Source organism: Elaeis guineensis, chromosome 3 (genome assembly GCF_000442705.2).
Source record: "Elaeis guineensis isolate ETL-2024a chromosome 3, EG11, whole genome shotgun sequence".
In the NCBI taxonomy this organism is placed as follows: domain Eukaryota; kingdom Viridiplantae; phylum Streptophyta; class Magnoliopsida; order Arecales; family Arecaceae; genus Elaeis; species Elaeis guineensis.
The window spans coordinates 108,423,339-108,533,384 of record NC_025995.2 but is presented as its reverse complement, the minus strand read 5'-3'; the positions used below and the strand labels follow the sequence as shown (position 1 = coordinate 108,533,384).

Sequence of the window (110,046 nt, the reverse complement as noted above, 5' to 3'; positions counted from 1 at the left end):
TCCCGGACCCCTGACCCACACTTGCCATTCTACTGGGGAAACTCTGTCCGGGCGATTTCTCAGTCGTCGCGGGCAAAGCTCTTCTTCGCTTCCGGAGGGTCCATTTGGTTCGTGGCCCCTTCTTCTCCTTCTTCTTCCTTCTCTTCTCTTTCTTCTTTTTCTTTCGGTTCCGGCATAATGACCAGGAATCCGACCCAGGGAGCTCGGTCGGGGAACCCGACCGACGACTCCCGATCGGCTCCGAAAGATGAGGCCTCCTCGCTTTCGGGGCCGAACGTCGATCGGCTTCGGGAGCACTATCGCATCCCGGAGCAGTTTCGGCTCTCCGCTCCAGGGGCCGGCGGTCGGGTCAACAACCCTCCGCCTGGCGATCTGGCGCTGTACGTTGAAGACCTTCGCGCGGGTCTTCGACTTCCGATTCCAGAGTTCGTCCGGAATCTACTTGATTATTACGGACTCTGTCCGGCGCAACTGGCGCCAAACTCTGTTCGTTTAATCATTTTCTTTGCGCTGTTGTGTCAGCTCTTGCCGACCAACCCCGCGTTTCACTCTTTCGGGCATTTTTTGTGCTCCGACCCCACCCTAAAGCCCGAGGGTGGTGGCTCTTCAACCCCCGAAAGGGTCTTGCTTTCATCACCGGTCTTCCATCGTCCATTCATGGGTGGAAGAACCAATTTTTCTTTGTTTCCTCCTCTTCTCCTTGGGGCTTTCCTTCTCGTTGGGGTGCACCCCGAACCGAGGCCAACGACAACAGTCGGGTGGATGCGGACGACCGGGAGGACTTCCACCGACTGAAAGATATGTCGGTCCCGAAGCAGAGGGAGCTTGTTACCGAACAAGCTCTCTATGATGCCGGCCTGAGTCTGGTCCCCCGAATAGGTATCGCCCGATCCCCCGGCTTTTCTTTTTGTTTGGCTTTCGGCCAGCTTTTGGTCCGGCCTTTAACGCTCTTGTCGGTATTGCAGGGACACCACCAAGGATGAGGCTGACGGATGCTGAGATTCGGCAGTTTGCCACGAAGAAGAGGCCAGCGTCGGGGGCCGGCCCTTCGCGCCCTTCAAAGAAACCAACTCCAGCTCCGTCGACCGTCGAGGCATCGGCGACCGACCAGTCGGAGCCGGTGATAGCCCTCGTGGCTCCGATGGTCCAAATGGAAGAGAGGCCGACTGAGGAAGCGGTCGAGGGGACATCGATGGCTTCGTCGGTGCGGGTGGAGCCGGATGATGTTCGGGAAATCGGACATCATCCGACGACGTCCGTTGGAGCAATGGGGGGCGCCGGGTCGAACTCCAGCGTCCCATCGCTGCCAGTCCCGTCGGTCGGGGCAGCTGATCGGGGGAAAGCTTCGATGGAGCCCGCGGAGGAGGATATGTCGGGGGGCCGCTCAATGCCTCCCAGCGCATACTACCCCGAGGGTGCGTCGGCGTTGGCCGACCACAACCTTGCGAGGAGGTTGTGCCAAGGGATCCTCCTCCCAGCCGACGTAGAGTCGCTACGGTCTCGGCAGGTGACCGAGATGCTGTCGCGGTTCTACCCGACGATGGTTGAGGTAAGCTTCGCATCACTTTTTCCTTTAACTTAGAAATTTTTCGTGTTATGCGATTCTGACGAAGTTTTTTCCATCGGCAGCTGATCTTCACAATGTCCGAACTTGAGGCCGGGTACCAAAGGTTCGGCAATGTTCGGGCAGCCTTCAAGGAGAAGTCGGCGGTGGCCGAGGCTGAGAGGGCAATGTTGGCCGACCAACTTCAGCAATCGGCCGACCGGGAGGCCAAGTTAGTCGACGAGGTCTCCCGGCTCGGGTCCGAACTCCGGTCGGCCAAGAAGGAGGCCAAGCACAAAGGTCGGGCCGTGCGTCGCCTTCGACGCGAACGGGACGGTGCCACCGCTGAACTCCAAGGGGAATGCGAGCAACTTCGGGTCAGCCTGGAGAAGCTCGCCGAAGCCGAAGAGGAGTGTCCATCGCCCAGATCGACGTCGAAATGGCGAGGGTCGAGGCGGAGTCGGTGAGGCAGGAGCTCGCTCGTGCTGAGGACGAGGCAAGGTCGGCGAGGGAGTCGGCCGATCGGGCGGTGGAGGACTTCCGGTCCTCCGACCAATATCGGGAGGAGATGCTCGAATCGGGCTTCGCCTCATACCGGGTCGGGTTCGAGGACGGTCGGGATGCCGTCCATGCCTTGTACCCGGAGTTGGACGTCAGCCGCATCGTCCCGCCGCTAGCCGAGGAGGAAGGGGCCGAAGGAGAAGGGACCGAGGAGATGGCCGACCAGCCGTCGGGAGGCGTCGTCGTGGCGGAGGAAGCCATCCCGGAGCAGGTGCCGATCGAAGTTCCCTTGCCGACTGAAGCCCATCCTCCGGCCGCCGACCCAGCGCCGCTCATGGCCGAGACGCCGATCATTCCCGATCCCCGTCGGTCGAAGAGATCGACTAGGATGGATGATCGGCCCTGCCGACTATCTTTGCCTTTTTTTTTGTTTTCAGAAAATACATGTAATCGGGCTTCGACCCGACTTTGTAATTTCTTTTCATCAATGAATGGAACTTTTTCTTTTTCTTCTTGTTTGTAATGCCGATTATTGCTGTGATGTCGAACTTTAGTCCTAACTTAAGTAAGTTGCCAACTCACGTAAGTCGGTAGGACTTCGATAACTCGTGCAGCCCTGAAAGTAGAATGTGTCCCGACTTAGGTCGGCTTCCAATAGTCGAAGTCGTCAGTCGGGTGCATCTGTCGAGCGGGGCCGACCGAACCTGGTAAAGGCTCGGTAGTCGGGCTTCCGTAGATGCGTTTAGTCGGTCGTCGTCCGGGCAGTGTCGGAGGAACGATAGTAAGTCGGGTCCTCATACTCTTGCGTCGGGTTCTGTGTCTTCCGACAGACGGTAGCAAGCCGAATGTCGTTCAGCCGGTCGTAGGTCGGTCGGCAAGTCGTGGATGCGACTAAGGTCGCGTCGTGTGATAGACGGTGGTAAGCCGAATATCCCTCGACCGGCCGTAGCCTGATCGGAAGTCGCGACGACAGTCGCGTGGGCTTTTAGCCTTTCTTTGGTCGGGGCCCGATCGGCCTGTCGGCCGATGGATCTGCCCGAAAATTCGATCGTAGAAGGAGTATGAACTCCCGTCGCAACAGATGCATCGGCCTTTGTCAGGGGCGGATGTGTTGCCGAAAGTCCAAGGAGTGTGACTCCTGTTTACAAGAGTCCGTCGTTCTTTGTGAGGGTCCGACGCATGTCGAAGGAGTGTTAACTCCCGTCATTGTAGATGCATCGGTCCTCGTAAGGGTCCGATGTGTCGTCGGTGCTCGGTCCACGTCGATACGTTGGGCTGAGCGCCGATCACTAGTCGAAGATTTTAAGACTCCGAGATTTCAAACTGAACTTATATTCCGACCATTGAATTACAAAATTCACTGGTAATACAGCTTCAAGTTGTCGCGTTCCAAGTCCGGGGAATGGGCTTCCCCTCAAGGGTCTCCAGTCGATAGGCTCTCGCCCGAAGGTGTCCGCAACCTTGTAGGGTCCTTCCCAGTTGGGAGCCAGCTTCCCTTGGTCCAAGGGCTTCGACACTTCTGCCTTCCTCAAGACTAGGTCGCCAGGCCTGAAAAGCTTCGGTCGGACCTTGGCATTGTAGTACCGGGCGACCCTCTGTCGGTATGAAGCCATTCGGATTTGAGCCTCATCTCGTAGTTCGGGGAGGAGGTCCAGGTCGGCCCTCCGACTCTCAGAGTTGTCTGGCTCTTGGTACTGCTCGACCCTTGAAGATGGCAGGCCAATCTCGAGCGGGATCATAGCTTCTGTCCCGTAGGCCAACTGAACGGCGACTCCCCGGTCGGGATGCGGGGGGTCGTTCGGTAAGCCCACAGAACGGAGCCCAGCTCGTCGACCCAGAGACCTTTGGCTTCATTGAGTCGGGTCTTGAGTCCATGGAGCAAGGTCGGTTGGTCACCTCAACCTCACCGTTGGACTGTGGGTGCCCGACTGAAGTCAATCGATGCCGGATGTGGAACTTGGCGCAGAAGTCTTTGAAGTCTTGGTTGTCGAATTGCCGTCCGTTGTCGGTGATGATGGTGTGCGGCAATCCGAACCTGAAGATGATGGACTTTTGGATGAAGTCCTCCATCTTCCGCTCAGTGATCTGCGCCAAGGGTCGGCCTCGACCCACTTCGTGAAGTAGTCGATGGCGACAACGATGAACTTCCTTTGGCCCGACACTGGTGGGAATGGACCGAGAATGTCGACTCCCCACTGGCGAAGGGCCACGGAGCGACCATGGGAGGATTTGGCTGGCCGTTGGTGCTGAATATTGGCATACTTTTGGCATGGCTCGCACCTCCGGACCAACTCGGCCGCATCCTTCTTCATGGTCGGCCAGTAGTAGCCTTGTCGCAGGACCTTGAAGGCTAGGGACTTGCCCCCCAAGTGGTTCCCGCAAATTCCTTCGTGAACCTCCCGGAGAGCGTAGTCGGCGTCGGTCGGCCCCAAGCACCTGAGCAAAGGGAGGGAAAACGACCTTTTGTAGAGTCGGCCGTCCATGATCACATATTGCAAAGCCGACCAACGGAGTCGTTTGGCCTCCGCGGGATCTTCGGGACTGATCCCGTCGGCCAGGTACCGGACGATCGGGTCCATCCAACTTGGTTCGGACGTTAGCTGCTGCACTTCTTCGACCCGATCGATGCTCGGCTGCTGGAGGTTTTCGACGAACGTCCGACCCAAAGAGTCGTAGGCCGACGTTGCCAATCTGGAGAGAGCATCGGCACGGGCGTTCTCCGACCTGGGAATGTGGGAGATCTCAAAATACTCGAGGCGGGCCATGAGGTCCTTCACTTTCTGGAGGTACTTGATCATGGTCGAATCTCGCGCCTCGAAGTCGCCCTTGACCTGCCCCACGATCAGCTGAGAGTCGGAGAATGCCCGGAGGCTGTCGATGCCCAGCTCCCTCGCCATCCTCAAACCAGCGAGGAGTGCCTCGTATTCGGCTTGATTGTTGGAGGCCTTGAAGTCGAACCGGAGGGCATATTCGGTGACCACCCCATCCGAGTTCGTGAGCAGGAGCCCGGCCCCGCTTCCCTGAGCGTTGGAGGCTCCGTCGATGTGGAGTACCCAGGTGGAGATCGGGTCTGGCTCACAGACCGCATCTCGTCCCGGGTCTTCAGCTCCCGACCTTTGGTCGGTCGTCGGGCATTCGACGATGAAGTCGGCCAAGACCTGGGCCTTCAGGGCAGGCCTTGGTCGGTACTGAATGTCGAACTCGCTAAGCTTCATCGTCCACTTAGCGAGTCGTCCGGATGTATCGGGTCGGCGCAGTATGGCCCTCAGGGGCTGGTTGGTGAGTACCACGATGGAGTGGGCCTGGAAGTATGGTTGAAGCCGTTGCGCGGAGACGGTCAGGGCGAAAATCATCTTTTCCGTCTCCGAATATCTGGCTTCGGCGCCGTGGAGCACTTTGCTGGCGTAGTAGATGGGCTGATGAGTTTGGCACTCGTTTTCCCGAACAAGCACCGAACTGACCGCCTCGGAAGATGTGGCCAAGTAGAGATACAAGGTCTCCCCGACCTGTGGCTTTACGAGCAGTGGTGGGGAAGCCAAGTACCTTTTCAGGTCTTCGAAGGCCTGTTCGCACTCGTCCGACCAAGAGAAACCGTTCGCTTGACGCAAGATCTTGAAGAACGGGAGGCACCTTTCAGCCGACCGGGAAATGAATCGGCTAAGAGCGACGATTCTTCCGTTCCGCTGTTGGACCTCCTTCTTGGTGTTCGGATGACGCATGTCGAGGATTGCCTTTATTTTCTCAGGGTTGGCTTCGATCCCTCTCTGAGAAACGAGGAATCCGAGGAACTTTCCTGAGGTCACCCCGAAAGCACACTTGGTCGGGTTGAGCTTCATTCGGTGTCGTCGAAGGGTGCAGAAGGTCTCCTCGAGATCCTGAACATGGTCCGGGATCTGCGTGCTCTTTACCAGCATGTCGTCCACGTACACCTCCATGTTACGCCCGATCTGGTCTTTGAAGACCTTATTGACGAGTCGCTGGTAGGTGGCGCCGGCGTTCTTCAGTCCGAAGGGCATCACCCGATAACAGTAGAGACCCTTGGGAGTCACGAACGCGGTGTGCTCCTCGTCCTCAGGCGCCATCCGGATCTGGTTGTACCCGACGAAGGCGTCCATGAAGCTGAGCAGTCGAAATCCGGACGTCGCATCCACCAGCTGGTCGATCTTCGGAAGTGGGAAGCTGTCCTTCGGGCAGGCTCTGTTGAGGTCGGTATAGTCGATGCAGATCCTCCACTTCCCGTTGGCTTTTTTGACCATGACAACATTGGCGAGCCAATCGGGATACGTGGATTCCCGAATGAAGCCTGCTTCGAGCAGCTTGTCCACTTCTTCGTCGATGGCCCTCTGCCTCTCTGGGGCGAAGGACCTTTTCTTCTGTCTCACCGGCTTCATCGTTGGGTCGAGGTTGAGTCGGTGAGTTATTGTTTCTGGAGGGATGTCCGACATATCTGCTGCCGACCAAGCAAATATGTCGGCATTGGCCGTCAGCAGCTCCGCCAGTCGGCGTCGTTCGGCGTCGGGCAATTGAGACCCGACCCAAACTTTTCTGTCGGGATTTTCTCCTATCGGGATCGCCTCGAGCTGCTCCGCGGGCGAACCTCGTTCCTCCTCCTCCCTTTGGTCCAGCTTGTCGATTGTCAGAGGATCCTTCGTCTCGTTGCTTTGAGCGGAGATTTGGAAGCATCGTCGGGCGAGCTGTTGGTCTCCGCGCATCTCTCCGACTCCATTTTTGGTCGGAAACCGAACAAGGAGATGGTACGTCGAGACGATCGCCTTGAGGGCGTTTAGTCCGGGTCGTCCGAGTATGGCGTTGTAGGCCGAAGGAACTTGGACGACCGCGAAAGTGAGGGAGACCGTGCTTTGCCGTGGTTCGGTGCCGACCGTCACGGGCAGGGTAATTTCTCCCTCTGTCGTGACGGTGTCTCCGGCAAAGCCGATCAGGGGCGCAGGGACCCTCCTGAGTCGGTCAGTTGACAGTCGCATTCGGGAGAAGGTCGAGTAAAACAAAACATTTGTCGAACTTCCATTATCAACAAAAATTCGTTTTACATCATAATTGGCTATTGTCGCCGACACAACAACAGCGTCGTCGTGGGGAGTCTGGATGCCCCGAACGTCGTCTTCTGTGAAGGTGATTACATCGTCCGGGCGTGGCCTTTTCGTCGGCTCCCCTCCTGCAGACGTCCCCGGTCCCAGCCGCTTGGAGATCATGTTGATGACTCCGACCGTCGGCTGGTTGGTCGGCGCCTCTTCAGTCGGCTGTGGGCGTCGATCGGCAACCGGTTGAGTCGGCGGACCCTTCCGAAATTTGCCGAGGTACCCCCGGCGGATGAGATTTTCAATCTCATCCTTCAACTGGACACACCGCTCGGTGTCGTGGCCGTGGCTCCGATGGAACCGGCAGTACTTCCAACGGTCGAGGCCTTTTGCCTTCAGAGGCGAAGGCCGTCGTAGGTATTCCTCTCCCTCGATCTCCATCAGAATCTGCGCACGGGGAGCGGAGAGAGGAGTGTAAGAGTCATACCTGGGACGCACCGGCCTCGGAGTCTGTCGTCGGGGCGATTTTTGGATCTGTCGGGGTGGAGAAAGCCGACTATCGATCGGGGGCCTGCTTGGTTTGGCGGGCTCCCGACCTATTCTCCGCTTCTCCTTCGGGCCTCTGGGCTCGGCCAAGCGTCGGTCGGACGCTCCTTCGTCCGCGCGCATATACTTGTATGCGCGCTCCAGTAGCTCGGCATATGTTCAGGGGAGGGTCTTGTCCAGAGAATAAGTGAATCGGGATGCCCTCAAGCCTCGCTTCATGGCTGAGACAGCCATGTCTTCGTTGAGGTCCCGGACCTCGAGCGTGGCCGCGTTGAATCACGCCACGAAGTGTCGGAGCGTCTCGTTTTCCCCCTGCTTGAGGGAGAAAAGGCTGTCCGACGTTCGCGGCGGCTTTCGGCTGGTGCTGAAATGGGCCACGAACGAGTGCTCGAGCTGCCCGAAGGAATGGATACTTCCCGATCGGAGACCGAAGCACCAGGCCCTGGCAGCCTTGCGGAGCGTGGCAGGGAAGCCGATGCAGAAAAGAGCATCGGTTGCCCCCTGAATCGTCATGAGAGCTTTATAGCTCTCGAGGTGGTCGACTGGGTCCGTGGAGCCGTCGTATGGCTCCACGTGCGGCATCTTGAACCGACTGAAAATCGGTTCGTCGAGGACCAGTCGGGAGAGAGGTTGGGCGGTCTGGAAGTCGACGTCGTTCGAAGACTTCTGGCCGTCCGTCTGCAGTTGGGCGAGTCGACGGTCGATTTTCTCGAACCGTCGCTCGTAGTCGTCCGCTCGTCGATGCTGGGAGACCCCAGGGGTGGAGCCTCCGGAAGATTCTGAAAGGGAGGCCGACGGTGTGCGCGGCCGCTTCTCCTTCCTTGCCCATTCCAACGGGGAGGGAGAGGGCCGCTGGGACCGTTGGTCGTCGCGCCGTAGTCGTCCCTCCTCCTCTCCGTGGGAGCGCTGTTGGGAGCGCTCACATGGAGGCGACAGGGATCGGCGCGACCGTCGGCGGCTGCTCCTGGAAGGCATAGGTCGGGCCGCCGGTTGCTGCTGGAGGCTTTTGACTGCATCGGTCAGTACGGTCATCTGCCGTACGATGGCCGCAATCTGGGCCTCCATGGTCACTGCAGGGCGCGGAGAGCTAGGCTCCGCCGCCGGTGGGGGCGGGGAGGCCTCTTCCCGACGGGAAGAGCGCCTGGCCAACCCAGTGACTCTCGATCGTTGAGCTCTTGTCTTAGTCATGCTGTCCCCTACCTGGCGCGCCAATCTGTTGCGGCCAATCGCCTCGTCGTCCGATCGCCGGGAAGCGTGCACCTGCAAAATTAAGTCCGCACTGACCGGAGGCAGCTCCGGTCGGGGACCCTCCGACGGTCAAGTCAGAGAGGTGACTGGGCAACAGTGAAATGTAGACAGAGAGCTCTGAGAGAGAGAGAGAGAGAGAGAGGAGCGAGCCTGCGTTTTTGGGAGAGACGGAGCGGATCGATCCTTTGCACTGTTGCCTTCCCCGATTTATATAGTGGAGCACAGTATGGCGCCGTCATTAATGGCGCGGACAAGTGAGGACCTGTCAACTCACTGTGGACTGTCAGAGTCGTCGTGAAAACGTCATGTCGCCGTGTGGCCGTCCAATCACCAGGGTTGACCCCGCTCTCGGCGGGACAATGCCCCTAGGTAACTGCGCCGCATGTCCGTGTCAGAGTTGACAACGTCTGGCGGCTGTACGGTAGTTGGAGGAGCCGACCGACCCAGAGTCGGTAGCCAGCTGAATGGTGTCGGGCCCCTCCATTGGTCGGCGAGCTTCATATGAGTCGGCCATCAGACCTCTGGGTTCAGTCGGTCAGGACAGATACGCCCGACATACCCCCAGTCGGCGATAGGCCGTTGAACGGCCGGCAGTTAGCCGCTGAAGGCATCCGTCAATCGGTCGCCCCGACCGACGATCGGTCGGTCGGACCGCTAGCCGGTTGGGCCCTCCGACAGTCGGTCGGTCGGTGGGTATCCCCCAACAAGCACCAAAATAGAAAGTTAATAATAAAAAAATAGATAGATAATTAATGGATAAAACCCCATCCAAGCCATTGGCTGGATCCTCCCTCGCTGTCTCTTTCCGAAGATTTTTCTACTACCACATATCCTGGTGCGAACTTGGGATGAGCACGATCCTGGTTTAGTATCCTCGTACACGATGGATAGGTACCCTAATATCCATTTTATCTAAAGTAATTATTGAGTAGTATTGCTGTTTATTTTTGCTGAGATCGAAAGATGGACGATTGAATTTTGCACAGTGATATTGGAGTGATCTGTAAAATAAATTCGAACAAAAAATTTTTGCTCTGACAAAAATCCTCCGTTATTCAAATCAAAAATCAAAAAATAATGAAAACAGCGATTGATTCTCTGAAAGAGATCACTTAAATCCTCGAAGCTTTAGTTATTTATAGAAAATGATTAAGAAAACGGATAACTCCGAAGATCTCGAGCCATTAATCGTGCCATTATAATATTACAGCCCCCATTTGCTCCCGTAGAGTGAGAAGGTCATTACATACTGAATGAGAGATTTGAATATTCATTTTGTCCTCATTGAATATTTTCAAAGATCATATTTAATTTTTTAACCTTCTTAAATTGAATGAGTAATATCACCTCATGGTACATGAGGATCTCACTTATTAATTACATAGCTCGTCCGAGTATTAAAGAATTTTAGCCTTCATATGTTTCCCACGTGAAGGTATTTATTATTTTTATCTTTTTCTACATGATGCGGATGATTGATATGCAGTTAGAAAGCCATTGAAGTCTCAGAAGATCACGTAATGAGTGAATACCTCGTATCAGCATGAGTATAGTGCAAAACACCTCATAGCAACATGAGTATAGCTTGAAATATTTCATATCAGCCTCATATCTACATCCTAAATACAAATCCGAGGTACCAAAAGTACCTCCGTAGAAAGTAGGGAAAAAAAAATGGAAAGAACAAAGAGAAGTGGGGTGGCAGCACTACAGCGACTCCGAGGTTGCCTCATATTAACATCTAACTATTAGATAGACCAGATCCAGCGACTAGTCCAATAGCAACTCGCCATATTACTCTCTTGTATTTAAACAATTCAAGATCAATAAAGGGTGTCTGCTATCCACCATACATATGCTCCAGGATTTGGTTGGTCCATCAGACCTAATCTATCTAATTGTTTTTCCCAATGAACCTGGATCGTGGCAACTGTTTTTCCCAATTAACCTGGATCGTGGCAACTTCATGACAACCGCAGGCCCGAGAATCAGGAGTGGCGGCCTTGCCTTTTTCATGGGCTCAGATCTAGCATGATGCATGATATGTATCTTCAGCTAGCTATCTTTTGATTCCATTCATCAGCTTATGGGCGAACGCGCTGGAAGCACTGATAAAGCTTTCAGAGAAGCATCTTTGAAACGAAGAATTGGTTTGTGAGAGACCACATGCATACGCGCTTTTTGCCGACTCACAACCATCATTCATATTAGCATGGCTTTCTAAGCCCATCCTCGTTCAAGGAACGGAAACACCTGCAGCTTCTAAATTCCCAACAAGTAGGGCCTGGTCACCAGACATATGTTTACCACGTGACATCATAATTTTTTTATCAAGCTGGAAAGTTTAAAGAAACGCTCATTCAACAGTGATGGGTTAGCTAAAGTTTATTTTACTTATCAAACCATTACTGACAGATACATAGCAATAATTAAAGACCCAAGCAGGGGAAACACACGAGAGAGCGACTCCGAATATCAAACACCCCTACCAAGTAAGTACCAACCGTCGGAGGAAAAAAGATAAAAAGAACCTTACTTAATGGTAGTCACCACACGATCCATGATCACAGCGACGACCTCCTTGGATTCCTTGAGCAGCTCAATACTCTTCCGGAGTCGTTCACGCTTCGCTGCAGTTGCTGGAGATTCATCAAGCATCCTCTCCAAGCCGGCCATTCGCGGCCCTACCAGATCACCTACAAGTTCCTTTTCCATTTCCCTCTCCACCAAGCGATTTACGCTGCATATGATGTGCAGCCCCACGGTTTCCACAAGCCGAAGCACCACGATCTTCCAATACGCCATGATCCTCATTCTCATGTCGAACGCCTGCTCTGCCATGGCCGCGTACTGTCTCAGATGCCCAACATCTACTTCCCCAAAACCTGGCAATACAAGGCTGCTTTGCCCAAAGTAATTTTTTGTAAAGGCATCGTGACCGCCCATCAGCTCACCCCATTTTTTCAGGTAGTCTGGATTAGTAGTGTAGTCAGCTGCCATTTCCATCTCGATGGTCTCTCTTATAAAATTGAGAGAGTGGTTTCTCATATTCCCTATCAGATTCTGTGATGCCCTTCGAATCAAAGGTTGGATCTGGGGATAATTCTCGGAGTGGTGAAGCAGCACCCTGATCACAACTTCCTCAACGTAGGCCCAAACCTTCTGAACAAACTCACCGGGACCGTGAGACATATCCTTCACCTTCCTCCTGAGGAGGATGAGGAAAGCGTTTCGAGGTAGGAAATTGGGGAGTCCATTGATCCCCTTAGCCTCCTCCAGAACAACAATCTCTTCCATCAGGAACCTTTCATCAGCGCTCGGGCAATCGGAGGGCAGCCCGCCGGAGAATTGGTCGAGCATGTCAGCCATCCGAGCAGTGGCATGCATGCTGGCATCATCAGGGAACTCATCAAACTCCCCTCTGATGAGCAATCTCCTCAGGGACTCCTTCGACATGCTTAGCATGTGGAGGAAAACCCTCACGGCATCCCCCATGCTGCCGAGATTCTCGGGCATTTCATCGAGCTCCGAGATGTTCTGGCTGAGCTTCTCGTTGATCTTCTTCACTATGTCGGGCAGGCTCTTTGCAATGCTGGCTGCCTGGATCTGCATCAGCCTCTGAGCAAGAACAGGGATCCCCACGATGGACTTGTCGATCCTCGAAAGAAGAGGGTGCGTCTCGAACAGCTTCCTCTCCTCGGCGCGGGCCTGCTCGTAGGACTCGTCACCGATGCGGTTGCGGACGCACACGTACCCGAGGCCTATGTTGACATCGTCGGCGGTCACCTTCTCCAGCAACCCCTCGGGGGCCTTGTCGGCTTTGGTGACGACGGCCAGGGTCCGCTCGCCGGTCCGGTCGACTTGCTGCGACATCCGGATCGACTCGCAGGTCGGGAAGTCGACGGTGGCCGACAAAACGTTGAGGATGATGCTCTCTTTCGGAGTGATGTACTCCATGATTATGTTCGATATCTGCTCGTAGATGTTCTCGGGCTGCCCATGGACAGGGACACGGGTGATTCCGGGCAAGTCCACCATGGTGAGGTCGGGCACGCCACTCTTCCTGACGACAAGAGTGAGCGGCGTGTTGGAGATGCCTTTGCCACTGCCGGCAATATCGTCGGTGGCAGAAGCGATGGCATCGGCGATGCCGTCCTCCGACGTGGGGATGGTCTTGTCTTTGTATTCGAGCTGCAGTTGAGGCTGGGAAAGGTAAGGATCGTCTTGGAGGCGCATGATGAGAGGGACGCGGGTGCAGATGCCCTGGCCACGGGGAAGGCTGATGCCGGCGAGGGACTCGAGGACGCTGGATTTTCCGCTGGATTGGTCGCCGACGACGACGATGGTAGGGAGCTCGATGCCCTCCTGCATCACCTTGAGCTGGCGAAGGCGGTCGACGGCGTCGAGGATGGGGCGGATGTGGTCATTGAAGGAAGAGGAGAGGGCAGTCACGTTCTTGGCTTCAGCTTTGGCCATATCTCTTGTTATTTTGGTGCGATTGGCCCTCTTTTGTTACAGAGTGAACACAGGACGAGAGGGAGAGTAGCAAGGCCGTGAGTGAAGGGAGTAGAGTAGTCAAGACTCCGCCCTCTGTGTTGCTGCCAGTTGGAGGGGAGATGGTCGGACATACATATACATTGGCGACTAGAATTTTGCATTAGCGTTGCATATGCCCTGGTTTCAGTGAAAGAGTGACGAAAAGAGCGGACTACCGGTGCCATCGGAAAGGTACTAAAAAAAGGAGAAAGGAAGAATAAAAAAAAAAAAGAAAAGGAAAGGTTAAATAGGGTTGCTTTCCGAAGGAAATTTGCAAAATGAAAGGATGCCCTCGTACACGAGAAAATATATAAAGGAAGACCGCTGACTCAGGTCTCCTCAAAAAGAAGACGGCCGATCGACTTGAGAGGCAAGGAAGACACTGCTGAAGGTGTCCGGGAGGTGAAGGTCTGACGTGGAGACATCTCCACTTCCAATGATGTAGGGGAACGTCGCGTGTCTTAGCTTAAGGAATATGCGAGGAAACCCACCACCCTGCAAACTTTTGACATAACTTAATTCGTAGGTTCCTGCTAACTTGCGGACGAAGCATTAAATGGCAGGCCAACCTGCAAGCTGACATCAAATCCTGGGAAGGTACCGGGGAGCAGAACTACTACTACAACCACTCAAGATCACATCATGTTCTTGTGATAACCATTGTCAATGGACTAGCCCAGCTCAAGCGGTTCGGGCAACCCAACTAAAAAAAATTTGCATTCTACCTAAAGTTCAAGGCCTTTAAGCCCAAAATAGTCAAACCCGAGATGACTGAATCCTCTCAGTCAGGCCTGGGTTTGATCTTTGTTTTCTAGGAAAACAATTTAACCTGATCCGAGCCCCACCCAGAAACTAACTGCAATCAGGTCAGACTTGGGCCTAGTGCTCATGGGCCAGTTTTAGGCAGAGTGGCCTAGGGTTAAATTTTAAAAGCAAGGAATATTCAGATTCGGACCTGTTCGGGCCAGAGCCAACTAATTAATACGGATTGAGGCAGATGCAACTCATATTTGTTTTTTCTTTTATTTTTTTAGTAATTGTTGCGAAAATCTGTTGCGGCCAATCCTCTCGTTGTCTGATCGTCGGGAACGAGCGCCTGCAAAAAAGAAAGTCCACACTGACCGGAGGCGGCTCCGACGGGGACCCTCCGACGGTCAAGTCAGAGAGGTGACTGGGCAACAGTGAAATGAAGACAGAGAGCTCAAACGAGAGAGAGAAAGAGAGAGAGGGAGCAAGCCTGTGGTTTTTCCCTCCCCCTGCACTGTTGCCTTCCCCGATATTTATAGTAAGGCGCGGCATGGCGCCGTCATTAATGGCGCGGACAATTGAGGAATTGTCAACTCACTGTAGACTGTCAGAGTCGCCGTGAAAGCGTCATATCGCCGCGGGGCTGTCAAATCACTAGGGTTGACAATGCCCTAGGCGGGATAATGCCCTTGGGTGGCAGTGCCGCATATTGCTGTCAGGACTGACAGGCTCCGGCGGCTACACGACGATCGGAGGAGTCGACCGACCCTAGGTCGGTGGCTATCTGTGTGGCGTCGGATGGAGATTCGGGCCCCATTGACGGTCAGTCGGGCATGTTGCGAGAGTCGGCCCGGAGAGTGGAAACCCGACCGATATACCCACGAACGGAAGAGGGCCGTTAATCGATCGGTCGGTCGGTCGGTTCCTCCGGCAGTCGGTCGGTCGGCCGGTCCCTCCGCCAGTCGTCAGTCGGACGGTCCGTTAGTTGGTCGGTCGGTCATAAGTTGGCCCGAGGGTGGGTCGGTCGGTATTCCCCAACAGTTGCCCCCCTCCACTCCTGAGTCGGACGGTGAGCTGGTCGATGCCATTGCTTGGACAGCGACGCTGGACGATAAGGAGTGGAATCACCGTGTGCCCAATTCCGACCGTACCGCGGGTTGATGCAATGTCAGGCGCCCTATGAATGCCCTGCGATCCGCTGGCATCAGGCGTCCAGTCGGTGTCAGACGTCCAGTCGGTGTCAGGCGTCCAGTCGGTGTCAGGCGTCACGTCAGCGTCAGGAGGTCGGGTGCCGGACGATTTGGTGTCAGACGATCGGATGTCCGGCGCTTTCTGGAGAACGCAAACCGTCGTCCAGCGCCGATTCTGGGAGTGCGGGGCGCTGTCAGGCGTCCCATCAGGAACGCAAATCATCGCGGACGCTTTAATTCGGAACCGTGGCCCCTTTCGCCACGTGTCGGAGGTGGTTGGGCCGGCGCTCCTCGCATTAAATGAAGGCGGTGCGGCCATCTCGGGATGGGCGCGCCGAATCATCGGGCCAAAGGGAGGGCCCGGAGGCCGCCACGTGTCGCACATCCGTGAGACCTTGGTCGGCGCGGGGGGCATCTCGGTCGTCGGACGGCCCTATATATATAGGACCATCCGCACTCAAAGCCCCATTCTTGACGTTTTTGCTGCAGAGACTCTGTCCGGGCGATTTCTCCGTCGTCGCCGGCAGTCGTCTCCCCTCCCGCTCCCCAAAGGGTCCATTTTCGGTTCGTAATCTTCTCTTCTTCCTTCTTCTTCCTCTTCTTCTTCTTCTTCCTCTTCTTCTTTGCTTTCCCTTCGGTTCTGGTGCGATGGCCGAAAATCCGTCTCGGGGGGCTCGGTCGGGAAATCCGACCGATGACCCTCGATCGGCTCCGGTAGTTGAGGTTTCCTCGCTTTCGGGGCCGAATGTTGATCGGCTTCGGGATCAATATTGCATCCCGGAGCAGTTTCAATTTTCCGCCCCAGGGGCCGGCGGTCGGGTTAACAACCCTCCGTCGGGCCAACTGGCGCTGTACGTCGAAGATCTCCGCGCGGGTCTTCGGCTTCCGATTCCGGAGTTCGTCCGGAATCTGCTAGATTATTACGGACTCTGTCCGGCGCAACTGGCGCCGAACTCCGTCCGACTGATAATCAGCTTCGCGCTGTTGTGTCAGCTTCTGCCGACCAACCCTCGCATCTCGCTCTTCCGGACATTTTTTGTGCTCCGACCCCACCCTAAGGCCCGAGGGTGGTGGCTCTTCAACCCCCGGAAGGGTCTTTCCTTCATCACTGGTCTTCCATCATCCATCCACGGGTGGAAGAACCAATTTTTTTTCGTCTCATCTTCTTCTCCCTGGGGCTTCCCTTCCCACTGGGGCGTGCCCCGAACCGAAGCAAACGACAACAGTCGGGTGGAGGCGGACGACCGGGAGGACTTCCACCGGCTCAAAGACATGTCGGTTCCGAAGCAGAGGGAGCTTGTCACCGAACAAGCTCTCTATGACGCCGGCCTGAGCTTGGTCCCCCGACTAGGTATCGCCCGATCCCCCGGTCCTCTTTTTATTCGGTCCTTATTCCTGTTCTCAGATTAATATTTCTGTCGGTACCGCAGGGACACCTCCGAGGATGCGGCCGACCGACGTCGAGATTCGGCAGTACGCAGTGAGGAAGAGGCCGGCGTCGGGGGCAGGACCTTCGCGTCCAACGAAGAAGCCCACTCCAGCGGCGCCGACCGTCGAAGCGTCGACGACCGACCAATCGGAGCCAGTGATAGCGCTCGCGGCTCCGGCAGCGCATCCAGAGGAGAGGCCGGTAGAAGAAGCGGCCGAAGGGACATCGGCGGCCTCGCCGGCGGGGGTGGCGTCGGATGACGCTCGGGAAACCGAACACCCTCCGATGGCGTCTGCGGCCGCAACGGGGGGTGCCGGTTCAAACTCGAGCATCTCCTCCCTGCCGGTTCCGTCGGTCGGGGCGGCCGATCGGGGGAAGGTCTCGATGGACCCCGCAGACGACGCGAGGTCGGAGAGTCGCACCGTGCCGTTCTTGGCTTTAATTTTGGAACCGTCCACGGTAATGAGTAGCTTTCTGGTGAATCTCACCTCATTCCACCACGGGTCCCCGGTGATGCCACCTTTTAACCGCCCCCCCTTCCCCCCAGCTACGCCACCTCGGCGATCCAGAACGATGCCTCCATGGGTAAAATCAAAGTGGCCCAATCCATTTACCCAAGTACCCATTGGTAAAACTCTGACCTATACATTCCCTTGTAGCCAATTCGTGGTTGCCACGTCAGTTTGGGTATCGGATTGGTAACTTGTTTCAGCTCCTCACCAATATTCTACCAGCAAGAAGTCCTTCCCCCGCCATTGTGGGAAAGCAAATTAATGTTGGAGTCACGGCCGTATGCTGCCCACCTCTCAACCTCCACCGGCAAAAGAAAGGGGGTGAACGATTATTAATCCAATGCTCTGCTCCACCCACGCTTCCCTGCTACTAATTCTTTAAAATTTCTTTCAAATTCTCTCACGGGATCCTAGATTCTTTGACATAAAACCTATCCTCTTAAGTCCAAGTCTTCCTCTCCCCATGGTGGTAAACGGCCCTAACATGGATGGAATTCCCTCGTTAGCGCCCGCACAGATCTCGAAGCGGGCGCCAGCCAACGGTGGAAGATACAGCCGGTATCCCCCAGCTCCCCAACTTCCCCCACTGATTTCTCTTCCTTATAGACAAAAATAAATAAATAAATAAATAAGTAAATAAGCGTGCTCGCTTCCCTGCCATATCTCTTGTTATTTTGGTGTAGTTGGCCATCTCTTCTTACAGAGTGAACACAGGACAAGAGGGAGAGTAGCAAGACGGTGAGCGAGGGAGTTGTCAAGAGTGTGTTGCAGCCAGTTGGAGAGGAGATGGTTGGATTGGATATATATATATATATATATATATATATATATATATATATATATATATATTTATTTATTTATTTATTTATTTATTGGCGACTAGTATTTTGCACGAGCGTTGCACGTGCCCTGGTTACAGGGCAAGAGTGACGAAAAAAGCGGACTAGCGATTCCATGAGAAAGGTACCAAAAAATAGAGAGAGAAAAGAAGAATAAAAAAAAGTGAAAGGTTGGAATCCTAAGTAGGGTTGCTTTCCGAAAGAAATTTGCAAAACGAAAGGAAATGATGCCCTCGTACACGAGAAAACATACAAAGGAAGACCGCTGACTCAGGTCTCCTCAAAAAGAAGACAGGCGATCGACTTGAGAGGCAAGGAATAAACAGCTGAAGCTGTGGGGGAGCTGAAGGTCTGACGTGGAGACATCTCCACTTCCAATGACGTAGGGGAACGGCGTGCGTCTTCGCCCAGGGAATATGCGAGGAAACCCACTACCCTGCATGCATTTTAGACGTTACTTAATTCGCAGGTTCCCGCTAACTTGCGGACGAAGCATCATATGGCGGGCCATCCTGCAAGCGGACATCAAATCCTGGGAAAGTAGCGGGGAGCAGAACAACTGCAACCACTCCGAGTCCCATCAATTTATTAGGACACGATTGCCAATGAATTAGTCCAGCTCAAGCGGTTCCAGCAACCCAGCTAGAAAAAACATGCATTCTACCCCAGGATCCGTTTGAGTGAAATATATCGAATTACAGAATAATCTGATAATTTTTAAAAATTATTAATTTAAAAAAATAATTATAAAAAAATATTTTTTTATTTTATTGATAAAAAATTTAATTTTAAAAATAATATTAAAAAATATTATATTTGATTGAAAATAAATCTATATAAAAAATTATTTAGATGAGGTATATTGGATTACAAAATCATCTGATGATAAAAAAGAAAGATGATTTTTATTAGATGATTTTGTAAACATATCATCGTTTGATTTTGTAAACATATCATATAATCTGGTATATAAACATATCATCGTTTGATTGAGGTATATTGGATTACAAAATCATCTGATAATTCCTCAAAATTATTTATATAAAAAAATAATTATAAAAAAAATAATTTTTACTATATTTGATCGATGAAAAAATTACTCCAACAAATAATACTGAAAAAAAAATATTACAATTGATTGATAGTAAACCTACATAAAAATATAATCAAATTTACAAATCTAAAATAATTTTTTAATATTAAGATAACAATATCAATTTTAATTAATTTTTATATAATGACTATAATCATATGACCTTTTATATAATACCATCTTCATCTTTATTTTTTTATAAAATTTTTTTATTGAATAAATTTGAAAAAACATTAGAACAAATTTAATAATTACACATACAGCTTTATTAAAAATATTTTTATCAAATATGAATTACCGTCACTCCGAAATGTATTAAATACTAATCCTCTCATAATATTTATTTTATCTTCTCTTTTTAAATAATAAGTATGAAGCCTACTAACTTTTTCATCATTTTTTTTTTTTTTTCTATACCAGATTACTCCCAACTAAATCGTTCTTAAAAATAATTCTTCGTGCACGACATGCAGCAAAAATGACATAGAGCACACCGCGACTGCTGATTGATCCACGTAGCATAAAAAAAAATACCCCTCCTAGCCATCACCTGACACCATAATTAATAACGAAAGCTGCACTATTTACCAATGCTGTAGAAATTTAATACAATGGGACTCAATTTTAAAAATATTTTTTTCTTTCAAAACACCTTCAGATGCTCTATTTTCCTTATGTATGATCATTTTAAACATTATTTTCTTTTTCTTCTTTCTTATTTTATTCTATTTTTATCTCAAAATTTTTCTGTAACGAACCAGTACGTTTGAGATTATACTAACATTTTATATGTTCCACTGCTTCAAGACAATGTCATACCCATTAAATTTATTTTTCCTCTATAGATCTTTTTTTTGTAAATCCTTTATTACAACAATTTTTTTAACAGTTAAATAGAATTAATACGTTGGTAGATTGAAATAAATTTTTTTTATTAATATAATAAAAAATAATAATACTATCGTAAAAAATCATAAAAAATAAATAGAATATCATAATAACTATCAAAAAGTCATATAAGACATTAAGAAGTAATTTATAAGTCTTCTTCTTGCATCCTACGACATTCAAATTAAAAAATATAACCTCCTATCATTTGATACATCATATAGTTTGTATGACTTTCTATTTTATCAAATAAATATTTTATAATTTATATTAATATAAATGACTCTTCATTATTTAATAAAATTGTATGAGTAATAAATATGACTTCTTCTTAATAATTTATTAAAATGAAGCTTTTTTTTCTGTTAATGCAAAAGAAAGTAATAATACTGCCACAAAAAATCATAAAAAAGACAGAATATCATAAAAATTATCAAAAAATCATATAAATCATCAAAAAATAATATAATTTTTTTTTCTTCATATGACATTTGGATCAAAAAATATGACCTTTTATCTCTTCGATGATGTCATATAGTTTTGTATAACTACTTATTTTATCAAATAAATATTTTAGAGGCATAAATCACTTCATATAAACTTGTATGAATATAAATGACTCTCCATTACTTAATAAAACTACATAAATAATAAATATATTTTTTTTCTTAACAATATTACTAAAATAAATTTTTTTTCTATTAGTGCAACACGAAGTAATAATATGATCACAAAAAATCATAAAAAATAAATAAGATATCATAAGAACTATGAAGAAATCATATAAATCATCAAAAAATAATATAAAAATTTTCTTTTTACATCTTATGACATTTGGATCAAGAAATATGACCTTCTATCTCTTGATATAATATCATATAGCCTCGTATAACTTTCTATTTTGTCGAATAAATATTTTAAAAGCATAAATTATTTTATATTAATTTATATTAATATAAATTAATATAAATGACTCTTCATTACTTAATAAAACTATATGAATAATAAATATGGCTTCTTCTTAACGGTATTGCTGAAATGAAGCTTTTTTCTGTTAGTGCAATAGAAAGTAATAATCTATTATAAAAAATCATAAAAAATAAACAAAATATTATAAGAACTAAGGTAAAAAGTAAATAACCCCTACATTTTATAATTAATTGCAGATCCCTTTTATATTTCTAATTTCAGCAATGTCAATCCTGCATTTTACAAAATTTTGCAATGTCATCTTTCGATGAGAGAAATTGAATTTCTGTTCGCCGACGATCCTGTGGCAAAGAATTATCCAATAAAAGCTTATGTAGACAACTTAAAAAGGGATAATGTGGACTTGACACCATTTTGGCACCATTTTTCCTGCCAAAACCAATGAAAGATATTTTATATGACAGTCGAGCACTATCTCTCCCTCTATACCACGCTCTATCTTCTTCGGATGCTCCCAACTGTGCGCTATCTCTCTCTCTTTATCCCACGCTCTGTCTACCTCTCTAAAAATCAAAAATGAGTTCTTAGGAAGTAACTGACGGTAGTGTGACCCCGAAAAGATGCCATTGCCAACTTGGGGCCATAGTGAAGACTTCTTGAACGTCCACAGATCTGAAAGTTTTTAAACCTCCATATCACTCAAAATCTCATCTTTTTTCCCCAATCTTCCTTTTCATCAACACTATCTTCTTGTTCATCCCCACTTGAATCTTATTCATTGTCAGCATCATCATCACTTGAACATTCAATCCCTTTTACATTTGAATCTGACATTTCTACACTACAAACAAAAAAAAAATTATTTATAAAGAATAATTTGTACAAACCAATTATCATAGTGTCATTCATACATTCAAACAACCTATTGTTTAATAACCTATCCATTTTATATATGAGGATTTTATTATTCTTTAGTGCTTCCCATGGCAAAAGAAAATTCCTAGAATCACTGCAGATTAATTGCAATCACGCCTAACCACAGCAATAAAAAATGGGATAAACAATAGATAATGCACTATCTCTTTGGTGCTTTCTGAGGTGAACAAAGATTCCTTGAGTCCACAATGAGTATGTCCCCCACTAACATGGGCATGTACAATATTCATGTTAAAAAACTAGGTTAAATCTCATTTAAAAACATGCAAAAGAGACACAATATGCATGAAAAATAAAAACACACATAGAAAACTATAAAACTAAAATTACAAAACCTAATTATAAACTCTAACTTTGAGAAAAATAATAAAACAAACGAAAACAACTCACTAATGAAGGAGTCTCTCTTGTCGATCGTCCAAAATAACTCACGATGAAAATCTCAAGAAAAAACATCGACTATTTCCAAAAGAATAAGAGAGAAAGCGACCCTTGAAAGTGACGGAGCAATGTTCGAAGAAAAAATGAGGGATGGTTCGACCAAAGGGGCAGAGAAAGATATACATCACATGCAGAGAGGTCTGTCTAATTAAATGATCCATGTCAGCATACAACTGGCCATCAAATTGACAAATAGGATCCAAATGGCTAATTCCTTGCCACGCAAGACCGACGAGCAAAAACCCAATTTCTCTCGTCAGAAGATCAAATTGTAAAATTCTGTAAAATACAGGATTGACATTATTGAAATTGAAAATATAGAAAGATATCTGTAAGTCATTATAAAATACAAGGGATTATTTATTTTTTATCCTAAGAATTATAATAAAATCAAATAAGCCATCAAGAAGTAATATAGAAACTTTTGTTTTGTATCTTATGACATTTAGATCAAGAAATATGACTTTTTATCTTTTGATATGATATCATATAGTCTTGCATGACTTTCTATTTTGTCTTTAAAGACACAAATCACTTTATATGAACTTGTATTAATATAAATGACTCCCTATTATCTAATAAAACTGCATGAATAATAGATATCGCTTTTTCTTAACAGTATTGCTGAAATGAAACTTTTTTTTTTCTGTTATTGCAATAGAAAATAATAATACTATCATGAAAAATCATAAAAAACAAACATGATATCATAAAAACTATCGAAAAACCATATAAGCTATTAAGAAGTTATATAAAAACCTTCTTTTTTTATCCTACGACATCTAGATTAAAAAATATGACTACCTATCTCTTGATATGACATCATATAGTCTTGTATGACTTACTATTTTATCAAATGAGTGTTTTAAAAATATAACTCACTTCATATAAATCTATATGAATATAAATGACCTCCTATTACTTAATAAAACTATATGAATAATAGCTATGGCTTCTTCTTCTTAACGTAGTACTGAAATGAAGCTTTTTTTCTGTTAATACAATAGAAAATAATAATATTATCATAAAAAATTATAAAAAACAAACAGAATGTCATAAAAACTATCGAGATGTTATATAAGCCATCAAGAAATAATATAGAAGACATTTTTTTGCATCCTATGACATACAGATTAAGAAATATAACTTTCTATCTCTTGATATGTTATTCTATAATCTTGTATGACTTTTTATTTGGTCACATTAGTATCACATATCACTTCATATGAACTTATATGAACATCAATGACTATGTTACTTAATAAAATTATATGAATAATAATTATTTCTTCTTAATAATAAGAATACTGCTAGATGATATGCTGAAAAAGAGCTTTATTCTATTAATGCAACATTAAGTAATGTTGGAGCGAGAATTTTAAAGAAAGAGCTCGCATAAAAAATAAATATTGCTCTTGAAAATATTAAAAGTATTTGAGGAAAACAAAATCTTTATAATTGATAAAATATTTTTTTGATTTTTATTTGATTGTTATGTTGTAACAAACAATTTTTCATGACATATAATTATTCTTTTGGATATAATTGATCTAGCTTAATATATTGCTGTGGAATGTGATAATTTAATATTTTTTTCTTGCACAATATGTGAGAGTGAATACAGAATATCAATATATATATATATATATAATATTTTAATTATATGAGATTATTAATTTTTGTAAGATGCCATAATAATTTAATAGATTTATTTCAAAAAATATTTATTTTAATACTATATTTTTTTTATATTTTTTGACTTTTCAGATGTAATACAGCATATAAAGAATATCATAATTTTCTCTAGAAGTCCTATATTACTACAAGATATCATACATTTTTTTCTTATAGATTTATAATATGAAACAAGATATTATAATATATAACAGGATGTTATAATAATTTAATAAATTAATTTCAACAAAGACTTATTTTGATAACATATGTTTTCTGTATTGCTTGACTTTTCGAATGTAATACGGTCAATATAAGATGTTATATTTTTTTCTAGAAGTCATAGTCATTTTTTTTTCATATAGATTTATTTCATTTTAACATTATATTGAAATAGATATTTATAATATTAAATTACTTTTATTAATGTGCTATATAAATAACTCATAAAACAAATACAAAATACTATCACAAAAATTGATAGCAAATTAAACACAAAACATCATATTGTATCACAGGCTGTGATAAAATCACAATTGGACATCATGAAATATTGCTCAAAATGATAAAATTATGATAAAAATTGATAAAAATTTATCATATACATATTAATTATTTGCTCTCTCAAGTATTAATTGACTGTACATGTAAGCATCAAACTCATCCAACAATCAAAAGAGGATTGAGCAGTTTCATTTATTTATTCTACTACACTTTATTGAGAGTTATCCCATATCTTTTAGCTGATCTTTTACTATTTTCTTCAACAGATGGATCATAATATTCTATGATAGCAATATTAATTCATATTGCACTAATAAATAAAAACTTCAGTTCAGTGATACCATCTAATAATATATCCTATCATTCAAAGATGGAGAGTCTTTTATATTCATATAAGTTCATATGAAATGATTTATACCTCTAAAATATTTATTTGACAAAATAAAAAGCCACACAACACTATATAATGTCATATCAAGAGATAGAATATCCTATTTCTTGATCCGAATGTTATAGGATGTAAAAAAAAAAGACTTCTATATTATTTCTGATGACTTATGTGACTTTTCAATAATTATTATAACATCTTATTTTTTTTTTATAATTTTCTGTGACAATATTATTGCTTTCTGTTACATTAAAAGAAAAAACTCCAATTCAGCAATACCGTTAAAAAATCATGTCTATTAGTCATGTGGTTTTATAAAATAATAATAAAAAGTCATTTATTTCCATACAAGCTCATATGAAGTGATTTATGTCTTTAAAATATTTATTTAAAAAAAATAAAAAATCATACAAGACTATATGATGTCATACCAAAAGATAGGAAATCATATTTCTTGATTCAAATGTCATAAGATGCAAAAAAAAATTTCTATATTACTTCTTAATAACTTATATGACTTTTCAATAATTATTATAACATCTTGTTTACTTTTTATGACTTTCCATGATAATATTATTGCTTCCTGTTATATTAAAAAAAAAACTCCATTACAACATACCATTGAAAAAAAAAAAACCATAACTATCATTTATATAATTTTATTAAATAATGAGAAGTCATTTATATTCATACAAATTCATATAAAGTGATATATACCTCTAAAATACTCATTGATAAAACAAGAAGTTATACATGATTATATAATATCATACCAAGATATAAGAGGTCATTTCTTGATCTAGATATCATAAAATATAAAAAGACTTCTATATTACTTCTTGATAACTTGTATGACTTCTCGATAGTTATTATGACATCCTATTTATTTTTTATGACTTTCTGTGACAATATTATTGCTTTCTGTTACACTAAAAAAAAAACTCAATTTCAATAAAACCATTAAGAAAAAATCATATCTATTATTCATTCAATTTTATTTAATAATGAAAAATCATTTAAATCCATACAAGTTCATATGAAATAATTTATATTTCTAAAACACCAATTTGACAAAATAAAAATTCATACAAAGCTATATGATGCCGTACCAAGAGATAAAAAGTTATATTTCTTTATTCGAATATCATAGGATGTAAAAAGAAGACTTCTATATTACTTCTTGATGGTTTATATGACTTCTCCATAATTATTATGACATTTTATTTACTTTTTATGACTTTCTGTGATAATATTATTACTTCCTGTTGCATTAATAAAAAAATAAAAATATCGTTAAAAAAAAGACACAATAACTATTATTCATGCAATTTTATTAAGTAATGAAAAATCATTTATATTCATACAAATTCGAATAAAATAATTTATGCCTTTAAAAAACTTATTTGACAACATAGAAAGCTATATAAGGCTATATGATATCATACTAAGAGATAGAAGATCATATTTCTTAATCCGAATATCATAGGATATAAAAAAAATGACTACTAAATTATTTTTTGATAGCTTATATAACTTTCCAATTGTTCTTATGATATTCTATTTGCTTTTTATGGCTTCCCATGATAGTATCATTACTTCCTATTACACTAACAAAAAAAAAACTCCATTTCAGCAATACCATTAAAAAAAAATCATATCTATTTTTCATACAATTTTATTAAATAATAAAAAATTATTTATTTTTATTCAAATTCGTATGAAGTGTTTTATGCCTCTAAAACACTCATTTGACAGAATAGAAAATTATACAAGACTATATAATGTCATATCAAGAGATACGAGCTCATATTTCTTGATCCAAATGTCATATTATGCAAAACGAAGGCTTTTAAATTATTTTTTGATGACTTATATGACTTTTCGATAATTATTATAACATCCTATTTATTTTTTATGACTTCTCATAATAATATTATTATTTTCTGTTGCACTAACAAAAAAAAAAACTCAATTTCAACCTGCTAACGCATTAACTCTATTTAACTATCAAAAAAATTGCTATAATAAAAAATTTACAAAAAAAATTATAAAAAAAAAACTTACACATACGATATATTGCCTTAAAACAGTTGGAACAAGTAAAATATTAGTATAACCTCGAATGCACGACTCCTTGCAAAAAAATTATAGATGCTAGATGCTCAAATAGAAATAAAATAAAATAAGAAAGACAAAAGAAAAAACATCATTTAAAATGATCAAGTATGAGCAAAATAAAGCACCTGATAATGTTTTAGAAAGAAAAAATATTTTAATCAATTTTAAATTTTCAAAATTAAACTCAAATGTGTTAAATTTCTGCAGCATTGAAAAATGGTACAACTCTCATTATTAATTACAACGTCAGACGCTGAATCGATGGCTAAAAGAGACATTTTCTCTATACTATGTGGACTTTGTGACCGCAATGCGCTCCATGCTATTTTTGCTGCCGCACAAAGAATTGCTCTTCTATCTAAAGTTCAAGGCCTTTAAGCCCAAAAAAGTCCAAACCCGAGATGACAGAATCTTCTCGATCAGGCCTGGGTTTGATCTTTCTTTTCTTGGAACACAATTTAACCTCATCAGAGCCCCGCCCAGAAACTAACTGCAATCAGGTCAGACTTGGACCTAGTGCTCATGGCCAGCTTTAGACAGAGTGGCCTAGGATTCAATTTTAAAAGCAAGCAATACTCAGATTGGGACCTGTTCGTGCCCGGCCCAACTAATTAATACTGATCGAGGCAGATGCAACTCATATGAGTTGATGAACGCATCGAATCACCAGTGATTAATATTTTCTCAAGCATCGATGAGCGTCAGGAAATACACTATACACTTTCTTATTCGTAAAAGCTCCATGTCAGGTCTTGACTACAGCTGATGGGGCACTCATATTTGCAGAGCAGCGCTTCTGTTATCAGGAAATAATTCAGGCATGCGAGATAGGAAACTAACATTAGACTATACACTCCAATTTTATGAAAAAGATCCAATAATTCAACAACTTAAGAGTGTACCTTCTCACAATTAGATGACATATAATAATCATCTTGTCAAATAAATTATGCCACGCTATAATTTATCCTAAATTTTTGTTAAGCATGCACAATAAGAACTCATCCTTTAGGAAGAAACCAAGAACACTAAGGAAAAAAAAAAAAAAGAATGAATAACATACCATATAGCTTGATAATAAAAATTTTCCATATAGTTGCCTGTCACACTTCAACAACAGCGTACCGAAATGTTACAAGATGCAAGACCTTTATCCAAGTGCTGAAATCCAATCATCAATTCAAACAAGCGTGGTAACAAGCACAGAAAGTAAAACTTCTCCAAGAGATAATGATATAAATTCAACAAAAATGCAAGACGGTCATTGGTAAATTTTCATGATTGATTTATCACATCCCTCGACGTTTGCTTGCTTTCCCCGCTTTTCTAAAATAGATAGTCACAGAATTGATCTCCTAAACTAGGTTCTAAAAAGGAAAAAAAAAAGGTGGAGATCAATTTTTCATAAAATTTATTTTTCAGGTTCTATAATTGCCGGTTTTGACAAAACAGATTTCGTGGAAAGTAACCGAACATACGTTTTTGTAAAACTAACTCATTTTGGTAAAACATGGAAGACATGAAAAGATTATAGCAAAAGGATTTAGATGACCAAAAGAATACCAGCAATACGATACCGTAGGGAAATAAATCAAAGCCATCAGAGCAAGTTGTCATGGAAGGTAGCTCATAGCTTCAATTCCCTCTGTCCATTCTAAAAATTCCTGCAAGAAAATTCAGATGCCCTGTAGGATGAAACCAAGTTAATAAATAAAGCTTGGTGCTTCAACAAGTCCAAGTTAAGATGCCATGTGATCACAAGTGGGGCAAAAAAAAAACCTCTTATAGGAAAAGAAAAATCAAATGTCTGTTAATCTCAAATACATCACACAAAACCCAATAGGAAATGATCAAAACAAGTTCCGCATGTAATTGCATCAATGAACAAACCATATAGATTCTCATAAGGTCATTGCTTTCTAGCCATCTTGGAGTTTCCTACAAGAAAACTACATGGACTCATTTACCAAGGATACATCTTTCCCAACCAAAGAGCTCCAAGAACCACAAACTTCAAAGACTGAACCATCAAGAATTATAATAAATTAAAAAACAAACCTTGGTAAGCTCCCACCTGCAGTTAACTCAGAAAAAGGGGGAAAAATGCTGTTACACAAGTTGTTGTCAAATTAACTTGCTAGACCATGATGATAGATGAATAACAGTGGAGAAAGGCCATTAGCACTACTTGAAAAATTGGAAATAGCAACACAAATGAACAAGTATACTAGAAGTTACTGTAGTAAAATGAGCAGATTAAAAGGAGCCAAAAAGAAAAAGATTGGCTCAGCTAGGGAAGACCCATGAAAGCACATAGTCAACAACAATAACTAGATTAGAATTCTGTATATATAACAATAGTAAAAGCTCTCTGCAAGAACTTACACATTGCAAAACTTCGTTTTCATCAACAACCAAATATGCCCCAAGAAATAGAAAATGGAAAGTAACTCTCGCAAGTTGAGAGGAATTCTGCCAAAACAGTTCAATCATATCTCAAGAGCTTAACTTTTTAAATCATAAAAAAGGAAACTTCTCCACAACTTCAACCATATCTCATCACACGGACTGAAGATAGATATCCAAACCTAGCTATAAAAATAAAATTACAAGAGAATGGTTATGCAAGGCATGCGAAAGAGATACCATCATACTCCATAATCTCTGCTTGGAGACAAATTTGATCACGAGATCATGAAAACTGCCATTAATCATGCCTCCAAAAAGAATATCATTAATGAAAATAAAAACTGCCCACAAAGAAAAAGACAGACCATCCTCCTCAATCTCTAAAGACTGCAAAATACACATACAAACCCCACATCCATGTTGACTGGGCAAAAGCAGCACAGCCAAGAAATTGCTCCAATAGCTCAGCTACCATAAAAGAGAAGATCAAAATTCAAGTGTGAAAACAACAAATAGGAAATCTCCTCTCAACAATGTCTGCTGCGACTTTGCAGAGTTGGAAAAAATAAAGTATTGAATGAAAAGTCTTCCTTTTTCTGATGTGAAGTATTGAATGAAAGTTGGATCAAGATGATAGTAAAAATGACTATGATACTGAAAAGAATATCTACAACAGACCATAGAATAAAATCTTGGAGAACTCTCCTAGGACGATGAAATCCCTGCAATTAGGTTTCAATAGCACATGGCAAAATAAAGTGCAGACGCCAACTAAAATGTCAGATCTTTAAAATTGCCATTTGTCGGGTTGTTTATATATATATATATATATATATATATATATATATATAGCATAGTACAGATGATACCATGTGATAATAGGCCTGCTACGAGGAAAAACAGGGCTCAACACCCTCACTGGACCATCTGATGTTCTGATGCAGCATGGACCCTTGGACCATATGTTGAGATGCGTGAAAGTGAAATCTGTGACTCGGCTCTCATGCTTATGCATATCAAACACAACCACACATCACATTGCGTCAAACTATTAGATGATGAGCATTGAATTTGAACCACTCCCCCCCTAAGAAAGCAAGATAACACCTCTCTAACACAATATCTATAGATTCCACCTGAACTTGAACCAGAATAATCAAAAGAAGCTCTGCCAAATTTTGCTCCAATAGATCAGCCATTACATGGCAAAAAAGATGACCAAAAATTAATAAGTGTGAACACATCAATAAGGAAACAGCCTGCTAAAAGAGACCCGCAGACCCTGCAAAAAGATTGCTCTACCAGATCAGTTACTAACAAGGACAATAAAAATTCAGCATCTGAAGATCTGAAATAAGAAACTCCCTTTTAATAACAGTTAGTTGCAACTCTACAGAGAAGAACAAAGGCATTTCTATGATGATGAAAACAAGAAAGACAGATCAAGATGATCATGAAAAGGACTCAGATAATCAAAAGAATATCTGCACAAGGATATCCTAGAAGGAAAGATCAAAAAACATGGGAGCCAGTTGTACTGCGAATTAGCTCATGGCTTAAATAACCTCTATCCATTGTAGAAATCCCTGCAAAAAAATTCAAATGCCATGTGACTACAAGTGAAAACCAAAGAAAAGAAAGGTTAATTCTCACAGGACAAGAAAATCAATTTGTGTGTGTTCATCCCAGAAAACCCAATAGGAAATGACCAAACAAGTTTCGCATGTAATTGCTTCAACAGAATTAAGCATATAAATACTTTCAAAGGTTGTACCTTTAGTTCTCTTTAGTCATCTTACAGCCTCTTATAAGACAAAAATTAATGTCGTTTACATTTCAATGAAATCAATTAGATGATTCTTACAAGATTTAATAATTTCAATTACCTCTATCCTGTAGCAAGATGTTAACTGCTTCAACCTATCAGAATTTATATGAATCACAATTATAAGAAAGTAACCAGCTGCAAGTAAATAGAGTCCAAAATGGTAAGACTCCGATCACCAACTAACATTATAAAGAAGGAACCCTACTTCAAGGTTGAACTTTACAGCAACCTGCAAGCAAACATACTAATATTTGGGAGAATATGAAAGGCAACGCAACGAAGTCATCAGTAACCTAAAATTCAGAAACAGTCGTGTTCTAGAAACAAATTTGATTAACATCATCAGACTTGCATCATAAAAGCTAGACATACTACAAAATTACATGGACTAGTTCACCAAATTAGGTCTTTGGTGACGAAAAAGTTTCTAGAACCACAACTTTAAGGGTAACATGAAATAGAGATTCAAGTCCAACAAAATGAACTATTTACCGAAGACAAAGCTGTAAATTGAAACCTTCTTACTGGCAGAGGTTCAGAGGGAGCAACTAGATATAGTACTAAAAGTTTACTTCAATACAATTTGGTTCATTTGTATAGGCATAATAACCTCTCGAAGAGAAGTAACATTTGCATGTGAAAGCACACATTGTGACCAAGAATAATCAGATGTCAGAAACCAGCCAAAAAAACCTCCCAGGTCATTACTTCAAATAGACCTTTGCACCTGCTATAAATGTGATTGTGAAGATGGAGAGTAATGGTAAAGATGAAATCCAGGATCTGTAGCAAATAATGCAAGAATTTTTCTTTTTCTCTCTTTTGAAAGAGAGAGCCTCTCAGGAAAAGGTAAACTACAAATGACATCAGCCAATCAAAAGTGTTTTTCCTTTTAACAAGAGTAAGAGAGTGCCCCTTGGAAAATAAAACCATATTTACCTAGAATAAGATATTAGTTCAATGATATCAAGAAAAAGGATGTACACTGGCCCCAGTATAAAGAAAATAATGAAATAAGTGGAGCCGAAACAGAAGAGTTTCCATTATAATTAAGATATCTTCGTCAGACCAGAAAAGACTATAAATTCCTTTCTGGATACAGATAATGCCACTAAACTATTAAAAATCGGATCTGCAATACAAGACGGTGTAGTTGGCTGGTGCTTTTTTTCAGAAATTGCTTAGCTGTGAAGCAAGTACAGCATAGATGATTGGGCTTCCCATAATTTAAAAATAGGTTCTGCCAAGTTGTTAAGAAAAGAAAAAAGAGAAACAAATGCAACCATAAGACTTTGAAATACATTAATTCATTTAATCTTACATAGTAACTGATAATCCCAAATTTTAGGAGGCAAAGAGTGAGCGCTTACAGACTAACATGTTAAGTATAACAAGATTCCTACAGATTTTTAAGGGGACAAAAACAGATCATGGCAAAATTTTAAAGATGCAAAGGGTGGGGAGATCAAATATCACCACAATGCAAATGGGACCTGGACAGTTCAAAAACTTTAACAACAACATCCACCAACATCAACTGCAAAAAAAATCATCTAAAAGAATAAGGACAGCATCAACAGCTGACCAACAATATCATGGCATCATCTAAATCACCATCAGCCAGGTTGTTTGAAAATGTATAATATCTATCTTGAATCAGATATAATGCAACTTTCCTGACTGCCAATAAAGCAAAAGATCAATACCATCATAATCTATAATACCTGAAGACCATAAACATATTCACAAAAACTCCATGCCAAATTTCTTATTTAAAGGTTAACATAAATGGTGAACCATTATATTAGGGGCGAATTAAAACCCAAGATACACGAACAAATCAAGGAAACACAAGCTCAAAGCATCAGTAACTGCTCAACAGAGAAAACAAACATAAAAAGCAGGATACATAAAACTAGATTACAAAATAGCTATCAGAAACAGAAGAAAAAATGATATGAAAAGTTGTTTAATGTACAAATTTAGAAAAAGAATAAGAAATCATAATAAAATTAAAATTAAACGCATAACAAATTTAATTTGTGAAAGTGAACATCCCAAGGAGCATTGAAACCTAGCAATATAATAATAAGAAGAAATTACAAAACAGGATGTTTGGGGTGGGGAACGAAAGTAGAAGCACAGAGGAAGGCTAAACAAAACACAAATAGAAGTCGGTGACACAAAAGCATAAGCCAAAATAGACAAATAATTATAGAAAGGAAATAGAAATTGACAATAAATGCGTTGTGTGTGTGTCTGTGCACGTGCGTGCGTGTGTCTGTGCACGTGTGAGAGAGATAGAGAGAGAGAGGGATAAGATTTAGTAACACAATGGGAGTGGGGAGGAGAGAGATCTTGCTTCTGACTGATCAGGGAGGTGGTCGATAGATTATGAAACTGTTCTCGAAGTGAAAAGAGAGAAGAAAACAGAGTCATAAAAGCAAACTTAGATCAACAACCATAAAAAGCACTATATAAAATTTTGTGCACTGCACAAGCTTGATTATGAGACCACAAATCATTTCCAAAATAGTTTCTCTGGTCTCCCTACAATTAGAAATAAAAAGATTCATGGCATAAGCCTGTAAAATATTTGACAGGTGAAAGCTTCCTCTTCATAAAAACAGAGAATTCCTATAAAAGATAATCTACCAACACGCACATGCAATTTATATATTAAAGAAACTTGTACAATGAGAAAATCCAAATGATGTTTACAAGGTTTCAGCTCTGTACCCTCTCTCCATCTTATAAGTCCATATGGGAAGAGATCACACACCAAGTGACATACAGATTGATTTTGTAAAGCACCAAGCAACTTCCAATTGTGGACCTCAGTTCTATCTATCATCTCAGAAGATACAATCCAGCACCATAGAGCAAGTGATGAATCAAAATCAAATATATATAAATTTAAAAGCTTAATAAGCAGCAAATTAGTACAACAATGGCTGAATACTACCACCATCCGCAATTTATTGGTTATTTTTCATTTTTAGTAGTAAACGAGCACATAAAAGCCGCATCACAAGAAAAGAGACAATAGTTGGTATAACATATCATTTATCCTGTTATATTTCACTATTAACAAATAAGATATTTTATCAAAAATTTGAAGCTAAATTCGTTTTAGAAATATATGTACAAATCTCCTAATGCAAAAATATAATTCAAGTATGCAATATTCAACTTGCAAGTTAAAACATACAAAACTCCTCAGGGAAATATATGCTGCCTAAAATACTATATGTTCTTAAATATAAAGAAAATAGTACAAAATAGTACAAATTGAAATACAGAACAAGGTTACAATCAAATACATACAAGATGTACAAACATGGAAATAGAAAAAGAACACAAAACAGAACATAAGTAAGCTAAAACTCAAAATAAATAAAGAACAAGGTCTACAATCAAATACATACAAGATGTACAAAAATGGAAATAGAAAAAGAACACAAAACAGAACATAAGGTAAGCTAAAACTCAAAATAAATAAAGAACAAGGTATACAAATCAAATACATACAAGATGTAAGAAAAAGGGAAATAGAAAATAGAAGACAAAACATAAGGTGAGCTAAAACTCAAAAAAATAAAAAATAAAAAACTGAATATGTAAAGACAATAACATAAAGTGGAATTAATCAAAATTTAATAAACTATAAAAAGAAAATAAAAAAGTAAATTTGCAATGAAAAAACAAACAAGTTTTAGAAGATTACATAAAACCAAGAATTAGCAATCCAAAGATAAAAGAAAAAAAAAACAAAGTTGAAATAGTGAATTTGCAGATGACTTGATAACTAAAAATAATAAACAAACTAAAAGAGCATGAAATATAAAACAGAACATATGAAAACCGTACAAGATTAGAAATGGAAAATTGAATATAAAGATGGAAATAAATGGAAAATAAGGAGGCACAAGAATAGAAAAATTATAAATTGAATCTTCAAACAGAAACAGGAAACAGAATAAATAAAAAATAAAAATAGATGACGAGATAAATTATATAAAGAAAATAAATTAAAAATAATATGAAGCCGAATTTAGAAGTGTATTGAAGTGGAAAATGAATGAATAACAAAAACAAATAGAATTATCAAAGAAAATACAAAAAAAATCTACAAAAATTAAATAAGCTGGAATTCCAAACGGATATGCAAAACTAAATATATAAAAAGAGGACGTAAAGCAGACAACCAAAAAAAAAAAAAATCAAATACTGCATCATAAATAAATGGATGAATAAACAAATGGATAAATGAAGGTTGAGATAATAAGGAGAGAGGTAAAATTTTAGTAGAACAACAAAGAAAATATAAAACTGAATTTGGAAAAGATTCAAAAACAAGTATTGCAAATATATATACAAAATGGATATTTAAAGAATAGTTAGAAAATGGATGTAATTAACAGTAAAAAAAATTAAAATAAATGATAGAAGAGTATAATTTTTTTTTGATAAGAGACGAGTATAAACTTTCAAGAAACACGACTGAGCTTGCACAAATTTATATATATATATATATATATATATATATATATATATATATATATATGGAAAATAAACAAAAAAATTATGGAATACAAAGGAAAATGAATTAAATTTAAAACAAATAGAAAAATTCCAAACAAATATAAAAAGCTGGATATGTAAAACTAGATTATAAAATAGCTATCAAAACAGAACAAAATAAACTGAAATGGTTTAATATACAAATTTACAAGCAGATAAAGAAATTGTAAAATAATAAATAAATTTAAATGTAGAAAAGGAAATCAAATTTGAGAAAATGAATATACAAATTAGCATCGAAACCTAGAAACATAAGAAGAAGAAGAAATTACAAAACAGGATGCTCAAAAAAAAAAACAGCAAAACAAAAAAAACAAAACTAGAAGCACAAAGGAAGGCTCAACCAAATACAAATCAGCAACACGAAAGGCATAAAAAAATAGACAAATAAAACAAACAATTATTGAAAGAAAACAAAAACCGATAATAAATGGAGAAGAGAGAGAGAAATGACATCTAGAAAACATAGTGTAAGATGATAGAAGTTGGGGACAGAGATCTTGATTCTGATAGGTCCAGGAGATGGTAGATAGATTATCCCATCTCAGCTAACTTAACCTGCAAATCCTAATCCCCCTTCTCTTCTAAAAAGTGTCTTAGTTGCAATCCCTTTAATCTTCTCGCTATATGACTTTCCCCATCCCCTTTGATTTATATATTCAAGATTGGATTCTCATTCTTGCAAATAACATTGAATTAGGTTCATAAAACATTATTTTTATTCAAAACCAACATACAGACCCAATGCAAGACTACCCAATCTAAGGTTCGCAGAGAACCAGCTCAGATGGTGTTGTTAATTTCACAAGAATATACCTGCAATATTGAGCACAGAGAAGCCTTAATGATTTTGAAATGGATACAAGGCTAGGATGCAAAGAGAGAAGGATTCAAGAGAGAGGATAACAGGTCAAAAATGGATGCTGTGGTGGGATCTAAGTACAGAGGGAAGTTCTGGAAAGAAAAATAAAGAACAGGAGGAGACTAAACTATATGCAGTTGACAGAAAGGAATGAGAGAACATTACTGATAAGGGAGTTTGGCTTTGATCCCAAAAGGAAAGAAAAAGAGAAACACAAAGACGTAGTATAGTAATTTTAAATTTCTCTTTTAGGCATTTGTTTTTGTCAGTTGTTCTCTCCAATTACTATAAATTTCTCTTTTAGGCATTTGTTTTGTCAGTCGTTCTCTCCAATCACCAAGCATAGCAAATGGGCGGGGGAAGCAATGCATGTCTGCATGGCATCTTTCATATTACGGCTTATAATTTACATTTTTAAATAATATATATTATGCTTTTCTTTTTTAAAAACATTTCTATTATATCTAATTTTCTGTATTTAAAAGCAGCTTGTATAAAACATGCCTATTAAGTAGTACATAGAATTTCAACATAAGATGAAGCAGATAGACACATAATAGGTTATGAGAATGCAACAATAAAACCTTATCACCAACCAATATATTAATATTGATATTTCAATCAAATAAATCGGTTGCATAGTCTAAATTACTAAGCAACATTAATATTGGAAGACAGCTTACCACATTTCCTACAAAAAAAAAGAAAAAAAAAAGATTCTGCAAGATCAAGAACTGATGGAGGAAATAAACAGCAGTGCCACATTCTTCAGTTTCATCAAAATTAATATGTAACCATTCAAGGTCAAGGTGGCAAGAGATTCTCATAGCAACAAAGCATCAAAATTCTCAGATAGTTTTTTAAATCTGATCGTATTTATTTAAGCACAGATCATATGGGCTTCCAGGAGAAAAATAAGCAGGATATAATGAAGCAAAGATCCCAATAAGATACCATCACTCATCTAGAAGGGCAATTAAACAAAGTTTTTTTTTTTTTTTTTCTGTGAGGAAAAAGTAAACAAAGTTAAACAGCGAGGGCTACAAATGCTAGATTTTGCCTTAGAAAAAGTTTTTTAAAATAAGTTAAACCACAAGGGCTAGAAAACAAAGTTTTTTTTTTTTTAAGGAAAAAGAAAACCAAGTTAGATCTTTGCCTTAGACACCAATTAGAAATGCCAAATAATTCTTTTTTAAAATAATGCACATGTATATCAACCAAAAACAGCGGGCAATAGAAATTGAAATGAACAGTTGCATTCACATGCAAACTGGTGAGGCCTGTGGAGGAATCATTATGCAGCATACGAGACGATAATGATCACAAGAAGTAATTTTTATGTGAATCACAAATCTTTACTTCAATCACTATTATCAACCAGAAATAACAAATCAAACTCCAACATTTCAAAGAAGTATCAGAAAATAAAGCGAAGTAGACAATGAAATATTAAGTGCTTACAAACACTATCAAATAAAAACTCACCAGTGTGCAAAATTGCTGAGAACTCTGGCATGAACCGAATAATGAAGATAAAAATTAAAAAACCATCACAATCATCAATCAATAGGAAAGAAAAGATGATCACAACCTAAACGTCTCACAAGATCAAAAAAAGCAACCTTTCAAGACCATCAATTGCAACTCGAGGGAAAACCAGCATTCCTATGTTAATGAATAATGAGAAAGAGAGATCAACAAGAAAATAAAAGTAGATGGATCAAGAAAGTAAAACCAGCACAATCACCAAAATAAGATCTCAAAGAGACTACATACTTTTCCAATTTAAACTCCCGCAGAACAGTTTATTTCCAGTAAGACAGCTTTAGAAGGGTTCGATCTCTGCAAGAATTCAAACACCATTCTACATGGAAGTAATTCAAACAAAACAAACCCAACAAGCTGAGTTACAAAATCATACCAAGGGTTATCCATATCAATCTATAGCCTGTAAAGAAACAATTCGGAGGCCATCTTAGCTGAATCTACTGAAATTAGTACGAAACCAATTCTAAAACGAAAATAGATGATCAAAACGCCCAAGTTTTAATTAATCAGATAGGATGAGATTCACATCTAAATGATCACAAAACTAGACACCAAGATCACTGCTAGGACACAAATTTATTAAAGAAAAAAAAAACACCAGAAAAGAAATCAAGAAGCGAGCAAACACTAACAAGAAAACCTTCTCCGGAAACTACAGATGAAAAAAAGAATCAGAGAAATCACCGTAAAGCACCGGAATCAAGCCATCAACCTAGAAATCAAGAACCATAAGAATGGGGAAGTTACCCTAAAGAAACGCCAAAACCCGGCAAGAAATAAAGAATTATATATCAAGAATTCAAAGAAGAAACAAGAGGAAAGGAACGGGGCGGTTCTCTTGCCTTGTAGTCGCCGGCGAGCGGCGCCACCGTGCCCCCTGGTCGTCATTCTCGTCCTCGTGCGGTTCCGAGGTTGACGACCACGGGGCCCCAGACACGCGAAGAAGAACGGCACCAGCTCGTCCCCGCCTGGCTTGCCATCACGTACGAAAGAAAGGCTTGGCTATGGTAAGGGTTTATTTACAGGCAACCGCGCCCTCAGTCCGCTTTGCCTCCACGCGATGCAAATAATGGAGGCCCCCGATTAAATAACGGAGAGAATTTTTGAGTTGAGCAACGTTTTAAAATTAAAAAAGGCCGTTACGGTGGGCTTGGATGTTTCCCGTGATTTCCTGTGTATGATATTAATAACTAATGGCAAAAATTTAAACAAAGAATGCTATTATTTATGTATAATTAATTATCAATTAATGTTAGAAGTCGTACCGGATTCTCGTTTAAGCTTTGCAAAGAATCGAATTGGCAGGTAATGATTTTGGGTATTACCTCACTCAATACGTAGTCTCAGCCTTTAAATTTCACAATTTCATTTCACCTATGTAAAATAAAATAATATTTTACTGTACCAAAAAATAAAATAATATTTATAATGATATTTTGGTAGTTAAAGAAATTTAATAAAAATATTTTAAAGTGGCTATCTAAAGAAAATTTTCATCGTGGAAGAAATATAAGAAGAGTTATGCTCATCATGCCCTCTTCCTCCTCCGCGCGTCTTTCTTCATTTCACTTCCGTCTGGGCCACCATCTCCGTTACACTTTCGCTAACAAAAAAAAAAAAACTTTGTCTCTCTTTAATTTTATGCTAACATGAGCCTTTAGCTAGCTGATCCAACATGATATTCAAAATTTTAACATAATCTCTATTAACCAATCAAAATAACCAAAAGATGTAAATAAATAGTAATGAGCCCTATTTTATGAGCAAATAATTTACATTAGATGTGAAGTAACTCAAAAAAGAATACTTTAGCCTAATCACAACCCGAGCTAATTGCATGCTAGGTTCCATTGGATTTTGTTTTCTTCATTAAATTGCCTTAAGCAACAATTCAGTAAGGACCTCTTTATACCTTTCCATCAAAACTAGTCTGTAATAAATATAATATTTCAATGGAACAACGTGTTATATACCAATACTTCTTAAAATTAAATATTAAATCAATATTATGAAAAAAATGATGACACATTATACAATCATGTACTTATATATGCACAGAAATATAGGACAATTCTACACATATATAAGTAGTCGACACATGCATCATGCATGGTACGAAATCATATACATAGATATGTACCAATGCACTTTGCAACTATATATAGGTATACATAGTCATGCATCGAGAATACTATGCACATTATGTGCGAATATGCATAGGTATACTACCACACATAGATTGCACGGTCATACAATGACACAATATAATGACATACAAGTTTGCAAAGAAAAAAAGTGATCCCTACATGCACTACACTCAGTTGTACACAAATGCACATGTACACATGGTTATACTAGACAACCAGGCAACACTAAATCAAAATGTTTTCATTCATTAATCACTATGATGGTGGTAATTAAACTGTTTCGAACTAAACTAGTAGACGGTTCAATTTCATTTGCTATCCAATTTCAAATTACTATAGAACAAAGAATATTAAATTATATTTTCAGCCTCAAGGAAGAAATTTGTAAAATCTTTATTTCAATTTTTTCCTTACTTTTTTTTTTTTTTGATGATGAAATTTAACTATTTCTGATGATGTAATTTACAGTTAATCTAAGTCAAGAGAAATAGGTCACTTCCTCAGTCAAGTAGACCAACATAGCAGAGGATTAACACTTTATGTACTGAAAAACAGACCATGACTATTATTTTGTTTAGAATAACGAAAGTACAGAGGGCATCTATTATATGGTGATATCGTAATATTGTAACCTTAGAGACAGAGTCCATCATCATCTCTCCTCGCATTTTTGCCGATGATGAAATTCAAATGTTATGTTGACATGTGTTTGTAGCATAATGTGCAATTAATTTAAGTCAAAAAGAATAGTTTGCTTCCTTAATTAAGTACCACCTGGGCATTAAACTGTGTTTATAGCTCGACAAAAAAAAAAAAAAAAAAAAAAAAAGCGGCTCAAGAGACTTGTATGATAGTAACGGGACTCGCGCGACATGAGTGACGTGCATGGACTGCTTCATGCACATTTATTTGGTGCCCATCAGGCCAGCGCTAGACTTCTAAACCCAAACAATTTTAGTCCACACTCGAACTCATCAAAACTACTTTATCAGGCCAGACACACGATAAGAAGAAAAATAAACAATAAAGTAATTAATAAACTAAAAATGTATTTAGAAAAAAAATGTCTTAATTAAATCCTAGCTGCTGTCATTCTCTCCCTCTTCCTCCAGCAAGTTCCATTAATTTATTTTTTTTTTCAAAAGAAAAAACAGGACAAACAAACTGTTGGCAGGACGCCACTCGATCCTAGTTAGGTTGGATTCCATCCTGATCAATCGGGTCAGCTTTCCTTCTCATGCAGAGTGCAATAGACAGTAGATTGTGATTTCTGCTCGGCCATAATGTCACTTGGAAAGCAATCACTGGGAGATTAGGTTACATGATAAAATTAATGGAAACATAACCTTTCCGAACTTCGACGGGCAGACCAGGCATGTCGTCTGCTGTTTACTGCATGATGTTATAATGTCATCAGGTTCAAATTAATAATAGAGTTAACCAGCATTAATCATCAAACAAGATCGTTACCAACAGCAAGATCAAGCTTTTTCTTACTATTAGATGACTGACCACAGGCGCAAAAAGAAAGACCGAGGCAACAGAAAGACATCAAGCAGTGACTCCGAACAAAACAACCTGTAACAGCCATAGGTCAAAACAAAACAAGATCAAAAACCTTAATCACCATGAGCCTCTATGCGATCCATGATCTTGGCAACAACCTGCTTTGATTCCTTCAGCAGCGCGATACTTTTCCGGAGTCGTTCGCGCTTCCCTGCAGTCGACGGAGATTCCTCCAGCATCCTTTCCAAGCCGGACATCCGCGGCCCCACCAGTTCATCGACAAGTTCCATTTCGATCTCCTTCTCCACCAAGCAATTCACGCTGTACAAGATATGTAGGGCCAAGTTATCTACCAGTCGAAGCACCACACTCCTCCAATATGCGGTGATCCTCATCCTCATGTCAAACGCCTGCTCTGCCATGGCCGCGTACTGCCTGAGATGGTGGATTTCCACCTCGCCGAAACCTTTCAGCAGCAACTTTGTTGGCTTTGCATGATTCTCGATGGCATTCATAAAATCATCACGGTTATTCATCAGCTCGGTCCATGTCTTCATGTAATCTGGATTCGAGGTATAGTCGGCTACCATCTCCATCTCAATGCTCACTTTCATCACGTCGTAAGATCTGTTCCTCATCTTCTCAATCAGATTCTCTGCTGCCCTTCTAGTCAAGGACTGAAGCTGGGGATAGTCCTCAGAGTGGTGCAGCAGCACCCTAAGCACAACATCTTCAATGTAAGCCCACATCTTCCGAACAAACTCACTTGGAGTGTGAGAAATCTCCTTCACCTTCCTCCTGAGGAGAATGAGGAAAGCAGTGCGAGGCAGGAAATTTGGAAGTCCGTTGATTCCCTTAGCCTCTCCAAGAACGGCAATCTCCTCCATCAGAAACCTTTCATCAGAACTCGGGCACTTGGAGGGAAGCTCTTTGGAGTACTTGGCCAGCATTTCCGACATCCTAGCGGTCCCATGCATGCCCATGTCATCAGGGAACTCATCAAACTCCCCTCCAATGAGTATTTTCCTCAGAGACTCCTTTGCCATGCTTATCATGTGCATGAAAGCCCTCATGGCATCAGTCATGCTCGAGAGATTCTGTGGCATCTGCTGGAGCTCCGAGGCATTCCGGCTAAGCTTCTCGTTGATCTTTTTCACTATATCAGGCAGACACTTTGAAATGATAGCTGCCTGGATCTGCATTAGCCTCTGGGCCAGAACAGGGATTCCCACAATGGACTTGTCGATCCTCGAAAGAAGAGGATGCGTTTCAAAGAGCCTCTTCTCCGCATCTCGGGCTTGCTCATAGGACTCATCACCGACGCGGTTGCGGACGCAGACGTATCCGAGCCCTATGTTTACATCATCGGTGGTCACCTTCTCAAGCAACCCCTCGGGGGCCTTGTCAGCCTTCGTGACGACGGCCAGGGTCCTCTCTCCGGTCCGGTCCACTTGCTGCGACATCCGGATCGATTCGCAGGTTGGGAAGTCAACAGTAGCGGACAAAACGTTGAGGATGATGCTTTCCTTCGGAGTGATGTACTCCATGATGATGTCCGATATCTTCTCGTAGATGTTCTCCGGCTGCCCGTGGACAGGAACACGGGTGATTCCGGGCAAGTCCACCATAGTGAGGTCGGGCACGCCACTCTTCTTGACGACAAGAGTGAGGGGTGTGTTAGAGATCCCCTTGCCATTGCCGGCAATCTCGTCAGTGGCTGCTCTGATGGCGTTAGTGATGCCGGTTTCAGATGTGGTGATGGTCTTATCTTTGTACTCGAGCTGCAGTTGAGGCTGGGAAAGGGAAGGGTGGTCTTGGAGGCGCATGATGAGGGGGACGCGGGTGCAGATGCCCTGGCCGCGGGGGAGATTGATGCCGGCGAGCGACTCCAGGACGCTAGATTTGCCGCTGGACTGGTCACCGACGACGACGATGGTGGGCAGCTCGATGCCTTCCTGCATCACCTTGAGGTGGCGCAGGCGGTCGATGGCGTCGAGGATGGGACGGATGCGGTCGTCGTAGGAGGCGGCCAGGGCGGTCATGTTCGTGGCCTCTGCTTTCGCCATCTCTTTCTTTCTGTGGCCTCTGTTTTTCTTGATGAGTTTGTCGGTCATTTAGGTCAGAGAAAAAGGCCAGTGAGGATGAAGCGTGAAGATTACTCTATGTTGGTTATGGTGTTACTTCTGTTGCTGAGAATGTTGGAGCGATACGACTGCATTTATAGGATGATGGGATGAGTGGGGGTTAGAGGTGGGAGGGCGGCGGGGGGTGTTGGAAACCGAGGGGTCTGGAATCGGGTCTGGCCTCTCACCTTGCCCTCATTAATTAATCTTCGGGATGGTTCACGTTATCCGCATGGCCTCTCACTTTGCCCTCATGAATTTAGATTATTGGCAGAATCTCCTTTTGCCACGTCAATAATTTTTTCAAATATTAATACGATGAGGAATGTTTCGAAGCATCTCCCCCTGCTTTGCTCCCATAGAGTTTCTTCCTATACCACACATCAATGGGCCAAGGAGGCTCATCTTCTTCGAACGAGGAGTATTAAATGACCAGCTAGCATTAATCCTGTTCGCTTTGTATCCAGTCCAGAAACGATCTCTCTCCCCGTCATTAAACAAATGGAGACAACGTCGCATCATGTAATACAGTGAGAAAGGAGAAGATTTTATGCAACCGCGCGAGCGCACGATACAGTGCACTTACCTATTTCTTTTTACATTAAAGAAAATATTCTAAAACAAGAGCTACGAGTGGAAATCTGAGAAATCGGCTACCCGGGTTTTTGTTAAAACATGACGTTTTTCATCTTCCCATATAATAAAATATTTTAAACTTCTTTTCACATAATAAAGACGGATGTCTTTCTTTTTTTTCTTATGGGAATAGAGTTTAGATAGATTTTGATCCAAATAGCCGCTAACTTTCTACTCTTTTTCCTTCATCCAATCGATTCATGGCGTTAGGTTGGGGTAGTGGAGCGAATTATACGCTGGTATACGCGAACTTCCAATGGGCGTCAAAGGTCGCACAGTCAGCGAAGATGCGGCAAAACCTGTCAGTCCGTTTTCATCGGGAAGAAGGACCGGTGGCTGCAGGGGACCGCTACCATCTTTTACGATAGCCGTGCAGGAAAGCCTCAAAAGAAGAACCCACTTGACATTGGAGTTCTTTTTTAGAATAATATAAAAAAAATTAATTATTAAAATAATTTAAAATTTAATTTTTTTATCAAACTAATGCAAAAGAGAAAAACGTCATTTTGAATGACGTTTTTTCCCCTTCCACATGATAACATACTCTCAAAAAAAAAAAAAAAAAACTTTAAAAACGCCATTCGTCCATTCAACATGGCGTTTTCAATTTTTCCCACCAAAAAAGAAAGAAAAAAATCAAAAAAGAATGAAATTTTTTTTTAATTTTAAACTAATAAATAAATTAAAATTTTAATTTTGATTGAAATTTAAAATATAAAGATTTGAATTTGTAATTCAAATAAAAAAAATAATTTTAGATTTTTTTTCAAATTTTTTTTAAAAAATGTCTAAAAAAATCTTAAGAAATTTAAAAATAAAAAATATCATAGAAAATGAAAAAAAGAGAAAGAAATATGAAAGAAATAAAAATTTTAAATTTAATTGAAAAACATCATTTCAAATGCTTGTCAAAAAATTTAAAAAATAAATTTAAAAAATAAAATGTACCATTAAAAAATAAAAATTTTTAAAAAATCAAAAAAATAAGAATTATAATTTAAATTTTTAAAAAAAAATAAATTTTAAAGATTAATTGAAATAAAAAAATTTGTAAATTGAACTTTAAAAAAAATATTTTTTAAAATTATTGTAAAAAAATTATCTCAAAAAAAATATTATAAAAAAATAAAAAATACCCTAAAAAAGAGAGAAAGGAAAAAAATAGAATTGAAAAAAAATTTTAAAATTTTACAATATTTTAAATTTTAAATTTTAAATTAAAAAAAAATTCCATTCTTTCCCGATTTTTTTCTTTCTTTTTTGGTGGGAAAAATTGAAAAGCCATTCAAAATGGCGTTTTCAATTTTTCCCACCAAAAAAGAAAGAAAAAAATCGGGAAAGAATGAATTTTTTTTTTAAATTTTAAATTAATAAATAAATTAAAATTTTAATTTTGATTGAAATTTAAAATATAAAGATTTGAATTTATAATTCAAATAAAAAAAAATAATTTTAGATTTTTTTTTCAAATTTTTTTAAAAAATGTCTAAAAAAATCTTAAGAAATTTAAAAATAAAAAATATCATAGAAAATGAAAAAAAAGAGAAAGAAATATGAAAGAAATAAAAATTTTAAATTTAATTGAAAAACATCATTTCAAATGCTTGTCAAAAAATATAAAAAATAAATTAAAAAAATAAAATGTACCATTAAAAAATAAAAATTTTTAAAAAATCAAAAAAATAAGAATTATAATTTAAATTTTTTTAAAAAATAAAATTTTAAAGATTAATTGAAATAAAAAAATTTGTAAATTGAACTTTAAAAAATATAATTTTTTTTTAAATTATTGTAAAAAAATTATCTCAAGAAAAGAAAAAAATATTGTAAAAAAATAAAAAATACCCTAAAAAAGAAAGAAAAGAAAAAAAATTTAAAATTTAAAATTTAAAATATTGTAAAAATTTAAAATTTTATTTTTTTTCAATTCTATTTTTTTCCTTTCTTTCTTTTTTAGGGTATTTTTTATTTTTTTATAATATTTTTTTCTTTTCTTGAGATAATTTTTTTACAATAATTTAAAAAAAATTATTTTTTTAAAGTTCAATTTACAAATTTTTTTATTTCAATTAATCTTTAAAATTTAATTTTTTTAAAAAATTTAAATTATAATTCTTATTTTTTTAATTTTTGAAAAATTTTTATTTTTTAATGGTACATTTTATTTTTTAAATTTATTTTTTAAATTTTTTGACAAGCATTTGAAATGATGTTTTTCAATTAAATTTAAAATTTTTATTTCTTTCATATTTCTTTCTCTTTTTTTCATTTTCTATGATATTTTTTATTTTTAAATTTCTTAAGATTTTTTAGACATTTTTTTAAAAAAAATTGAAAAAAAAATCTAAAATTATTTTTTTTATTTGAATTACAAATTCAAATCTTTATATTTTAAATTTCAATCAAAATTAAAATTTTAATTTATTTATTAGTTTAAAATTAAAAAAAAATTTCATTCTTTCTCAATTTTTTTCTTTCTTTTTTGGTGGAAAAAATTGAAAACGTCATTTTGAATAGCGTTTTTAAAAGACGATGCCATCGTGAAAAAAAAGGTGACGTGGAAGGGAAAAAAAACGTCATTCAAAATGGTGTTTTTCCTTTTTGCATTAGTTTGATAAAAAAAATTAGGTTTTGAATTATTTTGATAATTAAATTTTTTTTTATATTATTCTGAAAAAGAGCTCCTTGACATTGCGACGGAAGCCCAGGGACACTTCGCCTGAGATCGGACGCCTTTTATCATCACGATAAAACCCGCGAAACAACACTCGGACGACGGCGGCGGCGATGTCGAAGCGCGAGGAGAATCAAAGTATGGGAACGAGAATGACGGTAGTGATGGCGACGCGATCGATTCAGTCCCGAACATCCAATTTTCTGGCGGGGCCGATCAACCCGTAGCCATCGTAGCAGGGGCATAGGAGAAGAAGATCGCAGTGATGGTCTCACCATGAGAGTCGCCGGCGGTGAAGCCGAAGGCCACATAGAGAGAAGCTATTTTATTATATGAAAAGTAATGAGAGCCAAAAAAGTTACTTTATTACTTTATTGTATCAAAAGCTATGAAGAAGAAGGAAAGTCCAATAATCACCAGCCTCTCCCGGCTTTTTTTTTTTTTTTTTAATAGGAAGTTTTTAAATAATGAAACCCGTCGCCTTCCATGCTCTCGCTGTGGTTGCATCAAGCGGTGCACCCGCATAAATTGCATGCAAAGTTTAGAACCCTAGTCATCATATGGACCTTCTTTGAAAACTGTGTAGAAGCTTTTCTTTCGAAACTGAACAGAAAGTTATATTTAAAATGGCTCATTCAAATTTTTTGAAAATTTATTTGTTGATTATAGCAAAAATGAGGGAAAACAAGATACAAAACACACATTATTCGCGACTTCCTCGTGGTGGGAGCAGTTACGGATGAGGGACATTTCGATTCATTCGTGAAGATACTTTGAGTAGGTTTGTTCGGTCTTACGTGACTTGTGACAGTTTTTAATAGGTGTTCTGCACTTGAGTTGGCACAATCTGTAATAGATGCGGTTGCACTTAGACAAAGATCTTTTTGACACAAAGCAGTTGTCTGACATTGTGTAGCTGGTCACAACCAAAATTTCGTAGCTTAGCTTTACCTTTTGTCGCACGGCCCTTAATGCCTCGTCTATCGCATTCAAGTATATATGATATCAATACGGAAATGAGCTACAATTACAATTGGTTTCACTAGTGCATCTCCATTCTCTACAAATGTGTGTGTGCTGAGAGAGAGAGAAGGGGAGGGTGTGCGGAGGTCCGGGAATTGAGCTGTGATTCCGATATTTGGAAGCTAAATCTGCCCATAGTCTAAGAGTGGAGACAGGACTAGTTAACAGGGCCCCAATCGAAAGCCCGAACTGGGTCGAGCCAGGATATGGCCTAGCCGGGCCAAGAGTGAGCCCAGGTTTGCTTAGCTCAGATTGAGTTTGGGCCAAGCACACACGAAGTACCTGCTTGGAAGATAGACGGAGATTCTGTTCTCCTTGGAGGCTGTGAGGGGTGGCGTGGATGTAGGTGTAGTATAAAAGGTGTGAATTACAAGCTACAGTTTACCCAAGCGCACGCCTAGCCTTTTTTCAATACCAAGGCCAAATTCAAGCTATAGTTCGGCTAGGTACAAGCCAGGCTTTTCTTCAATACCAAGGTCTATCGCAACTTATAACATAATTCTACATTGTCATGTAGCTAGAAGCCTAGAACACTAGGTGCCTCTACCTTTGTCACTTCAATGGTTGATTCTCCACAATTTTTTTTAAAAAAAATGAAAATTTGAAACATTCACAAGTTGTTTAACTTAATTGGAATATGATGCAACAATCTTTTTCTCCAAAATGAAACAATGCCTGTCCTCCCATTTTTTTTCCTCTAAATTTTCATTTTTAGATTGTATCACCATCAAATACTCCTTTCTTCCAATGTGCATGGGCTTGCTTAATTGAAAGATGGACCATCACATGGCTTCAACACAAAATTTTAGAATTTATACTTTAGGACAAAAAGTCCTGATTAAATTTCCTAAGAAATAACCAGAATGTAAGTTTCAACCAGATTTTCTTCAATGGATTACTGTTCTTTTCAAGTGCAAAAAAAGCTGTTTATTCTATGTGTTAGTGTTGACAATCAAAATTAACAATTAATCACTTCCTTCGACATACTTGCATTGTTCCTAGCTACATATTAGATCAATCCTCTTTCACATTGAATCGCAAATACCATAATCTTGTTCCTATAGAATCATTTTATGAGGACCCTTGCAAGCACGTCCTATATTATTTATGCACTAGAATCTAAACAATACCTTCTAAATAGCCATTTTTCATGAGGTTCTAGATTGTTACAGTACTTATTATTTCATATGTTAGTATAGAAAATAAATCATTCTTAAATCATATAACATATCATCTTAGCAGGCTTTTTAACCTCACAACTTTATAGCCTATTATATCGCTTTGCAACGCTCTTATCAGAGAGATTTATATATCGTAGTAGCTGTAGAAGGAGTCTAGATAGGATTCCTTGAGTCAAATTAGTTGAAAAGGTCAAGTCTCCATTTTTGAAAATGTTTGGACCCGCCCACGGTTGCATCCCATGCATTTGTTTGTCATTTCTAATTATACAATCTCGAATCCAAGATGAATGAGACATGTTCCATTTTAACAATCCAATGACAAGTAAAAGATATTGAAAAAATATTTTATCACTCCAACAATCCCCGCGGCAATTCCAACAATATCTTTGTCTCAAGCCCAATTTTCCCAACCTTCCAAGCTTACCAATTCGTCCCTCATTTTAATGACTCGCATTTTTCCAGTTCTACCATCTTCATGCTAATTCTATCCTAATAGACGTCATCAAATAAATGTTAACAGCTTTTCCTCGTTTCATATGATCCTCCATTTCTTCGCACCTTTTCTGGTGGGTCCCCGCATCTACTTTCGGCTGCCGTCGGTTCATTGGATGCCTCCTTGATCTTCTCCTTCTTCTTCCTTTAAAAAAAAAAAAAAACTATTGGCTCCCTGAATTCGCCAGGAAAACCTCAGCCATGCCCAAGTCGGTGCGCCCCAAGCTTAACAAACCTCGTTGCATACATAAAAAATATATCAAATCATACGGCCTTTAGCAAAAATGTTTTGATTTGAATCATTTATCATATTTCTTAGACATAAAATAGAACACATGGCCATTTAGATGGTGGAGTACTTAGCAAAGTTTTATGCGAGCATGCTCCTTTCTTTTGGGTGGGTCACCTTTGGGCTATGATTCAAGGGACATACAGTAAGACTTCGGCATTGATGGCCGCTGTGTAATTTAGGGTTCGTGTGGCCAAAGTAAAGAGCTTTCCAGAGCTATGGGACGGTCCGAAAGCAAAAGGTGGATGAGAGGGACATGTGGGGCATCCCACTGCACCCGGACTTTTTGCAGTCCGACTGCTTCCATTCATAGCGAGTTCCCGTTAACCCCCTCCTTGTTGATAAGCTCCAGTTCAATTCATCGCAATTTTATATATTGCAAGCTAAATTGTCCTTCAATCTCCATGACGAACACAGCTTTGAAGGGAGAATGTAGAGATGCAACCATGCTGTTTGATTCCATCCAGAGCACCGTCCAAAAGCTGGTACACCAACTTGGTGATATGGATCCTATCAATCAGTCGGTGAAGCACTGGTAGTTAATTATCTGATTATTTTATTAGAAAATCAAACAAGACATTGGATGAATCGTTGATTCCACTCTGCCTTGTCTTCGATGTATTCATAATTTTTTTTTTTTTTTTTTTGAGTTCAGTAGCTATATGTCCTTTCAGTTTGTTGTCTTTATTTTTTACTGTCACGTTCCAAACCCAACAACTGAATCGGATACATAATGGCCACATATTTCTTAGAGCAAATTCTAAAGAATATGGAAGGTCTAAAATAATTCATTGTAATTTCAACATCTATAATATCTAATTTTAATAATAATTAATAAAATTTATATAATTACAAATTAAATTTCTTCAATCATTTGATTAAGTATCAATGACACTCTATTTATGCATCTGCTCACTCGCAAATTCATACCATAGCAAATTATGAACATCCTGTAGCTCTGAAAAAAAAAAAAGAGAAATGGAAGGGTATGAACTTTATAGTCCAGTAAGAATCCCACATATTATACCATTCTAATAATATAATCTAAAAATAGTAATAAACATAAAATCTCATATCAAATATCTAGAATAATGCAAACATCCGTATAAACATATGTCAATTATCTATCTTATCAAAAGAGAAGTGTTATCATATATCACCAATGGAAGCCTTTTATTCAGCATGAATTTTATGTCTTGTCATCTCTTTCTCTTATCACATATCCAGTTTTCTTAATCTTTTCTTTCTGACTTTGGACTAATCAAGATCATGCCTCAATTCTTGGTCTAACCCAAAATCCCGACTTTGGATTAATCAAGATTATGCCTCAATTCTTAGTCTGACCCAAAATCCCATGCGTAAGTCGATGGGGACTGTCCCAGATATAAGCTCCTGACGGACTGTCCCAGACATAAGCTCCTAACAGGCTATCCTAGGTATAAGTTTCTAGAGGCTGTCTCAGACATAAGCTCCTAACAGGCTATCCTAGGCATAAGCTCCTAGAGACTGTCCTAGGCATAAGCTCCTGACCGGCTATCTACACGACGAGGCTAGTTCAAACCATATCTTTTTTATAAAATTATAATATGTCGACTTCATTAATCAATTTCAATTTACAGTGTGATCAAGATAAATATATCATACCCATATAATCATGCCATCAATCACTGATATATATATATATATAGATATAACATACTCGTGCTTAAAAATTATATAAGCAAATAATAGTGTCTCAAACATAATAAATTTATCAATCATAAATTCAACGATGCAAAATCAATAATACAAGACCAACAGTAATAGCATATATATTGGTGATCATGTACAGAAATTCTTATCTCTACCAATGATCGATCTAAATACAGAAATCAATGAGCTCCTCAATCTACAAATCCAAAATCAAGATATTTTGCTCGATACCTTCTTGTACAATAATTGCATCTTTATATGATTGGGCTTAAACATAAAAATCATATATGATTAAGGACAGAAAAATTACAAAAAAACTCCTAAACATTATAAATCCAGAACTCTCCTAGGATCAATCAAGATCATGATTACTTAAATACCTGGACTCTCCACTGGTCCATAAGACTCCTAGAGAGAGAAATCTATGAAAAAAGAGAAAATTTTAGAGAAAAAAATAGAGAGAGAAAATTCAATATTTTAGAGAGAAAGTAAAGATTCAAACTGAAGGGAGAGAGAGAAGAGAGAGAAACTCTCTCATTTTTTTCTTTCCTTTTCCTTTCCCTTTTTCTTTTCTTTTTCATTTTTCTTTTTTTTTGTCACAAGAAAACAGAGGACCGCACGTCCTCTTCCTTTCCTCTTCTTTCTTCACAGAACAGGAGACTCTTTGTCCCCTCCTCCCTATCGACGATGCTTGTGACTAGAGGAGAATGTCAAAGCCATGACTGGCGACATAGATCCGACAATTGGCGGTGGCAAAAGCACGTCGGAAAAAATTAAGAATAAGATGTGGAAAAACAGGAGAATTCGATAGCTTTGATTTTTGAGAAGAAATCTGACAAGAGATTAGGTGAAATCCAAGATTTAGGGAATCCAGAAGAAGGGGAAGAGAGCAAGTCAAAGATTGATGGGTTCTTACATGATTTTGAAGAGCATTGGTCTGATTTTCGATGGCCAAATTAACTTCAAACTGAAGGTACTTCAAGAAAAAATCAGGGAGAAAGAACAACGATCTTTGGTGATTTTCCGATGATGATGAATCAAGAGGTTGAGGTCCTTAAATAGATTTCTAAATGAAGAGTTTTAATTCGATTTCAATTAGATTTTTAAATGATTTTTAGACTCTCAATCAGTGAAGGAGTTCTTCCACATATTCCTTAGTTTCCACTAAATTTTAGCTTCCCATGTATGTCCAGCACATGCTGGTGATTTCCCTCTTTTTTTATATTATTGATGTTTAAAAAAAATCATGTAATTTCTTCTCTCTCTTTTTTTTCACTAGTTTATGCTTTAAGATTCGTGTAGGAGAAAAAAAAATTTGGGTTCTTACATTCTTTCCTCCTTAAAATAATTTTATTCTCGAAATTAAGTTGTGTTGTTTGAGATACATACTTCAAAGTATACATTCTTTATGTCATTCTTAAGCTTCCAATAATATCTTACATATTATTTATTTCTCATGATCTTGATATAATAAAATTATTTAAAATCTCAAATCTATTCTTTTTTTATTGATTTTTCAATTTTTTCAAAAAATAATAACATTTGGACCTTGTATTAAAATATCACAGTTATTTATCTAATATATTTCACTCAAAATTTATAATTGTCTGAGACTACCTGTGATAGAAAATAAAGAAAGGCCGAACATCAGGCACTCTTCGTAATCATCAATTTCTTTCTTCTTTTGATCTTCCAATAAATTTAATAGGTGGACTTTCATCTTAAGAAAAACCTTAATTTTTTATGTCAGTTTGAGTAACAATGTTAAATTTTAAAAATATAAGATCTATATCAAGACATTCTAGATTTGAACTAATAAAAAAATTATCAAGCTATTAACAATAACTTGAGATATCTAGGATTTTTTGATATTATTTATAATGAAATAATCTATTGGTAAAAATTATACATCTATGATCAGATTAGGTCAAAAATATCAGTAGCATCCCTTCATTATCAATGAAATCTTTCCTTATTTGCAACTAATATATTTCATCATAATATATTTTGATCTAAAGGATTAATATTTTTAATCAATTTAAAGAATAAAATTTTTTCTTTTTCTTTCCAGTCCTGATATCATTCTGTCACGCCTCGAATCCAATATCCAAATTGGATACGTGATGGCTGCACACTCCTTAAAGCAAATCCTAAAGAATATGCAAGGTCTAAAATAATTCATTACAACCTTAGGATCCATAATGTCTAATTTCAGTAATAATTAATAAAATTTACATAATTATAAATTAAATTCTTTCAATTCTCTGATCGGGTATCAATGACACTCTATCTATATATGCATCCGCTTACTCGCAAATTCATACCATAATAAATTATGAGCATCCTGTAACTTTAAGAAGAAAAAAAAAATGGAGGGATGTAAGCTTTACAGTCCAGTAAAAATCTCACATATCACGCTATTGTAATAATATAATCTAAAAATAGCAATAAGCATAAAATCTCATATCAAATATCCAAAATAATACAAACATCCGTATAAACATATGTCAATTATCTATCTTGTCAAAAGAGAAGTGTTATCATATATCACCGGTGAAAGCCTTTTATTTAGTATGAATTTCATGTCTTGTCATCTATTTCTTTTATCACATATCCAGTTTTTTTAATCTTTGCTTTTCGACTTTAAATTAATCAAGATCATGTCTCAATTCTTAGTCTGATCCAAAATCCTATGCGTAAGCCCGTGGGGGCTGTCCCAGGCATAAGCTCCTAGTGGGCTGTCTCAGGCATAAGCTCTTGATGGGCTATCCTAGGCATAAGCTCCTAGAAGCTGTCTCAAACATAAGCTCCTAGCAGGCTATCCCAGACATAAGCTCCTAGAGGCTGTCCCAGGCATAAGCTCTTGACTGGCTATCTATATGACGAGGCTAGTCCAAACTATATTTTTTTCATAAGATTATAATATGTTGACTTCATTAATCAATTTCAATTTACAATATGATCCAGATAAATATATCATACTTATATAATCATATCATCAATCACTGATATATATATATATATTGGCATAGCATACTTGTGCCTAAAAATTATATAAGCAAATAATAGTGTCTCAAACATAGCAAATTCATCAATTATAAATTCAATAATGCAAAATCAACGATACAAGATCAGCAGTAAAATAGCATATATATTAGTAATCATGTACAGGGATTCTTACCTCTACCGATGATCGATCTAAATATAAAAATCGATGAGCTCCTCAATCTATGAATCCGAAATCAAAATATTTTGCTCGATACCTTCTTGTACAACAATTGCATCTCTACATGATCAAGATTAAACATAAAAATCATGTATGATTAAGGACAGAAAAATTATGAAAAAAATCCTAAACATTATAAGTCTAGGACTCTCCTAGGGTCAAGCAAGATTTAGATTTGTTTAAACACCTGGACTCTCCACTAATCATAAAATATCTAGAGAGAGAAATCCATGAAGAAAGAGAAGAAGTCTAGAGAGAGAAACTCTCTCTCTTCTTTTTTTTTTTCCTTTGGTTCCACTAACGTCTTCTTTCTTCTTCTTCTTGTTCTTTGAAACAAGAGAAAGGAAAGAAAGAATATATCTATATATATATATATATATATATATATATATATATATATATATATATATATATATATATATGAGGCCAGCTACCGTCCTAGAAGTGGCCCCAATGAGTGGCAACCTCTCATGATGGCGGACCCTCTGAAAGTCTCGGATCTTCAGCGACCAAGGCCATCCAGCGACGGCAGTCGGTCCGGTAGAGAGGAAAGAAAGAAATAAAAATAGGAGATGTTCTGTCCCCTATGAAATCTGACAGCCGGCGATCAAATCCGGCCATCCAAAACTTCCTACAGTTTGGGAAGGAGAGGAGGATGGAAAAGGAGAGTTCTTACCTCAACTTCGGTGATGAATCGACAATCAATTAATGGTAGTTTGCCAAGGAACAGTTGATAGAAATCAAGAGGAATTTCATGAGTTTTTGCTGGTATTTAATCGAGGGTTTTGGGGTGAGATGATTAGAGGGAGGAGTGGGTTTTATAGACTCCTGTCAGAGTTTGATCATGCTTCGGAATCTTTCTTTTGATGAGATCGGAGAAGAAGAAGTGGACTCCCATCAGGAGATAAGGAAGGTCACTTCTACATTTCTCTCTCTCTCTCTCTCTATTTTTTAAAATTTTTTTCTCATACTTTAAAATTTGTGTTGAAGGGTTTAAAGATATGAGATCTTATGCCTACCTTTCTTCTTCAGTATTTCTTGTACTCAGTTATGAGTCAAAATTGTTCCGTTGGTTCATGCACATGGATTGATGGAAGTGAGCCAAGTTTTGAAGATGCAAGCTTTAGATCACAATCACAAGCATGAACAGTATCCATGAAATCATAGTTGTGATGTACTAAGAGAGATGATGAAGCAAGTCCCAATTGCCGCAGAATGTGAATAGTTATGCATAAATTACATTTCTGACTGCACTTTAACAGGCAGAACATCATCTGAGACACTAACATAGTAGGAGATTAGTTACACATCAGTTATGCAAGTTTTATGCGGAAGGTTTCTATTCCTTGAAGCATTTGACTTTGAATGAGAAGCAAGCATTGTACTTTCTTGCGCCAAACACTTGTCACTATAAATGCCAGTCTTCCACTCAAAGGTTTTACTTTATAAAGATAGAGATTGAAAAAGATGATAGGTATTTTGGATAATGTTCTAAAAAGTACTAAGATAACTAAGTAACTAACAATTTTAATAAATCTTCAGAAGAGGTATAAGGTTGAGAAGCTTGATGATTGTGGTTGGGGTTGAAAAAATAATTGATTGGACGACAAGAAATATCATGAACAGATATTTGAAGAAAAACAAATTTACACTTAACATATTTGTAAGATTTTTTTTTTTTATATATATATATAATTTAGGATCTATTTAAATTTTTCTGCAGGATTGGATCACCCCAATCAATAAGACTCCATGTTACATGCTGGGTTAGATTTGTAATCATAAAATATCCGGAAACAACTTTAGGATGGATCAGCCCAAATCTTTTAGGAGAAAAAAATTCTCACTATTTTAGCAGGTCCGTTTCAGGATATTTCTGGATATTTTACTTTGCTCCGTATATATCTTATGATCCACTTATTGTGTTGGCTCAATCTATAGAAAATTTTATAGTAAAATTCAAACAGACCTTTAGTATTGCTTCATTTCGAAAAAGAACGATTCTCATATCTTGATAGCTGCACCATCATCTTCTTTTTTATTCTCTTCCTTGTTCTTGGTTTTATTAGAGGATGGTCCGTTTCTTTTCGACGGAAATGGCCGGTGGTCTGTTGGTACGACACGCCCATGGAGGCGGTTTCCAATTGCATGCTGGGTTTTTACCCAAAAAAAAAAAAAAAAAATTGCACCGCAGGCCATCGCCCATCGCTTTGGGGACCACCATGTATCAGTCTGTGGGCCCAAGTTACTTATAAAGTAATTCAAAACTTTTTATTTATTTTCATGGTACAAATCATTGAAAACTTATAACACTTTTAAATGTGCCACAAACCATCTTACCAAAATAAAAATATAATTAAACAAAATAAAACCTTTCCACAGTGGTGAGCAATCCATTCTTATTCCTCTCTTTCTTGACCCCACTCCTTTATTTACCCCATGAGTCCTCATGCCCACCTCCTCTTCTTTCTCCTCTCTTGACTGGAGAAAACTTTCCTCTTGCCCCCCACCACCTCAACCTCCCCACCTTCCAGACTCCCCCATTCCCTCACTAAAGTTGAATATCTCCTGGTCTTCTTTGGCATACTCCTCCCCTTTTCCTCTTCCTCTATTTCCATCTCCAGTTCTCCATTAAAAACGCTCCCTTCCCCTCTATCCTCTATATCCATTTCTCTGTAGATAATACCAAAAAAACCCATCCCTTCTTTATTCCAATTCGTTTTTATTAATTCCTGTCCAATCTGATCAAACCCAAGATCAAAGAAAGAAAAAGAAAAGGGATCAATGGCTGCTAACAAGTTTGCAACCATGCTTCATAGGAACACCCACAGGATGGCGGTGATTCTGGTGTACACCCTCCTGGAGTGGATCTTGATCGCCCTCCTCCTCCTCAACGGTTTGTTCTCTTATCTGATCGCCAAGTTTGCCGACTTGTTCGGCCTGAAGCCCCCCTGCCTGTTTTGCTCGCGGGTCGACCACCTTTTCGAGCCCGGCCGCGGTCGGAGCGCCTACCGCGACCTCCTCTGCGACGCCCACGCCGCCGAGGTCTCCCGGCTGGGCTACTGCTCCAAGCACCGGCGGCTCGCAGAGGTCAGCGACATGTGCGAGGACTGCTCCTCGTCGCGGCCGGCGGAGGCGGACCGGACGGTGGCGCTGCTGTCGTGGATGAAGAGGAGCGAGGAGGGGGAGAAGGATCTGAGGTGCTCTTGCTGCGATGTCATTCTGGAGAGCGGCTTCTACTCGCCGTATTTGCTCCTGAAGCCTTCTTCTTGGGGGGTGCTGGAGTATGCCCAGAAGGAGAATTTGGTGGCGGAGATAGCAGAGGATTGTGAAAGGACCGATAAAGGTGCGGACTTTGATCAAGAAAGGGACAAAGTTGCGATCTTTGATCAAGAAAGGGTGGAAGAGGAGAAGATGGCGTTGCAGGATGATGGCGGTACGGCCGAGGAGAGGGAGCAGAAGAAGGATGATTTGGGTGCTCTCGTTTCAGAGCTAGAGGTGGAGCTGGAGCTAGAAGGTGAGGCTCTAATTCAGTTCTCTGAGACATGCCCCTTGGTGGAAGATGCTTCTTTGCAGATCCTGACTCAGCATGTGGAGAACATTTCGGGTGAGGAGCGGCTGCTTCCAGTGGAATTGATCGATTCCATAACCATGACCAAGAGCTCTGTTTTGTCTAAGATCGGTGAAGAAGATAAAAGGGAGGATGGAAATGATCAAGTAGAGACAAATGACGGGGCTCTTGAAAGCACAAGCACTCCAGATGAGAAATTGGCAATGGCTTCAATTATGGAAAAGGCTGATGTTGTTGAAATGTTTTCTTCTGTGCCACCTGCTGTGGAGCCTGAAGGGGATTGCTCGTCTGATCATCAACAATGTGCCGTTTCTCAAGAAATTCCGACTCCAGTGAGCCTGCGAGACAATGTTGATGTTCAAGTGGAAGAACCTGTAGCTGTTGAAGATATTGCTGGACCACGAGGTAATTTGTTCATTCTTCTCAATTTAGCATAGATTTTTAAGTTTGTTCTCGTGAGATGATATACCTGGTCTTGTTAATTTGGTTATCATAATGTTCTGAAACATGCATTTTATTTAATAATACAGCTTCTGAAGAAGATGCTAAGGTGGCTGACACAGAGACTAATTGTGAGATATCTATAGGAAGTGAGATATGTGACGAAGAGCATATTGATCAGGCCCATTTTCATGAACCAATTCCTCTGTCTGTGGATGTACAAGGTCAATGCTCGGAAAGCTGCAATGAAGCCATTGATAAAGACCAAGGTAACTGAAAGCTTCATCTTTCTAGATCTTTATAATCTTTTGGTCCTGATTACATTTTCTTGTTTGAAACCGCAGCACCTGAAACTGAACCAGTGGTTACCATTGCGCAAAGTGCAGACCGCCTGTCTGTATCTGGGGAGTTCAATGAGGCTGAAGAGGAGAGAGCACCGGAGACACCAACTTATATTGAAGGGATTCATGGTTTACATAAGAGGTTCATGTTTGAAAGGAGAGAAGCTGGGACTGAGTCTGTAGATGGAAGTGTCGCCAGTGAAATTGAAGGAAGTGAACCATTGACTATGGATCGCCTTAAATCTGCTCTGAAAGCAGAACGCAAGGCCCTGAGTGCATTATATGCTGAATTAGAGGAAGAGAGGAGTGCTTCTGCCATAGCTGCTAACCAAACCATGGCGATGATAACTAGGCTTCAAGAAGAGAAAGCTGCAATGCAGATGGAAGCATTGCAGTATCAAAGGATGATGGAAGAACAATCAGAGTATGATCAGGAAGCTTTGCAACTTCTGAATGAATTGATGATGAAGAGGGAGAAGGAGAAACAGGATTTAGAGAAGGAGCTGGAGGTGTATCGGAAGAAGATTCTTCTTTATGAAGCCAAGGAGAGGAGAAGGCTGGCAAGGAATAACAAAGCCAGTGGTAGGAGTGGAACATCTTCTGCTTCTTCAAGTGCCGAAGACAGTGATGACCTCTCATTTGATTTCCATGAAGGGGATGAGTGCTCCTACAGCCTTAACGAAAGCAATCAAAACACTCCAACTGATGCTGTTTTGAATTCAGGGACAGATGATGACACTGCAAAGCATCTAATTACGCTTGACGAATCCTTGGCTGATTTTGAAGAAGAGAGGCTCTCCATACTAGAGCAGCTCAAGGCATTGGAGGAGAAACTTTTTACATTGGATGATGAAGACTCTGATAATGTGAAAGTCATGGGACATTTCTCAGAAGAAAATGGGCATGCGCCAAATGGGAAATATGAATCTCTAGGCGATGATGTTGACGATGTTATGAATGGTTTCTCGGATGATTTGGATACAAAGGAAGAGCATCAGTATGAACAGAGGAGCACTGGTTGTAGAGGAAAGAGACTTCTTCCTCTCTTCGATGCGATTAGTATGGAAAATGAAGATGGACAATGCACCAAGCATGCCTCAGCTGATAATGCCCCCAATCTTGCAAAAGAGCAGATGAAGCTTGCAATTGCAGAAGAGGTTGACAATGTCTATGAGAGGTTACAAGCTCTCGAGGCAGATAGAGAATTTCTCAAGCATTGTGTTAGCTCCTTGAAGAAAGGAGATAAGGGAATGGATCTTCTTCAAGAGATTTTACAACATCTTCGAGACCTGAGGAGTGTGGAACTTCGAGTCAGGAATGCTGGTGATGCTCTTGTTTCACTATGACCAAGTTAGCACAAAATCGAAGGTAACTTGCTCTCTCTAATCTTTTTCACCTGCTGTTCATATGTGCAACTCTCTAATATTTTTCACCTGTTGTGCACATAGTATGCGCGAGTGGCGGGCACTTTGCTTCCTATTTTAATCTACTATTTGTTGGTTGTAACAGGATGAAACCTTGATGTGTTCTTATTATCTACTGTAACCTATCCATTCTCCATCAGTATGTGACATATGTTCCAATCTTTAATGCTATAAAGAAAGGGTAAAAAGAAATCCTTATATTCATATAGTGTCTAGATTCTAGCACCAGTAACTCATCACCTTATTCTGAGGCTAGAAACTAGAAAGGAACATAATAATCTGGAGTCATATAGTTATTTGAATTGAATCACTGGTTTTCAAATCTTTTGCTCAATAATGTTCTGACGCTGAATGATTTGCTTGGTAGATGGATGCTGCTCGAATGAAGTTGACTGGTGGTGTCAAGTCGGCCGTGATAAGCCGCAGTGATGAAGCCAAAGCTAAGGTCACATAGAAGATGACCAGTGGCTCAAGAGAAAGGCTGGGAGTATGGTGTCATGTGAATGTTTGGTCATGCCAGGGGAGGGATTCCCTGGTTCTCAATGTTTTGTTGGTTGCTTTAGCATGTCTTGTGGAAGCAGGCCAGGGATGCAGTCTGCCTTCCAAAGCCCTGGGTTTTTGTGGGCTTTTCCTTTCTTTCTTTTCCTTTCCTTTCTTTTTTCCCCTGTGGGAACTCATCCCCTTCCCTGTAGGGCAAGGTGGATGAGGCAGGGAAGGGTGGTAGGTCAGCCACTCAATGATGTGAGTGTGGTAGAAATCATGGCTTGCAAAGCTGGACAAAGTCACATATTCCACTGCCAGCTCCATGGCCAGGTATACAGCAGTTTAAAAGAAAAAGTAGGGTGAGTGGAGTTCCTTTTGTTCTTTTATTTTTTTATTTCTTTTTCTGAGAGAGGGAAATGTAATGTAGTTGTATGATGCTCTTGGAACATGGGTTTTGCGTATATGTCTGATATACTTTGTAATGTTTGCTATCCTTTGATGCCAAGCTTCATGAAAAAGAATATATGCATACTTGCTAGGGTCCATTGTTGTATCCGTTAGCATGATTAGTTGGTAGTATGGATGTTCCTGAAACTCTACATGGTTTCATGAGCTTTGCTGGTTGTGTCCTATGAGGACAGCACCAGCTGGCCATCTATCACCTATCTCCCCTATCTCATGGTGGGACCGCCAATTTATAGGCTAAATATGGTTAGATATGGCTTCATCCTCATTGCTTTCAAGGATCACGAGGAACTCGCTTTCAGGTTGGTTGAAAGGGAGAAGGAGCAATTTGAATTGCATCTAGAGCTATTGGATAATGGTAATTGCTTTGGCTTTAAGTATGAGCAAACTAAGCCTCTTCTTTGCAGAATTCAATAAAATTTCCGCAGGCTAATTGGACCCAAAGGCCTACTTGTGTTTCACGCTACAAGCGCTTGTAAGGGGATCCCGAGCTGAAGTAGAATGTGGGACTGCGGTCATAGATCTTTTGTGGTTGGTGAAGTTTGTAGGCTCTCTAGCCAGAGCAAGCGGTGATGGGCAGCTGAACCAACCTGCAACGGACATGAGGACTCCTAGCTGTCCATGGTCCTAATCCAAGGTTAAGGGTTCTTGCAAGAGATACGGGGATTTCCAACCAAGAATTGCCATAATCATTGTCTTATTGGTACTGAATAGATATGTAGTATAGAAGGCGTATTAACACTCGGTATATCAAATCGATTTCATATTGGATATATTGATATTGTAATAGAATGATATCAGTGTAGGATCCGATATCGAAGAACGAGTTGCTCCTAACTGTCCTTGGTCCTCATCTAAGGGTAAAGGGTTGCTTAGGTGGGGGAGTTTCTCCATCATATTCAACCCTCAAAACACGGAACCAGGTGGTATCCACGTTCCCTTTCTCTAGGGCTGCTTTAGCTCTACCAAAATGCATATTCTTAGGCCTGCAGCCCCACCAAAAGTGGATGCTTGGCGAGGGTAATTATTACGTAAAGAAACGAATCATCTTACTGGAAACTTTTTGGCGTACCAGATTGGACGAAGTTACGGGCTATCAATTGGGGGCTTAATGATTTGCACCACTGTTGTATGCTTGCAAGTTCTTTAAAGAACTTGGTATTATAGTCATCATAGCTTTCACAAAGATATCTCATGCCTTAAAAGGAATGCATGCCATTTCTATCCAAAGTCAGCCAACTGATTCCCTTGCAGCAAGAATGTCCCTTTAATTTATACTAGTAGTAGTGTAGTGATATTCTTCTCATGTGCGCGAAGAAAGCATACTTGTTTTTGACTACTTCTACTCAATGAAAGAATACTTTATCATTTATAATGTCAGTTACATATTCTTTTATGTAACTGTGATTAACACGAGGAAAAATGGACAATAAATCACTTTGCCTCCATAATTGAGCATTTTTGGAGTGATAAGCTCCAACAAAGACTAAGCTAATTGAAAAGGTAAAAGTTTATGTTGTTCAAAATGGTCATTTGCCGGATGAATTGATTTTTTTTTTTTTTTTTGAAAAAAAAAATCTCATCTCTTATCAAAAAGAAAAAAAGAAAAAAAAAATCTCATCTCTTATCAAAAAAAAAAAAAAAAAATCTCATCAACTTGGTGTGATTGGGACCTTCAAGGTCCTAATAAGCAAAGCAGCATCACGTTTAACCCATGTGCTAGAGAGCCCCACGTCCGCAGCCATATCAAGGCGTAAATGAAATTGTACGTACCTTGGTTATAGCTTGTAACTTCATCGTAAGTTCTCAAAAAATTTCTTCTGAAAACTCCTGAACCTGCGCTGATTGTCTCAACTCGCACATGAACCTTCGATGCAGCCACCTTTACCCACTCCCCCTGGACCCACCAGTTCGTAACTTTATTAGAGTAGTGCAAGAAGATCCCAGAAAAAAAAAATTATATATATACATACATACATACATACAAACATTCATGCATGGCCCAAAAGAATGGAGTTCGTGTTTACTTGGAATCCTAAGTGAGGATCCTTCATGTCAAATGCGACACCAATTAATGCTTCCTTATGTCTTACTCAGTGTGATGTCAGCATGAACCAAAATCCGACAGCAAGGTTATCAACACACCGGTCTGTTGTTGATGTCCTTGGCTGATTCAAGAATAGTGCTGCGCCATCCCACTCATATACCTGTTTCAATTTTACCCTCAAAAAAAATAAAAATAAAAAAATTCCTTTTTTTTTCTTTTAATGTGGACATGTCACAATTAATCAGGAAAAATCAAATGAAAATGTGCCAAATATAACATTATGATGGCATAGGGACTTTGCAAAGGAAATTGCACCATCATGGCATTTTGGTGGAGTCCAAGCGGAAGGAGGTTTTAAGGTTCCGATATTGAGAAGCCGAGATTTTGGGCCGGAGAACCTACCATTGTTCAATATTCCAAAAAAAGGTGATTCACTTTGATGCTACATTGGAATGCATCAAATCTCATAACTTGTTAAGTAATAGAAATTTCATTGAATTTTTTCCAAATAATTTGTCACATCTAGTAGTCGGATAATTAATTAAAGAAAAATGCTACAATGCTTCTTGTCAACAATGCATGTAAGCTCCGCTTCTTTTCAAATGAAAGATTACAAAGTATATGATCTCCACCGTTTGTTGTAATTAAATCAGAATCTTTTTCTTATTTTTTTCTTCTTTCTCTTTTCCTCCACCGCCATAATACTCCGCCTAGTGCAACCATATTAACAGAAAGAAATCCTCACTTAAGATGAGTACTAATGGATTTTAATATTGCTGAAGCTTCCATTTGATTAACCCTTCAATAGCTGTTTACCTCTTCCAAAATTGTTTAAAATCAGATTGTTTTTCTAAGAAGAATATTATAATTTATTAATCAAGGTAACATAGAGGTTCTTCGAACCAGATTTGAAGTCTTTGATATGATTGACATGCTTCGAAGCATCCCATGCCTGGAGCAACTCAAAAGTTCCTCCTGATGATTAGAGAGTATTGAGCATCTCTCCAAATAGCCAGGCATCCTAGTTGGCAAAAAACATGTTTGAAAACGATCAATTATTTTACAAAAGAATGATGAAGTTGTTAGAGCAACAGGCTTATCTCATCAGAGATCTATAAAAAAAATGCCAATGACAGTACTCAAGAAAAAAGAAAAAGGTGCCAATGGGGCATCTTATTACAAGGACTGTTAGGTTAGGATCATTGGAGTAGTTACTTCCAGCTAAGAGTTAATGTCGAATATTGCAATCCTCAAGTTATGGGTAGATCGGATGCCAATGAAGCATCTTATTATCGTCTAGTATATTGTTGTCCCTTCTAACCCAATGTCAATGAAGCATCTTATTATAGACCAGCGGGAGGGGTATTGATAAACTTGGAAGGCTTATGAAATTGCTACAAATCATGTTGTAGCGGGGTCAGTTGTTTTTTCCAAATAGCTTTATCATGTCAGTGATTAACTTGAATGGGCGCCAAATAAAATGACAAAAACACTGCAAAAGAGCATAACAAAGTTGATAGGTTATCGACACTTTTGCAAGGCTGGAAATGCGCCTAGTTGAAGAGAAGGGCTATACTACTTGACCCCTCCATGATCCCGGTTGTTGTAGACGGAAGCTGGGATCCCCACAATGAAATGATGACAATTCCCTTAACAATTTTTTTGAATCTATATTCTTATCAATATCAAAAATTATGTGTATATCCTCGCAAATATCCTATTTACATGTATATTTTTATAAACATCTAAAATTATTGGAACATCTTGACAAATTTTCTATATATATATATATATATATATATATATATATATATATCCTTATAATTAATTATTCCTTTTTACATATATGTCCTTGACGAATTTGTTCTTTACATATATAGCTTTATAATTTTTTTTTTTTTGCACATATATCCTCAATAAGCCTAGCAAATTTATTTACATTGGATATGTATGTATGTATGTATGTATGTATGTAATCCAAAAAAGTTTAACTGCTTCGGAGTTTATTGTGAACTCCTTTGGCATCAAGCAACCACTGAAATATATTCAATTTGAACCTTTTCTTACAAAAAGAAAGGTAAAACTAGCAGGACAAGTTCCAGTTTATAAAAATATGTCGGAATCTTGGGAAGGAGAATACGGAACTTGTGTTCGCAAGGAGCCACTCTGGTGGCCTTGGGATGGATTGAAGTTCGTTGCGCCAATTAAATTTTGCCTCTTTGATGGACCTGTTACTTGATGAAAATAAATTAATCATTTTCATCCAAAAAAAAACATGGGAGCCACTTCTGAAGCAGGTGTATTAAATGATGCGACAAAATGGACAAAATAGTCCAGATTGCATGGAAACTACCCAGTTATTTATATTTATTTTTTTATTTTTATTTTTTTTATATGCGCGCGCGGGGGGCGCGCTTTCCTTGGTTTTCGACAAAAGGGTGACCTCATCTCTGAGACACGCGTCTCAAAAAAAGGGAACCAAGCTTCACACGTTTTCAGCAACCTATCACAAACATATTCTTGCACCAAATTAAAACACAAGCATATTATACTTAACAAATAACAGTATATTGTGTTTACCAAAAAAATAATAATAATAATAACAATCTATTGTGAATGGTTAGCTCATAAAGTTGGACAACTAACGATTATTACTAGAAACGGGTTATAGAAAGCCAGTAAAATGATGTCTTGATCTAATAAAGGGGCACTGAGAAGAGAAGCTTAACGCAATGTGATATCAAGAACAGGCTCTTAGTCAGGCAAGGAGCCAAAAAAAACCAACTTTCTTTCAAGGAAGAAGAATCTCCTGAATCACATTATATGAACAAAAAGATGCATCGCAGCAAGGCAGGCTGTTGTGATACCAAAGCTAGATGAGTGTCATACAAGTCATACCAAAGAAGAGGTGCACTCCAGCATTATGAAACATGATGATGGAAAAAACCCTCAACAAGGTAGGGACTGTTTAAACCCATCTTGTTTTCTATAAGCTGCTGTAACTTTCCGATCTTTTTACCAATGCTGATCGTGCAACCACCGACTGTAATGAGTTTAAAAAAAAAAGAGCTATTAATTCTTATTCCTGGAGATCCATAACGCAACTCCGTTGCCACCTACTGATAATCCATCAATCTGCTGCTTCCAATTACAATTTCCATGGCTACAGTTGGTTGATATCACTTGTTGCAGGGTCTTGATTGGTACAAATTTCCTAGTATGGATGTGAGAAAAACGTTCAAAAGAAAGTTTCTTTCAAATTTTTTGCAATTCAACATCTATATGATTTAAAACAATGAAATATTCTTAGGACTTGGAAGCTTTGAGCTTAATATGGCAAAAGTGCTTCACAAAGGCCCGATAAATTCGGCATGAGCAAGCTCAAATCAAAAAGTCCAATAAAAACTTGACAACAAGGATTTAGGCTTACATTTGTCATTTTAGCTAAAGCTGACCAAAACTATTGAAACTGCATAATAAAAGCATTTCATATAAGTTTTAGGCTTAACCAACCTATTTGATCCAGCTAAATGTTTCATTTTCAGCTAAACAAACCCAACAACTGTTCAATCTTAGTTGTTCCAAATTCTTGTCGAGCCAGTCTCTTCCCAGAATGTTAATGATTGGGTATTTGGATTCCCCCCAAGTAAGAAGCATTGCAATTTTTTGCTATATTTGGGCACCACAAGGCCAAAAGTACAAGTCAGGACTAGTGGCAGAATATAGAACAAAAATTATGACAAAAATGTATGCACAGCAGAGTAGGGCAATCCTCTAGATTGGAACAAAGATGAGTCCAAAAGTGAAAGAAGTCCTATTTGCACAATTAGAATTGGCAAAGTTTGATCAAGGAAACGACTCTGTTCTTGCACCATATACTAAAAGAAATTGTTCATTCTTGTTTGCTTTATATGCTAAGTGGCATCAGACAACAAAAATCACCCAAAAAAGAAGGAATTTCATGTTATTATAAGCAATCATTAGCGTCCATATGCCAAAGAAGTGCATAAAACAACTCTCAAGCATGCATCAGGTGAAGCCTCTGACCTCATTGAATACAATTATTAAGATTAGCTACTAAGATTAAAAAATGAGAAAAAAAGACAATAATAAAGACCAGCAAACAGTAACGAAGACCTCAGTATATTCGGTCATAAAAATAAGCGACGGTATCATGTATTACATTTTTAAGAATTTAACTCCAAGTCAATGTTGATCATGACCCCAACATGTATCATGAAAGAAGATGCCTTTCACTGAATCATATAATATCCGTAATTGCAAAGATAATTGTTGACATTAAGGCCAGCTATACATCTCATCTTATGTTATCAAAGTTGTAATCCAGAAATCCTTTCAATCATCAGTGTGTGTGTGTGTGCGCGCGCGTGCGTGCGTGTCTCTGTGTTGCAAATAAGATATCATTAGGCTCCTACAGATTGAAGAGATAAGTATCATATGCAACTTTGAAGATCTGATGCCCATTGCAGGCAACCAAGTTGCTCAATCTACAGCAAAACCACATCCAATGCCAGTACCTTCAAAATAGTTTTATACAGCCCACCTAGATGATTAATTAAGCATGAATCTTATATATTTCTAGTGTTCCAGGATTTAGAGTTTAGTAGCAACAAAAGATTTCTAAAGAAGTTTGCAGGCTGCGCAAGGCTAAATTTACTAAGAAAAATGATTCATATCTAAGGTTCAGTGATACTTCCCTATGTTCAATGCTAGGGAACCATCAAATAAACCAGAATACTTCCCTTATGTAAGTAATTTCATACTACCAACACCATATCCGGTAGGATAATACTTCCCTCCAGGTTTCAAAATCAGCTGGCAAATGTAAAATCACATAAAGTAATGAGAACCTACTGCAACACATAATACTTAGAACAGTTATCCAAGATCGGTCTCCGAGCATTACAAGCCACGTGTGAACCCATTCTCAGAACAGTTAACCAAGGTTGCTCTCCTAGCATTACAAGCCACATGTGAACCCATTCTTTGTTCTCACAAAAGGAACTTAACAGCTTCAAGGGGCTATATGATTTATAGTTGATCTTTCTGGGAAAAAAAAAATCTAAGGTAATTTAAACAAACAGCAACTACCAAATTGAGATGAGATAAATGACTCATTTTTCCAGGCATTAGCTAGAAATGCACCTGTTACAGAACATGAAGCAAGAAATAAGGCAAGCTTTTCATGCGCATACAATTTGAGACTCTGTTAAAATACAACAGATATGATAGCTTTTTTACCCTTGTGAAACAATATTATATTTTGTCATAAAATCAAAACCATAGCCATAACTATATTAAGGAGCGCCACTATTTGTTTACATTTGCTTTGTGATCATTCTTCAGTAGAAATATTAAATTTGCAAAAAAAGAAGGATTTCAGATTCACAAAACCTGTATACAATTTTAAGACCCCTTCTCCCCCATAATAAAGTTTTCTCATGTAGAGTAGAACTACTCTTTGTTAGCATCCCTGGTCACACATTTCCCTTATGTAGCCAAAGATGTTGGCCATTCGACTGAATTTATCAAGATCACGATTTTTTAAAAAAAAGGGTTTTCCGAATCTTTCATACACTTTATAGCAAATCTTTGTATTCTTGTGCATAAGTCAATGTCCCTCTCATGTTGAACTTTAAACCTGGTCTGTTATAAAAATTCTGTCAACGTGTAATTATATTTAAGCATTCCTTTTATCAATTTGACTATCTTCAATCATTCAATATCGAACAAATAAATTTATTGATAATATCCCTTTAACCAGTTTTTCCATTCCTTTATTCTAGATTTATGAATTTTCTCTAGCTTTGATTTGGAATCAAATATTCGTTGTGTCATACGATAAGCCTTGATTTTGTCCTTGACCACGATCGGTCCTAGGATACTACAGTGCAGATCTCAAGTGATCCTTGTTAAGTAATTGGTTTTGCGATAATTTGTAAACTACATATGCTTGGCACAAGGGGAATAAATCATAAAAATAATAATAATAGATATTTGAATAATAATAATTATAAATTTGAATTATTATTTCAGATATTATTATTAGAAAATGATAGTTTGAGCTGCTAGAACATGGCACCCTTGCAGCAATCTATTTGATTGTATCGAAAGGCCCATTGGATTGGGATTCACTATGGACCGGTCGTTATGGGGCAAGTAGGTCATTTATCATTTCAAGATAAAAGGATGAGCTTCAAGAGAATAGTTCGGAGTTCTTGCAATGTGGAACCACGTAGTACCAAACATGAGATAGATCTTCCAAAAAGAACAAGGATTTTTTTGAATAAACCAATTCATTTGGGACCCTACAGATTTTTCCATGTTTTCAACAATTTTTTTTTCAAATTACAAAATTTTCCTCTTTGTAAATTGATATTTAATTTTGAATGTGTGATTGTATCTGTGTTGGTCCTCTTAGCTTCATTATGTACAATGAGGCTACCTTAATCTGTTTTGCAATAGTCAAACATGCATCTCTCTTGTGTTTCCAGAAGACAGTTGTCCATGAAATGAATATGGTCTCGGTCTTTTGGCCCAACAAGTGATCAATGGGGTAGGACACGTTGATCAAGCAGAAAATAAATTTACAAATATGTATAAGACCAGATAAACAAGGAAATGATATTGGATCTTGAATGTGATGGTTGCTACACAACAATAGGCCAACCATCCAACGGGACAACATTATTCACTTTGACCAATTTTAACTATTTACCAATAGGTAGAAAGTTTTGATTTAAGAAGAACTGTTCGATCTTAGATTTTACTTATTACTTCAACTAAATCTTTTCTCACTCTGATTATTTTTATCATAAGTTGACTTAATCAAGACATAAATCCTATGACCCCTAGGTGCTTTGTATATTTGTCACCAGTCTAGGTAATATTCTCCAAGCATAATATCATCACCTTTGCTAATGTCACATAAAAAAAGTGAGTGATGATAAAACAAGGAATCCATAAGCACATCTCCGCTTCTTCGACTATGACATGTGGTAAATGTATTCAGTATTCAACTATCTCTTCATCCTTCATTGCAACAATATTGATTTTCCAAGCCTCAAAATTGCAATTTACAAACTATTATTTTGTTCCAACTAATTTCCCCTTTTCCAAGTCATTTTTTATTCCCAGTTATCATTTCAACTAATTTTCCTCCTCATTCCCATATCATTTTGTTAATCCCAATTTATTATATTTTCATACTCCCAAAACATCAATGAAAACCAATATATACTAATATATAATGTGAAAACTCATGTGATGGACATCCTGTTGGACGTTCATCCGACCATCTCACATGATCATGCATGAGATAAGAAATTAAGAATAAGCATAAGGTTAAGAATCTGAATAAGAATGAACTACAAAGGGGAAAGACAGGATTGGCACAATCATTAAGGAAAATTGAAGTTTGCAATATCATTAATAGAATCCTAAAAAATGTAAAGAAGGAAGAAAGATTGGCAATTACGGTTCGACCGAGTAGAGAAAACATCTATGTCGAAACAAGTATATCCATATCTATACCTATATTAATATATAACGAGAACCACCATGACATATTAACTCCATTGTTGGACACTCATTGACCATCTCATGTGAGATGAAAAACTAGGTTGAGCATGTGATTAGGATGCTGCTAAAAAAAGAATGGAATTAACACTATCATCAAGGAAAGTTAGCATTTGCTTTATTATTCATAAAAAAGGGTGACCATGTGCAAGCGGCTCCCTCCATTGCAGGGTTTAAGTGGGGTCACATGCAGAGAACCTATTTCCATGCTTCAAACCCATGACCTCCAAGTCATAATGGAGCAACCTTACCACTACCCCAAGGCTTACCATTTTAATAGAGTCCTAAAAAGGAAAAAAAAATGGAAATTGGAGTTGGATCTAGTAGGGAAGTATAAAAAGAATTAATATTCTCAAGAAACCAAATTGGCGAAGGGCAGAATTATAGAAGATACTAAGGTTACCACTAACATGGCACTCATGAAATGGTTGAACACACTTGGAACCCACCTGGCATCTCCTACCCCCTCTTGTATTGCATAAATCCCCAACCATCTGAACCAAGCATTGATCAGCAGTGATACCCAAAAATACGTTATCTGGAAGTGGTAAAAAGAGCAAGATGAATTATTGGACATTTGGGCTTCATCATGCCTTATGATTCACACTTTTCTCCATCCAATCTATTTAGTGGAGACAATGCTTTCTTCAATCACATGTATCCAACCTCTCACATATGACATCCAAACAAATTGCTAGTACCACACAGAGATAACAAGCTTGTAATTGCCCCTTCATTGGTGCATAGCAACATCAGTAGATCACCGATCCAACAACCACAAATCCTTGCACTCATCATTTTCTCTAATAAAATTATCTGCTATCAGCATGTCAACCCTTTTGTGCACTTTCTTCTCTATAATTCACCAATTAAAATTTAAATATATATAGCTAAGCAATATCTTGTAAAGTAAGCAAAAGATCAAGACGAAAGACAAATAATTATGAGATAATAACTGAAGATTATATACCTAAAATTAGATTGTTATATCCCCAAGGAAAAAAAAAATCATTTGATATGCAGAATTGTTACATGACATACCAACCAAGTTATCCAGGGAGCATAAACAAAAGCTTGAGAATCCATCTAGTCCCCTAGTTAACTAAGAGACCAACATGTCCAAGTAACCTCACTCTTCAGTTATACAATTGCATAAAAGTTGAATATCATATCCATGATAATAATGAGCTATAAAACAAGCTTACTACTAATGCTTTTTCACTGAACAACATTTTTACATATTGCTGCAACTTAGCTCTCTCTGTTAGTTAAAGAAGTGTAAATATTAAGGATATCACATAAATGGATAAGCTCGATATCCCATTTTGAGCTAAAAGGAAGTGATCAATATCGACACCAGAGAGCCAAGCATTCACATGAATGAAGATACAACTAACTAAACAATGATTATATATGATTCAATTCACTGTCATCAGCAGAGATTTCCTCAAAGGAAACTGTTTGCTGGAAACAATCATGCATCGTTAGCCTGCTAGAAAACCATCAAAACTAGACTTGCGCTAACAAAGCATGAAAATAAACAAACTATAACCATGGGTAGAACGATGCACAGAACCCCAAGACCAAAACGGGAAATAAAGATACGACTAAAGTTCAGATAGAAACTCATAAAGCGACCAAGCCATTCTCTTTACAGGATAGCAAACATTCACTCATTCAGTTCAATTCAATTCTTGATCACATTCTCAAGAACCAACCTCAAGCGCCGGGCCAGCACATCCATCTCCGCAACCCGCTGCTTCCGCCACCTCCTCAACAGCTCGCTCTCCTCAGAACCAGAAGCCAAAGCATCGTCCGGGCTTGCAAGAAGCCCCTGCTGGTTCAGAGTCGCCTGCAGCTCCTTGAGGCAACCATCAAACACATCCAAGATGGTTCTCGCTACCAGACTTCCGGGCCCCTCCTTCCCAGCAACGTCACTGCTCGCTGGCAAAGGCTCTTCCTTTACGAGCACAGGGTGAATATCGACCAGATTGGCGTCATCAAAGTAGCTCTTTTCATCTGCAGGGGGGGCGGGTGGGGGAGGGGAAGGGGGAGGCGCGGATTGTAGGGGAAGGGTGGGCGGGGGAGGGGGAGGGGAAGGGGAAGGGGGAGGAAGAGAGAGCTGGGGGGCAGCGGGGGCCTCGGCACGGGTGCGGCCAGAGGGTGTCCGGGGGTTGGGGCGGCGGCGCTTGTTGCCTCCGCCGCCGGGGGCGGCGGTATCGGGGGAGGAGAAAGGGGAGGAGGAGGCGTAGGAGGGGTGCCAGAGGCGGGTGCAGAGGTGGAGGAGGTCACGGTCGTGAGGGGCGAGGCGGGAGGGGTCCTGGCCGCGGGCGATGCGACCTGACATGATACGGAACTTCTTGCGGAGACGGCGGAGCTTCTCGGAGAGCTGGGACCGGGTGTAGGGCTGGGGCATCGACTCCGAGAAACGATCGTAGAAGAGATTCAGGTCGCGGGGAAAGACCATGCCCTGGGACCAGCAGCCAAGGAGGCCCTGTAGGAAGCGGATCTCGTCGGACTCGGACCAAATCCGGTGGAACTTGAAGGGCGGGGAGCGCAGATCGCCGGTGGCGGCGGAACCTCCGGGGGCGCCGTCGATGCCGGCCACGGCGGCCGATCCATATTCGGATTCCTCGTCGTCTTCGTCGTCGTCCTCGTCGTCGTAGCCGCTATCGGGTGGGAGGATGGCGAGAGGGGCATCGGCTTCGGGCTGGGAAGCGAGGGGGAGAGGGTCGGGTGTGGGATTGGCGATGGGGATGGGGATGGGGTCAGAAGAGGACTTGCGCTTGATGGGGAGTTTGCGAGCGGCCGATTTGATGTGCAGGGTTGGGGTCGGGGTGGCCATGGCGCGCCTGCTCGCTTAGAGAGGGCGCGCGCAGGAGATGGGATGGATTTGGGGCGAGGGTTGGGGGGGTGGCGGGGAGGGGTGCGGTGAGGCGAGATAGTGGGAGAGCGAGATTGGATTTGGATCCGAGGGTGAGGTCGAGGGTCTCGTCTGGGTAGGAGAAGGGGAAGGGTTGGGCTATTAGGGATTGGAACGGACACGGAGAGGAAAGCGAGGCGGCGAAGCCACTTGTTGGTGGACCAGGATTTGTTTGCAACTTCGGCGTCAGTGGGTGCGCAAACGACTCGGAAGTGGCTCCTCTCCCTCTTTAAAAATGTCTCGTGGGATTTTTATTTGCAAAGTATTGACGATTAGTCAAAATTGTTACCGATTTATCGGAATATTTATTTCAAAAGAAATTTGAATTGTTTACAACTGTGTCTTTCCTATTCTGATAATTGTACTCCTCTAGTTATATGTGAAATCGTGGCCGTCCACACGTAGCTTCTTACGTGGTAAGACGTGGGCAATGCGTATAGCTCCCTACACCTCCATTTAGAAGTATGATCCAAACCAAATCAAATCTAGATGATAGACCTACACTCAAATAAGCTAAATCTAAATATTGCAAACAATTTGAGCTAGCATTTTCATAAAATCTCTCCCTTGAAAATTTCTACCTATTGCTATCAACTTTTGGGAGGTCAGATTACTGTGGTGATGAGCTATCTAAAGGCATCATCTGAGCTTCAGCTCGAGAACCTACAAAAAAATTTCATTAGAGTACTTTCCAGTAAGGATCCACCGATATTCAAGTTAGAAGATAAAGAACAACAGGAAAGAGATAATGGAATTTGAGAGCTTACTTTGGGGGTCTACGCACCCCACTATTTATAAAGGGATAGTTAATGTCGTACACACTCTAGAGTCTGACTGGTTATTGATTATTATGCGTGGATTAGATTAGCAAGAGTTTTTTCCATTCGAAGCGTGGATCAATCATAGAAATATTCTTTCTTATCTAAACATTTCCGAATTAGAAGCGAGCTAGATTTTGTTCGTGAAGATAGCTGCGCATTTTAGTCGGAGGTCAGCCTAGATAGATCTGAAGATACCTCAACCATGGATGCAGTATGCTCATCTTGGCCTAGGCCGTGCTCTGAGCTACCACCCATGCATTGTCACTGGGCCTCCTTTGGTTTTATGACATATATTTGATATTGGATCGGTCTAAAATGGTCTTCATGCTCGATGAAGTGCAGTCTTCTTCATCTTCGATTAGCGCTGGAGATACAATTGGTCGAGGCTGCGGTGGAAATCCACGACACTACCTGTTGCGGCCAATCGCCTCGTCGCCCGATCGTCGGGGAGCGTGCACCTGCAAAAGGAAGTCCGCACTGACCGGAGGCGGCTCCGGTCGGGGACCCTCCGACGGTCAAGCCAGAGAGGTGACTGGGCAACAGTGAAATGCAGACAGAGAGCTCTAAGAAAGAGAGAGTGAGGGGGAGGAGCGAGCCTGCGTATGTGGAAGAGACGGGCGGATCGATCCCGACCGACCGAACCCCGAGGTTCGATGGACGACTTACATAACGCTCGCCGACCAATGGAGGGGCTCGACACCACTTCGCTGGCTACCGACGTTGGGTCGGTCGGCTCCTCCAACCGCCGTACAGCCGCCAGACGTTGTCAGCTCTGACACGGACATGCGGCACAGTTACCTAGGGGCATTGTCCCGCCCGGGGCCGGGTCAACCCTGGCGATTAGACGGCTACACGGCGACATGACGTTTTCACGGCGGCTCTGACAGTCTACAGTGAGTTGACAGTTCCTCACTTGTCCGCGTCATTAATGACGGCGCCATACCGTGCTCCACTATATAAACCGGGGAAGGCAACAGTGCAAGGGATCGATCCGCCCATCTCTCCCACATACGCAGGCTCGCTCCTCCCCCTCACTCTCTCTTTCTCAGAGCTCTCTGTCTGCATTTCACTGTTGCCCAGTCACCTCTCTGACTTGACCGTCGGAGGGTCCCCGACCGGAGCCGCCTCCGGTCAGTGCGGACTTCCTTTTGCAGGTGCACGCTCCCCGGCGATCGGGCGACGAGGCGATTGGCAGCAACAGATTGGCGCGCCAGGTAGGGGAGGGCAGCATGACAAAGACAAGAGCTCAACGATCGAGGGTCACTGGGTCGGCCAGGCGTTCTTCCCGCCGGGTAGAAGCCTCCCCGCCCCCACCGGCGGCGGAGCCTAGCTCTCCGCGCCCTGCAGTGACCACGGAGGCCCAGATTGCGGCCATCGTGCGGCAGATGACCGTACTGACCGACGCAGTCAAAAGCCTCCAGCAACAACCGGCGGCCCGACCTATGCCTTCCAGGAGCAGCCGCCGACGGTCGCGCCGACCCCTGTCGCCTCCATGCGAGCGCTCCCACGGAGAGGAGGAGGGGCGACCACGGCGCGACGACCGACGGTCCCAGCGGCCCTCTCCTTCCCCGTTGGAACGGGCGAGGAAGGAAAAGCGGCCGCGCACACCGTCGGCCTCTCTTTCAGAATCCTCCGGAGGCTCCACCCCTGGGGTCTCCCAGCATCGACGAGCGGACGACTACGAGCGACGGTTCGAGGAGATCGACCGCCGACTCGCCCAACTGCAGATGGACGGCCAGAAGTCTTCGAACGACGTCGACTTCCAGACCGCCCAGCCTCTCTCTCGACTGGTCCTCGACGAGCCGATTCCCAGTCGGTTCAAAATGCCGAACGTGGAGCCATACGACGGCTCCACCGACCCAGTCGACCACCTCGAGAGCTACAAAGCTCTCATGACGATTCAAGGGGCAACCGACGCTCTTTTTTGCATCGGCTTCCCTGCCACACTTCGCAAGGCTGCCAGGGCTTGGTACTCCGGTCTTCGATCGGGCAGTATCCATTCCTTCGCGCAGCTCGAGCACTCGTTCGTGGCCCATTTCAGCACCAGTCGAAAGCCGCCGCGAACGTCGGATAGCCTTTTCTCCCTCAAACAGGGGGAAAACGAGACGCTCCGACACTTCGTGGCGCGATTCAACGCGGCCACGCTCGAGGTCCGGGACCTCAACGAAGACATGACGGTTTCAGCCATGAAGCGGGGCCTGAGGTCGTCCCGATTTACTTATTCTCTGGACAAGACCCTCCCCCGAACATACGCCGAGCTACTGGAGCGCGCATACAAGTATATGCGCGCGGACGAAGGAGCGTCCGACCGACGCTTGGTCGAGCCCAGAGGTCCGAAGGAGAAGCGAAGAAAAGGTCGAGAGCCCGCCGAACCAAGCAGGCCCCCAGCCAATAGTCGGCTTTCTCCACCCCGACAGATCCAAAAATCACCCCGCCGACAGACTCCGAGGCCGGTGCGTCCCAGGTATGACTCCTACACTCCTCTCTCCGCTCCCCGTGCGCAGATCTTGATGGAGATCGAAGGGGAAGAATACCTGCGACGGCCTCCGCCTCTGAAGGCAAAGGGCCTCGACCATCGGAAGTACTGCCGGTTCCATCGGAGCCACGGCCACGACACCAAGCGATGCATCCATTTGAAGGATGAGATCGAAAATCTCATCTGCCGGGGGTATCTCGGCAAATTTCGAAAGGGTCCGCCGACCCGACCGACTGCCGATCGACGCCCCCAGCCGACTGAAGAGGCGCCGACTAACCAGCCGACGGCTGGAGTCATCAACATGATCTCCAAGCGGCTGGGATCGGGGACGTCTACAGGGCGGAGCCGACGAAAAAGCCACGCCCGAACGACGTGATCACCTTCTCAGAAGACGACGTTCGGGGCATCCAGACTCCCCACGACGACGCTGTTGTTGTGTCGGCGACAATAGCCAATTATGATGTAAAACGAATTTTTGTTGATAATGGAAGTTCGACAAATATTTTGTTTTACTCGACCTTCTCCCGAATGCGACTATCAACTGACCGACTTAGGAGGGTCTCCACGCCCTTGATCGGCTTTGCCGGAGACACCGTCACGACAGAAGGAGAAATCACCCTGCCCGTGACGGTCGGTACCGAACCACGGCAAAGCACGGTCTCCCTCATTTTTGCGGTCGTCCAAGTTCCTTCGGCCTACAACGCCATACTCGGACGACCCGGATTGAACGCCCTCAGGGCGATCGTCTCGACGTACCATCTCCTTGTTCGATTCCCGACCAAAAACAGAGTCGGAGAGATGCGCGGAGATCAACAGCTCACCCGACGATGCTTCCAAATCTCCGCTCAAAACGACGAGACAAAGGATCCCCTGACTATCGATAAACTGGATCAACGGGAGGAGGAAGAACGGGGTTCGCCGGCCGAGCAGCTCGAGGCGATCCCGATAGGAGAAAATCCCGACAGAAAAATTTGGGTCGGGTCTCAATTGCCCGACACCGAACGCCACCGACTGGCGGAGCTGTTGACGGCCAACGCCGACATATTTGCATGGTCGACGGCAGATATGTCGGGCATCCCTCCAGAAACAATTACTCACCGACTCAACATCGACCCGACAATGAAGCCGGTGAGGCAGAAGAAAAGGTCCTTCGCCCCAGAAAGGCAGAAGGCCATTGACGAAGAAGTGGACAAGCTGCTCGAAGCAGGCTTCATTCGGGAATCCACGTATCCCGATTGGCTCGCCAATGTCGTCATGGTCAAGAAAGCCAACGGGAAATGGAGGATCTGCATCGACTATACCGACCTCAACCGAGCATGCCCGAAGGATAGCTTTCCACTCCCGAAGATCGACCAGCTGGTGGATGCGACGTCCGGATTTCGACTGCTCAGCTTCATGGACGTATTTGCCGGGTACAACCAGATCCGGATGGCGCCTGAAGACGAGGAGCACACCGCGTTCGTGACCCCCAAGGGCCTCTACTGTTATCGGGTGATGCCCTTTGGATTGAAGAATGCCGGCGCCACCTACCAGCGACTCGTCAATAAGGTCTTCAAAGACCAGATCGGGCGTAACATGGAGGTATACGTGGACGACATGCTAGTAAAGAGCACGCAGATCCCGGACCATGTTCAAGATCTCGAGGAGACCTTCCGCACCCTTCGACGACACCGAATGAAGCTCAACCCGACCAAATGCGCTTTCGGGGTGACCTCAGGGAAATTCCTCGGATTCCTCGTTTCTCAGAGAGGGATCGAGGCCAACCCTGAGAAGATAAAGGCGATCCTCAACATGCGTCATCCGAACACCAAGAAGGAGGTCCAACAGCTGAACGGAAGAATCGTCGCTCTTAGCCGATTCATTTCCCGATCAGCTGAAAGGTGCCTCCCGTTCTTCAAGACCCTGCGCCAGGCGAACGGTTTCTCTTGGTCGGATGAGTGCGAACAGGCCTTTGAAGACCTGAAAAGGTACTTGGCTTCCCCGCCGCTGCTCGTGAAGCCGCAGGTCGGGGAGACCTTGTATCTTTACTTGGCCACATCTTCTGAGGCGATCAGCTCGGTGCTCGTTCGGGAAAACGAGTGTCGGACTCATCAGCCCATCTACTATGCCAGCAAAGTGCTCCACGGCGCCGAAGCCAGATACTCGGAGACGAAAAAGATGGTTTTCGCCCTGACCGTCTCTGCGCAACGGCTCCGACCATACTTCCAGGCCCACGCCATCGTGGTACTCACCAACCAGCCCCTGAGGGCCGTACTGTGCCGACCCGACACATCCGGACGACTCGCTAAGTGGGCGATGAAGCTTAGCGAGTTCGACATTCAGTACCGGCCAAGGCCTGCCTTGAAGGCCCAGGTCTTGGCCGACTTCATCACCGAATGCCCGACGACCGACCGAAGGTCGGGAGCTGAAGGCCCGGGACGAGATTCGGTCTCTGAGCCAGACCCGATCTCCACCTGGGTACTCCACATCGACGGAGCCTCCAACGCTCAGGGAAGTGGGGCCGGGTTCCTGCTCACGAATTCGGATGGGGTAGTCACCGAATACGCCCTCCGGTTCGACTTCAAGGCCTCCAACAATCAAGCCGAATACGAGGCACTCCTCGCGGGCTTGAGGATGGCGAAGGAACTGGGCGTCGACAGTCTCCGGGCATTCTCCGACTCTCAGCTGATCGTGGGGCAGGTCAAGGGCGACTTCGAGGCGCGAGATCCGACCATGATCAAGTATCTTCAGAAGGTAAAGGATCTCGTGGCCCGCCTTGAGCATTTCGAGATCTCCCACATCCCCAGGACGGAGAACGCCCGAGCTGATGCTCTCTCCAGATTGGCAACGTCGGCCTATGATTCTTTGGGTCGGACGTTTGTCGAAAACCTCCAACAGCCGAGCATCGATCGGGTCGAAGAAGTACAGCAGCTAACGTCTGAACCAAGTTGAATGGACCCGATCGTCCGGTACCTGTCCGACGGGACCAGTCCCGAAGATCCCGTGGAGGCCAGGCGACTCCGATGGTCGGCGTCGCAATATGTGATCATGGACGGATGACTCTACAAGAGGTCGTTCTCCCTCCCTCTGCTCAGGTGCTTGGGACCGATCGACGCCGACTACGCTCTCCGAGAGGTTCACGAAGGGATTTGTGGGAATCACTTGGGGGGCAAGTCCTTAGCCTTCAAGGTCTTGCGACAGGGCTACTACTGGCCGACCATGAGGAAGGATGCGGCGGAGTTGGTCCGAAGGTGCGAGCCATGCCAGAAGTATGCCAATATCCAGCACCAACCGGCCAGCCAAATTGCTCCCATTGTCGCTCCATGGCCCTTCGCTCAGTGGGGAGTCGACATTCTCGGCCCCTTCCCACCGGCATCAGGCCAAAGGAAGTTCATCGTTGTCGCCATCGACTACTTCACGAAGTGGGTCGAGGCCGAGCCTTTGGCGCAGATCACCGAGCGGAAGATGGAGGACTTCATCCAAAAGTCCATCATCTTCAGGTTCGGATTGCCGCACACCATCATCACCGACAACGGACGGCAATTCGACAACCAAGACTTCAAAAACTTCTGCGCCAGGTTCCACATCCGTCACCGACTAACTTCAGTCGGGCACCCACAGTCCAACGGTGAGGTTGAGGTGACCAACCGAACCTTGCTCCATGGACTCAAGACCCGACTGAACGAGGCCAAAGGCCTTTGGGTCGACGAGCTGGGCTCCGTTCTGTGGGCTTACCGAACGACCCCCCATGTCCCGACCGGGGAGTCGCCGTTCAGTTTGGCCTACGGGACAGAAGCTATGATCCCGCTCGAGATTGGCCTGCCGTCTTCAAGGGTCGAGCAGTACCACGAGCCGGACAACTCCGAAAGCCGGAGGGCCGACCTAGACCTTCTCCCCGAACTGCGAAATAAGGCTCAAATCCGAATGGCCTCATACCGACAGAGGGTCGCCCGGTGCTACAACGCTAAGGTCAGACCAAAGCTCTTCAGGCCTGGCGACCTAGTCTTGAGGAAGGCGGAAGTGTCGAAGCCCTTGGACCAAGGGAAGTTGGCTCCCAACTGGGAAGGACCCTACAAGGTTGCTGACACCTTCGGGCCGAGAGCCTATCGGCTGGAGACCCTTGAGGGGAAACCCATTCTCCGGACTTGGAACGCCGACAACTTGAAGCTGTATTACCAGTGAATTCTGTAATCCAATTATCGGAATACAAGTTCAGTGTGAAAAATTGGAGTTCTAACTCTTCGACTACTGGTCGGCGCTCAGCCCCGACGCATCGACGCGGACCTGGCACCGACGATACATCGGCCCCTTACACGAGCCGATGCATCTACAACGACGGGAGTTCATGTTCCCTCTACGGTCGGATTTTCGGGCAGAATCCATCGGCCGACAAGCCGATCGGGCCCCGACCGAAGAAAGGCTAAGAGCCCACGCGACTATTGTCGCGACTTCCGATCGGGCTACGGCTCGTCGAGGGATATTCGGCTTACCACCGTCTATCACACAACGCGACCTTTGTCGCACCTACGACTTGCCGACCGATCAACGGCCGGCTGAACGACATTCGGCTTGCCACCGGACGTCGGAAAACACCGAACCCGACGTAGAGCAAGGGGACCCGACTTACTATCGTACCCCCGACACTGCGCCGGACGATGATCGACTAAGTGCATCCACGGAAGTCCGGCTGCCGAACCTTTGCCAGGTTCGGTCGGCTCCCGACTCAACAAATGGACCCGATTGGCAACTTCGACTACCCGAAGCCGACCTAAAGTCGAGATGCATTCTATCTTCGGGGCTGCACGAGTTGCTGAAGTGCTACCGACTTACGCGAGTTAGTGATTTGACTAGTTAGCGACTCACGTTCGACATTGCGGACATGTTTGGCATTACGAACAAGGGGAGAGAGCGAAGGGAGAATTCATTCAAGAAATTTTTCCATAAACAAAGGAAAGTCTACAAAGTAAAGGCCGAAGCCCGATTACAATTCAAAGCAAAATAGAAGACAAAACAAAAACCGACTAATCGTCGGAGTCGACGTCCTCAACAGGACGACGATGCAAGTTGGTCGGCAGCCCTGCTCCGACTTCATCCGTCGGGGCCGACCGACCCTCGGCAACTAGTTCTGCGACGTCTTCGGCTTCCGCCCTGGTAGAGAGACCGTCCGACGCTGGTCCGGCCGCCTCCTCCGCAGCTGGGGCCTCCGACCCTGGCAGAACCACACCGCTGAGGTCGAGTTCGGGGTATAAGCTCCGAACGGCCTCCCGGGCATCCTCGTACCCAACTTGGTACGAAAGGTAGCCGCTCTCCAAGAGCTCCTCGCGGTACTCCTCCGAGTCCCGGAAGACCTCGATCGCCCGACCCAAAGCCTCCTTTGTCGACTCTGCCTCGGCTTTGGCGACGTCTGCGTCGGCCTGCGTGGCGGAACGGCCTTCTTCGGCCTCGGCGAGGTTCCCGAGACTTGCTCGGAGTTGCTCGCGCTCGGCCTCCAGCTCTTTGCCGACACTGTCTCGCTCATGTCGGAGCCGACGGATGGTCCGGGACTTCTTGGCAGCGTCATCCTTCGCCGACTTGAGCTCCGACTCCAGTGACGCCTTGGCCTCCTTGAGTCCGGAGACCTCCTCCGAGAATCGGGAGACCTCCCCCTCGAGTCGGTTCTCCCGGACGACCGACTGTTGAAATTGGTCGACGAGGACGGCCTTCTCGGCTTCGAGGCCCGCGACCTTGTCTCTCCAGGCCGCGCGCATGTCCCCAAACTTCCGATATCCGGCTTCTAGCTCGGATATGTTGAAGACCAGCTGCACTAAAAAGAAGAACCGACTGTTAGTAAGCCGAGCTTGCAAGGCTACGATTAAAAACAGAAGGAAAGGGACTTTACCCGAATCAGCATCGGATAGAAGGACGACAGCATGTCGGAGACGCGCTGGTTCTTCATCGCTTCGATGTCGGCAGGAAGGAGCAATCCTCGACATAGTCTCCTGGCCAAGTCGTGGTTGGCCAGGCCCGACGCACCTTCGGGAAGCGGAAAGTCGGCCGACCCGCCCGCCGACCCGCCCGCCGACCGACCTTCGTCACCCGACGCCATTGGGGCCTTACCTCGGCTGGCCGTCCAGGCCCTGACGTCGGAGATCGACGGCAAGCTCGAACCCGACCGAGTCTCGGCGGACGGCGCGGCGGTGGCATGCGTCGGCTGCTCAGGTTCACGGACCTCCTCCCGAACCTCCGGAATCTGTCGGTCGGTCGGCGTGCCCCCGACAGGATCAGCCGCTCGACGGTCGGGCGAAGTGGCTCCACCGACTGACGGTCCCTCGGGCGGGACGTCTTCAGGCACTGTCGGTGCCGACAGTGCGATCACCGGCTCCGCCTCCGACCCGGCTGGTTCGCTCGGCGGAACCACGCGGGGCCTCTTGGGAGGCTGCGACGGCCCGGCACCGACTGCCGGCCTCTTCCTTACAGCATGCTGACGTATGTCGGCTGCCGACAGTCGTGTCCTCGGCGGCATATCTGAAAAGGACGACTAAAGGTCAGAGTTAAAGAGGAAGGCAGTGAAGAAAATGAAGATGTCGGGAGAATGTAAACCGACCTAAACGGGGGACCGGGCTAAGGCCGGCGTCGTACAAGGCCTGCTCGGTGACGAGCTCGCTCTGCTTCGGCACCGAGATGTCCTTTAGCCGATGGAAGTCCTCCCGATCGTCGGCTTCCACCCGACTGTTCTCGTTCGGATCGGTACGGGGATTCCCCCAACGGGCGGGAAACCCCCATGGAGCCGAGGACGACACAAAGAAGAACTGGTTCTTCCATCCGTGAATGGATGTCGGAAGACCAGTAATAAAAGAGAGCCCTTTCCGAGGAATGAAGTACCACCACCCTCGGGCTTTAGGGTGGGGTCGGAGGACAAAGAAAACTCGGAAGAGAGAGATCCGAGGTTCGGTCGGCAAAAGCCGACACAGGAGGGCGAAGCTGACTATCAGCCGAACTGAGTTCGACGCAAGTTGTGCCGGGCACAGCCCGTAATAGTCCAGAATGTTCCGGACGAACTCCGGAACCGGGAATCTAAGGCCGGCCCGGAGATCCTCCAGATAGAACGCCACCTGGCCCTCGGGCGGACTATTGACCCGACCATCGGCGCCAGGGGCGAACAGCCGAAACTGCTCCGAGATGCAGTACTGCTCCCGGAGCCGATCGACGTTCGGCCCCGAAAGTGAAGAAGCCTCCACCTCCGGGGACGACCGGGTGTCTTCGGTCGGTTCACCCGACCGACTACCTCGTGGGGACGTCCGGCGCCGACTGACACCTGACGCTGATGGGATGAGACGTCTGATGCCGACTGGACGTCGGACGCTAGTGAGCCTCGCAGCATTTATGTGGCGCCTGACACCGTATCTACCGACGGTACGGTCGGATCTTCGCATACGACAAATCCACTCCTAGTCGTCACCTTACCGTCCGACTCAGGAGTGGAGGGGGGCAACTGTTGGGGGATACCCGCTGACCGACCGACTGCCGGAGGGCCCGACCGACCGACCGTCGTACGGCCCGACCGCACCCGATTGAACAACTCTGACTGGCCGAAAGGCCGACCGATCGTCGGTCGACCGACTGACGGGAACCATCAGCGACTAATCACCGTCCATCCAACGGCCCATCGCCGACTGGGGATATGTCGGGCGTATCCATCCCGACCGACCGAACCCCGAGGTTCGATGGACGACTTACATAACGCTCGCCGACCAATGGAGGGGCCCGACACCACTTCGCTGGCTACCGACGTTGGGTCGGTCGGCTCCTCCAACCGCCGTACAGCCGCCAGACGTTGTCAGCTCTGACACGGACATGCGGCACAGTTACCTAGGGGCATTGTCCCGCCCGGGGCCGGGTCAACCCTGACGATTAGACGGCTACACGGCGACATGACGTTTTCACGGCGGCTCTGACAGTCTACAGTGAGTTGACAGTTCCTCACTTGTCCGCGCCATTAATGACGGCGCCATACCGTGCTCCACTATATAAACCGGGGAAGGCAACAGTGCAAGGGATCGATCCGCCCGTCTCTCCCACATACGCAGGCTCGCTCCTCCCCCTCACTCTCTCTTTCTCAGAGCTCTCTGTCTGCATTTCACTGTTGCCCAGTCACCTCTCTGACTTGACCGTCGGAGGGTCCCCGATCGGAGCCGCCTCCGGTCAGTGCGGACTTCCTTTTGCAGGTGCACGCTCCCCGGCGATCGGGCGACGAGGCGATTGGCCGCAACACTACCCAAACCAGACCTGCGATGGAAAAGTTATGCCCTGCATCAGGGGAGGCTTGGTTGCAGTAGCATTCTGCATGGTTCAATGCTAAGGCATGGTTTGGCTCAAACAGGCCAAGCAAATGAAATATTTACACATTCACTTTGCAATCTCGTGTTTATACATCTACTCCACGGGATAATAAAATTGTTTGTAAATGGTCGCAAACTATAGCTAGAATCCTGGATATCGGGGCTCACTGATGCATGAGAAAACTCAAATAACATGGGTCACTTAATAAGAAATTTTTATATTATACTACTTAAAGGGCAGGTATTTTTTGAGGAAAATGGCCGATATTATTATTAATGGAGATAAGAGTTCAAAATAAGGACAAGTGCAATTCAAGGACATTTGCCAAGGAAACATAATGTTGCGAATATAGATTAACAATTTCCCCACTTTTTGTTTTCTTTTTCGAACGTTGCTTTTATCTGAACCCTTAATGTACCGTGCTAGTTGCTCTTTTCTTAAAGATTTTTGATGAGATGTGGTCTCCTTTATATAAAAAATAAAAATAAATAATTAATTGTAATCAAATCCCATGAATTTTAGCAAAATAAGTGAATGGGACCATCATACATTGTAGCCTCTTTTGTGGTCATGATAAAGTTTGTTTAAGACTTATAAAATACACATTATACGTTTCTATGGCCATGGCCAGTTTTTAGCATATCCTTCTGTTTTAAAGAAATTGAGAGTTTTCATCTTCTTCTTATAAAAAAAAGTAAGATTGATAATACTACACAGATAAAATTTCTATAATCTGACTGATCATGGAAGAAATTATGATCAGATCATCATCGTCTGTCACGTGCATATATTGAGACATCAATAAAAAAAAAGATGGTTATATGATGTTTATCTAAACTGTTTGAATATTCTTAAGATTTATCTATTTCTCTTTTCTTAATATTTTAACACGCGTGCAGCTATCTATTTTTTGATGGATATTTTCGAAGCATATCCGATTATAATTTTTTTTATGATCGATTCGACTATAAAAGTTTTATCCATATTACACAACAAGCCAACAAATAAATTCTAGCATCAAAAGGATTCTTCTTATCCCATGCATGTGTTTGGCAAGTTAAAAGGAGAACTCCGTTGAAAATTTTATTAGTCTCCATTAGGATTCAGTTTTATTGAACAATACTATTTTAAAAAATTTCAACACTTATTGTATATTCTAAAATGCTGGGCTTGGAAATACAAGGCCTGCTTTATGTCCAAAATGACAACAGAATTTCCGGAGAGTTTATAGTACAACATTTGCATTATATGAATTAATTATCCTAAGAAACTCGGCACATCCAATAATTTTTAAAATCTTAACCCCCACATTATGTTTACATAGGCAACTATGCAAGAATGGGCTCTTTATGGGCAAACACTTAGGGTTGATGTGCTAATAGATGATGCTAATGGTTATTAATTTATTATAAATTTATAATATATTTAATTTTTTTTAAATTTTAAAAAAATAATAATAATAACATCGTACATTAAATGCAGAATCAAATTTTTAGAGCAAAATAATTTTCTATTTCAAAAATAATAATAATAATAATAATAATAATATGCATGAATTTCTAAAATAATTATATAAATTTTTTTAAAAAAAATAGATACAATACCGCTCTCCCAGAGAGATTTAAACATCTTGGTATAAATTTATAATATATGTTACTTTTTTTCTCTGATTTTTTTTTTTCTTTAAAAACATTGAACATTAGATGCAGAATCAAATTTTTATAACAAAAATGTTACCAATTTAGAAAAAAAAAGGTGAAAAATGCTAATAGTGTGCATAAGTTTCTAAAATAATTATATAAACCTTCCAAGGATGTAGGCATAATGCCGCCCTTTGCAGCTCTCCACCGGAAGGATTTACAACATCTCGATTCTCGGTCCATTGTAAAAGTTTCATGACATCAGATGGAAACTGAGGATGCATATATGAATCCCAAATTTTTTGATTAAGCAGATATATTTAGAGGGTTATATGAAACATTGAATCTGAGTATTTTAATATCTGTACCTTCCACCACATCGAGCTTTAACAATTCAGCCTGTAGAAGTTGCAACAAAATCAAAGAGCCTAAGCTAGCAAAGGAAAGTTAATACTCGTATATTGCAATATCGGTGAAGACAAGCAACAAGCAACAACCAGTCCATTATAAAGAAGACAACCAACAACCAGTATACACACCAATGCCGGTACATTCAGGGGAGGACAGAAAGGTGTTCTGTAGAGCTATGATGCAACAAGTTGGTAAAGAAGGGTCATGTCAATATATTTAGAAGGTATTTGATTAAAAAAAATAGAGATATGAAATCGGAATCAGAATCGGAATGGATAACTCTCATTCGAACCATTTGGTTGGAAAGAGTCTGATTTTGATTCCGATTTCAGAGTGAAATGAAAATAGTTCAATCTATATAAAACTCAATCTCTACACTCCTCTATTGAAATTGGAATCGGAATGACCAAATCCTCTGAAGCATATGGTTTGTGAACGAAATCAGAATCGAAATCGAAATTAGAATGAAAATTTGAATCCATAGAGAAAAGTAGAGACTGAGTTCTATATAGATTGAGCCATTCTCATTCCACCATGAAATCGGAATCGGAATGGAACTTCTTCCAACCAAATGATTGGAATGGGAGTCACTTATTCCGATTCCAATTTCAGACCCCCACTCCCACCAACCAAACACCCCCTTAAAGGGATATTTGTGACCATAATCTTGTTCACATGCAAGCATTTGGGGATTAACCAAATCTTTTAGCTGTGTCACTAGTTTCATGCAGTTAGCATGTGATTAAATAGCAACCAGCTCGACTCAACCTTTGATTGCATTTGACTGATTTTAAGGCATTTTAGTCATTTTTAGGGTACATGTAAAGTCCTTAAACAACATATTTTTATCATAACCTTGCACCGTGTAATTAGATTAAACTTGATGAGGCCAGCTTGTCACATGTAATCCTTTGGAATCAGAAAGTCTTGCTTTCTTACTATCACGCCTCCGATCCGAGATTTGAATCGAGGATCATGGCAACCGCCGCATACTCATAGAAAACTTTTCCCATAAGCATGCAAGGCATCTCATCATGATATCTTACACATAAAGTTAAATAATTTTTTAATTTTTAACAATCAAACCTTAGTTCAAATAATAATCAAAAACTCAGTGTCAAAAAAAAAATAATTGTCTGACAAAGTCAACACTTCAAAATAAAAGTCTGGAATCAATTCTGAGAAAATCCTAAATCAAATTGAGCTAACTCCATCTCTAATCGCTCTCCCAACCGAAATCCCGCATCATGCTAATTTTTCTGGATCTATAAAGAAAAATATAAAACTCATCATGAGCTAAATAGCCCAGTAAGCAGTATATACCTTTAATTGAATAAATCAGACAATAATACTATACATATCGATTTATTGATAATAACAAAATCAATATGTAATTTCATGAAATCATAATCATACTATCAATCATATATAAAATTCAATTCATCATAATTTCAAATTATGCTTATTATCTTAAATTCATCAATTTTTTAAGTTCTTCTTACCAACCATGACAATGACCACATTTTCCCTGTGGCAGGGTCATAATACCGCGTATCTGCTTGCGATGGGCTGCGAATCATCTGGCAGCCAAGTCCTTTGGAACCGCTGGTCTCTCTAGCGGTTTGTCGCTGGTCTCTCTGACGACGTAAACCCCTCAGGATAAATCAATTGCCAACGTATATGCCTCCATTGGCGGGGTCCTTTACATAGCCAGGTTGTCAATTCATAATGTTTCTTATATCATAATTCTTCATAAATCATATTTCATATTCTAATTTCAATAATAAAACATATAATCATGTAGTATCGAAATAAATCAATATAATGCATCATGGAATCAATATGTTCAATCATGCTTCATCATAATATTTCAAATAAGATATTTTCATAACAAAATACCATTCATCCAATTCATGCATCGTTTCACAAATCATGTCAAAAAAAAATATATTATAATTTATCGATAAATCTAGAAAAAGTGAAACATTACTTACCTCAAACGCATTCCAATAAATCCACATAATTTTATAAATTTTCTTCCAAAAATTCTCTTCGTAGATCATATCGCGATATCCCATGATCAAACATCCACAATCCTATACAGAATCAATTTCAATAATTAGAAAGAATACGAATACCATATTTCAATAGTTTAAATTGGGTCCGATCATCTAATTTCATCTAATCAAAATCTAATTAGGATCTAAACGATCCAAAGTTTGACTATCAGATCAAATCAGATAAGAAGTGATAGGACCAAGGTTTCTTCATCGATTTCATAAAATCAAGTGGAGAGAGAAAATCAGAGAAGAGAGAATTCATGAGGTACAATTCGAATTGATCAGATGACACAATCCAACATTACGATTGGTCCAATATCTCGAGTGGTGAAATCAACATAATCAAATCATGATTAAATCGGGATCATGGATAATTAAATTGATAAATATCAGATCTGATCAAGGTAAGTACCAGTACACTGCCCGACAATCATGGATCAGGGTTCTTCATTAGAATCAGATCAGGACTATTAAAAATTTTTTTTTCATTCACTAATCTTTTTAGAGAGAGAATCAATCAAGAGAGAAAATATTTTAGAGAGAGAAAATTCTAAAGAAAGAAAATTCTAGAGAGAGAAAACTCATCTTGAATTCTTCAGACAATATGATTCAACAAATCTGATCGATCAGATCAAATCATGCTAAGATTATCATGTAGATAATTTAATAAAATCATGAGAAATAAAATCTAAAAATACCTAATCTGATCAAAGTGGATGTCGGTGTACCGTCTGACGATCACAGATCAAAAATCTATCACGAGGATCATTTAAATTCATCATCATTCTTCTCAAAATTTTAGAAAATCTTAGGAGAGAGAAATAATCTAGAGAGAGGATTCTAGAGAGAGAAAATAGAGAGAGAAAGTTCAATTTTAGAGAGAGAAAATACTAGTTCAAGCTGAAGAAAGAGAGGGAAGAGAGAGAAACTCTCTTTCTCATATTTTATTATTTATATCATTATTTTTTAATTAATTTATTTTATTTTTTTCTTCTTTTCTTTCTTCTTTTTTTTTCTTTTTTTCTTCACGAAAGAGAGAGGAGAAAATTCTATTTATTATTATTATATTATTATTATATTATTTTTCTTATTATTTTTTTTTTCTTTTTCTTTTCTTTTTTCTTTTTCTTTTCTTTTCCTTCTTTTTCTTTTCTTTTCCTTCTTCTTCTTTTCTTTTTCTTTTTCTTTTCCTTCCTTCTTCCCGTGGGTTCCTTTGGGCCGAAACAGGGGATCTCACAATCCCCTGTTGGTTGGCCGGTCGGCGGTGCAACCGACGTAGGGCGGCCGTCGGCAGAAGGGGGGCGATCCAACGATGAGAGGAGGGCCAAACCGGTGGTCGGCGGTGACCACCGACGTCGGAAATCAAAAAAAAATGGGCAAAAATAGAGGTTCTTCTGTAACAAAATCCGACGACTCCGGTCGTCGGCGAGCATGCACACAGGTATAGAAAGGAAAGGGGAGAAGAGAGGAAGGGAAAGAGGCTTACCTCCGACGCCGGCGAGATTTTTCCAGCGAGCAATTGGACGGGCACAGGGACGGATCTCCGTGAGGATTTTTCGGCGATCTCTGCCGTTTTACCCTGGGATTTCTCGATGAGAGGGAGAGAGGAGGGATCTCCTCCTTAAATAGAGCCGGAGGGAGCTCTTTTCTTACTCCGATTAGGAGCCGGCGAGAGGAGGAAGAAGACTCTCTTTGGGAGTCTTCTCCTCTATTTTCTTTTTTTTTTTTATTTGAGCTTTGGTGGGCTGAGTTTGTTACATGGGCTGGGCCATCACATTCTTCCCCTCTAAAAGAAATTTCGTCCTTGAAATTTTTCTTGCTTGAGTCTTCATAGTTTCTTACTTAAATCTCATCCACAAATATTTTAATATTCTAATTTTTGATATAAATTTATTCTTAAATTATTTCATAAGAAAAAGTCAGTACATCAAATATCTATCTGAAACGGAACCATTCATTTTCTTATTTATCAAAATTAACATCTCAAAGATTTTCAATGTTTCAAGATTTTAAAATTATGATCTCATTTTCTGTAAAAATTAATGTTCAATATCTCATGACTCAAATTAAAATCAAATCTATTTTTTGTGAATAGAAGAAGGTCAATGTCTCTATTCTTGCATAAGAACTTCATTCATCATCATCATTCATTTTTTTTTTAAATATTATCCACTCTTAATTTCAACCCATCATAAGATAGGAAAAACATACTTATGTGAATCATATGATGACATCCCAATCAATCAAAATTCAAAAATATTTTTTTTTATTCGTACTTTCAAAGATCGAAGATTTATCATTTCAATCTCATTCTCGAATTTTTGATATTTTAATTCTCGATACAACTTCATCATTAAGTCATTTCATAAAGATCAATATCACCATTATTGATTGAATCAATATCACTATTTCTAGTCATCAAAATTTTCTTACTCAAAGCCTCAAACTCTTAAATATTCTAATTCTTGAAGTAAATTTTATCATTAAGTTATTCCATAATAAAAATCAATAACTCAAAAATTGATCTAAATCAAAACTATATTTTTCTTATAATCAAAATCAATGTCTCTATTCTAAGTAAGTATATCAATTTGCTTTATCTAAATATTAACTATTCTTAATTAATCGATTCATTATCAAATTAAATTATAAATAACTCCAATCCATCTTTTATAGAACAATCGTCAATATCAATAGATAATCTCAATCTTTTTCATTTAGTCAGAGAAATAATAATAATCAAAAGAATCTAAACTTCAAATTTTATTATATTCTGAAGATAAATATTTGAGTATTGTTGGTGCAAAAATCCGCTTGCACCGGAGAAGCTGGAGTCGAGGAAGTCGCGGTCGCCGCCGGGACCTGCAAAGGAAGTCTAAACCGGAGGTGGGGTTGCTCCGGCAAGACTCTCCGACGCTCAAGTCAGTTCTCTGCCTCAACAAGAATGGAGTGCTCGAACGGAGAATTTAGCAGAGTTTTTTAGATAAAAAAGATGAGAGCTTAGAGAATAACGTATCTGGGGTCCCCCCTTTTTATAGGCGGAGGGTGCCACAGACTGATAGCGACGTTCATAACCGTCTGGTAGTGGGCTGCCCAGGGTCAGGTGGAGTTTGCTGCGAAGAGTAGTGGGGTGGACCCGTGGCTATCACCGGGGTGCGCCACGTGGAGTCTGTCGCGGGGAGTGGAGCGGCGTCTGTTGTCACGACTTACCAGCGGATGGGAGAATCGCGCGGTATCCGTCGCAGGAAGTGGAGCAGGATCGTGGCCGTTATTGTGACCTGCCAGGGAGTAGTGGAACTGCGCGGAATACGTCGTAGGAAGTGGAGCAGGATCGTGGCCATTATTGTGGCCTGCCAGGGAGTAGTGGAGCTGCGCGAAATCCGCCACAGGAAGTGGAGCAGGATCGTGGCCGTTATTGTGGCCTGCCAGGGAGTGCAGATCCGTCGACTGAAGTTCGGCCAGCGGACGGAGCCCGGCTCCTGTAGGAGTCCGGGCAGAGTCTACTTGCGGTTGAAGTTGTTGGCGGAGTTCGGCTCCCATAGGAGTCCGGACGAAGTCTGTCTGCAGCCGTTGGAGTCGAGGACGAAGCCCGGCTCCCGTAGGAGTCCGGGCGGAGTCTACTTGTGGTTGAAGTTAAAGGCGAAGTCCAGCTCCCGTAGGAGTCCGGACGAAGTCTGTCTGCAGCCGTTGGAGTCGAGGAAGAAGTCCGGCTCCCGTAGGAGTCCGGACGGAGTCTACTTGCGGTTGAAGTTGTTGGCGGAGTCCGGCTCCCGTAGGAGTCCGGACGAAGTCTGTCTGCAGCCGTTGGAGTCGAGGATGAAGCCCGGCTCCCGTAGGAGTCCGGGCGGAGTCTTCCTGCAATCGAAGTTAAAGGCGAAGTCCGGCTCCCGTAGGAGTCCGGACGAAGTCTGTCTGCAGTCATTGGAGTCGAGGACGAAGTCCGGCTCCCGTAGGAGTCCAGGCGGAGTCTTCCTGCAATTGAAGTTAAAGGTGGAGTCCAGACGGAGTCTTCCTGCAATTGAAGTTAAAGGCGAAGTCCGGCTCCCGTAAGAGACCGGACAAGGCTTACCGGTAGCTGATGTTGAGGACGAAGCCCGGCTCCTGTAGGAGTCCGGGCGGAGTCTACTTGCGGTTGAAATTGTTGGCGGAGTCCGGCTCCCGTAGGAGTCCAGACGAAGTCTGTCTGCAACCGTTGGAGCCGAGGACGAAGTCCGGCTCCCGTAGGAGTCCGGGCGGAGTATTCCTGCAACAGAAGTTAAAGGCGAAGACCGACTCCCGTAGGAGACCGGACAAGGCTTACCGGCAGCTGATGTTGAGGACGGAGCCCGGCTCCTGTAGGAGTCCGGGAGGAGTCTACTTGCGGTTGAAATTGTTGGCGGAGTCCGGCTCCCGTAGGAGTCCGGACGAAGTCTGTCTGCAACCGTTGGAGCCGAGGACGAAGCCCGGCTCCCGTAGGAGTCCGGGCGGAGTATTCCTGCAACAGAAGTTAAAGGCGAAGTCCGGCTCCCGTAGGAGTCCGGACGAAGTCTGTCTGCAGCCGTTGGAGTCGAGGACGAAGCCCGGCTCCCGTAGGAGTCCGGGCGGAGTCTTCCTGCAATTGAAGTTAAAGGCAAAGTCCGGCTCCCGTAGGAGACCGGACAAGGCTTACCGGTAGCTGATGTTGAGGACGAAGCCCGGCTCCTGTAGGAGTCCGGGCGGAGTCTACTTGCGGTTGAAATTGTTGGCGGAGTCCGGCTCCCGTAGGAGTCCGGACGAAGTCTGTCTGCAGCCGTTGGAGCCGAGGACGAAGCCCGGCTCCCGTAGGAGTCCGGGCGGAGTATTCCTGCAACAGAAGTTAAAGGCAAAGTCCGGCTCCCGTAGGAGACCGGACAAGGCTTACCGGCAGCTGATGTTGAAAACGGAGCCCGGCTCCTGTAGGAGTCCGGGCGGAGTCTACTTGCGGTTGAAATTGTTGGCGGAGTCCGGCTCCCGTAGGAGTCCGGACGAAGTCTGTCTGCAGTCGTTGGAGCCGAGGACGAAGCCCGACTCCCGTAGGAGTCCGGACGGAGTATTCCTGCAACAGAAGTTAAAGGCGAAGTCCGGCTCCCGTAGGAGACCGGACAAGGCTTACCGGCAGCTGATGTTGAGGACGGAGCCCGGCTCCTGTAGGAGTCCGGGCGGAGTCTACTTGCGGTTGAAATTGTTGGCGGAGTCCGGACGAACCTTACCGGCGGTTGACGTTGGTGACGAAGCTCGGCTCCCGTAGGAGTCCGGGCGGACCTCCTGGAGCCGATTCTGCTGAGGACTTCGGCTGTGGATATTTTATACCCAACACCAGTCCCCCTACTTCCGAGTTTGAATTTCGAACGAAGGAAGTACAGAGAGAGATGGGCACAGCCGAAGCCGTCCCTTCGAATCCTGTGCACTGCCGCCCCCAGATATTTTGGCATTAAATGTGCGCGTGCTGGAGTCTTTTCGGATCGGGGCGATACGAAGCGACCCTTCAAAATTCTCGCCGGTACACTGGCCCAGGTACGATGCCATAATGGCCCTGCTGATTCATCAGCCACTTTTAGCCGCCTGCCGGGGGGAGTGGGACACGTGCCGGGTGTGGACTAGCTTGGAGGGATTCGCGATCATTATGGCACCGGATCCCAGGGTCTATTTAAACCCGTCCTCCCACCTTTAGGTGCCCTATTCCATTCCAGAGTTTCGACCAGTGTCTGCCTTCTCTTCGAGAGCCCTGTTTCAGTGGGCATCTTCTCGAGCCGTAGGTGTCTTCCAAATCGTCTCTGTCTTCGTCCCTCTGATCCCTCAGAGCGATATAGGTTAGTTCCAGCATCTTCAACCTTCTTTCCACCGCCTAGGGACTTCTTCTCTGTCATTATTTTTTTGCGTCCCTCCGAGTTAGTTTCCTGTGGCCTTTCGTCCCCCCTTCTGTCCGTCTTCTTAGGGACCTTTAGAGTCCTCCTTCGAAACTACTCGAAATGTCTTCTGGCTCTTCTGCTCCCTGCAGTTCCGGGAGCTCTTCCGCCTCAAACCCCCAGGTCCCCGGCTCTGTAGACGAACCTGCGTATGGGGCTGGGCTCCGCTCGGTTTTCGTGTCGGGTGCCATTCCATGTTCCCTGACCTCGGAGGAACTCCGTACTGAATGATAAGGGTTCAGTACGGAGTTCCTCCGGAGTACGATCTGGAGCTGCCTGGCCCTTCTGACCGGGCCAGCACTCCCCCTTCCGGTCGTTTTTGTCTGTACCAGGAAGCGTTCCGTGTCGGACTCCGGCTTCCGCTTCCTTCCTTTGTTGTTGCCCTCTTCCGCTTCTTAGACATCTCCTTGGCTTCCGTGGCCCCGAATTCTTTTAGGTTCTTGATAGGATTTCTCTCCCTCTACCACGTAGTCGAGGTCCAACCGTCCCTCTCCTTGTTTAGGCACTTCTACACCTTCAAGCACCATCCTTCGGTGAAGGACTGGTGGTACTTCTCCCCCCAGTTCGGCAAGAAGGGGTTGCTGAAAGGCGCCCCATCTTCAATCCACAATTAGAAGGGGAAATACCTCTTCGTCCACTGCCTGACCCTGAGACTGGGCCTGCCCCCTTGGGGCTCTCTGAGGGATTCTGTCCGCCGGGCCCCCAGCCTGGGGGAGGACGACCTCCAGGCTGCCCGGAAGCTTCTAGCTTATTCCGCTCCTTCCCTTCCCAATCTTCTGAGGGAGCAGTTTCTTTTCAACATCGGTCTGAGTCCCCAGGATCCAGCGAGTATTTATCTTTTACCTTATCTTCTCTTTTCATGCCTTTCTTCTCTCCTGCTCTTTTTCTCCTCTGTTTCTTTCTTTCTTTCCCTTTCTTCTTTTCTTCTCTCTCTCTCTCTTTTTTTTCGACCTTTGACTCTTGATTGATTGGTTTGCTTCTTTTTCTTCTTTCCTTTTCTCTTTCTCTTTCTCTTTCTTTTTTTTTTTTTTTTAGGAATGGACGCCGAAGCAGCGCGGATGCTTGTCAGGGGCCTTAGGGCCCACAAGAGAAAGGGTGCGGCGACCTCTGGATCGGCGAAGAGGGCCAGGGCGGAGGAGTCGAGCCTGGCTGCACCCATCCAGGCGGCCCCGGCCATCGATATTCCCTCGGATGCCGAGCCAACGGCTCTCCGGGCCTCCTCGAGGAGTCCGCCGATCGGGGCCCCCATTTCGGGGGTCCGCTCCACGGAGGCGCCCATAGCCGAGAGGAAAAGAAGGAAATCGGTGGCCCGCAGGGCGAGTAGCCGCCGAATTACCGCGGATGAGTCCCTCTGCTCCGAAGAGGGGTCGGAGAATCCCTTCAACGATAGGGACTTGATCAGGCGGTTGATCGACGGCTGCATTCTGCCTGACGTCGTTGAGAGGATCGACCACGCCGATCCTGAGCAGCGGGCCTGGGACTCTTTGGGGTCCTTCCTTGAGGTAAGCGAGCCTTCATTTACATGGCTACTCGGCTTTTGTTCTAATTCCCTGGCCGCCCTTGCAGATTGGGCACCAGCTCCTCGCCTATATCGAGGTGATGAGTCGTGTGAGGAGGGACATCCTCCAGGTGGAGGAACGCTGTCAGGCCGAGGTTGCTCGCCTCCAAGCGAAGACGGCCAAAGTAGTCGCCCTCCAGGAGGCCCTGGAAAGAGAGAAACGAGCCCGGGAGGAGGAGAGGCAGATCTTGGAGGAGTCGGTGAGAAAGGCGGAGGCCGAGGTCGCCAACCTGACCGAGCAAATCCCGGTCCTGGTCTCGGAGGCCAGAGCCCTTGCGGTGGAGGAATTCAAGGCCTCCGCGGAGATGAGGGACCTGAAGGTCCAATTTGGTCAGGAAGCGTTCATTAAGGGGTTCGAGCTCTGCCAAGAGAAGGTGGCCAGAAAATTCTCAGAGCTCGACCTCAGCTTCCTAGGCGAGGAGTCTGAAGACGAGGCCGGTCCCTCGTCAGCCACCACTGCTGTCGCAGCCCCCGTGCCGGGGACGTCGAGTTCTCCGCCCCCCACCCCTGAGGTCTGAGATCTCGATCTTGTACCTTTATTTCGTCGCAATTTTTCTTTTTTGTTTGTCTTCAAAAATCATTCAATCAATAAAGTTGAATTTCTTGTTGCGGACGGCTTCTCCTTCCCCCCTCCTTCTCTCTGCTCTTTTTCCTGCAATGAGTCGTGCTTTGATGCTTTTGCCTTCCGATGGCAGTGCCCTGCAGAAGCGCTCCCCCTGCCCCTGGGGGTCCCGCTGAAATCGATGATCCAGCGGCTGAAGAAGGAAGTCCTTCACCTGACAAAGAAGTTAAAGAAGACGGAAGGCGAGCTCCGCAAATTGAGAGAAGGTCACTCTGAAGCCACCGCTGAGGCCACCCACTTTCGGAATCTCCGCGTGAAGGGGATCATGGAGTATAGCCGGAGGAAGGAGGACTTCGTAAAGGAACTCGAGGAATGCAAGAAGAGCGCCAGCGATCGAATTTGGGCTCAGGCCGCCAGGATCAGCGCCCTCAAGGTGGAACTATCAGCTGCGAAGGAGAAGATCGGCCAGCTGGAAGAAAATTCATCCCGGCTCTTGGCCCGGGTCGACGGTGACCAGGGGTGGTCGAAGAAGATCTCCGACCTTCAGCGACAGCTTCAGGACACCGAGGTGAGCCACGACGTGCATCGGGCTAGCTGGTGCAGACAGGTGGAAGAATATAAAGGGACATTCAGGACGGCGGCCGACGAAGTCATCCGTCTCCAGAGGTAGCTGGCTAGCAGGGCACAGCTTACTTCCGTCCGAGATTTTGATGAGCTCCAAGCCCTAAGAGGCACCGTTAAGGAGATTTCTGTCTCCCTCGGAGAAAAGACAGCTGAGCTGCAACAACTGAAGATCCAGCTGGCATACGAGCAGCGGGCCGTCGCGGACGCGGAGGCGGAATCCGAGGTCTTGAGGAAGAGGCGTCGAGAGGCGGAAGCCGAGAGCCAGCGACTTCGTCGGGTGTTCCAGGACGCGCTGCAGAAAATGGGAGAGCTAGAAGAAGAAATTGAGAATCTGAGGCAGTCCTGGTTAAGGGACGGAGTAGATAATTCTAGGTCGGAGGGAGCAGGGCCTCCTTAGAGCTCTTTTCGTCTTTCTGTCTTTTCATGTATTTACTTCCTTTTTGTCGTTTTGCCTTTCTTTTCTTGGCCTTCCGGGGTTTGTAGCGTGCATATTCGAAATGGAATGAAAAGGGCATTTTGTGTTACCTCGTCCGCGCGTTGCACTAAATTGCCATCCACCGAACTTTTCTTGTCGTTTGACTTGTCTGATGTAGATGTCGTTAGGGGACGTCCGATCGTCGATGCGTTAGCTCGCCTTTCTCGTCGTACATGGCCGCAAGCCCGAGCTTGGCCGTCCGGGCTCCGCATTATTTCGGGGATGTCATTGTCTTCCTAACCGATGTCGAAAGTCTTTTTAGCGGCCGGAGGTGTTCGGTAGGAACTCTCTGTTTCAGTTGGGACGAAGTCCTTTAGGTCTTTTGGTATGGTTCATCCTTCATCTGTTACCGTCGTAGTTCGTCATCCTTCCTTTTTAATTTTTCTCCTCTTCTCGGAGTGAGGGCCTTCCCCCCGCTTTTCGTGGGGTTGCTTAGGAGCGAGGAGGTGCCGATGAGGGGCTTTTTCTTTTCACCCGATCTTGTTGGGCGGCCGAACTTCGCCACCATCAGCTCTTGCTGCAAAAGTCGTGGGTGGAACCCGGCTCCCGTAGGAGTCCGGATGGAATCTTCCTTGGCGTCGTGTACGGAGCCCGGCTCCCGTGGGAGTCCGGGTGGAGTCTTCCTTGGCGTCGTGGACGGAGCCCGGCTCCCGTGGGAGTCCGGGTGGAGTCTTCCTTGACGTCGTGGATGGAGCCCGGCTCCCGTAGAAGTTCGGGCCTTCCACTTTGCTCGAGCCAGGGCGAGGTTCTCCTTCCGTTCCCAGCTTGGCTGTGGGGGCGCGTTAGGGCGCTGTAAGGCCTCTCCCCCCATCCGGTCTAAAAGAACCGAGCCTTCGACTTTGCTCATGTCAGGACGAGGTTCTCCTCCTGTTCCTGACATGACTGTGGGGGCACATTAGGGTGCTGTAAGGCCTCTCCCCCCATCCGGTCTAAAAGAATCGGACCTTTGATTTTGCTCATGTCAGGACGAGGTTCTCCTCCTGTTCCTGACATGGCTGTGGGGGCACGTTAGGGCACTGTAAGGCCTCTCCCCCCATCCGGTCTAAAAGAATCGGGCCTTTGACTTTGCTCATGTCAGGACGAGGTTCTCCTCCTGTTCCTGACATGGCTGTGGGGGCACATTAGGGCACTGTAAGGCCTCTCCCCCCATCCGATCTAAAAGAATCGGGCCTTTGACTTTGCTCATGTCAGGACGAGGTTCTCCTCCTGTTCCTGACATGGCTGTGGGGGCATATTAGGGCGCTGTAAGGCCTCTCCCCCCATCCGATTTTGAGATAGTCGGACTTTCATTTCAGGTATGTTAGGACGGGGTTCTCCCCTGTTCCTAACATAACTTTGTTTCAGGCGTTTGGAGGGGTCTTATCCAGTCGTAATAAATCCACACCAGATGGGAAGAGTATGTCAAGTAGAAAGAAATTTGGATTCAAGGTGAAATCGTAAGTGATACATTTACAGATTTTTTGAGTTCCACGGTCGCGGGTGGCCCGCTCTTCCTTGAGGCCCTCCGGTGATGGAGTCGATGGTCCCGATGGGAGGCCGGTCCCCGGGTTGCTCCTCCCTTCTTGGCGGTTCAGGCTGCGGAAGGGCCCTTGGCCGGTCTCCTCTACCCTCAGGCCTGTAGCGGATGAACCTGTCGAGTCGAACTCGTCGAATGAGCTCCTCAATCTCATCCCGGAGCTGGATGCATTCCTCTGTGTCGTGGCCGTGGTCGCAGTGGTAGAGGCAGAACTTGTTGGGGTTGCGCTTCCCGGGGTGTGTGCGCATCCTCTCCGACCTAGGGAGCTGCTCCCTGACCTCCATCAGCACCTGGGCCTTCGAGGTGTTGAGGGGGGCGTAGTTACGGAATCTCCCTGGTGGGGAACCCCGTCGAACCCCGCGATCCGGGCTTCTCTGCCTGCGCGCCCAGGGTGGAGTATGGGCGCGCTTATGCCCAGGAGGGGATCGAGAACGCAGCCGGGCTTCCTTTGGCCTTTTCTCAATTGCGGGCTTACTCGAGTCTCCCGCTTGCCGCTCCCTCGCCGTCTCTTCATCCTTCATTTTGAAGGCTTCTTCCGCTCGGGCGTATCCTTCAGCCCGAGCCAGCAAATCAGCAAAATCCCTAGGATACTTCTTCTCCAGGGAGAACAAAAGATCATTCTTCTGAAGGCCGCCTTTCAGGATGGCCATGGCGACTGATTGGTCCAAGTTCCGGACCTCCAGCGCCGCGATGTTGAAGCGGTTGATGTAGGCCCGTATGGACTCCCCTTCCCTCTGCTTGATGTTGATGAGGAACTCCGAACCCTTCCGGGGGCGCCGGCTGCTGATAAAATGGGCCACAAATTGGTGGCTCATTTGGTCGAAGGAAAAGATGGTACCCGGTTTCAAAGCCGAGTACCAGTTCCTTGCCGCTCCCTTCAAGGTAGACGGGAAGGCCCGGCATAGAATGGCATCAGGAGCACCGTGAAGCAGCATCATCGTCCGGAAGGCCTCCAGATGATCAACCGGGTCCGAAGTTCCGTCGTAGCTTTCGAACTGGGGAAGCTTGAAGTTCGACGGGATCGGTTCCTGCATGATCATTTGGGAGAAGGGAGGGTCAGTACAAATATCCTCACCGTAAGCGGGAGGCGCATGACGGAGTTCTTCGATCCGCCGGTTCATCTCCTGGAGCCTCCGGTCCAGGAAATCCTCTCGACTCCGAGTCTCGAGGGTTCTTTGGCAGAACGGGGGCAGGGATCTTCCAGGGGTGGAGTCGTGGTCTGATTGAGGGCTCTCTACCCTCGGGTTCATTTTCCCAGGAAGGACGGGGCGGCTGGCCCAGGTGGCCTGCCCCGCCGCCGGATCCTGGTGTTCTGGGGACACCCTTACCGGGCGTACCGATGCCTGCGGCTGCTGCTGCTGCATAGCTTGCACAGCTTCGGTGAGGCCTCTGACCTGCTGCGCCAGCAGGTCAAACTGCTCCGCGTCGACCGCCGCCGCCGGGGGAGGAGGAGGTTGAGAAACAGGAGGGGAGGCCGGAGCCTGAGATCTGGCTGCGGAGGCCGTGGACCGCCGCGTGGATGCCTTGCGAGGAGGCATCAAGTATGGATCCCGTGGGGGAACAAGGAGTGGGTGTCGGAGGAGACGACCGGAGGTGGATCCGTTGAGCACTCCTTCAAGAATAAGGGTACTGCGAAGACACAGGGCCCTTCCTCTAGCGCCAATCCTGTTGGTGCAAAAATTCACTTGCGCCGGAGAAGCTGGAGTCGAGGAAGTCGCGGTCGCCGCCGGGACCTGCAAAGGAAGTCTAAACTGGAGGTGGGGTTGCTCCGACAAGACCCTCCGACGTTCAAGTCAGTTCTCTGTCTCAACAAGAATGGAGTGCTCGAACGGAGAATTTAGCAGAATTTTTTAGATAAAAAAGATGAGAGCTTAGAGAATAACGTATCTGGGGTCCCCCCTTTTTATAGGCGGAGGGTGCCACAGACTGATAGCGACGTTCGTAACCGTCTGGTAGTGGGCTGTCCAGGGTCAGGTGGAGTTTACTGCGAAGAGTAGTGGGGTGGACCCGTGGCTATCACCAGGGCGCGCCACGTGGAGTCTGTCACGGGGAGTGGAACGGCGTCTGTTGTCACGACTTCCCAGCGGATGGGAGAATCGCGCGGTATCCGTCGCAGGAAGTGGAGCAGGATCGTGGCCGTTATTGTGGCCTGCCAGGGAGTAGTGGAACTGTGCGGAATTCGCCGAAAAAAGTGGAGCAGGATCGTGGCCGTTATTGTGGCCTGCCAGGGAGTAGTGGAACTGCGCGGATCCGCCGCAGGAAGTGGAGCAGGATCGTGGCCATTATTGTGGCCTGCCAGGGAGTGCAGATCCGTCGGCTGAAGTTCGGCCAGCAGACGGAGCCCGGCTCCTGTAGGAGTCCGGGTGGAGTCTACTTGCGGTTGAAGTTGTTGGCGGAGTCCGGCTCCCGTAGGAGTCCGGACGAAGTCTGTCTGCAGCCGTTGGAGTCGAGGACGAAGCCCGGCTCCCGTAGGAGTCCGGGCGGAGTCTACTTGCGGTTGAAGTTAAAGGCGAAGTCCGACTCCTGTAGGAGTCCGGACGAAGTCTGTCTGCACCCGTTGGAGTCGAGGACGAAGCCCGGCTCCCGTAGGAGTCCGGGCGGAGTCTACTTGCGGTTGAAGTTGTTGGCGGAGTCCGGCTTCCGTAGGAGTCCGGACGAAGTCTGTCTGCAGCCGTTGGAGTCGAGGACGAAGCGCGGCTCCCGTAGGAGTCCGGGCGAAGTCTTCCTGCAATCGAAGTTAAAGGCGAAGTCCGGCTCCCGTAGGAGTCCGGACGAAGTCTGTCTGTAGCCGTTGGAGTCGAGGACGAAGTTCGGCTCCCGTAGGAGTCCGGGCGGAGTCTTCCTGCAATTGAAGTTAAAGGCGAAATCCGGCTCCCGTAGGAGACCGGACAAGGCTTACCGGCAGCTGATGTTGAGGATGAAGCCCGGCTCCTGTAGGAGTCCGGGCGGAGTCTACTTGCGGTTGAAATTGTTGGCAGAGTCCGGCTCCCGTAGGAGTCCGAACGAAGTCTGTCTGCAGCCGTTGGAGCCGAGGATGAAGCCCGGCTCCCGTAGGAGTCCGGGCGGAGTATTCCTGCAACAGAAGTTAAAGGCGAAGTCCGGCTCCCGTAGGAGACCGGACAAGGCTTACCGGCAGCTGATGTTGAGGATGGAGCCCGGCTCCTGTAGGAGTCCGGGCGGAGTCTACTTGCGGTTGAAATTGTTGGCGGAGTCTGGCTCCCATAGGAGTCCGGACGAAGTCTGTCTGCAGCCGTTGGAGCCGAGGACGAAGCCCGGCTCTCGTAGGAGTCCGGGCGGAGTATTCCTGCAACAGAAGTTAAAGGCGAAGTCCGGCTCCCATAGGAGTCCGGGCGAAGTCTTCCTGCAATTGAAGTTAAAGACGAAGTCCGGCTCCCATAGAAGACCGGACAAGGCTTACCGGCAGCTGATGTTGAGGACGAAGCCCGGCTCCTGTAGGATTCCGGGCGGAGTCTACTTGCGGTTGAAATTGTTGGCGGAGTCCGGCTCCCGTAGGAGTCCGGACGAAGTCTGTCTGCAGCCATTGGAGCCGAGGATGAAACCCGGCTCCCGTAGGAGTCCGGGCGGAGTATTCCTGCAACAGAAGTTAAAGGCGAAGTCCGGCTCCCGTAGGAGACCGGATAAGGCTTACCGGCAGCTGATGTTGAGGATGGAGCCCGGCTCCTGTAGGAGTCCGGGCGGAGTCTACTTGCGGTTGAAATTGTTGGCGGAGTCTGGCTCCCGTAGGAGTCCGGACGAAGTCTGTCTGCAGCCGTTGGAGCCGAGGACGAAGCCCGGCTCCCGTAAGAGTCCGGGCGGAGTATTCCTGCAACAGAAGTTAAAGGCGAAGTCCGGCTCCCGTAGGAGACCGGACAAGGCTTACCGGCAGCTGATGTTGAGGACGGAGCCCGGCTCCTGTAGGAGTCCGGGCGGAGTCTACTTGCGGTTGAAATTGTTGGCGGAGTCTGGCTTCCGTAGGAGTCCGGACGAACCTTACCGGCGGTTGACGTTGGCGACGAAGCTCGGCTCCCGTAGGAGTCTGGGCGGACCTCCTGGAGCCGATTCTGCTGAGGACTTCGGCTGTGGGTATTTTATATCCAACAAGTATAATAATCTAAGATCAAAATCATCATTCGATAAACAATCTAAAATTCTTTCTAATAAATAGAGAATTATAAAATTTAATTCTAGGATAGAAAAAATTTATTTATAAATATTCTAAATCTAAAATCAAAAATCAATATTCCACTCATCCTAGAATTAGGATGCTAAATATTTTTGTAGCATAGTAGGTGGAAGCACTATTTTTAAAAATCACATTACGATATCTAAAATAATTCAAAATTTTAAAATATTATTCTTTCTAATATCAATAAATTTTTTGTATCAAACCATATCATCTATCATAATTCTTTAACTCAAAGGGTCAACATTCCTGACTTGCTCAAAGTAATCCAGATTACCATGCTTCCGCTACGCACTCTGATCTAACAATCAAAATTTCTTAGCTTCATCAAAAAAATTTTGATCAAATTATTTCTTTACCTTATCAATAGAAAAGATCTAAAATTTCAAATTTCAATTGAAATTAAAGATTAACTTTTGATTCTCATTCATACTTTTACTGATATACAATAATTTTGATTAACCCTTGAGTCTAATATCATATTTAAAACCATCATATAGATTTACTATAATCAATATGAATCAAATCTTAATTCTCATATCAATTCAATTCGATAATTTTTAAATCAAAATTCTTATAAGTCAAATCAATGAAAAAAATCCTTCGATGCTCCATCAAATTTGAACATAATCAGAATATATAAGAATTTTAAATTATTATATTATATTTTTTTCTAAAATTTTTATCATCAGGATCTTCAATATCTATCAAATATCCTTTCATAACAATCATACAAGCTTCAAAAATCAAATCTCCATTTAATAGTAGATTCAATTTAGGGACTTCGTTAACAAAAGCAAAGGAACTCCATATCAATTTTTAAATCTAAAATTTTTAAATTATAAATTCACATGGATCTCTTAATCTGAAATAAATATAAATCAGATCTTTTATCTTAATCTAAAGATATCAATTTTTCATTAACAATCTCAACAATAATATCAGAAAATCTCTTGATCAACTTAGATACGAAATCTTTAAATTGAAATTTTATACACATCATGTAGTCTCCAAGAGACATAATAAGATCTATTATCTAGATCTAAGAATGATGATTAAAGATTCCAGTATGATGAATATTCTACAACCTCATAATCGATTTCATCAATAAGAGATAGATTTTTTTGCAATATCCTCAAATATGCATTCATCCTAATATGCCACTTTATATATAATCCACATACCAAATTTAATTTTGATAAATATTCCAATCAAGCATCATAAAAAAAAACTTTCTTAGCCCATTCTGGAACAATATTTTATTATCAAATCTTTATCTTACTAATAATAGTCAACTTCTCAACTAGAAGTAATATCATAGTATTATTCTCACATCGAATTTGAACTTACGATTCACTTGAATAACCAATGATCAAATTAATAACCATAATGCACAATAAAATTTTATATCAATCCTTTTGTGATTACTTTCGATCAAGATCTAACTAATTATATCATGATCAATAGATCATCCATCATATTTCAAATTCTATATGTCATAATCTCTTGTGATCCTTTCATACATAATCTTAATATTTAATCAAAATTTATAAATATTTCTCCCACTACAATCATCAAAGATCTATACTATAATGTCCCTGGTGTCTATCCACTTACACCCATTCTATATCTGATTCTATGTTTCATAATTTATCCACTTATGCTCTGATACCATATTAATTATCACGCCCCCGACCCGAGATTTGAATCGAGGGTCACGGCAATCGCCGCATACTCATAGAAAATTTTTTCCATAAGCATGCAAGGCATCTCATCATGATATCTTACATGTAAAGTTAAATAATTTTTTAATTTTTAACAATCAAACCTTAGTTCAAATAATAATCAAAAACTCAGTGTCCAAAAGAAAAATAATTGTCTGACAAAGTCAACACTTCAAAATAAAAAGTCTTGAATCAATTCTGAGAAAATTCTAAATTAAATTGAGCTAACTCCATCTCTAATCGCTCTCCCAACCGAAATCCCACATCATGCTAATTTTTTTAGATCTGTAAAGAAAAATATAAAATTCATCATGAGCTAAATAGCTCAGTAAGCAGTGTATACCTTCAACTGAATAAATCAGGCAATAATACTATGCATATCGATTTACTGATAATAACAAAATCAATATGTAATTTCATGAAATCATAATCATACTATCAATCATATATAAAATTCAATTCATCATAATTTCAAATTATGCTTATCATCTTAAATTCATCAATTTCTTAAATTCTTCTTACCAACCATGACTATGACCATATTTTTTCTGTGGCATAGTCATAATACCGCGTATCTGCTTACGGTAGGTTGTGAATCATCTGGCAGCTAAGTCCTTTGGAACCGCTGGTCTCTCTGACGGTTTGTCACTGGTCTCTCTGGCGACGTAAACCCCTCAGGATAAATCAATTGCCAACGTATATGCCTCTATTGGCGGGGTCCTTTACATAGTCAGGTTGTCAATTCATAATGTTTCTTATATCATAATTTTTCATAAATCATGTTTCATATTCTAATTTCGATAATAAAATATATAATCATGTAGTATCGAAATAAATCAATATAATGCATCATGGAACCAATATGTTCAATCATGCTTCATCATAACATTTCAAATAAGATATTTTCATAACAAAATACCATTCATCCAATTCATACATCGTTTCACAAATCATATAAAAAAAATATATTATAATTTACCGATAAATCTAGAAAAAATAAAACATTACTTACTGCGAACGTATTCCAATAAATTTACATAATTCTATAAATTTTTTTTCAAAAATTATGTTCATAGATCATATCGCGATATCCCATGATCAAACATCCACAATCCTATACAGAATCAATTTCAATAATTAGAAAGAATACGAATACCATATTTCAACGGTTTAGATTGGGTCCGATCATCTAATTTCATCTAATCAAAATCTAATTAGGATCTAAACGATCCAAAGTTTGACTATCAGATCAAATTGGATAAGAAGTGATAGGACTGAGGTTTCTTCATCGATTTCATAAAATCAAGTGGAGAGAGAAAATCAGAGGAGAGAGAATTCATGAGGTACAATTCGAATTGATCAGATGATACAATTCAACATTACGATTGGTCCAATATCTCGAGTGGTGAAATCAACATAATCAAATCATGATTAAATCGGGATCATGGATAATTAAATTGATAAATATCAGATCTGATCAAGGTAAGTACCAGTACACTGCCCGACAATCATGAATCAGGGTTCTTCATTAGAATCAGATCAGCACTATTAAAAGAAATTTCTTCATTCACTAATTTTTTTAGAGAGAGAATCAATCAAGAGAGAGAATATTTTAGAGAGAGAAAATTCTAAAGAGAAAAAATTCTAGAGAGAGAAAACTCATCTTGAATTCTTCAGACAATATGATTCAACAAATCTGATCGATCAGATCAAATCATGCTAAGATTATCATATAGATAATTTAATAAAATTATGAGAAATAAAATCTAAAAATACATGATCTGATCAAAGTGGATGTCGGTGTACCGTCTGACGATCACAGATCAAAAATTCATCACGAGGATCATTTAAATTCATCATCATTCTTCTCAAAATTTTAAAAAATCTTAGGAGAGAGAAAAAATCTAGAGAGAAGATTTTAGAGAGAGAAAATAGAGAGAGAAAGTCTAATTCTAGAGAGAAAAAATACTAGTTCAGGATGAAGAAAGAGAGGGAAGAGAGAGAAACTCTCTTTCTCATATTTTATTATTTATATCATTATTTATTAATTTATTTATTTTTTTTCTTCTTTTCTTTCTTCTTTTTTTTTTCTTTTTTTCTTCACGAAAGAGAGAGGAGAAAATTCTATTTATTATTATTATATTATTTTTTTTCTTTTTTTTTCTTTTCTTTTCCTTCTTTTTCTTTTCTTTTTCTTTTCTTTTCCTTCTTCTTCTTTTCTTTTTCTTTTTCTTTTCCTTCCTTCTTCCCGTGGGTTCCTTTGGGCCGAAACGGGGGATCTCACAATCCCCTATTGGCTGGCCGACCGACGATGCAACGGACGTGGGACGGCCGTCAGCAGGAGGGGGGTGACCCAACGATGAGAGGAGGGCCAAACCGATGATCGGCGGTGACCATCGGCATCGGAAATCAAAGAAAAATGGGCAAAAATAGAGGTTCTTCCGCAACAAAATCCGATGACTCCGGTCGCCGACGAGCGTGCACACAGGCATGGGAAGGAAAGGAGAGAAGAGAGGAAGGGAAGAAGGCTTACCTCCGATGCCGGCGAGGTTTTTCCGGCGAGCAATTGGACGGGCACAGGGACGGGTCTCCGTGAGGATTTTCCGACGATCTCTGCCGTTTTGCCCCGGAATTTCTCGATGAGAGGGAGAGAGGAGGGATCTCCTCTTTAAATAGAGCCGGAGGGAGCTATTTTCCGACTCCGATTGGGAGCCGGCGAGAAGAGGAAGAAGACTCCCTTCGGGAGTCTTCTCCTCTGTTTTTTTTTTTTTGAATTTTTATTTGGGCTTTGATGGGTTGAGTTTGTTACATGGACTGGGCCATCACACTTACCCTCCAATTTGACGTCAAATGCAAACATCCAACCTCTCTCATGCATGCAATTGCAGTAGTCTGCTTAAGTCCTCTCTTGTGCAATATCATAGCAGAAAACAACCTCCTCAATGCCAATTAGACAAACCTTGCTTGGGGGGTGATGTCATTGAACTCAATTGGGTTAAAACATCCGGCTCAATTTAATTGGAGATATCTACCACAGATCATCAAGAAGATGACAGCTATAGTCAGAACAACTTAATCGCATGTCATGTAGAAGTGTGGAATTGACATTCATCAGCATATTTATTTCTAATCCTACTGAAATTCTATATGCTAATTGATTCCCTTTCACCGCAATAGCACTT

The 110,046-nt window shown here is 42.5% G+C and overlaps 4 protein-coding genes and 1 long non-coding RNA gene across 7 annotated transcripts; 1 reads left to right on the top strand and 4 right to left on the bottom strand.

Moving 5' to 3' along the window:
• Window positions 1-11,196: 11,196 nt before the first annotated feature.
• Window positions 11,197-14,137, bottom strand: LOC105037551 (dynamin-related protein 4C). The gene has a single exon (XM_010913199.3). The coding sequence runs from the start codon at window positions 13,348-13,350 to the stop codon at window positions 11,407-11,409; it is 1,944 nt and encodes a 647-aa protein (XP_010911501.3). The 5' UTR covers window positions 13,351-14,137; the 3' UTR covers window positions 11,197-11,406.
• Window positions 14,138-36,003: 21,866 nt separating this feature from the next.
• LOC105041049 (uncharacterized) lies at window positions 36,004-39,397 on the bottom strand. Its single transcript, XR_012139927.1, has 4 exons — window positions 39,173-39,397; window positions 38,704-38,730; window positions 38,559-38,624; window positions 36,004-38,447 (listed from the first exon to the last, which is right to left on the bottom strand). It is a non-coding gene; the product is annotated as an uncharacterized lncRNA (long non-coding RNA).
• Window positions 39,398-41,969: 2,572 nt separating this feature from the next.
• On the bottom strand, window positions 41,970-44,448 carry LOC105041550 (dynamin-related protein 4C-like). Its single transcript, XM_010918499.4, has one exon. The coding sequence runs from the start codon at window positions 44,095-44,097 to the stop codon at window positions 42,097-42,099; it is 2,001 nt and encodes a 666-aa protein (XP_010916801.2). The 5' UTR covers window positions 44,098-44,448; the 3' UTR covers window positions 41,970-42,096.
• A 13,384-nt stretch (window positions 44,449-57,832) lies between these two features.
• On the top strand, window positions 57,833-62,122 carry LOC105041051 (myosin-binding protein 3). The gene is made up of 4 exons (XM_010917843.4): window positions 57,833-59,295; window positions 59,421-59,600; window positions 59,676-61,040; window positions 61,464-62,122. Exons 1-3 carry the CDS (start codon window positions 58,104-58,106, stop codon window positions 61,016-61,018), a joined length of 2,715 nt encoding a protein of 904 aa, XP_010916145.1. The 5' UTR covers window positions 57,833-58,103; the 3' UTR covers window positions 61,019-61,040; window positions 61,464-62,122.
• A 4,680-nt stretch (window positions 62,123-66,802) lies between these two features.
• On the bottom strand, window positions 66,803-74,789 carry LOC105041052 (uncharacterized). 3 transcript variants are annotated; one of them, XM_073254313.1, is made up of 2 exons: window positions 73,409-74,789; window positions 66,803-67,305 (listed from the first exon to the last, which is right to left on the bottom strand). In XM_073254313.1, the coding sequence occupies exons 1-2, from the start codon at window positions 74,533-74,535 to the stop codon at window positions 67,164-67,166; spliced, it is 1,269 nt and encodes a 422-aa protein (XP_073110414.1). In that variant the 5' UTR covers window positions 74,536-74,789; the 3' UTR covers window positions 66,803-67,163. The 3 variants fall into 3 exon arrangements, with proteins under 3 accessions (XP_073110414.1, XP_073110416.1, XP_073110415.1); XM_073254315.1 differs by lacking the exon at window positions 66,803-67,305 and adding an exon at window positions 68,953-69,257 and having other exon boundaries at window positions 73,409-74,786; XM_073254314.1 differs by lacking the exon at window positions 66,803-67,305 and having other exon boundaries at window positions 73,084-74,783.
• Between the last annotated feature and the right edge of the window lie 35,257 nt (window positions 74,790-110,046).

Coding starts and splice junctions, on each gene's coding strand:
- LOC105041052 (XM_073254313.1), bottom strand. CDS start 74,535: ATGGCCACCCCGACCCCAACCCTGCACATCAAATCGGCCGCTCGCAAA. Junction 67,306..73,408: donor GTGCTGGCCCGGCGCTTGAG/GTTGGTTCTTGA, acceptor CATCCATACTAG/GAAATTTGTACCAATCAAGA.
- LOC105041550 (XM_010918499.4), bottom strand. CDS start 44,097: ATGACCGACAAACTCATCAAGAAAAACAGAGGCCACAGAAAGAAAGAG.
- LOC105041051 (XM_010917843.4), top strand. CDS start 58,104: ATGGCTGCTAACAAGTTTGCAACCATGCTTCATAGGAACACCCACAGG. Junction 59,296..59,420: donor AGATATTGCTGGACCACGAG/GTAATTTGTTCA, acceptor TTAATAATACAG/CTTCTGAAGAAGATGCTAAG. Junction 59,601..59,675: donor AGCCATTGATAAAGACCAAG/GTAACTGAAAGC, acceptor TTGAAACCGCAG/CACCTGAAACTGAACCAGTG.
- LOC105037551 (XM_010913199.3), bottom strand. CDS start 13,350: ATGGCCAAAGCTGAAGCCAAGAACGTGACTGCCCTCTCCTCTTCCTTC.